We start from the raw sequence: 144179 nt of genomic DNA on the forward strand, positions 1-144179 counted from the left end.
GAAACGAAGCTATAGTCTTTTAGTCCTGCCTCTGGCATGAATTCATGATGTAACCTCAGGAAATCCCTCCTTGGTTTCAGCTTTCCAACTCCATAAAGTGAAAGGATTGGATGCAATAATTTCTAAAGTCTATTTTAGTCAACTTAATTAAACAGTTCTAGTTATGCTGCTGTTTCTAGGCAAAGCAGTCATGAGCTTGGCGGCTATTAGTTCAATTGATGTGTATTTAATGTATCCTTTAGGAAAATGGGAGAGGAAAGCTAAACTGAACACTTGAGTGGCAGGGCCATTTCCTTGCAACCTGCAGTGACATGGCCAATAGCTCCTGGGTGCCACTCTTCACTGTTTTTCCTCCTGGTCCCAGTTCCAGGATAAATCTGTGAAGGACAGGGATATTCCTCACAATCTCCTTCCCAAGCCTCAGTTAATTACAGCTGATTAAAAGAGCCAATAGATTCCAAGTGGTAGGCATTTTTTCAAATAGATTTACCCTAGGCCTCTTATATTATAGTACCAGGTCTTTGTCTATCAGGATGATAGAAAATAAGAAAGGGAAAAGAGTAACTTCAAGCTTACTGTCTCAGGTGTGATGGGAATTGCTGACACATTTGGTTGTGCTGGAAAACTAGAGCAGAAAGACACATGGTAGCAGCAGGGAACTTCTACAACTATCTTGACAGCTTGCTACTTTGACAGTTTCTGCGAGAGTCCCAGCTGTGACCAAGTAAGTGGGATGGTGTCACTTTGACACTGCAGCTGCCCTGTTGACAAATAGAGTTCTGTGGGATCCTTAGGAGGACAAAATACGTAACATTTCAAAGAGGGACCACTTTATAACTATAGCAATCCCTACAAGTCTTTAGTGACTTGACTGACGAAAACAAAGTCTTAGCTCGTTATTTGAAAGGGCTGGGCTCCCCAGGTGGCTATGAATTCCTCCTCAGTTTTACCAGAAGCGAGGAGACTAAAACTGAAAGACAGATGTTGGGCCAGTTAGGTATGTCAGACTATTTCCTTCACTTTATGCCTTATGTGAGTTCATAGTTTTCCAAATCCATTCAAAGTTAATGGACAAAGAAGGTGATTTACACTCAACTACTGAAAGGCATTAGATCAGAGCTGAGCAGTTACTTTAGGCCAGTTTGGAGAGCATAATAATCTATAATTATTTGCAGCCTATAAATATTGAGGCAGGAGAGGAGACATTTAATAGGGCATTTAAAAAGAGTACAATAATGAGAAGTGAAATATGCCTGGAGACAGGGATAACTACGTGACATTAAAAGCTCCTAAGAAAGGGGATATTCTCATAAAGAAGGCTGCAGAAATCCCACTCTTGCCAAGTTCGCCATTGAATTGGGGAAATGGAACAAATAAAGGACTAATACAAGAAAAGCAGATTTGTGGGTGGTGTCATAAACAGCACATTCATAATTTGCCTATAGACTTTACAATCGGTGTCTACTCTGGGCGAATACTTGACTCCCTTGCTCTTTAAGAGGCTCTCTGTCTCCCAGGACCATAACAGCAGGTAGCCTCCTCTCCCAGGCTGTCCCCATGATTGCTACATGTAGAGCCCTGATTCTCTGAAAGGGAGCTGCAGACGCTGCCTTGTGAGCAGTAATTAGGGTCTTCTTGGCAACCTTCATAGGTGACCAGTTCTACACATGGTTCCCTGTAAGGACTCAGATCAAAATCAACAAGGATCTACTGTAGAGCACAGGGAACTCTGCTCAATATTATGTAACAACCTAAATGGGAAAAGAATTTGTAAAAGAAGAGATACGTGTATATGTATAACTGAATCACTGTTGTACACCTTGAAACTAACACAACATTGTTAATCAACTATGCTCCAATATAAAATAAAAAAAAGAAAATCTAGACTTTTCTGCTCTCCCTTCAGTTTACTGGATATGTTGATAAAGCTAAGCTTAGTGTTAATCATAGGATTCCCCTATTGAGAGAAAGAAATATTAGGGCAGTATATATCAATCGTACGCTAGGGATGGACAGTTTTTATTGTTTGCGAGTTTCCCACCTTACACACTCTGTGGTGATGGCTATTGAGGGACAGAGTCCCAGTCCCTCCCTCTATTCTTCTTCCCCTCTCTTAATTCTGAATTTAATATTCTGGAATAGAGTTTATATTAGAAGATACCAAGTTGCAGGAGTGAAATTCTCAAGAGACGTGGAAAGAACTCCGGCTAAAATGATTGGATTTCTCATGTTGTTATGGGGGAAACAATCATACCATCTTACTTTTACATTAGACTTCTGTGTCAAAATTTATATAAACTAAAATTCATCATGCAATTTTTAGACAAATGGCTAAGTTAATGATGACCCAATTTAAAGCCTAGTTCTGAAGTGACATAGATGAGATTATCCCAAGTTCCCCATTTGTTCTGCTAAAAATGGAAAAACTAAATGCAGTTCATAATTCCAGGGACGGATATTTCAGTGTCTCTGTCCCGACAGCTATGGGCTTGACAATTACATGCTCATTTTGAGTAGAGGTTGGCTGATGGCCGGATGAGATGGAGTTCACTGAAGGAAGTTGATAACGGCAGCTCATGCATTTGAAGTTGTCTAAGAATAAGCTGGCATGTTAAAGGAGTTATAAAGAGATACCTTCTTTTTGGATTTAAAGAGTCATCAAAGAAAAATATGCACAGATTGTTTAAGGGCAAATAGTAATAGAAGAGTGAACATTATGAACATTGATAAAAAAGCTAAGTATAATAATAGCAATAGGTAAAGGATATGAACTTAGGAAAATACAAGAGGCTTTTAGGATTCATCAAAACGTAACACAACTTTGGAATTTGCTGCAATAGAGAAGTTCTGTACAAAACCAAGGTTCAGTTATTCTCAGGGAAATTGATTACAAGTATTCTAGAATTCAAGTTTAACTTTTAGCATCTGTTTTACATAATTAAATCTGTTACCTGAAGAGTACCAGTCAATTTTGAAAAGCTGTCCTAAGGTTTTACTGGCATACTAGAGTAGAAAGTTGAATGAGAATTGCTCAAGAATCTGCACCCTTGGAGAAAGCTGCTGTGGGCTTGAGTTTGAAGTGTAAAGTGGTTTAGTAAGTGTCATCAAAGGGAGAGAATGTGTACTTAAATGATCCTTCTGGGAAAGAGAAGAAGGAGAACAACATTTCATTTATAAGACTCCTTGCTATGACCTTGGAGTTTCCAGAGGAAAAAGGTGTGCCTCTCAATGAGGATATTGGTCCCTTTCTTGGAATTGGTTGATCAGGACCAAAAAATGTACAACTTCTGTCATGCTTTTTTTTTTTTTTTTTTTGCATGTTAGACATCTATAAGAGATCTAAGCTTTAGAAAGAGTATTTTCTTTTTCTTAGGCCTTGTATTAGTTTGCTTGGGCTGTTATATGAAAGAAGGGGCATACCTTGCTTTATTGCACTTCGCAGATACTGCACTTTTTACAAATCGAAGGTTTGTGGCAACCGTGTGTCAAGCAAGTCTGTTGGCACCATTTTCCCAATATGTGCTTACTTTGTGTCTCTGTCACATTTTGGTAATTTTTGCAATATTTCCAACTTTTTCATTATTATTAAACAGGATTTGTTACGGTGATCTGTGATCAGTAGTCTTCGATGTTACTACCATGACTCACTGAAGACTCAGATGATCGTTGGCATTTTTTAGCAATAAAGTATTTTTTATTAAGGTATGTACATTGTTTCTTTAGACATGATGCTATTGCACACTTAATAGACTACAGTCTAGTGTAAATATGACTTTTATATGCACTGGGACACCAAAAAACTGGTGACTCACTTTGTTGTGATACTCACTTCACTGCAGTGTTCTGGAGGCTAGAAGTCCAAGATCAATGCTTTGGCAGGTTAGGTTCTCCCGGAGGCTGCTCTCTGCTTGGCTTGCAGATGAATGTCTTTTTGCTGTGTCCTCACGTGGCCTTTGTGAGTGTGTGTGCCTGGTGTCTCTTGTGTGTCCTAATCTCCTCTGCTTCAAAAGACACCAGTCAGATTGAGTTAGAGCCAACTGTAATGACCTTTTATAAAAAACTTAATTACCTCTTAAAGGCTCTGTCTCCAAATTGACAGTCACATTCTGTGGTACTAGGGGTTCAACATATGAATTTTGGGGGACATAATTCATTCTGTAACAGGCGCTTTGCCTAGTAACAGGGAAAAAGAAACATGACTTTAGGTGGAGGTCAGTGGAGATTGATCTCTGATATGTGTCATATTCAGAAATATAGTTAAGAACTTCAGTCAAGCTATTAGGAAAAATTAACTGTTTCATTTTTCTTTCTCATATTAGACTGATTATGCCTCTCCTAAAGTTCCTTGAGGGAATAAAAATATTTTCCCTTAGGGAATATTTGAATAGTAAACTGTCCCAGACCTAGAGAAACCTAGAAACTTTAATGATTCTCATAGTGGTGTTAATGCAGCATTATAATCAGTTAGAAAAGGCACATGAGATAATCATTTTGTTTATTTGAGAAATACAAATATGAGGCTAAGAACTAAGGAGAGAAGAGTGAAAGAGGGAAATGAAGAACCAGGCCCTCAGGTGCTTATCCTAGGGAGGGGGATGGAGGCCGCCCTACGTGCAGGGTTGGGGTAACAGACCTAGAAAAAGACCATCTTGGGGCACATGACAATGCATGTTCTCACCAATGTGGTGAATATCTGCAAAGGCAGAGTACAGGGTAGGTATTATTTATGGTGACAGGAATTAGCATGCAGATCTGTGGTTCCTGTCTGTCCTATTCCTACATCAATAAAATACTCCCCAAGGAAGTAGTTAGGGGCATTGGACCCTGTGAATGTATAGGCCTACTCCCCATGGAGGTGTGGGCAACACTCAGACTGCACCCAGAGTGCTTGTGTGTCATCAGGTGCGTTGTAACCTGGGAAGGGGGTGGGGTGAGGGAGAAAAGTGGAGAAAGGAAACAGCGCAACATTGAGCTGTGGTGTGTGATTAAGGAAGAGAACTCCTCAGTGATGCGGCCAGGGTGTTTCCACAGGCATTGGAATTTAGTGTGGAACTAGAGGAAATAAGAGTGTGGTAGGATGTTGTACCACTTAGTACAGTATCTGGGACAAAAATCAGTGAATGTTAGTCTTTGTTCTTGGGAAGATTCCATGTTGGCTGTAGTTATCTGAGGAAGGAGAGGACCTTAGAATTAAGCCTGTGTGTGTGTGTGTGTGTGAGAGAGAGAGAGAATATCTTCCATCTCTCACCATCTTCCAAATAATACTCTTGCAAATAGAGTTCAGAGTCCGATGACTTTGAAACACTCCAACAGTCAACTCGTTACTCTTGGTGGGAAGTTTCTGTTTCTGAAACAGAATCTAGTTCCTGGCATTTCACTTTGGCATCATTAAACTGAGGGAGGTTTGTTATGAGCCAAGCTTCAGTGCTGGCTAGATTCCTCGAACTTATTATCTCGGTAATAAGTAGGTTCCCTGATGACTTACCTTTCTTGCTAATCCCAAATCGGAAACGAAAAGCAGTCATGAAATGCAGGCAAATTCAGTGGCATCAGTTTTGGGGGTGTTTGGATGATTCTAACAGCATGGGGAGTGGTAGCTCCATTATTTCTTTTGCTCTGGGGGAAACGTCTCCACGTGTTTAACCCTTTGATTAAATATTTCTAGTTGGGGGTGAACTTTAGAGAGGATAAAAGGAAGTTATGGGTTGCTCAATTTCACTAGCTAAAGTAATTCCTAAAGCTAGCAGCTCCAGAATCCACCCCCTTCATTCTGCACTAGGTGAATGGTAGCTGGAATGCTTTGCACTGGAATATTCCCGGAATATTGACTTAGTTTTTCCTACCAGTGACTTTGATAAGGAAAATTATCCCAGGCGACTCCAGAATAGTCAGGACCTGCCAAAGCGGAGAGCGAAAGTAGTTCTGAGCACAAGTTGAGAGCTATTACCCTATTTCAAAAGGTAAAGAGAAGGGGTAGAGAGAAGAGGCTGGGATGGGGTGAGACGCACAGCGGGGACGTATCTGGAGGAGCATGTACTGTGGCTTGAACAGTTCGAGGGGCACCGGGAATGTCTGTGTGACTGTCACTCCCTAAAGCACAACTCCATGAAATGATCCATTTGAATGGTATTCCTGGATGTGTCCATTAGACTGGCCGGGGAATCTGAGGCCCGGAGGGGAAAGGGATTTTTTTTCCCACAGCGAAATGTGTACGTTGCTGGAGAAACGCATGTATGTCCCATCCGTGTATATTAGACGTGAAGAGATTCATCCCATGGAGTCAACTCAGCCAGGCCTGTAGCCTCCAGCTATTTTTCTTCCTGTTGTCAGTTATTTAAAAAAAAAAAAAAAAAAAAAGCATCATATTGGAAAAGTAACGTCGAGGGGATTCCTTTCTGGAAATTATCAAATATTTCAGTAAGAGGGAGTGGTCTCTGGTAGTGGAACATGGCAGAACCCTCCTGCTCTCAAGGACCACAACTATCCTTATGTTCTGTTGCTTTGCTCCTGAAACACAGACAGAGAACGATAAAAATTTATTGAAAGAGATCTTTGTGTTAAAGGTTCACTCAATCAATAAGCAAATATTTATTGTCTATATGAAACCCAGTAGGGTAAATTTTTTTTCAAGGTGCTTCTGAAATACAGACTTTGTATTTGATGGCTACACTAGAAGGAACCTGGTGAAAGCAACAAGGATTGATCATAAAGAGGTATAGTAGTAGAGAGATGGATATGTCTCAAATATCCCAGTAGAAGCAAGTAGGTCTTCCATAGAACTGTGCTGAAAAAAGTCATAGGCATAAACCATGTTAGGTGTCTAGTGGGGCTAATATCTCCATTCTCATTTTCTCTCTCTCTCTCTCTCTCTCTCTCTCTCTCACTCACACACACACACACACACACACACACACACACACACCCCAAGACTGTACATAGGAGGGAAAGTTAGATGTGAGTGTTGGATGCTTGTGTTGTTTGGAAATCAAGAAAGGAGTTGAAATTCCACTTACAAGTCTGGGATAGATTGAGCCCAGGTAGGATAGTGAGGCACTCCAGCAACCTACTTCTGCAACCACCCCAAAACTTAGTTGGCTTAAAACAACCATGTTGTTTTATCTTACGACTGTGTCGGGAGTTCAGGCAGGCTCAGTTGGCTGTTCTTCTATGTGCATCAATTCATGGAGATCACTCATTAGTATTCCTCTGGCCTATGGGCTAGACTGGAGAGCCCAGTATGGCTTGAGTCACATGTCTGACGCTTTGGTAGGGAAGCTAGAAAGCAGGGCTCATTTGGGGTGGTTTTCCCGAGCGTCTTCTTGTGGACTCTCCAGCGTAATGGTCTCAGGGGTGTCTAACTGCTTACGTGGTGGTTGAGGGCTTTCAGAGGCAGTGTTCCTAAAAAGCTCGGAGGAAACAGAAAGACTGTTGATTGTATCTTAGCCTCAGAAATCTCATTTTCTCACTTCCACTGCACTTTGTTGGGCAAGCTAGTCACTAAGGTCAAGCTAGATTAAAGGACAGGAGATTGAGAATCTACTTCTCTAGGAAAGAGATGCCAAATCATTTACTGTTGTCTTTAATCCGCCACATCAGGCTGTCCGTAAACAAAAGGAATTCAGTGGGAGTAGGAGATTGAAGCCCAAGATGTCTTTAAAAATATTCACCACTCTTTCCCCATCTATTTTCAGAAATCTTATTTCCATAGCTCATGGGAGAGGGTTTTGATCAATCTGACCGTTTTATCTACATTCTTTTTCTTAAAATGTATTATCAAAAAATTTGGTTCACGCTTCAGTATTTATAAGATACATAGATCTCAGGGTTGAATAAGGCTTCAGTTACTGGCTTTGATTACTGTCTCAATTAGAGCTAACTGCAGGTATCAGCTTTAAGTGAAGCAAAAGAAAGCCAGCACCTGTGATTTTTGCCCATTTTTTTCTGTGCTCATTAAATCGTATTGCACAAGGGCCTGACCCCTAAACCACCACCCCCGAGGACAGGTCTTCCTGTCCCCAGGAATAGACTTCAGCAATAGATCTTCAGATAGCTTGGGGACGGAGGCTGTGATCTGGAGTTGAAGAAGCAGACTTCTGCAAAGCTTAGTTGTGATACATTTGAGACCCAGTAGGGGTGCTAAAGTCCCCTGCGGTCACTAAAAGGTTAGTCAAATTTTTGAAAACAGATGACAGAACCGATGATACAACTGTGTGGAAGTTTATATGATGAGTAATGAGACAAAGTTGTTAATGAAGACTAAAATAGGAAACACTGATGGTTAAATACAGGGTAATTGGTGACTTGGAATGAGGCAGGAAAAAGCCAGGGGAAGACAAATGCAGACAGAAAGCTGTTCATATAGGCTATTGCAGCCACCTCAAATTCTCTTTGTAATGAGATGAGGTATAAGTCAATCGATGAGTAAAAATAAGTTGTATAACTCAGAAAGACACAGATAGACCTAGAGAAATGCAGACAAAGACGAGCAAAGGCATATCCATTAGGGAGACACAAATGGACAGATACTCCTCTCCCCTCATACATACATCCCTAGAAACCATAGGCATGAATGCAGAAGGACTTACTTTAGGCATTTTTTGGAATGAAATGGGCTATTAATGTATGAATTAATAACTAAAAGTATTCCATGAAGAGAGACATTCCAAGGCTGATGGGGACTCAGAAACTTAGATAAAAATACATTGACACACACCTCACAGACAGACATACCCGCACCGCTCTTTCTTATGATGAGATCCCTACCCTGGAGTCTTTTAGGATTTTGCCATTAAATTCATTTCAAACTATGCTTCTTTTTAGCATCATGTGACAATATCAACTCTTGGCATTTGCCACATAAACTGTATTAAACTCATCAGAGTGGATTTTGGCCCAGGAATGGGAGAGTCCTTATTTCTGGCATACTTTCAGTAATAAGATAATGTTTATTACCATTAGCTCGCAATTACTGGAGTAGCTTAATACACCTTAAAATGGCAAGAGTAGTTATTAAGGTCCTGTTAATAAACTATTAATGATTAATCATTAATAAACTATTAATGATTCTGTAAGCAGTAAGACATTCACATGGTGTAATTCCTTATATATATTTTTCAGGGCACGGCAAATATTTTTAGTGTGTGATTCGAGAAATGAATCATTCTGTCAATAATTATAAATTTCACCTTCTTGAAATTATACATTACTACGGACTGATTTTAAACATCACCATTTTTTTCTTTAAAAGTAAATTTTAAACTGCAATATTGTTTTTCTAGTCAAAAATTTAAAAATGTTAACATTCTTTGTAACCTATAAAAACAACGCTAATACACATTTTGCTTCATTACTGAAGTTCATGACAATCTCAGACACGAGAATTGATCTATCCCTAGCATGCAGGCGATATGCTGATGTAGATCACATAGCATGATCAGTGAGAAAAATGATCTTACTTACTGTGGGTAGAAAAGGTTGCATATCTTGTCAGAGGAGGAAAACTTTTTTTTAATGCTTTTAAAACAAAAATAAAATTTCTCAACTTAAAATTCTCAGATCACTGAAAAAAAAAAAACAAAAAAAACAAGATGGACTTTTAAGGTAAATGCCAAAAATGTCAAATGAGATCAATGCAGATTTTGTTAAAGCAGCACAAGTCATTGAAACTACGTATTTTTAAAGCTCTGTTTTCTTAACTTGTTACTAGATGACACATTGTCAAATAATGAAATATCAAGTGATGGTAAGACATGAACTGTCATGTTACCTGTGTTAAAAACTTAACTGAATTGTAAAGGACTGCCAAAGACCTAAAGTTTTTGATTTATTTTGAGCTAAAATGGAAGGATTTTAGCTCATTTTGGACACCTGTGGTGGGCAGTCTCTAGGATGGCCCCCAGTGGATTCTTGCTTCTTGGTATTTGTGCACTTGTGTGTTCCCTCACACAGTGGGTAGAAATGTCTTGCATAACTAACAGGATATTGCACATGGTATGGAGTATGGCTTCCAAACCTCTTTCATAAAATAGGACAAAATGGGATCTATAAACTCTTAGATCACAAGCTCTAGGGGTAAGCAAGCTGCCAAGTCACGAGGATACTAGAATAGCCCAATGAACAATCCCTGTGACAGGGAACTGAAACCTTCCGGCAGCCCCCCTGTGAGGGAACCATCTTGGAGGCAGGTCCTCCAGCCCTGGTCAGGCCTGCAGATGGCTGTGGACCAGATGAGCATCTTGACTGCAACCTCATGAAACGCAGTGAATCAGAAGGGAGGAAGCTGTGCTGTTCCTGAATTCATGATGCAAAGAAGCTGTGTGACATGTATGAGGTTATGAGTGTGTGTGGCTTTTTAAAAAATATGGTTGCTAAGTTTCTGTCTAATTTCTTATGCTGCACTTGATAACGAATATAGTACACATTGATGTTATAGGACTCAATCTAACACTTAATGGCCGGATGGTATTGTGAAAAATCACTTGATTAATTCTGTCTCTGACTTATTATATGTGAAATGAAAAAGTATAGTTAGATGATATCTAGGATCCCTTTTAGATACAATAAGTATGCATCTTTCTGAGTCTTTCAGACTGAGTGTTGAGTTAATCAAGTGCAATGATCTGGCTTGAATATTGTAAGAAACTTTTGTTTAATCCTTACAAGCTATTTTCATTTTAAGTTTAAAATTACTCAAAAGATAATAGAATATTTTATTTTATTTTTTTCAGTCTATAAAAAGATTTTTTCCTTACGAACATCTTTATTTCGAGTGTTTTTTTTTAATAATGATTCCTCCTTTCCTTCCTTCCTCCCTTCCTTCCTCCCTCCCTCCCTCCCATCTTCCCTTCCTTCCTCCTTTCTTCCCAACCTTCCTCCCTCCCTCCCTCCCTTTCTCCTTCTGTTGGGTCTTCATTGCTGTGCGTGGGCTTTCTCTAGTGGTGGTGAGCAGGGCTACTCTTCTTTGCAGTGCATGGGCTTCTCACTGTGGTGGCTTCTCTTGTTGCGGAGCATGGGCTCTAGGTACACGGGCTTCAGTAGTTGTGGTGCACAGGCTTAGTTGCTCCGTGGCATGTGGGATCTTCCCAGACCAGGGATCAAACCCGTGTGCCCTGCGTTGGCAGGTGTATTCTTAACCACTGTGCCACCAGGGAAGTCCACAAGTGTTCTTAAACACTTCTGTACATGCATTACAGAAAGGCTGTCACAACCATTCACGGGTACAGTACTGATTGTTCTCAACATGGAAAGCAAGTACCACTCTTACAAGCATCTTTATAATGTGCTCTTAAATGCTTCTCTGCATGCTTTCTTTTTACAGCTTTTTTAAAAAAAATCTTTATTGGAGTATAATTGCTTTAGTGTTGTATTAGTTTCTGCTGTATAACAAAGTGAATCAGCTATATGTATACATATATCCCTATATCCCCTCCCTCTTGCATCTCCCCCCCCCCACCCTCCCTATCCCACCCCTCTAGGTGGTCGCAAAGCACCGAGCTGATCTCCCTGTGCAATGCTGCTGCTTCCCGCTAGCTATCTATTTTACATTTGGTAGTGTATATATGGCAATGCTACTCTCACTTCATCCCAGCTTACACTTCCCCCTCCCCATGTCCTCAAGCCCACTCTCTACGTCTCTGTCTTTATTCCTGTCCTGCCCCTAGGTTCATCAGAACCATTTTTTTTAGATTCCATATATATGTGTTAGCATACAATATTTGTTTTTCTCTTTCTGACTTACTTCACTCTGTATGACAGACTCTAGGTCCATCCACCTCACTACAAATAACCCAATTTCATTTCTTTTTATGGCTGAGTGATATTCCATTGTATGTATGTGCCACATCTTCTTTATCCATTCATCTGTTGATGGACACTTAGGTTGCTTCCAAGTCCTGGCTATTGTAAATAGAGCTGCAGTGAACATTGTGGTACATGACTCTTTTTGAATTATGGTTTTCTCAGGGTGTATGCCCAGTAGTGGGATTGCTGGGTCATATGGTAGTTCTATTTTTAGTTTTTTAAACAACCTCCATACTGTTCTCCATAGTGGCTGTATCAATTTACATTCCCACCAACAGTGCAAGAGGGTTTCCTTTTCTCCACATCCTCTCCAGCATTTACTGTTTGTGGATTTTTTGATGGTGGCCATTCTGAGTGGTGTGAGGTGATACCTCATTGTAGTTTTAATATGTAATCTTTTTTTAAAAAATTTATTTATTTTATTTATGGCTGTGTTGGGTCTTCATTTCTGTGCGAGGGCTTTCTCTAGTTGTGGTGAGCGGGGGCCACTCTTCATCGCGGTGCGTGGGCCTCTCACTATCCTGGCCTCTCTTGTTGCGGAGCACAGGCTCCAGACATGCAGGCTCAGTAATTGTGGCTCACGGGCCCAGCTGCTCCGCAGCATGTGGGATCCTCCCAGACCAGGGCTCGAACCCGTGTCCCCTGCATTGGCAGGCAGATTCTCAACCACTGCGCCACCAGGGAAGCCCTCATTGTAGTTTTGATTTGCATTTCCCTAATGATTAGTGATGTTGAGCATCCTTTCGTGTGTTTGTTGGCAATCTATATCTTCTTTGGAGAAATGTCTATTTAGGTCTTCTGCCCATTTTTGGATTGGGTTGTTTGTTTTTATAATATTGAGCTGCATGAGCTGCTTGTATATTTTGGAGATTAATCCTTTGTCAGTTGCTTCATTTGCAAATATTTTCTCCCATTCTGAGTGTTGTCTTTTCATCTTGTTTATAGTTTCCTTTGCTGTGCAAAAGCTTTTAAGTTTCATTAGGTCCCATTTGTTTGTTTTTGTTTTTCTTTCCATTTCTCGAGGAGGTGGGTCAAAAAGGATCTTGCTGTGATTTATATCAGAGTGTTCTTCCTATGTTTTCCTCTAAGACTTTTATAGTGTCTGGCCTTACATTTAGGTCTTAAACTCAAAATGAATTAACTTTTGTGTATGGTGTTAGGAAGTGTTCTAATTTCATTCTTTTACATGTAGCTGTCCAGTTTTCCCAGCACCATATATTGAAGAGGGTGTCTTTTCTCCATCGTGTATTCTTGCCTCCTTTATCAAAGATAAGGTGACCATATGTACGTGGGTTTATCTCTGGGTTTTCTATCCTGTTCCATTGCTCTATATTTCTGTTTCTGTGCCAGTACCATACTGTCTTGATTACTGTAGCTTTGTAATATACTCTGAAGTCAGGGAGCCTGATTCTTCCAGCTCCGTTTTTCTTTCTCAATATTGCTTTGGCTATTTGGGGTCTTTTGTGTTTCCATACAAATTGTGCAATTTTTGTTCTACTTCTGTGAAAAATGCCATTGGTAGCTTGATAGGGATTGCATTGAATCTGTAGATTGCTTTGGGTAGTATAGTCATTTTCACCACGTTGATTCTTCCAATCCAAGAACATGGTACATCTCTCCATCTCTTTGTATTTAAAGATTTGTAAAGAAATCTTTAATTTCTTCATCAGTGTCTTATAGTTTTCTGCATACAGGTCTTTTGTCTCCTTAGGTAGGTTTATTCCTAGGTATTTTATTCTTTTTGTTGCAGTGATAAATGGGAGTGTTTCCTTAATTTCTCTTTCAGATTTTTCATCATTAGTGTATAGGAATGCAAGAGATTTCTGTGCATTAATTTTGTATCCTGCTACTTTACCAAATTCATTGATTAGCTCTAGTAGTTTTCTGGTAGACTCTTTAGGATTCTCTGTGTATAATATCATGTCATCTGCAAACAGTGACAGCTTTACTTCTTTTCTGATTTGGATACCTTTGATTTCTTTTTCTTCTCTGACTGCTGTGGTTAGGACTTCCAAAACTATGTTTGAATAAAAGTGGTGAGAGTGGACAGCCTTGTCTTGTTCCTGATCTTAGAGGGAATGCTTTCAGCTTCTCACTGTGAGAATGATGTTAGCTGTGGGTTTGTCATATATGGCCTTTATTATGTTGAGGTATGTTCCCTCTGTGCCCACTTTCTGGAGAGTTTTTGTCATAAATGGACATTGAATTTTGTAGAAAGCTTTTTCTGCATCTACTGAGAGTATCATATGTTTTTTATCCTTCAGTCTGTTAATATGGTGTATCACATTGATTGATTTGCGTATATTGAAGAATCCTTGCATTCCTGGGATAAACCCCACTTGATTATGGTGTATGATCCTTTTAATGTGCTGTTGGATTCTGTTTGCTAGTACTTTGTTGAGGAGTTTTGCATCTATGTTCATCAGTGATCATTGGCCTGTAGCTTTCTTTTTTTATGACATCTTTGTCTGGTTTTGGTATCAGGGTGATGGTGGCCTTGTAGAATGAGTTTGGGAGTGTTCCTCCCTCTGCTATATTTTGTAAGAGTTTGAGAAGGGTAGGTGTTAGCTCTTCTCTAAATGTTTGATAGAATTCACCTGTGAAGCCATCTGGTCCTGGGCTTTTGTTTGTTGGAAGATTCTTAATCACAGTTTCAATTTCAGTGCTTGTGATTGTTCTGTTTATATTTTCTATTTCTTCCTGGTTCAGTCTTGGAAGATTGTGCATTTCTAAGAATTTGTCCATTTCTTCCAGGTTGTCCATTTTATTGGCATAGAGTTGCTTGTAGTAATCTCTCATGATCCTTTGTATTTCTGCAGTGTCAGTTGTTACTTCTCCTTTTTCATTTCTAATTCTGTTGATTTGAGTCTTCTCCCTTTTTCTCTTTATGAGTCTGGCTAGTGGTTTATCAATTTTTGTTTATCTTCTCAAAGAACCTGCTTTTAGTTGTATTGATCTTTGCTATTTTTTCCTTCATTTCTTTTTCATTTATTTCTGATCTGATCTTTATGATTTCTTTCCTTCTGCTAACTTTGGGGTTTTTTTTGTTCATCTTTCTCTAATTCCTTTAGGTGTAATGTTAGGTTGTTATTTGAGATTTTTCTTGTTTCTTGAGGTAGTATTGTATTGCTATAAACATCCCTCTTAGAACTGCTTTTTGCTGCATCCAGTATGTTTGGGTTGTCGTGTTTTCATTCTCATTTGTTTCTAGGTTATTTTTGATTTCTTCTTTGATTTCTTCAGTGATCTCTTGGTTATTTACTAGCGTATTGTTTAGCCTCCATGTGTTTGTATTTTTTACAGTTTTTTTCCTGTAATTGATATCTAGTCTCATAGCGTTGTGGTCGGAAGAGATACTTCATGTGATTTCAATTTTCGTAAATTTACCAAGCTTGATTTGTGACCCAAGATATGATCTATCCTGGAGAATGTTCCATGAGCAGTTGAGAAGAAAGTGTATTCTGTTGTTATTGGTTGGAATGTCCTACAAATATCAATTAAGTCCATCTTGTTTAATGTGTTATTTAAAGCTTGTGTTTCCTTATTTATTTTCATTTTGGGTGATCTGTCCATTGGTGAAAGTGGGGTGTTAAAGTCCTATACTATTATTGTGTTACTGTCGATTTCCCCTTTTATGGCTGTTAGCATTTGCCTTGTGTATTGAGGTGCTCCTATATTGGGTGCAGAGATATTTACTATTGTGATATCTTATTCTTGGATGGATCCCTTGATCATTATGTAGTGTCCTTCTTTGTCTCTTGTAATAGTCTTTATTTTGAAGTCTATTTGTTTGATATGAGAATTGCTACTCCAGCTTTCTTTTGATTTTCATTTGCATGGAATATCTTTTTCCATCCCCTCACTTTCAGTCTGTATGTGTCCCTGGGTCTGAAGTGGGTCTCTTGTAGACAGTATAAATACAGGTCTTGTTTTGGTATCCATTCAGCCAAGTCTGTGTCTTTTGGTTGGAGCATTTAATCCATTTACATTTAAGCTCATTATCGATATGTATGTTCCTATTACCATTTTCTTAATAGTTTTCGGTTTGTTATTGTAGGTCTTTTCCTTCTCTTGTGTTTCCTGCCTAGAGAAGTTCCTTCAGCATTTGTTGTAAAGCTCCTTTGGTGGTGATGAATTCTCTTAGCCTTTGCTTGTAAAGGTTTTAATTTCTCTGTCAAGTCTGAATGAGATCCTTGCTGGGTAGAGCAATCTTAGTTGTAGGTTTTTCCCTTTTATCACTTTAAATATGTCCTGCCACTCCCTTCTGGCTTGCAGAGTTTCTGCTGAACGATCAGCTGTTAACCTTATCAGGATTCCCTTGTATGTTATTTGTTGCTTTTCCCTTGCTGCTTTTAATGTTTTTTCTTTGTTTTAAATTTTTGATAGTTTGATTTAATGTGTGTCTCCTTGGATTTATACTGTATGGGTCTCTCTGTGCTTCCTGGACCTGATTGACTATTTCCTTTCCCACATTAGGGAAGTTTTCAACTATAATCACTTCAGATACTTTCTCAGCCCCTTTCTTTTTCTCTTCTGCTTCGGGGACCCCTATAATTTGAATGTTGGTGCGTTTAATGTTTTCTCAGTGGTCTCTGAGACTGTCCTCAATTCTTTTCATTTTTTTTTTTTTCTTTTTTATGCTCTGTGGTAGTTATTTCCACTATTTTATCTTCTGGGTCACTTATCCATTCTTCTGCCTCAGTTATTCTGCTATTGTTTCCTTGTAGAGAATTTTTAATTTCATTTATTGTGTTGTTCATCATTGTTTGCTTGCTCTTTAGTTCTTCTAGGTCCTTGTTAAATGTGTCCTTATATTTTCTCCATTCTATTTTCAAGCTTTTGGATCATCTTTACTATCATTATTCTGAATTCTTTTTGAGGTAGACTGCCTATTTCCTCTTCATTTGTTTGGTCTGGTGGGTTTTTACCTTGCTCCTTCATCTGCTGCGAATTTCTCTGTCTTCTCATTTTGCATAACTTTCTGTGTTTGGGGTCTCCTTTTCGCAGGCTGAAGGTTCTTATCTCCCGTTGTTTTTGGTGTCTGCCCCCAGTGGGTAAGGTTGGTTCAGTGGCTTGTGTAGGATTCCTGGTTGAGGGGATTGGTGTCTGTCTTTCTGGTGGGCAGGGCCATGTCTGGTGGTGTGTTTTGGGGTGTCTGTGAACTTAGTGTGATTTTAGGCAGCTACTCTGCTAGTGGGTGCGGTTGTGTTCATGTCTTGCTAGTTGTTTGGCATGGGGTGTTCAGCACTGGAGCTTGCTGGCCATTGGGTGGAGCTGGGTCTTAGTGTTGAGATGGAGATCTCTGGGAGAGCTCTTGCTGATTGATATTACGTGGCACCGGGAGGTCTCTGGTGGTCCAGTGTCCTGAACTCGGCTCTCCCACCTTAGAGGGCCAGGCCTGACACCAGGCCAGAGCACCAATACTCTGTCAGCCACACAGCTTAGAAGAAAAGGGAGAAAAAAAGAAAAGAAAGAAAAAAAGGTAATTAAAAAAAAAGAATATAAAATAAAATAAAATAATTAAAAAAGTCAACAAAAATTATTAAAATAAAAAATAGAGGTAACAAAAAGAGAGCAAGCAAACCAATAAATAAATCCACCAATGATAACAAGTGCTAAAAGCTATACTAAGATAAACATAAAAATCAGAAACAATTCAGTCGCAGACAGCAAACCCCATGTCTGCATTTGCTCCCAAGGTCCACCGCTTCAATTTTGGGTTGATTCGTTGTCTATTCAGGTATTCCACGGATGCAGGGTACCTCAAGTTGCTTGTGGGGATTTAATCTGCTGCTCCCGAGGCTGCTGGGAGAGATTTCCCTTTCTCTTCTTTGTTTGCATAGCTCCTGGGGCTCGGCTTTGGTTTTGGCCCCACCTCTGCATGTAGGTTGCCCTCAGGCTTCTGTTTGTGCCCAGACAGGATGGGGTTAAAGCAGTGGCTGATTAGGGGGCTCTGGCTCAGTCAACCTGGGGTGAGGGAGGGGTACAGTGGTTATAATTGGAATGCTGGGCGAGCCTGCGGCAGCAGAGGCCAGTGTGACATTGCACCAGCCTGAGGCGTGCTGTGTGTTCTTCTGGAGAACTTGTCCCTGGATCATGGGACCCTGGCAGTGGCGGGCTTCACAGGCTCCCGGGAGGGGAGGTGTGGATAGTGACCTGTGCTTGCACACAGGCTTCTTGGTGGCTGCAGCAGCCTTAGCGCTTCATGCCCGTCTCTGGTGTCCGCGCTGATAGCTGTGGCTCACGCCCATCTCTGGAGCTCGTTTAGGCGGTGCTCTGAATCCTCTCTCCTTGCGCACCCTGAAACAATGGTCTCTTGCCTCTTCGGCAGGTTCAGACTTTTTCCCGGGCTCCCTCCCAGCTAGCTGTGGCGCACTAGCCCCCTTCAGGCTGTGTTCACCCTGCCAACCCCAGTCTGCTCCCTGGGATCTGACCTCCAAAGCCAGAGCCTCAGCTCCCAGCCCCCGCCCGCCCCGGCGGGTGAGCAGATAAGCCTCTCGGGTTGGTGAATGCTGGTTGGCACCGATCCTCTGTGCGGGAATCTCTCCACTTTGCCCTCTGCACCCCTGTTACTGCGCTCTCCTCCATGGCTCTGAAGCTTCCCCCCCCCTCACCCTCTCGTCTCCGCCCACAAAGGGGCTTCCTAGTGTGTGGAAACCTTTCCTCCTTCACAGCTCCCTCCCAGAGGTGCAGGTCCCGTCCCTATTCTTTTGTCTCTGTTTTTTCTTTTTTCTTGTGCCCTACCCAGGTACATGGGGGGTTTCTTGCCTTTTGGAAGGTCTGAGGTCTTCTGCCAGCGTTCAGTAGGTGTTCTGTAGGAGTCGTTCCACATGTAGATGTATTTCTGATGTATTTGTGGAGAGGAAGGTGATCTCCACGTCTTACTCCTCTGCCATCTTGAAGGTCCCTACAATATTCTAAAAGGTAGACTTAGTTAAGCAAGCTAACTCATGCTGGAGTCATTTTATAATTGACGGATCTGTTGCGGAAGACAAATTGTATGATATACCTGGCCTTTTGATAAAAGGTAAGGGAAAAACGAGTAAACAAAAGATACTGATTCTTAACCTTGGATGGACATTTGAACTAAATGGAGAACTTTTTTTTTTTTTCAAGCATTCTGATGGTGGGGTTTCACTGTCAATCAATTAAATCAGAATTTCTGGTAATGGAATGAGGCAGTCAGGAAAATTTTTTATATATTCTGTAGTGTATATAGCCAGAATTGAGAACTACTAAGACACTCATGGGAAGTAGTTAGTTACCAGATTGAAGAGAGATTAGAGGGGGTCTCTTGCGGGTAGAGAACAAGGATGCTGAGAAGCTCTGCTGGAGACCTCTTGTGGGAGGAGAAGCCTGTGGTCCTGGTCACCCAGCTCATTAACTGGAGGCCGTTCAGCTTCTATATGTGGATAAATCAAATTGCTAATTAAGTACCTCTCTGCAAGAGTGGAAAAGAAAGCCTGAGAGGTTAGTGTTCACCTTGTGTCTATAATTATAAGTTGAGGATTATAAATTAAACTGAGAAAATGCCAGAAGTTGAGTGTATAAAAGGATGTCATCTGGGTTGGTAGGTGATAAAGCATTGCCTGAGTTTTGGGATAGATATTGTTAAAATAAAGTATTTGGTTCCCTTTTATGGACTAATTAAGAAAATATTCTTCTTGTTCTTTTAAGTGACTTTATTTTCTAATCACAACAGTAAAGGTATAGGTCTGCCTTTCAGATCTGACGGTCCTCACTGTCTCTAAAGACAACAGGGCCATCTGGCCATAACCCTTAATGTGTAGGCAGAAAATCTTTGTAACTTTACAAATAGCATTAGAAGTAAGCACTTTGTGTAGTAGAAACAAAGCACAACACCATTTAAAAATTAAAAAGACTAATGAGAAGTTGGAAAAATTCCCCAGCATGAAAAGTAAAGAGCTTATAAATCAAAAGAAAAATAGATCATACCGATAAAAATATGGGCAAATAACATGAGTTGACAATTGAGAAAAGAAAAATACAAATGGTCAATAAATACAAGAGATGGTCAACCCCATAAGTCAATGAAAATTTGTCATCTGTAGAATCAGCAATTAAAAAAAAAATGTATTAATGATATCTGTCACTTTTGTTCACTTAGGGAGTTAAGTGTTTCAACTGAAGAGCAGTTTAGCATTCTGTATTCCAATTCAATATGTACAAATGTATTTAACTGTGAAATTCTACTCTGGAAATTTATATTTAACATATAAGTGGATAAATATAACTATCTCCAAGGAAACTTCATCATTGTTTAAATACAATTTGAAATGTTTCAAATGGCATTAAAAAGAGGATTAGTATTATAGCATATCTATAAGATAGGTACGAGAGTATAGCATATCTGTAAAATGAAATCATGTTCAGCCATTAAAAATAACGTTATCAGTGTGTTTTCTTTGAACCTATTATTAGAAAAATCCAAGTTATATCCAAATCATGGGTCATGAGGACCTGAATATACGAATATACGATAGCCAGGCCATGTGTGACAATAGAATTCTGACCTTCAAGCTCTGTAGCTGAGGGAGCTTCAACCAGCTCGGGAAGGCAAACCAGAACTTCTGCAGCACGTAGCTCAGAACAGAGAGGGCTTGGTCCACAACTTCCAGGTTTCCTTTTTCTTTACCCCTGCTTCTAACTGAACTATGCGGAGAAAGCCAAGTCTGTTCTCCTCCCCAGTCACATAATAGGCCCTGCTTCGAATAGTTAGCCTGCCTGGAGCTTCCCCAGGCCAGTCACCTCCAGTCAGCATGCCTCAAACTTTCTTTTTCCCACTCTCAGGCGGTCCACATCCCTGCCTGCCTCTGAGTCTCTGCCAGATGCAAGCGGTGGCGGCTGAATCCCTTGCTAGAGCAGACTCCAAACGAATAACCTATGTGCATTCTTCTTTAAGTAGTCTTTGGCTATTTCCAGAATAACATACATACTAGTATGTACATTTTTTGGGTGTTTGTGTGACCCACATCTATATTTCTGAGTGTATGCCTGGGGAAATATCTGAAGGCTAGTCACGAAGATATTAAACTTGCTTTTCTCTGGGAGGTAGGATGGAGGCTATTTTTAGTTTATAATATTTTGCATTTGAATTTTTTCAGTGAGTGCACACCATTTATATAAACGGAAATAAAGCTATTGTGGTTTACAAAGCAGTTTATTATACTGTTTAGAATTATTAAAATAAAGAATTCCATATATTAAGCATAAGTATTTTATCTATGTATAATATATGGGATGATGTTCAATTAATTGGACTTACCCAATATGAGGAGTTATTTTTTAAAAAATAATTGAGAAAAGGGTATCTAGAAAGTTTTATTCTGATAAATATTCTTTGCATATGAAAAATGGACTTGAGTTGAGATATTTATTTTTAATTATACAAGTGATTAATGAGCGTTAACCATAAGGGGACTCCCTGGGTCAATAGTCTCCATTATCCAGCCACAACTCAAATAACTATTATCATTCCAGGGCTAGGAAGAAATCCCCCTAGATTAATAAATATAAATCTTTATGGTCATCAGTTTTCCCTGAAGTTTCTTTAACAAAGGCCAGAAAGATTAAATTTTTGAATGGAGCATTGCTTCATTTCCATCAACATCTGGTTATTTATCCTTCTGTGTTAAACAAAACCCTGGATTTGACAGAGACGAAACTTCGAATGTGTCTGCAAACCTAACTTATCCAGCCAATGGGGAAAAGGAAGTGTAGATATATGGCCAATTTCTCTCAGCTGAGCACATTGCTGTTCTTCTTAATTAACGATGGTGCTACTAGGCCACTGGCAGGAGGAGACAGGCTTAATCCATCTTAAGGCAACAAGTTTCCCCTCCTTTGTCTCTCCTCCCTCATTTCCTGTTGTGGCTTTTGACCTTTCACCCGTAGCAAGTGAGACAGCTCTCCAGGCCGGGCTGGTCACCCGGGAAGGACAGACAGTCCTCAAGCACACCAGACCTTGCTTTTTCTTCTGTCTGTGCTGTGTTTTTCTTCATGTCATAGTATTGTTGTGAGGATTAAGCAAATACATATATATGCTTATATAGCGTATATATGGTTATATAGCATATGTATATTGTTAGAGATACAGATAGAGGGAAATATCTTTTTTTTAAAGCTAAGGTCATTATCTTTTTTTTTTTTTTTTTAATTTGAGGAACACCCTTTAAAGACTTTGGGATACCAGGATGGACATAAAGTATATGAAAGTGGTTTAAAAAATTACCATTATTCAGCCTCCGAGATGATACACTATCTTGTCATTTTTCTCAGTAGATAAAAAGAAAAATGCCTAAAATTTTCTCTAGTAAAATATTTTGAAAGGGTCTCATCCAGTTCTTCTGAAGTGTTAAGATGTATTGCGTTAACCCTGGCAGAGGGATCCCTGAGACTCTTTACAACCTCTCTTAGCCCAGTTTGTGACTTTTGTCACAGTAGCTCAAGTATTGCTGTTGACCTGTTTTTTTTTGTTGTTTTTTTTAGGTGACTCACTGCTCAAACATTCCACAGGCCAAATCAATTCCCTCGTTTTATTCCCAGATAGATGCTGTAAACAGGTGTATTATATCAAAATGACAGTATATCTCTCCTGGGCTGTACCTTGCTGATATAGATATTTTTCTGTTTTAGAAGCTAGTATAAGGTCTTCTCTGGTAAACACAAGATTCGTATGTGAATTAAACATGCATTTGGGGTTAATGTCTTTGAATTATTAGTGGAAGGATAGTTTAAAAAAATTTAAAACATTTTCCTTTGGAAAGCCATTTCCTGAGTAGTGTTAAAAATTAATTAGGAAAAAATCAGCAACAAATCAAAGTAAAGATAGCAGGAAGATTGTATAACGTAAGATCTAAAAGTAAATCACAGATGAATTGAAAATTGTTGTAAAAATATTATTTATTCTTATATGAGTCAACAGCCATGTAGGAGAAAGCAAGAAACTTCTCAAATGAGAATTTTCTCATCAAAGTAATAACTAGCTTACTCCCTCACTAAGAAAAGCAGATCTCCTATATCTGAAAATAACACACTCTAAAGGTACATATCTTGAGATGAATTAAGATGCATTATACTCATTCTGGCATGCAGTTTAAGACAATTTTTTAAGTATTAGAAATTTATGTAACAGTGTGGCATTGTATATTTCCTTTAATGAAAAATGACATTTAAATGGTTTTTTGAAAACAATGCTGGTGATGAATCTGACAAGTCAGTGTTACAAAAGAAGGGCAAAAATAACAGGCACTTGACTGTTCTGCCCTGGATTCACTTACTCCAGCATAAAAGCACGTTTCCCCTGTGACTCTCCTTTCCTCATTGATGTAGCACCTTAGCGTATAAACCTAAATGTACAAAAAGTTATTTTTCCATAACAACTTAATTCCTGTTTACATCTTCCACTCCACCAGGAGTAATAGTATCTTACTATCAATAAACCTCTCTCCCCTAACATATATGTATACTTTATCCTGAGTTGTGTCTAATCTCAGGGCTTTATGTATTAGTAAGGGTTCTCCAGAGAAACAGACCAATAGGACAGTAAGATGTGTGTGTGTGTGTATCTTGTATCTCGGTCTCTAATCTCGAGAGAGATTTATTTTTAGGAACTGGTTCATGTGTTTGTGGAGGTTCAAGTTCAAAATCTGCAGAGTAGGCTGACAGGCTGGAGACCTAGGGAGCAGTTGCAGTTCGGGTCTGAAGACAGTCTGCTGTGAGAATTCTCTCTCCTGGGAACTGCCATCTTTTTCTATTAAGGCCTTTAACTGATTGCATGAAGCCTACACACGTTATGGAGGGTGATCTGCTTTACTCAGTTTACTAATTTAAATGTTAATTTCATCTCAAAAATACCTTCACAGAAACCTCTAGAATAACTGACCAAATATCTGGGTACTGTGGCCTAGCCAAGCTGACACATAAAATGAACCATCACCGTTTATTTAGCATCATTGAGGTGGAGAGGTAAGAAGGGGGGACCATCTCATCTTTGATGCCATCAGTCCATGTTGACATCCACTGAGATAGCCAAGGTCATTGTCTGCTTGGTCCTGCGTCCCTGACCTATCAGGTGTGTGGTCTCATGTGGTCCTGTGAGTGCAGGAACAATCTGCTGCTTCCTTAACTGCTGGTGCAAAAGAACATCTGCAAAACCCTCTGTGGCATCATTTGCTGAGACGTGAGGGGATCATTCCCTGATGGAGTCCCTCTCCTTGGAAACGGCCACAGCGTGGAACAGCTGAACCTGATGAGTTCATCAACTTCCTCTCTCTCTTCCACTCTCTCTGTAGTTCTCAGAAACCTCCTGCTGCCCGCCCACCCACCCAAGAAACTTTCCCTGTCTTAATCTGGATCATTCTTTCACAGCTGCATCTAAATCCTCCTGTGGATTAGTCACACGTGTTTAGACTTCTTGAACCTCAAAGCTAGATATTAGATTTCTTTATTGTCATGGTTGTTGCCATTTTGTTCTGTTTTTGTTTTTCCAAAGTTGCCCCTTCTTTGGCAATGATGAAAAGGGTAAAGAGGAAGAAAAGAATAAAATGTGCCTTTCATTTATTGATTCCATAAATTAAACATACTGTGTTAAGAAGTAGTGAGCTACCAAGGAGATGTCTGCAGCCTATTCAAAAAATATTTCTTTGGTTGGTTTTTAGATCCTTGGAAATTCTCTTGATTATTACGAAAACTTACTTTATAATCCTCTTTGTTTTCTTGATCCCCCATACCATGGTAAGAACCAAGTCTCTGTAATGTTGTTTGTCCTGCACTTGCTATGTGATGCTTGAAGACTCATGTGGTCCTAGAACGTTCAATCGCTCAGAGCAAAGGCAGACATTTTTTAAGGTGTCCACCAGATGTCACTGTTGGCCAGAGAAATGTGACTAACCTGCTTCAGCTTTGAAACGAAAAAGTGTTAACCCTGACTTAATTCCAAAAAACTGAAGGGGGAAAATGTCAGAAATAGGAACAAGTGGATCCATCCTGATCTTAGGCAGGAAGTAACAACCCTTCACTTCAAGCCAAGGAATGACAATCCTTTAGGTACTTTTACATTTTGCTTGCACGTTACCCTAAAAATCCTGTTAGGTCGACAGGGCAGGGGCTTCTTGTTAAGTCTGTTCAGTAGCTAGACCACTGGCAGCGCAGGACCTGGGTTCTACCGGAGGCTTTGTGATCAGAGCATCAGTATCCCTGGGCAAGTTCCGTTTTCAATTTCTTTATCGATAAAATAAGAATTTGAATTTGGTAATCGCTCGTGGTTGGAAAATATAATCCTTGCTTCACAAATAAATTTCAGAGAAATGCCTTTTTCAAGGTCACTGTTTCTTAGTTTATGAGTTTGTACTAGAACTTGGGTCCTACTTCACTCCTTAAGGCAGGCCAGAGTCCACTGAGACCTGAAGTTTTCCTGAGCTGCTCCTTCTGCAGAAACAGAAAAGATACCCACTCACTGAGCAAACCACCTTCCGTAGCCATTTTTCCTTCTATACTCTTACTGACGTTGATAATAATACAAAAAAATGGAACTAGGTAGTTTTTATTGAAATACTTCTCTTTTAGCTTTCAGGTTCTTTTAAGTGTGGGAAAAATGGCTTGGCTTTTTAAAAAATGAGTTTGTAATGAATCAACGTAGAATATGTGCAATATATATGAATAATAAAACGAACACACATTTACTGACCATCAAGCTTTACATGGTACAACTTCCTTCCTACCTTATTCTACAAAGAAATTCAATCCTTTCTTATCCACATAAAAATCATATGGAGCTCTAATTTTACTGCAAAAAGAAGAATGGCCTAACAAAGGCCATTTCTTTCAGGATTTCACCCTTTCATTTACTCTTAGCTCATTCATAAGCTTCAGAATATAGAGGCAATGGTATGTTCCCTTAGTCTCCGTTCCACTGTTTTCATCTCTCTTCTGAGAAAAATCAAGTTAATATTTAAATTGTACTTTGTTCCTGCCTGTAGTCTTTATTATTTTTACATCTTTGTTGGAGTTTAATTGCTTTACATTGTTGTGTTAGTTGCTGCCATATAACAAAGTGAATTGCCTATACGTATACATATATCCCCATATCTCTTCCCTCTTGCATCTCCCTCCCACCCTCCCTATCCCACCCCTCTAGGTGGTCACAAAGCACCGAGCTGATCTCCCTGTGCTATGCGGCTGCTTCCCGCCAGCTATCGGTTTTACATTTGGTAGTGTATATATATCCATGCCACTCTCTCACGTTGTCCCAGCTTCCCCTTCCTCTTCCCTGTGTCCTCAAGTCCATTCTCTAGTAGGTCTGCATCTTTATTCCTGTCCTGCACCTAGGTTCTTCATGACTTTTTTTTTTTTTTTTTTAGATTCCATATATATGTGTTAGCATATGGTATTTGTTTTATTCTTTCTGACTTACTTCACTCTGTATGACAGACTCTAGGTCCATCCACCTCACTACAAACAACTCAATTTTGTTTCTTTTTATGGCTGAGTAATATTCCCTTGTATATATGTGCCACATCTTCTTTATCCATTCATCTGTCGATGGACACTTAGGTTGCTTCCGTGTCCTGGCTATTGTAAATAGTGCCGCAATGAACATTGTGGTACATGACTTTTTGAATTATGGTTTTCTCAGGGTATATGCCCAGTAGTGGGATTGCTGGGTCATATGGTAGTCCTATTTTTAGTTTTTTAAGGAACCTCCATACTGTTTTCCATAGTGGCTGTATCAATTTACATTCCCACCAACAGTGCAAGAGGGTTCCCTTTTCTCCACACCCTCTCCAGCATTTATTGTTTGTAGATTTTTTGATGGCCATTCTTACTGGTGTGAGGTGATACCTCATTGTAGTTTTGATTTGCATTTCCCTAATGATTAGTGATGTTGAGCATCCTTTCATGTGTTTGTTAGCAATCTGTATGTCTGCTTTGGAGAAATGTCTTTATTTTAAATTATAGTAGATTGTAATTCTCGTTAATGCTAAAATATAAATTTGTCAACTGAAAAATATGCACAGCCTCCAAATTATGTTTTATTTGGTGGAATTTCTGATGACTTGAAGGCCGGGAGACAGCCTCTCAGATTGCTCTGAGGGACTGATCCAAAGAGGTAAGGGATACTCCTATGAGTTTTGTTACAGAAACCAGGTAGTCCGAATATCAAAAGATTATTATTAAAGAAAACCAGACATCTCAAGGTAATGAATTTAGCACTTTTCTATATATGGGAAGATGCAAAAGTCTGGGCTCACTAAAATCATTCCTTAGATATGTACCTCAGCTATCTGGGGCCAGTATCCTGTGTTTTCCCATCCTGTGTTGACCCAGGGTGCACCGATGAAGGGTAGCTGCAGTGGCTTTTGGGTTGATGGCTGGCATTCTGTTTCCATCCTGAGTTCCCTCAGGGCTGACCATCAGGGGGAGCTGTAATGTGATGGCTTGATGGCTGTAACATCCTTTGTTTACTGGTATGGCAGGAAATATTTTTCATTCACAAATTGTTTACTTTATTTCTGGGGGAAGCTTGGAGAAGAAAGAAGAGCAAGGGTTCATAGTGGCCCAGAGAGGAGAACGAGCCCATGAGAATTTTCTAAGGAGGTGGACATTTTCAGGGAAATTTTTAAGCTGGAATGTCTACATATAACATTTAAATTTATCTGCCTTGAAGTAGCTTAATTCTTTGATTGCACATCAGCTGTCAGTTGAGGGCCACATTGTGTGGAGGTTGTCCTTTGTTGGGGGTGAAGGGACCAGGGCAGTATTGGAGCAAGGTACAGAACAGAGAGAGAATTCATACAAAGACGGGAATTTGAATACAAAGGATGAAGAAAAATGTAACTTCTGCAGATTTCAGTATATTTAGGGTGGTTTTATTAGCCATTTGAATTTAAATATTACAGAAAGGTTATCTTCATTGTGTTGAAAGATTCCCAATAACTAGAGAGCAGATACCTGAGTTCCATATATGCAGAAATGTGATGTGCATTTATTGGAAATATCAGAGTGTCTTCACGTTAACACACACACGAATGATAAAGTTCACCAATGAAAACCTTTAGTTCTCTAGGAAATTCATATTCTTTGAGCTTCTTTGTGATTTACTTATATTTCTCCCTATTAAATTTCTTGGCAATACTGGAAGGTCAGGGAAGTTCTCTGATTGATTTAAGCCTGAAAAAATTAAAAACTGTGCACTTTCTTAGCTGCTGGCCATTTCGGCAGCCTCCAAACCAAACATCTCCACCACCATCCCAAAGGGTTAAGAGAAAGCCTGTGCTAGATGTTGAGCAGCAATTATGTACTTACTGGGAAAATTGCCAGTCATTCCTGGTCTCTGACCCTCTCTACAAGGTGCCCAGCTCCTCTGCCTTTGAAATTTATACATTAACCATACTTCACATTTGACAGCGTTTTGCATTTTTCAAAACATTTAAATACATCCTTTCCCTTGAATATTATCCCCACTGCAGACCTAGATTGCTAGGGCAGATATTATCAACTGTCTTTTGCACATGAGGATCTAGGATAAAAAAGGTGAAACTTCTTGCTTAAGGTCACTTGAAGCTCGGAGAAAACCCATATTTCCTTTCTCGAAGGCTAATGAGTGTCCAAATGCAGGAAGCGCTTTCTGTCTCTAAACATAACCTTCCCTTCATTGTTGATGGTCTGACTCACCAAAGCCAGGATACCTTTAAGTCCCAAATTAGAGCTATCACCGTTTTCCCCTCTGTATCTATTCTTGCTCTGTCTTTTTGCTTTCTGCCCTGGGAAATAAACTCCAGGGAAGTTAGAATCAAATGATGAATTAGTTGTTTTTGCAAAATGAATAGTGAAATTTGTGATGGGACTTTGAGCCCAACTTCCAAGTTTCCTCTTTAAATGGAAGCTTCAGGATCATTATTCACAGAGTTGCACAAAGTATCACAGATTCTGGTTCATGTGAAATGATAATGTAACATTTCCCCAAGTGTGATATTGATGAGTATTTTATTTTAAAATAGCTTCCATGTTCAAATTAGCTGAAGCCCTTTGTTATAGGACCTGTCCCGACATCTCATATTTGTGTTACCCCTTTGCTTATGAACAGGGAGATTGAGAAGTGCATTTCCCTAGCTTACTTTCCCACAGAACGTTTTAAAGAGCTGGGTTTTTGTTGTTATGGTTGTGGTTTTTGTTTTTTTCCCCAGATCATTCTGTGTGGAAAGCTATGTCAGAGAAAAGAGTTTTGTGAGGTCTCCAACACTTTTTCTTAGCATCACTCTTTCTAAAAGTTATCCCAGTTGTATATATTTCAGAATAGTGTTAAATCAAATGATAGTTGAATAAAATCTTCAGGTAAATTTGGATAAAGTAATTTAAAATGGAAAATATGCCAAGGTTTACTTTTTGTGATTTATTAAAGAAAATAAAGCAAGGGGATTTAATTTGTACTACGAATCTATGCAAATCACAAATGGCCCACATTAGAAAAGCTAAACATGGCAGGGTTTTAGTACTCACTGAGGGTGAGGAATGTGATTAAAAAAAAAAAAAAGGCAAGTTCACCAAAAAATGTAATTTCCTCAACTGTCCTCAGTGGAGGGCTGCATCTGAACAATCAGGAATCCTGATGGGCCTGTTTATTCCTTCAGCTTTTGTCTCCGGTCGAGATTGAATTTCCCCGTTCATCCAAGAGGCTGGCTGGGAGCTTACGTTTCTCTCTACAGCTTTCCTTTCACTGATTCCAGGAGCAAATTAAAGGTGTCCTTTCCCAGATAGAGCATGTTAGGTTGGATTGCAAGCCCGGTTTTATCTTTGAAAGGCAACGCTTTAACTCCTCCTCCTTCAGGACCCTTATGACTGGTGCAGTCTGGAAGGAAACAGAATCACAGTGGCTTCCGTGGCACTGCATTTGGTGGTTGTTCATCATAATGATTCCAAACATTTTTCCAGAACCTTAATGTTTTTCATAACACGTTCACTTTGAGCTGTCTTCTCCTCTTCACAAGAAGTTGTGTGCAAGACAGGGGTGATGATCTCATTATACAAGAGACCAAATAACTTGTGCAAGAGAATGTGGATGGTGATTGGATCTCTGACCTCTGTCCTTCCATTCAGTGTTTTGTTTGTTTTCATTACACATATGAGCTCACTTCTTGGAGTAAGGCACCATGTCTAAGATAACATCATAATAAAATGTTTTGGTTGTCAGGTTTGCCAGCCACTGTGCTCAACTCTGACTTATTATGTATCTAGAACTGTGTTAAGAACTTTATATAACCATCAGTGAAATATGTACCATTTTCCTTTATATATTGTACCTATATTACTTTTTAACTTCAGGTATTATTTGTAATATAATAACCTTAAGTATTTGGTTTGTTGCGTTTTGACTATTGCATATGTCCATGCAACCATCACCTCAAACAGTATGTAAAATATGTCCATTATTCCAGAAAGTTGCCCTTTGCAGTCAATTTGCACCCCTCTCAACGTCAGAGGAGCTATTTTCTAATCCCTTAGCTAATTTCTATTACCTTAGATGTTCTCAGACTTCGTATAATTATAACCACGTGTTGTGTGCTCTTTTGTGTCAGGCTTCTTTCACTCAACATAATATTTTTTTGGACACTTTTCTATGTTGTACTATGTGTCTGTGGTTTGTTCCTTTTAATTGATGAGGAGTATTGTATTACTATACCATACTTTATCCAGTCTCCTGTTGATAAATATTTGGGTTGTTTCCATTTCTGGCTAGTATGAATGAAGCTCTTTTGAACATTCTTGTACAAATATTTCTATGGATATATGTTTTCATGTCTTTTCAGTAAGTAACCAGGATTGGAATTTCTGGATCATAGGGCAGGTGTATGTTTAACTTTATAAGAAGATGATGTTTTTCCATTTTCCATTTCTACCAGTAACAATATGTGAGTGTTCTGCTTGCTCCAAATTTGATAATGTGATTTGATTTTAGCCATTCTGTAGGGTGTGAAGTGGTACCTTCTTGAGGTTTTACTTTTCATTTCTCTGATGATTAATGATGTTGAACATCTTTTCAGAATCTAGTGGCCATTTATCGTCTTTTGCAAAGTGAGTGTTTAAGAATTTCGCCTAGTTTTTTTTTCCACTTTTTAAAAAAATATTGTTGATTCCAAAAAATTCTTTAGGTGTTTTATGTTTGTATCCTTTGTCAGCTATGTGTTGTAAATGTTTTTTCCTAAACTGTGGCTTGCCTATTTATTTTTTCAGTGGTATCTTTTCATGAACAGAAATTTAAAATTTTGATAAAGTCCAGTTTATCATTTTTTTCTTCTATGGTTAGTGCCTACAGTCTTGTTTAAAGTACTCTTTGTCAACTCCAAGGTTGTGAAGATACTCTCCAAAGTGTTTTTTAGAAGGTTTATGGATCTTCTATTTAGGTTTATGGTCTATGTTAAATTGCTTTTTGTGTGTTGAATAAGGGAGGGTCAGGTTTCATTTTTTTTTTTTTTTTAATATTAGGATATTTATTTCAGTGCTTTTGTTAAGAAGATATTCCTTTCCCTATTGAATTGTTTTGCTGCCTTTCTCAAATACCAACTGAGGTTAAATGTGAAGATCTCTTTATGAGCTCTCTATTTTGTTCCATTGATTTCTATTTGTCCGTCCTTAGGGCAATCCCAGACTGTCTTGATTACTATAGTTTTAGAGCAACTCTTGAACTCAGGTGATAAAGTTCTCCAACTCTGCTCTTCTTTTGCAAAACGAGATCTAGATACCTTGAATTTCCATATAAATCTTAGAATCAACTTGTCAATTTCTAAAAAAAAAGTGTGCTGATATTTTGATCGTGTTAAATCTATAGAGAACTTTGGAAAAGAATGGGCATCTTAACAGCATAGTGTTATTCAGTACATGAGCAGTGAATACATGTGTCTATTTATATCTTATTCAGTTTTTCTCAGTATTGTTTCCTAGTTTTCAGTTTTAAAAATGTTATTGTAAATTATATATATTATTAGATTTTATTTTCTAGTTATTTGTTACTAGCATATTGAAATACAATTATGTTGCGTATTGATAATAAGTCTTGTATATTGACTGCTCAGTATATCTATATTGACTGCTAATTATAATGTTACCCATAGGTTTTCATAGATGCCCTTTAACAGAGTGAAGTTCCCTTCTATTCTTATTTTTCTGAGAGTTTTAAAAAAATCTTGAACGGATACAATTAATACTTTTTTATGCATACCTTGAGATATTTATATGGTTTATCTCCTTTATTCTGTTAACATCATAGCATATTATGTTAATGTCATAATATACATTAACATACGTGATGTACTTGGACCCTTTTCATGTGTTGAAACAACTTTTGCATTCCTGAGATATATTCCATCTGCAGTCTATCCTTTTTACAAATTGCTGTACTTAATTAGCTAATTTTCTTTTTTTTTAATTGGAGTATAGTTGCTTTACAATGTGGTGTTAGCTTCTGCTGTACAGCAAAATGAATCAATTATGTGTATACATATATCCACTTTTTTAGATTCTTTTTCCATATAGGTCATTAGAGAGTATTGAGTAGAGTTTCCTGTGCTATGCAGTAGGTCCTTATTAGTTATCTATTTTATATACTGTAGTGAGTATATGTCAATAGCAATTTCCCAATTTATCCCTCCCCCCTTTCCCCCCGGTAACCATAGATTGTTTCCTACATCTGTAACTATTTCTGTTTTGTAAGTAAGTCCATTTGTACCATTTTTTTTAGATTCCACACATAAGCGACATCATACAATATTTGTCCTTCTCTTTCTGACTTACTTCACTTTGCTCCTTTTCTGAAAGGTTTTACTTCTATGTTCACGAGGGTCATTCAATGATGACTTCATTTCTTCATATTATCATTGCCAGTTTTTGTCCTGCACTTGACAGTCGTCCTGATCCTGAGCTGGGGGGTCTCTTTCAGCTCTCATGCCCCCTCTCAGCCTTTAGCACACTCACTCCTACACTTCATGAAAGCCTGCAGAAAAGGGTTGGCAGGGGTGTGAAGACTTTCTCTGTGATTGGGGAGGCTTGGGATTGTAACCTGACCAGGAAGCCCAGGTGTAGCGATGAAACGTTGTTAGAAGTGTGACTGTGTAAGGTGGCGGCTTCTAGCCACTGTGTGTGGGATGAAAGCACACAGGTCTCTCTTCTCGGAAAGGCTCATCACTTTCTGGACTTTAGTTCACTTAGGTTTCTTTATATCTTCAGCTCTTGAATGTTTCTAAAAACTATAGCATTTTAGTGTATCCAGCTGATTCTAACTATTAGGGTGGGAGTGATGGTGTCATTGATTTTTCTGCTTTCTGTCCAGAGGCCAATTCAGAATGCACTTCTATTATCTCTATATTATGAATGGAGAAACAGCTTCAAGGTCTCACAGCTTGGGACTGTTAAACTTGCACCTGGAATTTAGTTCTTTTCTGATCCCATTACTCATGTCTTAACAAATTTACAGAGTCTATATTCACCACTTTCCATTTAGAAAAGTAAAAAGAATTACATTTGTTTCTTGGCAAACCTCACACTGTCTACTTTTACCCTTTCCTGAAGCATAACTTCAATGCCAGGCAAGGATTTTCTAAATTAGATCTACTTTGATCTTCACTGATCTACCAAAAATTTGAAGGAATATTTGAAGAAGTCACTGCTTACTCTCTGCAGGATACAGGTGTGGAGAAGAGTCAGCAGGCACTCTATTTGCACCTCTTTGAATAAATTGAGCTTTTGCTCAAAAGGAAATATGGGTCTCTAACCTGTGAATTTTGGAGGAAAGAAAGTCTCTTCCTATATGTATTCATTGCTAGGAAGTTGCAGTGTCCAGGACATCAGTTTGTGGATTCATGTAACTGGAGAATTTTTGTTCAAATATAATCAAAACAAAACACAACTCTAGAGTATTTTAAGTGAACAAAATAATTAACATAAAAGGCATCGTGTTGTTGTAAATGGAAGGTTGGCCTGTTTTTGCTTTGCTCTATGGCCTCTGGGAAGAGACAGGAGAGGGGTGGTGGTTTTCTTCTCATTATAAAGGACCCCCAAGTACTTTGGCCAGATCACTGGAGCCAACGCCCCCCCGTCTTGGTACCCCAGTCACCAGCTGTCCTCCGTAGCCCAGGAAACAGGGTTTCTGACACCCTTTCTCCTATGTGTGAAGTCTAAGGTCATTGGGTTTTCTGAGTTTCAGGGAAGAGCTTAGTCTAGAAAGCGAGACATTTTTCCTGGGAGGGCTGGGTTGGAAGCTGGACAAATTTAGAGAATTCTAGGCAGCCGGGGGAACACAAAATTGACTTTGATAGAAAAGAGCTGAAGAGATTTTAATTCAAAGGGAATAAAAGCTATAAAGCTTATCTTCTTTGCAATTTGTCCTATGACCAGCCTGCAGTTGTGACTGAGGGATTCAGTGTATTTTTATTAGCCACAATGTAGGAATGCCTTTAACTCTGAGTCATGAAGTGAGATTAAAAAATGATTCTTCTTCACTTTGCTGTACACCTGAAACTAATGCAACATTGTCAGTTAACTGTACTTCAGTTTCAAAAATGGCTAAAAAAAGAATTCTTCTATGTGTTCATCCAGTAGCCGGTCATTACTTACTATAAGCCAGACCTCTCCACCCTGGGCCTCAAAATCCATCTTCTTCTGTGAGTGAAAAACCCACTGAAACATAAAACACAAAGTGAAACCACATAGATTACATGCTGTAGGAGAGGAAAAAGTAAATGTTATCTTTTCAGAGGAGGAGATTGGAAAATCATGCAAAGAAGTGAAAGTTGATTGGCATTGGAAACTACTGCATAAGCACTTTATAAGGACATAAAAGACAGAGGGAGCTTCCAGGTAAAGGGGAAAGGACCTCCTCACTGTGATGCTCTAGTAGAGGGACAGCTGGGCAAAGGTCTTGGTGCACCCAGAGGAACAGAGGTGGTTCAGCGCAGCCAAGTGTGATGGCCTTGAGGCTGGAGTGCGATGGAGAAGTCGGGTAGTGAAGGGATTCCTAGGGGGTTGAACTGTGTTCTGTAGACAGCAGAGGTACCTGGAGGAATGAATGTAAGCTACTACTAGAGAAACTGAGATTCCCTAGATATCCTAAAATAGAAAAGAATATACGTATAAACAGAATGTCTCGGTTAGAGCAACCAGTGTGGCTGCCCTGGATCCCAGCCCGGTGTATCGGAGAGAAACAGTGGGGTAAGGTTTGGGGGACCCCCTTTTTTTTTTTTTAAATTAATTAATTAATTAATTAATTAATTTTTGGCTGTGTTGGGTCTTCATTTCTGTGCGAGGGCTTTCTCTAGTTGCGGCAAGCGGGGGCCACTCTTCATCGCGGTGCGCGGGCCTCTCACTGTCGCGGCCTCTCTTGTTGCGGAGCACAGGCTCCAGACGCGCAGGCTCAGTAATTGTGGCTCACGGGCCTAGTTGCTCCGTGGCATGTGGGATCTTCCCAGACCAGGGCTCGAACCCGTGTCCCCTGCATTGGCAGGCAGATTCTCAACCACTGCGCCACCAGGGAAGCCCCCCCTTTTCTTTTTTTAACTCAAATATGTTTGACACATAACGTTGTTTATATTTAAGATGTACGACATGTTGATTTGATACATTTATACTGTAATATGATTGCCATTGTAGCCATAGTACTTCTATCATGTCACATAATTACAATTTATTTTTTTTGTGGTCAGAATCATTAAGATCTAGTCTCTTAGCAAGTTTAATCATGATAATACAATATCGTTGCCCATATTCACTGGACTGTCCGTTAGATCGCCTTTCTAAAACGGGCACTGTCAGTGCCTGTATTATCTTTGTATCTTCTATCTTCTTCTTTCTCTCCCTCCCTCTCTCTCTCTCCGTCTGTCTCTGTCCCTCTCTCCATCAAGAGAAGGAGCCTTTGAAGGCGGGCCCAGCGTCTTAGGCGTGGCGCCAGGCACTGCACCCTTCTTGGCAGAAGTCCTGCCTGGTGAAATTGGAATTGTGATCATTCAAATTTGGAGTCTTCAGTACAACTTACATAAAAAACAAAAGCTGCAGATGCTAACAGGACAGAGGATTTGGATGCACACCGTAAGAGGTGTCGACTGAAAAAAACAACGCACAACCTAAAAGCGGAGAATTATGTTTTATTTGGTGGATATACTGAGGACTTAATCCTGGGAAGCAGCCTCTCAGATGGCTCTGAGGGACGGTTTCCAAGAGGTAAGGGAGGAGCCAGGATATATAGAAGTTTTTGAAGAAAAAAACCCCAAAAAGACAGGTAGTCAGCACATCAAAAATGACTCTTAATTGAAGAAAAACAGGCATCTCAAGTTCATGAATGTAGCGCTTTTCTGTGTACGGGAAGATGCAGGAGTCTGGGCTCATTAAAATCATTCCTTTGATAAGCATCTTAACTAAAAGCAGTAGCCTGCTTTTCCCCATCCTGCATCCCCTCAGGGTGCACAGTCGTAGGAGGCTACAGTGGCTGATGGCTGCAACATCCTGTTTACTGATATGGCAGGTGACAGTCTTCGTCCACAGAGTCAATGAAGAAAGGGCACACCAGCCCATCTCTGGCTGGCAAACACTTTAGAGGCTCAGTTAACCTGTTAGGATAATTGTTTTGATTTAATGACATGTAAAAAAAAAATAAAAAAAAGAAACCATTTAATTTGTGGTTAGTTCTAGGTGACATATAAGGCAAACAAGGGTGTTGGGATTATGTCCTAGCTGGAAAAAATAAAATAACTTCATTCTTTGACATTGACAGCAAACTACAGAGAGGGAACACCTGCTGCAGGCATTTGTGTTACCCACTGGGAACATCCCCGGAACCCTAAGGGGAAGTGAGCACATATATTCACCTCCTCCACAGAAGTCATTCTTTTCTCTCTCAGGACTCATCTTAATCTCTTCTGTCTTCGTTGTAGGCACAGATCCTTTATGTAAACTTTTCCTTTCCTCCGGCAGCTAATGAACAACTTTCCACATAGATAAATATTAAAATCTATTTTAGTAAATTTCAAGACCTTAAGAAAACCTAAACAAACACCAGCAAGGTTCTGAATGTGAACTGTCTGCTGTAAATGCAGTATGAACTAGATCAGGATTTTACATCACAGGTAGGTGGGACCAAAGTGTTATTTTCTGCTGGGTTTTGATTTGTTTCTATATCTTTCTACTCTTTTATTTTATTTTTTTGCTGCTTTTGAAACTGATTTTGGTTATATATTCTGAGATAACCTGGGTCTTTTCAGGCCCTTCAGGGACAGACCAGTCGGGCATGGCATGGTATTAGACATTCCTTTAGTGCTGGAAAACTCTGATGCTTTGGAAACTCACGTGTCAGATAGCAACTGATTTCCTGAAACTGGCTGATATTCTTGGAAAAATAAGCTCAGGGAACAGTATATGCCCTAATGCACACTTTAAAAAATCCCTATCCTTTTTTATTCACATCTCCCTTTTTCTCACTCCCTTTTCCTCTCCTTGCCCTCAACGGAAGGTCTGATTATATATCGGAGACATGTCACTTAGTGCGAACATTATTTGCCTTGGTTGGCAGAATATTTGACAAGGCATCATGGCATATGAATTTTTTATTTTAAATGTCAGAGTCAATGTATAAATTAGGAATAAAAATATGATGTAGGAATTTCTCACAAATTATGTGCTATTATTTAAAGTGGGCCATTACCTAAATTGGTCTGTTTTACTTTTTCACACAGATGAAATTTTATATTATTTAATGTTATCTTTTTTATACAATGAGATTTGAAAAGAGTAGACTTAATGGTAAGGCTAGAGAAGAGCACAAGATGGGACAAAACAGACATAGTAAAATAAAGTGAAAAACAGAATATAGTATTTTATGGGGGAAAGTCTGTTTCCGAATGCAGAAAACACCAAGGGGTGCATAAAATTAAGTGTGTATGTCCTGAATAATAGACAAAAACCCTGGCAACAATATTGTACAGTTGCATATAGTGACGTTCCTTTCATAGGGCTCCAAAGATATTTCGCATGGACCACTAAACTTAGTGCAGCCTTTTCAGTATCAGAAAAATGGAAATGAATTAGAAAAGGCTCATGGGCAGAGAGACAGATAAGGGCCTGTGGAGTTTACCCATTAGGAAACATAAGTGAGTGAAAAATATGGTTTGGCTCACCACTGATATAAGATAGAGCCTCTAAGAATGGAATGAATGTGAGTAACTCAGGCCCCTGGAGTTTAGTGAGTGTTTTAGGAGCCCTATGGAGTGAAAGCATTTTCCCATCTCAGGGACAAAGGTAGTCCTAATTAGACAGCACTGCTGGATGTATATTGGCCTTTAGGCATCTGTGAAAGTGACCGGAGACTTTAAGGCTAGATTCTTAGTCTTAGAGGAGAGGTGGTCCCTTGAGGAATCCTGGCACCTAGTTAATGGACACTCCTGGAAACGCTCGGGCGCATCCAAGAGTCTTTATCTGAATGGATCCACCCTGGATGTGGACAGCCACGGAATCTCTCCAAGGGTGTCATGTTCCCCAATGTGGGGACTTGTAAACCTGAGGTTATGTTGTGGTGACCAGGGAGCTGCAATAACTCGTGTCATCTTTTTAATATTCTCCTGCAAATCAGTGTCTCAAGCAAGGCCTTTGCTTTCCAGCCAGGCTGTAATTCACCCTGGGGATCATGACGAGGGTAGCAGAGACTTTCAAACCCCTGGTAAGAAGATCAGAGGGCCATGGTGTCAGCGGTCGCAGTGGCAGACGTGGCGGGGCTGTGAGTTACAAGCAATGTGGAGGAAGATGGAAGGAAGATGGTGACATTGGGGAGGTGTGTATTGGTTGTGACACAGGGCATCTCAGTAGCGTGTAGTCCCTGACTATTCTAGAGCTGGGGAATTTGGGAGCAAATTGGGTATCAGTGGTACAAACTGCTCTTCCTCTAGAAGGTGTTGAATGAGACCCATGGTAGTCTTGTCATGGGTGGCACTGGAAGCTACTGCCCTTTTGGATATTAGAAGGAGTGATGCAGAAACTTTCAGAAAACATTTAGTAGGTCAGAGATGACGTTGTCTGATCTTGGGGACCCTGTACAAAAACTTGGCTTGGTGCTGCTTATGTCAAAATGTGCTGGAACCAGGCCTTTGTCTTCCAGGAAACAGTTCTGTCCAATCCAGGGATTATAAGGAACAATGACAAAAGCCTCCTTTACCAGATACGCAGTTTGGTGAGCGGGAGGTGATCACAGAAGCAGGTGCTGGTCTGTAATGGGCTGCATTCTAGCACATTAGGAACAGATCTGTGTTTCCTATCTATAGATATTTTTAACTTTAATCTCATTTCATTTTCTCAAATGCATTAGTCATATTCTTGTGTAACAAACTGCATAGGAATATTGATTGTTTTTATAATCCTGCCTCTTAATGTGTGTGTGTATGTTTGTATGATGTCATACATGTGGAAGCGTTTGACACATTTTACACAGTGGTAGTCACCATAGTCTTTATTTTCACGTGTAGCTCCAAATTGTAGTGTTTGTATATGTGGAGCTGTGATTATTATAAGTAGTGATGATCTTTACACAGGCTGAATAATGATGTGACTAATTGAAATATAGGTTTTATTTAAAAAAATAAAAGCAAATGTTGATGTTTTCCAGTTTTAGATACACTGATGTTTGTCTCTCCACAGCCAGGCAACCCAACTATGTAGAAATCCTGCTGGACCCAGGGATCTCGTTTATGCTATTAAGTATGCACCGCTACTATTCCCTACACACCAACGAGGAGAAAATATGCTATTCTCGCAAGTGAAGCAGCCGCTAGACACTCATAGTCAGGAGAAAAGCTTTAGAAGCTAATAGCAGGGGAATATGGAGGGAACAGGATATTTGGTGCATTCTTTTAGAAACAGAAAATGGAGGAGGGGCTGGAAGCATGAAGGTTATGTACTTTGAACACCTTTTCCCCAAAGCAGAACATATAAAAGGGGATGAAAAGATGAAACTTGGCTCTTCACAGATGTGCCAATTCAGCTGATAGGAGTAAAGGATTTTGTTGACTGGTGCGCGGCTTAAAGAACACTTATTGCTTCTTGTGCTTTTCTGTGGAGAAGTTCTCTGGAACCTGTTTTGAAATCTAGAAAACATTTTATGAGAAAAACAAGGAAAAATGTCAAGTTCTTCAGCAATGTGGCTCCAGAGATACTGGTTTACAAAGAATATTTCAGATGGAGTATTTGCGAGGTTGAAAATAGATTATAATTAAGTTATCCTAATGGATAACGGGAGAAATTGGAACCGTTATAAATCAATATATTTAAAGACGATTCAGGTTTTTAGCTGACCTGAGCAAGGCAGTTGCAAACAGTTTCAGAGATACTCTTTCTATATGTTTCTTGGGGAGGGAGGTGAGTTCTGAGGGAAGATTCATCTTTGGCTGAAAAAGGATTCCCTCTTGGCAGTGAACCAGCATCTTAAATCAAAGAAAACGAGATCATGCTGGGGAAAAAAAAGAGTTGTGTTCCCTAGAGGTCACTGCAACTTTATCTTCATTGTTTCACTGATTTCACCATGAAAGACAGATAAAGAGAACATGTTACCAGTAGTCAACCTGCGGTGATGGAAATCTGGACATTTCTTGTAGTATTTTCTGTACTTTTCTATAGTTTCAAATTTTAAAAAACGATGTATAGTTGATCAAACCAGAATCATGATATGAGAATCTCTTATATTTTACATCTACATTTGGTTCATGTGTGAGTGTAAAAAAAAAAAAAAAAAAAAAAAAGACAGAATTTGCAAATGAAAGCCATAAGTAAGGACTTACTATCCCATGTTTTATCATGTTTTCTACCACCTGAAATGTTCGCTACACATTCACAGGTTCTGTTTTTCCTGTGTGACCCTTACCCTTAGTCGAGCCCTTGATAATGAAATGGAAGCGGAGCCGGTGAGTGTGCTTGGACCATGTCCTGTGTGCTGTGTTGTGTGTGTCACCTGGGCTGAGACAGGTAGGCATATGGCCTGGTGGGTCCAAGTGGGGGTCTGGGGCCAGCCTGCCTGCCTGCCTTCCAAGTCTGTCTCGGCTCCCAGCTGGCTGTGTGTGTTGAGAAGGTTACCTCATGTTCTGTACCTTAATTCCTCATCTGTACGGTGTGGAGCGGAAAAGAGTAGCCAGCTCTTAAATTCTGAAGCTTAAATCACTGTTAAGAGGAAATGTGTTAATACACATTTAGTACAAAGGGAAGGGGGTCTGGCACATAAGAAGCATTCAGTAAATGTTCCTATTATCATTATGGAGCAGAGACTCCTGTTCTCAAGGGGAGGCATCTAACATCTCCTGTGTTTCACAATCCTTTTTACGTAGACATCATTTTACCTAGAAAAAACCCTACATTCTTTAAATAAACTAAAATCTCAGGGGGAAATCTCTCCTAGATCAGCTCCTTTGAGAGACTCTGAGAGCATCTCTGTTAACAATGAAAATGGAAAAAAAAATTTTTTTAAAGAGCTCAAGATCATAAAGAAATTAATGACATTACAGAGCATTAAGAAACATACTCATCTGATACCTGCCAGAAGGTCTTAGCATCATGGACTAGGAAAAGGACTAAGCTAATGCAATGAATATTAATTAAACATTTAAAAGAGCTTTCTACTCTTCAGAACAGGTGTCCGTGTTTTTTATGTTGTTTGGAAGAAGGGAAGGGAAAAATGTATTTGCGTGGAGAGGAAAGAAAGAAAACATTCAAGTTGGTTTTGATTTAAGGGGGAAAATTGAAAAAAAAAAGTTCTTTAAACCAAATCAGCAGCCACTCCCCCCCCTCCACGCAACACTCACAGTGGTGAAGCCCTCCCATTCCTCTTGGATGTGGTCTAGCCTGGTATAAATTACTGAACGAACACATCCCTTTTTTTTTTTTTTTTTTTTTTTTTAACTTACAGAGACAGTATAGTCTTGAAATACAGTCTCACTCACTCTATTCGTCAGGCTTCTGACATGGTCTTGTGGACCACAGACTCTAGTTCCTGGGAAAGGTTGAGAGCGGAGGAAGGATTAGAGTGGGCACGGCATGAAGACACCACGTGCCTGGTGCTGCCTGGGGGAAGCACGTCCACTCTCAAAGGGGACACAGCCGCTTCTGGCCAGTATTCAGGCTAGATGTTCTAGAAACTGGGATTTTTTATTTGACATCTTGGGATTTTATTTTATTATTAAAAAGGAAATCTATTGGAGTATAGTTGATTTAAAATGTTGTGTTAGTTTCTGCTGTACAGCAAAGTCAATCAGTTATACATATACATATATCCACTCCTTTTTAGATTATTTTCCCATATAGGTCATTAAAGAGTATTGAGTAGAGTTCCCTGTGCTACACAGTAGGTCCTTATTAGTTATCTATTTTATGCATAGTAGTGTGTGTGTGTCAATCCCAAATGTTCTAGAAATTGGGATTTTTATTTGAAATCTCATGATTTTAAAGCCTTACTTAAAAAAAAAAAATGAGTTAAACACCATTTTGCCTGAATTTTTTGTTTTGTTTTGTTTTTAAACAACTGCCCCAATATAACATGACTCCGTGCCTTTGGTTTTCCAGTTATGACTTGGGACATCACAAAGACTGTCCATATGTATCACTTTGCAGACAAACTAGGTGGCTTGCTGTTTCCTAACTATGCCCAGTCCTGTCCTATATCTGATGCTTTTCTCATAATACCAAAGGTTTTCCTACATTCATTCTCTGATAGTCTAAATTCCAGCATGCACAAATGCCAGGGTCACCTGAAACTTGATGAAGTTACTTTCAATTGGAAGCAACGTTTCCACCTCTAAATCCTCAGAGCATTTTATCTATGTCTCCTATGATATTCTATAAACTTCTACCTTGTGTTGTAGGAATTTGCATATTGGCTTTAGGGTCATATTCTAGCCAATCTTGTATGAGCAAAAATAATGCTTACATAGTGCATGCTACAAAGCTTTAACCACTGTTTTCTTTTGGTATATTTTCTTCTATTCTTCAAGAAAATATGGTAGAATAATTGATTAGGCTCTAAGGTGGTTAACCAAGTTAGCCCTGCCCCAGCAGAGTGAGAAGATGCTGATTCAGCCATCCCCATTCCTTTAACAGCATTAAGTATTTTCATTGTTGTTTAATCCTTGCTATTTTGATAGGGAAAACACAGTATGTTGATATTTTGAAATTTTTGAAAGAAAAAATGTCCTATTTATTCAGGTTTAATCTATATCCAGGTAATACGCTGACGACATATTTATAATAGGTCATATGATAATAATAGTAACATCAAATATATGTGTATCAGTTGTTATCCTAAGCACTCTATAAAAGTTAATTCATTTAATCCTTAGGAAAGTCTATGATATATAGACTATTATCATTGTAATGTTACGGAAGATGAAACTGAGATACCAAAATGTTAGGTAGCTTATCTGCAGTCACAGAGCTACGAAGAGGTACAGACAGGATGAAAACCCTCCCCTGACTTCAGTTTTGAACAGCATCTCCCAAAACAACACTTTCAAAATCTGTACTGTTTTGTGGATACAACTTTTCAAGCAATGGCTTCTTAGCACATTTAGGACACAGGTAGGACTTTAAAAAGCTCAGAAGATCAGTGATAATTCCTCTCCAGCTTAGAAAGTTGAGTTTATTTAAAATTTCCTTCGGAGAATTTTACCAGAGAGACATCTGATGTTTTTGCAGGTTAATAAAATAATTTAAAAAATAATTTGGGTTTGGAATTTTGAGGGTTTGAAGGTACCCTGGAACCATAGCCAGTGTGGTATTTCACTGATTTTTTCGTTCTCCCTTCACAGTAGATCTGAGCCCAGAAAACCTTCTGAGAATAGAGTTCTAAGGATGAATTTTACCTGCAGTGAACATTAGATGCATAGTATGGGTGAAGAAGTAGACAGCTCAACAATATCTTAAAGCCAAGATGGTAGGAGGTTTCTAATACCATTTATTGGGAAATTATTTTGTTTGTATATTCCTAAAGTTGCTTGGAGACTTCCATATTTCTGGCTTTGTTTATTGCTTCTTGGAGTAAAAATTATCCTATTCTTAACAGATTTGGAAAACACATTCTGTTGAATTATTAAATGCATTCAGTAAAAACAAGGGGAATGCTGGGGAGACTGGAAGATCTCAGGAGGCTTCCTTATAATTCTTTTGCCCCACCCACCAACATGAAAGGAAAAAAAGAAGCCTGGTAAGCTGACTCAGAAGAGCTATTGACAAGGCAACATCTGTCTCGGTAATAGTAAAACATTCCATATTTTACCTACTAACTTCTCTGATAAGTCATCTCTTCCCTCACGGCATCTTAAGTGTGTCATCTTTTATGACACGTGGGTCAGTCATCCTCCTTTGTAGTCTCGTGTTTCATCTTTTATTACCATATGCTCCAGCAGCGCACCCCTCTCTACCCCACCAGGACATCTTCCCTGTCGATGTGTCTAGTGTGTGACAGTCTTTCCCTTTAATGTGTTCAGGGCGGGACATCTCTTTTCAGCATGTATTCAATTTGTGACAGTTTTATGTCCTTGGGGCATCCACATTTAAACTCTTTTTCCCCAGAACGGAGTACTTTTACTGTGAATGTTGTTTTTAAGTTTTGCTTGGCAAAACAAAAGTTCGCGTGTTATTTTACGGTCATGAGATTGATCAGTGGCCTTTCATTTCACTTTGGCACACTGAATGTTGTGTTGGGTCGGTAGATACAAATTCCCCTTTGCATTTGGGGGGTGGTGCTGAAGAATATGGGTGGGGGAGATGGGGTATCTCCTTTTCACATTAGGTAGAGATTTAATGTTCCTTCCCAGGCTAAAGGAACTAACTTTCCCTCATTGCCTTTTGAGTCTTTACTTCATTGTCATTCTCTGGAAAACTCCTGTTTACTATGCATAATCTTGTGACAGAAAGGGACAAAAGTGTGTGTGTGTGTGTGTGTGTGTGTGTGTGTGTGTTCAGTGAGGGTTAGAAGAAGGGGAGAAGGAGAAAAGACCTGGTTATGCCCACTATATGATAAACACACTAATATGTGCTTTCATATATTAATTCTCATTTCATTGATCCTCCGTGTAGCGTAATAGATAAAAGCACAGACTCTGAAGCTGAAATGTTTGCTTAGTATCCCAGCGTCACCATTTACCAGCTGTATAACCCTGGGGACTTCTCTTAAGCTCTCCGGGATCCAATTTCTTTATTTGTAAAAATGTAAACATTCTCATTTGTGAAGAGTGTTGTTGTGGAGTTTAAACAAGTTAAATTCAAACCAAACTACTCAATTTTGGTCCACTTAACGTAGTATCTGACATTTGCTCTGGAATCTTAAGCTATTATTACTCCTTAAATGGGTGTGAAATAATAATTGCATCCACTTTTAAAGTTGAAATAGTTCAGTGGGAGAGTGTAAAGAATTTCTTGCTATTATCAATAAAACCCTATAAGTGACAGTGATGGAGTCAGGATCAAAGTCTGTGTTTTAGTTAAGATATAGGTTTAGGCACAACATTGTAAATCAACTTTACTTCAATTAAAAAAAAATTATAGGTTTGGCTGCTGTGAAATAGACCTGAAATAGTACGTTAGAACATAACAGCCTTTTCGATCTTCTATAAAAGTCTAAGCTGGTAGATTTCAGGCACCCACAGTTCTTCTTACTTCCTGCTCCACCATTTTTGAGGTTTGTCCTTGTTTGCACAGTCCAAGAGGGCAGAGGTCAAGAGGGAGGGCTGCCCCTGCCTTTAAGACAGTAAGTTCTCAAGTTCAGGTTTGCACATTAGAATCACTGGGGGGGGGGGGGGAGTATTTACGGAATATTGATCCCCAGTCCCCTCCTCCTCAGAGATTCTGACTCAGTTGATCTAAGGTTTTTCTTTCTTCTTTTTAATTTCTTTGTTTTTAGGCAGATGTTTTAATTGCTTCCTCTTCACCCTGTTAATGAGGGAGGGATTCTTGCTCTAGGGTTATGGGGAGGGTCAAACACAGACACCTGACCCTGCACAGGTGAGCCGGCCTGCAGTTCACAGGAGCTCAGAGCCTGGTGCGGGAGGATATGCATGATGTGCTGGGATGCGTGGGGGTTGCACTGGGAACAGAGTGAACAGCCGGGGGCTGTGGGAGACGGGCTTTGTAGGCTCGTGAGGACAGGGTGTCTCCTGGTTCCAGTGAGAAGATGTGGTTGCCTGAGGTGAATGATTTCGTGGCCCGGCAGGAACTGAAACCCACTGCTTGGGGATCAGCAGGAACTGTGCCTGGTCCTTCGAGGAGGGTCGTTCGGCTGTGGCACCCTCAGTGCGGGAGCAGCGTGGGAGGGGAACACACAGCAAGGCCAGCCCAGACCCTCCCAATGTGACAGATGTCAGAGCAGCACAAAGTATTGAGCCTTACCTTTAGGCCTTCCACTGTGACGGTCCAGGAGGGATTTCTCAGGTTTCCTCCATACGGTGACTCAGGCATTCAGGCTCCATCCGTCCCCTACAGAGCAGGCACATCCATTATCTAAAAGCCTCGAGCCAGAAGAATCAAACGTTGCCCAGTTCTCATGACCACACCTACCAGCAAGGAGATTGGGGGAAACACTCTTGACTTTGCAGTTTTCCCCAGCGAACCTCGATTACTGTTGAAGGGGGAGAGGGGTTTGAATCCACAGCTATCCGCCATTACCTTAACATCTCATTTACAGTCTAGGGAAGTATTTAGTTATTAATTTTTTATCTTAATATTACTCAGAGTTTAACCCTTTATCTGTTTGTGCTTTATTTTCAGTGTTTCTGTCTTCAGAATCCATAACCCTTGCTTGTTTCTTTCCACCCATATGATTAAATGCTGCTTTCCTTCCAGGTTCAGCTAACTGGACTTTCTTAAATCTTTCTAGGCTACTCCAGAAATTTTGCTCTAAATCCTTCTATACTACTCTTCTTTTGAATTATTTGATAATAATTATCACAAGAAATTGTCATGTTTCTAACAGTGCTTTATTATACAAGTCATTTAATTCCTTTGTTAGTAACCCATTTTTCACATCCATTTTGACCACTCAGTTAGGTCATAAATGCCTAAAAGTTACACACAGTATCTTGGGCTTAGTTTTGTCTTCTCTGGCACTTAGGTTTTGGCCTTTTTACAGAGTAGGTGGGCAGGTTCATTTGACATACATATACAAATACGTATCCATGAACACTCACACCAATAACGAATAGATTTAACTGGTATATTTAATGTACGCAATTTGGGGGATATAATTAAAATGCAATGTTATTTTGGTCTCTCACTCTCCATTTAAATTGTATGCAGCAGGAAAAATTTTTCCCTGCCATTAAATAAAAACTGTGGCAGACCTCATGGCTTTTATGATCAATCCTAAATCATAGAAAAACTTAGTTCTTTTTATTCACAGAACACTCTCAAATTTTAAAAAAGAGTTTCTTATTCAATATATTCTTTTATCTGCATTCAAGGATGTTATTTTTTTTTTTTCTTGTCTCCCAGTAAGTGCTTACAAGAGGCTGGCCACCAACATGGGGAGAGGTGAAGGGCTAGTGTCTTTCTTTTCCTCTGGGTACTGTGCCTTTGTCCATCATCATTGCTTCTCATTTCCCATCTCAGCTAAAGAAACCTGATTTTGAGAACTCTCACACTTAGGTAAGACTGTAGATCACTCTCTATAGGCATTAGTTATTTCCTATTTTACTCTATTAAATTTCAATAATTTTCCCCTTTATACTCTTTTGTTACTGAATTTACTTACATTTTCATCTCCCCTACCTGCTCTCAGAACTCGCCTTTAAAAGTTTTACTCCTTTTCTCAGAAAAGCATTGAGTTTCCTGAGCATAAAAAGTTTCTTTCCACCTTCCCAGTGGACAGTCTAGAAGAGTGATGTTTTCCTTCTTATTTTTATATGTCTGGTGCATCCGGTTTTCTCACGTGTTTATCATTGGATTTCTCACATAGTGCCTAAAGATCAAAGCATTTCCTTTTATATACCTGGTGTTCTCTTTGTTCTACATGCTATTAATATATACCTTGCCTTTTTTGAAACTGTTTTTTACCAACTGCCTGTGTTCTTGTTTTTGAATGAGGCTGGAACGTCTCTGCTCTGCTCCTCTGTCTAGTGTCCCTTCTTTCGTTGCAGGTGTCCGGCTCTTTCTTCCTGGCCATCCTTCCTTTGGCTCCCGAGAAGCAGCACCCTTCCCTCCATGAGGCTATTCTATTGTATCCCCAGTACTAGTGTTACAGCCCCACAGGCAAATTCTTCCCCTTATCTTTCAGCCTGGGATCCTCTATTGAACTCTCTTCAAGTTCAGAAAAGTCTTTTCTCAGTATATGAAACCATCACTCTTTCTTCCTCTTGTCCCAAGTTATATGTTTTCTTCCCCCCCCCCACCGCCTTGCTCAACAGATGGATTACCATTTCTCTTCTCATGCTGAATAAAATTTATCATCGCTTCTATTATGCATCAATTTCAGATTTCATGTTACGTCCACAGTTTGGGACTCTTCCTTACAATTTGAGGCTACTGTACGTACCCTTGTGTGGTGAAGAGTTTCAAAGCATCTCATTTCTTGGGCTGCCTTATAAAACTTCTTTTTTTATTTCGCACATCTGGCAGAATGCATTACACTCTCCCATTCACACAGTCAGTAATCACTTTGCTGCTCTCTGGCAGTACATCAGTGTTTCTCTTTCCCTAACACAGAGGTATATTTTACTGAAGGTAAATTTATATAGCTATCATTTTCTCACACAGTCTTCATGATTTTTGTGCATAAATTTTAGATATTTTTTGCCTATATTTAAACACATGGATTACTGTTTTGACACAATACTCAGATTTAATAGGTAATTATTGCATTTTGCTATTTTTTATCTCAGGACACTAACTTCTATAATTTAATTTTTCTTTTAACATCTGCTCTATTATTTTTCTTCCTTTGTATTTTTAGTGCATCCCCGTTTCCCCCAGATGATTTTTATCCAATTAATCTGTGCTGTACAGATGCAAAAACAAATATTGTAAGCTGACTATACCTTACATTTTACAAAATGTTGAGATTAGAAAGCTACATAAGAATAGTCTCCGCTCTCAAGAAAATCACAATAAAGAAGGGAAGGCATATGCTTAAACAAATAATTAAATTCCAGTGTGACACGCACAGAGGCAAAAGCTTATAAACAGACAAGGAGACAATTATTGACACTGGAGAAATGAGGGAATGCTTCCCAGAGGCAAGCGACCCTGAGCAGCACCGCTAAAGCAAATGGTAGGTCACTGGAGAGACAGAAAATGGATACGTGTGTATGTGAGGCTGAGTCGCTTTGTTGCGCACCTGAAACTATCACAACATTGTTAATTGGCTATACTCCAATGTAAAATAAAAAGTTAAAAAAAACCCTAAAACCTTAACAAGGCATGCTCCAGCAGAATGATGGTTTAGATAAGCTAATAAACCCTGAGACAAATGTTCAAAAAAAAAAAAAAAAGAAGAAAGGGACTGCTGATGGATGGAAGGATCTGGGTACTGAGGTCTGTGCTGGCTCACAAGGAATTCGCTCTTGCTGGAGTATTAACTGGGTAGGCAGATGTGGGTGAGCTGTGAGAGGTGGGGATGGAAAGGCATATGGGTGGAGGTCAAGAAATCTCTTGCCTGTCATTCTGGGTAGGCGTGTAGACTTCATTCTATATGTGAGAAGAAGCCATTAAAGGCAGATAGGCGGGGGAATGATTTTGCCAGGTAGGATGAGATCTGATCACTGCATAGGATGCCGGGAGGGCAGCAGTAGCAACGCAGAAGTCAGCCAGGCGAGCTATGAAACTGTTGCCCAGAAGAGAAACTTGGAGGGTCGGAGCAATAGTCGTGGCAGCGGTGATGGAAAGGAAAAGGCTTGTTCCTGACTGGACATGAACCCAAGCAGAAGATAGCGTAGGACACGGGCAGATTTCTGGCTCCTGGAAGGAGCTACCAATCGAGGCGGGTAACCCTGGAGGAAGAGTGGTACGTCCTGAATGTCAGCCTTCTTCCTTCTTTGTACTGTAAATGCAGAGTTCTATTCTATCAGAAAGTCTGACCTCTTAAGTTTCCCGCCTTCTCAGGCCATTCACTTTCTGTTTTGTAGCTCAACACAGCGTTTTCTATTTAAGAAACACAGGCTCACACTCCACAGAGGCAGCCGGGGACAATTCCAGGGCAGCAGTAAGTGATGGATTCTGGAATTGCAGTAGCTGTATTTCATGGCTGCAGCTCATGAAATGACTTACGTGTGTAGTCTCTCTATCCAAGGATTCACCCACAGAATCAAATTTTTGGTGACAGGTGGCGAGAGCATGACTTGTTATATTTGTACCCTCAAAGCTGAATCAATGCTATTTCATGTTAAGCAATTTTATTAACATTCTAGGTAAGTGATTGTGTCTGTGTTTCAGACATGCCTAAGCGTGCTGTCAGGGTGAGTGCTATGTCATCCCAGCAATATTCCATAAATTGCCATAATTGTATGATGAAAGTCATGCATGAATGCTCTGACAGTCTTATATTTTTTCCCATTCAAAATCCTTAAATATAATCTTTAAAAAAATCTGGGTTACTGTGTTCAAGAAGAGACAAACGGCATTCATATTTATTTGGGATATACCATTTGTTCACTCTCATAGCTCATGTTTTTGTTTTTTTTCCTCAGTAAGTCCCATGGGTATTGTTTTTTTCTACCTAGACAATGGAAGTACTTTTAGTTATCTGTCAAAGTTCTGCAGAAGTTTTAAACCATCTTCTAGTGCTTTCCAGAGTTTTCTTCTTTCCTCTTTGGTAGACTTTTTTTTTTTTTTTTTTTTTAATCATGTTCCCCATGGTTATCTTTCTCATCTTTCCTTCTGTGGGCTTGAATCACTCAGCTGGAATGGAGTCCCTATTACACACCCGTCACCAATGCACAGCCTATGTCAGCTTCCCTTTGCTTTATCATTAGCATTTCCGTTCCCGACATCTTCCTCAAGGCTTCATTTGTATCCACGCTTCCCTGACGGTGTTTGCGTCTGTCAGTGAGCACGAAGTTCCACACGTTCCCCTAGTGAGACTCAGGAATATTTACTTTTCCCTCACTGTTCCCGTGAGTACCATCCTTGCTCAAAACACTTATCAGCTTCACTCCTTCCTCCACCTCATCCTTCACTCCTCCCCCCCACCCCTGTGGACTCCAGATGCACCCTCCTCCCCCCACCCCGATATGTTTCATCTGTTCCCAGTGTGATCCAGATGCCGTGTATTTCCTTCCCAGGAAATGCGAGATCTTTATAAGCCGTCCCCCATGAGTCATCTTTCTGCCTCTGTGTCCAAGCCTGTTGTATTTTCCCCACATGCCAGAGGTGCATATGGCTCTACTCCTTCCCAGCACAGACGTGCCAAGCCTTCACCTTCTGTTCTCTTAGCACTGCCGTTCTCCGTGCCCCTGGTACACCTTTTGACCTCACACAATGTCCAGCTGGGTTATCTTTTCTCATCGCAAGCATCTATCAATGTTTCTGGCATTAAGGATAGAGCAGGTCGCTTCTCTGGCTTTAGGAGAGCAAGAGATGTTTCTGTTCCTCCCAGGTTAGGGATATATGACTTGATTCTAACACATAGCCTGTGGATTTTTACTCTTTGGTACTGCATGTGTTTCTTGTAATCTCTACCGTCCCAGTAGGAAGATGTAGTATCGTGCCATTCTTTGGAAACTCTGAGGTCATTATTTGCCTTTTCATTTATATTCATTACTGCATGAAGTAAACACTTGTTCAGAGTTGGCTAAGAGCAAGGCCTAGCGCCAAGTCCTGTGCTCATCAAAATGAAGAAGACATAGTTAATGTGCTGACTGTTGTGTACAATATAATCTCATCCCTGAGCTTTTGGAGACATGGGTGAGTTTCTCAGACAATCGTTTTGTGTCTATCAGAACACATGAAACAGACCTCTATATGTCTATAATTTGCATAAATTATATGGCTATTACTCATAAACTAGTTATTCTGAATTTGTTTTTTTGAAGTGCCTCGATTTGGTGGAGCTGGGTTGTTTTCTGTCCCTTGTTCCACAATGACCTGGCCCTTCAATTTCCTTAATTCAGTTTGCTCATCCATCAGTGTAACGGAGCAATGCTTTAGTGATGTCGACTCTCCCCCATCTTCAGCATATTTAATTGGCTTTCTCAGAGTCTTGCTTAGAATTTTTCCTTAGGTAACCAGAATTCGTACTTTTCGTTCTCTGTGGGGTGCCTTACGCATCATTGTTTCCATAAGATTTATAAAATGTAAACTATGTTCATTAACTTTTCTGTCTTCTGTCAGTATGCTTCAGTTCATGACAGTTCTACTTGGGAACATTGCAACTTTTCTCCCCTGTGCAGAAAACATCTCTAAACAGTTGTCGTCATCTCCTTTAGTGCTATAAGGGGAATTGTTTTTCTTTTTAAATATTAAGTCTTTATGTAACCTTGTTCCTACATCAGCTTTTATCCGTTTATTTGGTTTTCAGCTAAGTAAATCAACTACACAAATTAACCATATATTATTCTTAGGGCATGGAACCTTCAGTCTTTTTCTATTTGAAGACTAAACTGGTACATTGTTCATATTTTTAATATCCATCCATTCTCCAAGTATTTATAGAGCACATATGTGGGCCAAGCAGTCTTCTAGTCTAGATAATACAGAAGTGAGCAAAAATTCCTGCCTTCGTAAATCTTACATCTTAGGTAGGGAGACAGAAAATGACTGAATTACTAAGCAAAATCCAGTTTATAGTGTTGGGAAAAAAAACGTAACAAGGAATAGTGATAAGAAATGTGTATGAGTGTACTGGTGTGTGTGTGTGTAGTTTTGATAGGTGTCCGGGAACATCTCAGTTGAGGCGTGGGGGGTGAGGAGGGGTAAGTCATGTTGACATCCAAACGAAGACTGTTCCAGGTGACAGTGACAGGAGTTCACATGCCCCAACCTGGGAGGATGATCTGCTGTGCGTGGGAAACCAGAGGAAGGTCGTGGAGTTGGAGTGTGGTTGTTGAGGAGGGGGAGGGGTAGGAGGTCAGTTTAGGGAGATGGTGAAACTCAGGTGGGGTAAGGCCTTGCAGGGCGTCTGAAGTTTCATAAAGTGTGTATTGTGAGGCCTTTCCCCAAGTGCACACTTCTTTTTTTTTTAACATCTTTATTGAAGTATAATCACTTTACAATGGTGTGTTAGTTTCTGCTTTATAACAAAGTGAATCAGTTATACATATACACATATCCCCATATCTCTTCCCTCTTGCGTCTCCCTCCCTCCCACCCTCCCTATCCCACCCCTCTAGGTGGTCACAAAGCACCGAGCTGATCTCCCTGTGCTATGTGGCTGCTTCCCACTAGCTATCTATTTTAAGTTTGGTAGTGTGTATATGTCAATGCCACTCTCTCACTTTGTCACAGCTTACCCTTCCCCCTCCCCATATCCTCAAGTCCATTCTCTAGTAGGTCTGTGGCTTTATTCCCGTCTTGCCCCTAGGTTCTTCATGACCATTATTTTTTGTTGTTTTTTAGATTCCATATATATGTGTTAGCATACGGTATTTGTTTTTCTCTTTCTGACTTACTTCACTCTATATGACAGACTCTAGGTCCATCCACCTCTCTACACATAACTCAATTTCGTTTCCTTTTATGGCTGAGTAATATTACATTGTATATATGTGCCACATCTTCTTTATCCATTCATCTGTTGATGGACACTTAGGTTGCTTCCATGTCCTGGCTATTGTAAATAGAGCTGCAATGAACATTGTGGTACATGACTCTTTTTGAATTATGATTTTCTCAGTGTATATGCCCAGTAGTGGGATTGCTGGGTCATCTGGTAGTTCTATTTTTAGTTTTTTAAGGAACCTCCATACTGTTCTCCATAGTGGCTGTATCAGTTTACATTCCCACCAACAGTGCAAGAGGGTTCCCTTTCTCCACACCCTCTCCAGCATTTATTGTTTGTAGAGTTTTTGATGATGGCCATTCTGACTGGTGTGAGATGATATCTCATTATAGTTTTGATTTGCATTTCTCTAATGATTAATGATGTTGAGCATTCTTTCGTGTGTTTCTTGGCAATCTGTATGTCTTCTTTGGAGAAATGTCTATTTAGGTCTTCTGCCCATTTTTGGATTGGGTTGTTTGTTTTTTTGATATTGAGCTTCATGAGCTGCTTGTAAATCTTGGAGATTAATCCTTTGTCAGTTGCTTCATTTGCAAATATTTTCTCCCATTTTGAGGGTTGTCTTTTCGTTTTGTTTATGGTTTCCTTTGCTGTGCAAAAACTTTGAAGTTTCATTAGGTCCCATTTGTTTATTTTTGTTTTTCTTTCCATTTCTCAAGGAGGTGGGTCAAAAAGGATCTTGCTGTGATTTATGTCATAGAGTGTTCTGCCTATGTTTTCCTCTAAGAGTTTGATAGTGTCTGGCCTTACACTTAGGTCTTTAATCCATTTTGAGTTTATTTTTGTGTATGGTGTTAGGGAGTGTTCTAATTTCATTCTTTTACATGTAGCTGTCCAGTTTTCCCAGCACCACTTATTGAAGAGGCTGTTTTTTCTCCACTGTATATGCTTGCCTCCTTTATCAAAGATAAGACCATATGTGCGTGGGTTTATCTCTGGGCTTTCTATCCTGTTCCATTGATCTATATTTCTGTTTTTGTGCCATTACCACACTGTCTTGATTACTGTAGCTTTGTAGTATAGTCTGAAGTCAGGGAGCCTGATTCCTCCAGCTCCGTTTTTCTTTCTCAAGATTGCTTTGACTATTCAGTGACTTTTGTGTTTCCATACAAATTGTGAAATTTTTTGTTCTAGTTCTGTGAAAAATGCCAGTGGTAGTTTGATAGGGATTGCATTGAATCTGTAGATTGCTTTGGGTAGTATAGTCATTTTCACCATGTTGATTCTTCCAATCCAATAACATGGTATATCTCTCCATCTGTTTGTATCATCTTTAATTTCTTTCATCAGTGTCTTATAATTTTCTGCATACAGGTCTTTTGTCTCCTTAGGTAGGTTTATTCCTAGATATTTTATTCTTTTTGTTGCAGTGGTAAATGGGAGTGTTTTCTTAATTTCACTTTCAGATTTTTCATCATTACTGTATAGGAATGCAAGAGATTTCTGTGCATTAATTTTGTACCCTGCTACTTTACCAAATTCATTGATTAGCTCTAGTAGTTTTCTGCTACCATCTTTAGGATTCTCCATGTATAGTATCATGTCATCTGCAAACAGTGACAGCTTTACTTCTTCTTTTCCGATTTGGATTCCTTTTATTTCTTTTTCTTTGACTACTGTGGCTAAAACTTCCAGAACTATGTTGAATAATAGTGGTGAGAGTGGGCAACCTTGTCTTGTTCCTGATCTTAGTGGAAATGGTTTCAGTTTTTCACCATTGAGAATGATGTCGGCTGTGGGTTTGTCATATATGGCCTTTATTATGTTGAGGTAAGTTCCCTCTATGCCCACTTTCTGGAGGGTTTTTATCATAGATGGGTGTTGAATTTTGTCAAAAGCTTTCTCTGCATCTATTGAGATGATCATATGGTTTTTCTCCTTCAGTTTGTTAATATGGTGTATTACATTGACTGATTTGCGTATATTGAAGAATCCTTGCATTTCTGGGATAAACCCCACTTGATCATGGTGTATGATCCTTTTAATGTGCTGTTGGATTCTGTTTGCTAGTATTTGGTGGAGGATTTTCACATCTGTGTTCATCAGTGATATTGGCCTGTAGTTTTCTTTCTTTGTGACATTTTTGTCTGGTTTTGGTATCAGGGTGATGGTGGCCTCATAGAATGAGTTTGGGAGTGTTCCTTCCTCTGCTATATTTTGGAAGTGTTTGAGAATGATAGGTGTTAGCTCTTCTCTAAATGTTTGATAGAATTCACCTGTGAAGCCATCTGGTCCTGGGCTTTTGTTTGTTGGAAGATTTTTAATCGCAGTTTCAATTTCAGTGCTTGTGATTGTTCTGCTTATATTTTCTATTTCTTCCTGGTTCAGTCTCGGAAGGTTGTTGCATTTCTAAGAATTTGTCCATTTCTTCCAGGTTGTCCATTTTATTGGCATATAGTTGCTTGTAGTAATCTCTTATGATCGTTTGTATTTCTTCAGTGTCAGTTGTTACTTCTCCTTTTTCATTTCTAATTCTGTTGATTTGAGTCTTCTCCCTTTTTTCTTGATGAGTCTGGCTAATGGTTTATCAATTTTGGTTTATCTTCTCAAAGAACCAGCTTTTAGCTTTATTGAGCTTTGCTATCGTTTTCTTCATTTCTTTTTCATTTATTTCTGATCTGATCTTTATGATTTCTTTCCTTCTGCTAACTTTGGAGTTTTTTTGTTCTTCTTTCCCTAATTGCTTTAGATGTAAGGTTAGGTTGTTTATTTGAGATGTTTCTTGTTTCTTAAAGTAGGATTGTATTGCTATAAACTTCCCTCTTAAAACTGCTTTTGCTGTATCCCGTAGGTTTTGGGTTGCCGTGTTTTCATTGTCATTTATTTCTAGGTATGTTTTGATTTCTTCTTTGATTTCTTCAGTGATTTCTTGGTTATTAAGTAGTGTATTGTTTAGCCTCCATGTGTTTGTATTTTTTTATTTTTTTATTTTTTTAATGCTATTCTTGTCTGTTTACATTCTTTTTTTATGTATGTATGTATGTATGTATGTATGTATGGCTGTGTTGGGTCTTAGTTTCTGTGCGAGGGCTTTCTCTAGTTGTGGCAAGCGAGGGCCACTCTTCATCGCGGTGTGCGGACCTCTCACTATCGCGGCCTCTCGTTGCCGAGCACAGGCTCCAGACGCGCAGGCTCAGTAATTGTGGCTCACGGGCCGAGTTGCTCCGCGGCATGTGGGATCTTCCCAGACCAGGGCTCGAACCCGCGTCCCCTGCATTGGCAGGCAGATTCTCAACCACTGCGCCACCAGGGAAGCCCTCCATGTGTTTGTATTTTTTACAGACTTTTTCCTGTAATTGATATCTAGTCTCATAGCATTGTGGTAGGAAAAGATACTTGATACGATTTCAGTTTTCTTAAACTTACCAAGGCTTGATTTGTGACCCAAGATATGATCTATCCTGGAGAATGTTCCATGAGCACTTGAGAAGAAAGTGTATTCTGTTGTTTTTGGGTGGAATGTCCTATAAGTATCAATTAAGTCCATCTTGTTTAATGTGTCATTTAAAGCTTGTGTTTCCTTATTTTCATTTTGGATGTTCTGTCTATCGGTGAAAGTGGGGTGTTAAAGTCCCCTACTATGATTGTGTTACTGTTGATTTCCCCTTTTATGGCTGTTAGGATTTGCGTTATGTATTGAGGTGCTTCTATGTTGGGTGCATAAATATTTCAATTGTTATATCTTCCTCTTGGATTGATCTCTTGATCATTATGTAGTGTCCTTCTTTGTCTCTTGTAATAGTCTTTGTTTTAAAATCTATTTTGTCTGATATGAGAATTGCTATTCCAGCTTTCTTTTGATTTCCATTTGCATGGAACATCATTTTCTGTCCCCTCACTTTCAGTCTGTATGTGTCCCAAGATCTGAAGTGGGTCTCTTGTAGACAGCATATATACGGGTCTTTTTTTTTGTATCCAGTCAGCCTGTCTATGTCTTTTGGTTGGAGCATTTAATCCATTTACATTTAAGGTAGTTATCTATATGTATGTTCCTATTACCATTTTCTTAATTGTTTTGGGTTTGTTATAGTAGGTCTTTTCCTTCTCTTGTGTTTCCTGCCTAGAGAAGTTCCTTTAGCACTTGTTGTAGATCTGGTTTGGTGGTGCTGAATTCTCTTAGCTTTTGCTTGTCTGTAAAGGTTTTAATTTCTCGGTCAAATCTGAATGAGATCCTTGCTGGGTAGAGTAATCTTGGTTGTAGATTTTTCCCCTTCATCACTTTAAATATGTCCTGCCACTGCCTTCTGGCTTGCAGAGTTTCTGCTGAAAGATCAGCTGTTAACCTTATGGGGATTCCCTTGTGTGTTATTTTGTTCTTTTTCCCTTGCTGCTTTTAATATTTTTTCTTTGTATTTAATTTTGATAGTTTGATTAATATGTGTCTTGGTGTGTTTCTCCTTGGATTTATCCTGTATGGGACTCTGTGTGCTTCCTGGACTTGATTAACTATTTCCTTTCCCATATTAGGGAAGTTTTCAACTATAATCTCTTCAAATATTTTCTCAGTCCCTTTCTTTTTCTCTTCTTCTTCTCAGACCCCGGTAATTCGAATGTTGGTGCTTTTAATGTTGTCCCAGAGGTCTCTGAGACTGTCCTCAATTCTTTTCATTCTTTTTTCTTTATTCTGCTCTGCAGTAGTTATTTCTACTGTTTTATCCTCTAGGTCACTTATCAGTTCTTCTGCCTCAGTTATTCTGCTATTGATTCCTTCTAGAGAATTTTTAATTTCATTTATTGTGTTGTTCATCAGTTTGATTGCTCTTCAGTTCTTCTAGGTCCTTGTTAAACGTTTCTTGTATTTTCTCCATTCTATTTCCAAGATTTTGGATCATCTTTCCTATCATTATTCTGAATTCTCTTTCAGGGAGACTGCCTATTTGCTCTTCATTTGCTTGGTCTGGTGGGCTTTTACCTTGCTCCTCCACCTGCTGTGTGTTTCTCTGTCTTCTCATTTTGCTTAACTTACTGTGTTTGGGGTCTCCTTTTCGCAGGCTGCATGTCCGTATTTCCCGTTGTTTTTGGTTTCTGCCCCCAGTGGCTAAGGTTGGTTCATTGCGGTTTGTAGGCTTCCTGGTGGAGGCGACCTAGTGTCTGTGTTCTGGTGGATGAGGTTGGATCTTGTGTTTCTGGTGGGCACGTCCATGTCTGGTGGTGTGTTTTGGGTTGTCTGTGGCCTTATTATGATTTTAGGCAGCCTCTCTGCTAATGGGTGGAGTTGTGTTCCTGTCTGCTAGTTGTTTGACATAGGGTGTCCAGTACTGTAGATTGCTGGTCACTGAGTGGATCTGGTTCTTGGTGTTGAGATGGAGATCTCTGGGAGATTTTTGCCATTTGATATTATATGGAGCTGGGAGGTCTCTTGTGGACCAGTGTCCTGAACTGGGCTCTCCCACCTCAGAGGCACAGCTGTGACGTCTGGCTGGAACACCAAGAGCCTGTCATCCACACGGCTCAGAATAAAAGGGGGAAAAAAAAATGAAAGAAAGAAAGAAGAAGATAAAATAAAATAAAATTAGATAAATTTATTAAAATAAAGATAAAAAATAATTATTAAAAAAATTTTTAAAAAGTAATAAAAAAAGAAAGAAAGAAAGAAGAGAGCAACCAAACCAAAAACCAAGTCCACCAATGATAACAAGTGCTAAAAACTATAAAAAAAAAAAACAAAAAAAACGGACAGACAGAACCCTAGGACAAATGGTAAAAGCAAAGCTATACAGACAAAATCACACACAGAAGCATACACATACACACTCACAAAAAGAGAAAAAGGGGAAAAAATATATATATATTGTTGCTCCCAATGTCCACCTCCTGAATTTGGGATGATTCATTGTCTATTCAGGTATTCCACAGATGCAGGGTACATCCAGTTGATGGTGGGTATTTAATCCACTGCTCCTGAGGCTGCTGGGAGAGATTTCCCTTTCTCTTCTTTGTTCGCACAGCTCCCAGGTTTCAGCTTTGGATTTGGACCCGCCTCTGCGTGTAGGTCACCTGAGGGCGTCTGTTCCCCGCTCAGACAGGACGGGGTTAAAGGAGCAGCTGCTTCGGGGGCTCTGGCTCACTCAGGCCGGGGGGAGGGAGGGGTACAGAGGAGGCGGGGCGAGCCTGCGGCGTCAGAGGCGGCGTGACGTTGCAGCAGCCTGAGGCGTGCCGTGCATTCTCCCGGGGAAGTTGTCCCTGGAACACGGGACCCTGGCAGTCGCGGGCTGCACAGGCTCCCGGGAGGGGCAGTGTGGAGAGTGACCTGTGCTCGCTTACAGGCTTCTTGGTGGCGACATCAGCAGCCTTAGCGTCTCATGCCCGTCTCTGGGGTCTGCGCTGATCGTCGTGGCTCGCGCCCATCTCTGGATGGGCACCAGGAAACAAAGAGGCAAGAAACAGTCTCTTGCCTCTTCGGCAGCTCCAGACCTTTTCCCGAACTCCCTCCCGGCTAGCTGTGGTGCACTAACCCCTTCAGGCTGTGTTCACGCCGCCAACCCCAGTCCTCTCCCTGCGATCCCACCGAAGCCCGAGCCTCAGTTCCCAGCGCCCGCCCGCCCCAGCGGGTGAGCAGACAAGCCTCTCGGGCTGGTGAGTGCCTGTTGGCACCGATCCTCTGTGCGGGCATCTCTCTGCTTTTCCTTCTGCACCCCTGTGGCTGCGCTCTCCTCCGTGGCCCCAAAGCTTCCCCCCTCCACCACCCACTGTCTCCGCCCACGAAGGGGCTTCCTAGTGTGTGGACACCTTTCCTCCTTCACAGCTCCCTCCCACTGGTGCAGGTCCCGTCCCTATTCTTTTGTCTCTGTTTTTTCTTTTTTCTTTTCCCTACCCAGGTACGTGGGGAGTTTCTTGCCTTGTGAGAGGTCTGGGGTCTTCTGCCAGCGTTCAGTAGGTGTTCTGTAGGAGTTGTTCCACATGTAGATGTATTTCTGATGTATCTGTGGGGAGGAAGGTGATCTCCGCGTCTTACTCTTCCGCTATCTTGAAGCTCCTCCCCAAGTGCACACTTTATTTCTCATGGCCCTAGGAACATGACTGATTATTTCTTTTTCTAAGGGCTGCAGGCTTCCTCCCAATGGGCTCTGTCTCCCTCCCTCCCTCCCTTTTCCTTCCTTCCTTTCTTCCTTCCTTCCTTTTTGCCCCATGTTATTCCTATTTCTTCTTTCACAATTTATCCCAGCACAGTCTCATCCTCATTTACAGTCCCTTTCCTCCTGCCCATGATGACCCCGGCATATCATTTTTCTGAAGACATTGTATTTCTTACTCATTCTCAGGTCATATGAGAACACGGGCATTCAGTAAATACTTGCGGCAGGAATGACAAGAATGGGGCTTTTCTCTTTCTATATTTCAGGCCCAGTCTCTGATTTCCAGCTGCTTCCCTTCGTCCTTGGCTCCTTTAGTGCTTTTGATGCACAACAGAAATCAGACTCTCACCTTGTGGACTGTAGGTCCCTCTTCTGCACTTTTTTTTTTCAGTTGGCTTCTGCATGCCCAGAAGCACACCTTTCTGCTCACCCTTCTCAGAGAGTTACCTCTGAGACTGTCAGAGGCACCCTGTCTTTGCTTGCTCACCACCTTCACTTTGTCTTTGCTTCCCTTTGGCATCTCTGTGTCGATCTAATTTTGTGTCCGTCCTCAGTGGTTTTTTTGGTTAGCTCTCTAGTGGAGTACAGGGTGGTTATAGAACCCTGGATTTATGGAGCTAGAAATGATTCTCTGTAGTCCAGCATCACCTAATACATGAACAAATAGTGCTTTCCTCATTACCCCACATATATGAAGGCAGAGGGCCTGGGCTCATGGTTGTGTTGTCATTTTTCTCATGTGCATTTGCTTTAGGTGCTGTTTCTTCCGCTATGGAAAAGGAATAGTGATGTGATCTTCAGGTCACCCTAGGTGCCTTGTCACATTGTTTTCCCCATTTTTTACTATCCAGGTGATATTCAGAATCCCGTTTTCTCTGGGAAAAACTTTCTGGATAACCCCAGCCTTCACTCTTGCACCTTGCTCTCAGCTACTTAATCCTTCGTGGTTGATACTGCTTACTTGATATTAACCCAATATTGCCTAATACATATTTGTTTATGCATTTATATTTGCATTCATTTATATTTCTTGTTTCTCTGGTTAGATTGATAGATCCTAAGGGCAGAGTATCTCTCTCTCTCTTTCTCAAAATCTTTCTTTTATACCCACCACGACACTTAATGATTTTTTTATAGTAAGTGCTCAATAGTATATTTTAAAAATGATCATGGAACATGATCTTTTTACTCAGCTTTAAAATTCTTCTGTTTACTGCCCCCCTCCGATTGGAACTCTTGGTGTGTCATCTTTAAGCCTAGTTCAAGCATGGATTCCTGTCCCCTACTTTTGTGGGGAAGGCTATTCATCACTATTGACCCAGGAAAATCAACTTTAATCTCTCATTTCATTTTCTCTATGTTTACTTTTCTTGAAATATTCCCCAGGATATTGTTTGTCTCCATAACCAAATTAAACCAGCTTGTTTCTTCATGATTTTTCCTTTCTCTGGGTTACCTTTCTTTTTCATACCATTATTCACACACAAAGAAAGCTTTTGCAGCTTGTGTGCCTTGATTTTCTGCAAATATCAATTTAATAACTGTTGTACCTTAACAAAAAGTGATTCTTATTCAGTAATATTTTTCAAATTTGATACAAAAGTGATATCTATTTCTTGTGAACAATTTGGAAAACTCACCCATTGAAGTAGCCTGGAATATAATACAGTTTCCCAGAGTTAACTAGGGTGTGTGTGTGTGTGTGTAGTCTGTTTTTCTTCATAAATATATATCCTGTCTTCTAACTCATTTTTTTCTATGATTTTGTTTCTGCCATAACTTTTTACATTGTTTGTCATATTACTAAAACTATTATTTATTGGATTAAATATTATATTTAGAAAATAGGTAAATAAGAAAAAAATAAAAATTGCTTATAACCAAGTACTCAGGATGACCACTATTTAAATTTTCATCCATGTAGCATATTGTGAACTACATTACATGTCATTATATTTTCCACTACATCATTTTTAACATATTAGGCCAATATGGTAGGACAATATTTTATCCTGTGTTATATTGGGTGATTTGTTTGGTCAAATTAGATGATTAAATATTAGTTTCCAATATTTTTCCTTAGAATTTTGTAGTTAACGTTGCTGGAGAAATGTTTTAATTTCACATTCCTGTTTTTTTTACTCTAGGTAAATTAGTGTCTTGAATTGAATTGCTAGACTATGATATGTGTTGTTAATTGTCTTCCGGTTAGCTTACTTTAGTTTACATGTGACTTGGGTATATGGAAATGCCTGTTTACGTGAGATCTTAATAGTACAGAGTTTTACCTAATTTTTTTTTTTTTTTTTTTTAGTTTTCCAAATTGTATACATAACAGGCTATCATATTATTTTATAACTTTATATTTCCTGAAATAACAATGAAATTAAACTTTTAAAAAGGGTTCTAGGTTATTTACTTCCCTTCTTTTGTGAATTGCTTGTTCTCATTGATTAGGGTATTTTTTTTCTTATGTATTTTAAAGAGATCCCTCTATATTAAAATTGGTAACTCTTTGTCGTATAGGTTGTAAATGGTTTTCCTGGTTTGCTATAAACTTACCTTTTATATTTCTTCATGATGATTCTTGACATGCAAACACTTTTTTAGTTAGTTTATGGATTTGACATATGTGCTCAGGAAGAGTGTTCTGTACCTGAGACCAGATAAACGTTCACTATATTTTATATTAATTGCATTTTATTTTTTTATATTTAAATGTCTACCATATTTGGCAGTGAATTGGGTATACAGCGAGAGGTATGGAGTGTTTTGTTTTTTTCAAAATGGTCCAAACTGCGTTTTTTTTTCCCTGTAATCTATTGTGCTTCACAGACTTGAAGTTTATTTTGTATAGTATGTGTACAAAATACTTTTTCAGGTTTGCATAGTCTCACTCCCTTTTCCCCTTTATTTATTTACTTTGGGTATTTAATTTAATGCAACTTTCTTCATTTGATTCTTAGCCAGGTTTATTTTTCCCTATCCAAGATGTTGGCCCATTATGCCTTTGGCATTTGTATAATAGGGGAATTCTTCTTTTTCCTGTCCCCCTGCCCCACCCTTGCCATCCCATCCTTAAATTACAGAGGGCCCTTCACTGTTCTTGTCTGAAATTTGAAGACATCTTGACTTTCTACCATGGTAATCTAATGAAGACTTTCGCGTTTGGTGCGACTTTGTTATTTCAACTTAAAGCTCTTCTTTTTCCCCCTAAAATGTCCTAAGACGATTTTTCTTAAATTCATTCTGTACCAACTGCATCCCTTCCATTTTTCCCTTTTAACCCTGAAACATTCCTTTGGCTCCTTGTCAATCTCAGATTGTGTTTTGCTTTTCTGTGTTTCAGTTATTACCTCGGCCCCCTTTTCTCTTCTCTGTCTATGCCGTGTGTGTCATATTCACTGTCTTTGAGTCCAGTGCATTGTTACCTCTCAGTGCCTCTTATGCAGGCTCAGCTTCCTGTCTTGTCCACATTACACATCCTGTGATCGCTTCTAACTCCATATGCGTTGTATAGTCTTAAATGTGGGCTTCATAGTAACCAACCTTTCTCCTTTTGCGTGTGGTACAAGTGCTGTATTTTTCTCTGCAGACAACTGATTCCCTTTGTGTCTCATCTATTTTTAAGTCTTTTAATTTACCCCCAGGTTATCTTTAATCTCCTCTCCGTATCTTGGCTACTTCACTTGATCTCAGTGTCTACCCTGTCTGTCAGTAATATTCTGTTCCTTTGTCCCAGGTAGTTCACCAGATTTAAGACACTTAGTGTTTGTCTCTCTTCAGGTAAGTCTTCTTTTATTTTTTGACACTCGTGAGAGATGTGGATGTTTTTCTTCTTTATACAGTTGTCCTTATTTTCTATGTCACCCTTCAATACATGACTTATTTTTGCCTTTACTGTTTTTTTTCTTTTCATTTACTTTCTCTCTGTATTGTGAACTCTCTTGTATTTCCCATCTCAATTTCTTTTTATTCCATGTCTCTTGTCACCTTTGTACCTGAGGAGCATTACGTTGGTCCTTAATCCTTCACATATTGTTGCAGCCAAGTTAAATCATCTTTGCTCTTGACAGATGGTCCACTTTTCCTTTTAAAAATCACAGTAAATAGTCTTTTTTCCTACTCATTTTTTAAAGTGATGGTGCATCTGATCTTCCTTTTGTACCTCATATCCTTTTATTTTGCTTCAGTTTTAGTGTCAGGCATCTGTCACCCTTTGCACTTCTTAGTGATTTATGGATTCTGTGTTTCTCTCTTTTAGATATTTGAAACATATTGGTCTTCTAATAAATTCAGAGTGTATTATTTTCTTACTCCTTAAATACTAAATTGCCTTAGTGATTAAAAAATAATCTGTTCAATACATACTTAAAGAAACTTATTAGCGTGCCAGGGACTAAGAGGGATACATAAGAACGGTTAGGGGAAGCTCAGTCTGGACCAGATCAGCTAGGGAAGCCTTTAGTGGGGTAAGAATTTGAGCAAGTCTAAAAGAATTAGTAGGTTTCAGATAAGTTAAGAGGAAGAGCGAATGCCAGGCACCACAACCTTTCTTTTATGGTTTAGAACAATTCACAGTTTTGGAGAAAGACTAAACCAGAGTGATTCAAAGATAGTCAGACACTAACAATCATCAGCATCTCAAGTCCATTTTTTTTTTTTTCAGTGAAGAGATTGAGGGAAAAACCAAAGTGAATTGAAAAAATGACGTCATTTGACGATGCAAAGATTCAAAGCTTTGCAGTGATTTGTCCCAAATGGTTAGAGAGCTACACTCTCCCTTCAGTTATCACTTTTTTTTCTTAATTTATAAATTGTTATTGTCAGGTTTCCACTTTTAATCTATTGATACTACGTTAAATTCATCCACTAATCTATAAATCAATGAATATTGCTTGATAAAATGTGATCTACAGTAGCAGATATGAAAAGGACTGCTTTCAGGGAGTTTTTAGTCTCTTGTGCAAGCAAGTAATTGAAATTTTAATTTTGAGTAAGTGAAGAATACACAGTGAAATGTTACACTGTACAGAAAAGCTCTCAGGCTGTTTGAAGTCAGAAAATACAAAAATTAGTGATGGTGGAATTAGTCACAGTCATTATGCAGGTACAAAAATACAGTTGGGCCTTGAGGGGACTGGATAATTAGAAGAGAGGAAGAGAACATTCTAAGGAAATCTCTCTAAGGATCAATATGTGAAGATAATTACATGTCTTGGTGCATAAAGTCAGTGTTTTTTTTTTTTTAAGATTTTTTTTGATGTGGACCATTTTTATTAATTAATTAATTTTTGGCTGCGTTGGGTCTTCGTAGCTGCGCGTGGGCTTTTCTCTAGTTGTGACGAGCAGGGGCTACTCATTGTTGCTGTGCACGGGCTTCTCATTGCAGTGGCTTCTCTTGTTGTGGAGCATGGGCTCTAGGTGCACGGGCTTCAGTAGTTGTGGCACGTGGGCTCAGTATTTGTGGCTCGTGGGCTCTAGAGCGCAGGCTCAGTAGTTGTGGTGCATGGACTTAGTTGCTCTGAGGCATGTGGGATCTTACTGGATCAGGGCTTGAACCCTTGTCCCCTGCATTGGCAGGCGGATTCTTAACCACTGTGCCGCCAGGGAAGCCCCCATGATGTGGACCATTTTTAAAGTTTTTATTGAATTTTTTACAATATTGATTCTGTTTTATGTTTTGGTTTTTTGGCCGCAAGGCACGTGGGATCTTAGCTCCCCGACCAGGGATCGAACCTATACCTCCTGCATTGGAAGGCGAAGTCTTAACCACTGGACTGCCAGGGAAGTCCCAAAATCAGTGGTTTGTATGATGTGTATGTATATCCATCCATTTGTTCATTTATTTAACCATCAAATACTGAGCATGTATCACATGTCAGGTATTCTTTTAGGCTCTGAGATGCAGTGGTGAACAAGACAGACAAAATCTTTGCACAAATGGGGTTTAGATGCTTGGGGAGAGCCACTCAATGAAAAATCAAGTAAGGAAAGGGGCTGATAATGGGGACTATAGTTACTAATACTTTATTGCATATTTGAAAGTTGCTAAGAGAGCAAATCTTAAAAGTTCTCATCACAAGAAAAGAATTTGTAACTGTATGAGGATGGATGTTAACTAGGTTTATCATGGTGATCATTTTGCAATATATACATATAGCGAATCAGTATGTTGTACACCTGGAACTAATATAATGTTATGTCAGTCATACCTCAATTAAATAAAATTTTCACATTCCAAAGCCAAAAAAAGAGAAAGAGGCTGATATTAAACAGCGGAAGTACTATGAAGAAATTAAATCGTGTGATGTGACACGAGAGAGAGAGAGAGAGAGAGAGAGAGACTGGGGAAGGAATTGAGTTAGTGTGGGTAATTGATCCGGAGCTGCCTCTAAATCATGAGGAGTCAGTCCCATGAAGATGTGGGGCAGCAGATTCCAAACAAAGGGAGAAGCTTCTAGGCAGAGCTTAAGGCAGAAATGGGTTTGGATTTGTTGCAAGAATGGAAAGAAGGGTCGTGGTTGGGATGGAGAGTAGTAGGAAATCAACTATGAGACGGTGACTTGGGCAAACCATGGGAGCCTTGCTGGCCATGGTAAAATGCCTATTGGCCACTGGGTGTACAACTCTGGGAAGAGTTTGTTCAATCTTTTTGCCCATTTTTTTAAAAAAGTATGGTTTTCCTATTATTGTCCTGATTGAGGTTCACGTAACTTCTTAAATCTGAGACTAGATATCTTTCATCAGTTTTATAAAAATTTTCAGGCAAAGTCTCTTAATATTGCTTCTGTCTAATCCTTTTCTCTCCTTCTGGAACTCCCATTACATGTATGTTATACCTATTCATCCCGACTCATGTGTTTTTTAAACTCTCTTCTGTATTTTATACCCTCTAATCTCTTTGAGTTTAGGTCTATTTCTGTCAGATTTTTCATCCAGTTTACTAACCCTGTATCCTTTCTGCTATTTTTTTTAATTTATTTTTTTTCAGTTCTGTGATTTCTACTCGATGATTTTTCTTATAGATTCTGGTTCTCTAGTGCACAGGTCCAATTTTTCCATCAGTTTTTCTGGCACATATTAAATAGTTACTTTAGTCTATTTGCTTAAGCACATTATATAGTTAAAGTCCATGTCTCGTAACTTCAGTATCTGTACTCCCTCTGAGTCTGTGTGTATTTACTGTTTATTTTTCTAATTGTGGTCACTTAGTCTACTTCTAGGTGTGCTTAATAAGTTTTGATCGAATGGTGGACATAGTGTGCTGACAGTTTTAAAATCTTCAGGTAATACTTCCTTCTTCTGGAGACGATTTGATTTTTTTCTCAGGCAAAAAGAAGACAGTCTGATCACCTTTAGTCAAATCCTTTTTGAGTCTGCCTTATTCTTATGGTTTAGCCCTTTATGGGTCTTTACTGAGTGGCTGGGGTGTCTATCATAACCCTTCTTCATCAGGTGATCTTTTTCTTAAGACACCAATTGTACTTGAACATTTGTTACTTTTTAAAAATAATTAATTAATTAATTAATTTTTGGCTGTGTTGGTCTTCGTTTCTGTGTGAGGGCTTTCTCTAGTTGTGGCAAGCGGGGGCCACTCTTCATCGTGGTGCGCGGGCCTCTCACTGTCGCGGCCTCTCTTGTTGCGGAGCACAGGCTCCAGACGCACAGGCTCAGTAGTTTCGGCTCACGGGTCCAGTTGCTCCGTAGTATGTGGGATCTTCCCAGACCAGGGCTCAAACCCGTGTCCCCTGCATTAGCAGGCAGATTCTCAACCACCATCAGGTGATCTTGAACTCCATGTCCAATCCTGGGAAGTTGCTAATATTTCCGTTTGGCTCTTTGTCCTCTTAAAGTTACTTTCTGTTGGCTTTTGGCAGCTGTCCTTATACATGTGAAATTAGGAGTTGGCCAGGGCTTCTAGGAGCAATTTCATTTAGATTTTGGTTTCACATATTTGTAGTTCTCTTTTTCTCCAGCATCTTGAATTCTCAAATTCTGTCTGCCTTATAGTCCTTAATTCATTCTCCCCCCGCACCCTCCCAGTCTAGTGAGATACTTCCAAACTGTAGGCTACTTCTTTCTGGTATGTCCCTATGACCAAAACTTCAAATGAACACATACCTCTACGGACAAAAGCCCTGGCACATGTATGACTTATTTCTGTGAATTTCCCTTTTCCCTGGAATTTTGGTCACTCAAGCTGTCTTTTGCTACTTTCTGATGTCTTCTAGTAGCTGGGTTTTTTTGTTCATTCTGTTTTGTTTCATTCTGGTGGATAGATTAGTCAGGTAGCAGCTGCTCCATGATACCTAGAAGCAGAAGACCCCCCTCCCCATCATCTTTTAAATAATATTACTTAGTACTCTTATGTATGTGACATTGAACCCCTAAAGTACTTTGAGTATAGGGCATATATCTGTGTGACCAAGAGAGCTCATCACCCTGAACCCTTCCAGAATAGGAGATGACTCTGCGCTAAAGACCAGCCCCTACTTTTCCCCTTAGACTGATAGGAAACTAATTTGGGGCAGTATTGTAATATTTTGTTTACATATTAATCATAAAGTATCTCTAACTACTTAGGTTCATTATCAAAACATAATTGCACACTAAAGAAATTGTTTAATGATAAGGAATGAACATATGCATCCATTATCTAATTTCGATTTTCTGGGTAAGACAAGGTAGAAATAGATTGTCCAGTTAAATACTGGACACCTGGCTACCCCAGGAAGAAACAACATGGGCAGTGGCCTGGGGTGAGAGAAAGCTTTACATATCTATGGAGCCCAGGGATATACTGTATGACTGAGGAGTAGGATGTTGAAAGAAAAGGTAGAAGCAATGAGCCGGGCTCTGGATTTTGGAAGTCAATTCCAAGAGATTGGATTTTGACATAAAGTCAACGGGAAGCCATTTAGAAATATTTTAAACAAGATTTAAAGGTTAAGATGACTGTATATTTCTATGTGATAAATGGGTTGGAAGAGGAAAGAAGAGGAAGCAGTTCGGGAGACTCGAACAGTGGTTTGGTTTATGATGATGTCAATGTAGATAGTGGAAATGATTATATTCAGACCTACTTGGGAAGCATAAGGGGCTTGGTGATTGACGGTGAGTGTGAGTGAAAGGGATGGCACCCATCTTCTAACCTGGGAAACAGTAGGGGAGATAGCTCTCTTACTAAAACTAAAGCAGGAGCAAATTTTCAAGAGACAATGATGAATTCAGTTTTCCTTATGCTGGGTTTTACGCACAATGAGATATTCAAGTGAGAGTGGCTAGCAACCACTCAGATAAATATTTTGGTGGTTGGGAGAAAGATCTGGACTATGGATATAGGTTTAGGGCCATTGGCGTGGAGGTGTTAACTGAAGCCATGGAGGGAGAGAGGAGATTTCAGGCAAGCGTGGAAGGATTAAGGTGGAGCAGGAAAGAGAGACAGACTCTGAAGAACACCAACAACGCAGGCATGATCAGTTTAGGAGTAAGAAGACGTGAGAGTGCAGGAGGTGAGCATAATGGAGGCCAAGGGCAGAGGGTTTCAGGATGAAGATGGTTTCAAGTTCCGAACTCGGGATATGTCAGAGAATGTCAAGAACCATGAAGGGTCTGAGGTTTTACTCTATTTGCAAGCTAACAAAAAGTCTGCCACAATTTCAAGGACACTGAGAGAAGACATGAGATTATTATTTTTTTAAATTTAAACATAGTTTATTTACAGTTTACAATGTTGTGTTAGTTTCAAGTGTACAGCAGAGTGATTCAGTTATACATACACATATGTATGTATATACTTTTTCAGATTCTTTTCCATTATAGGTTATTACAGGTTACTGAGTATAGTTCCCTGTGCTATACAGTAGGTCCTTGTTGTTTACCTATTTTATATATAGTAGTATGTATATGTTAATCCCAACTTCCTAATTTATCTCTCCCCCAACCCCTGCCCTGCTATCTCCTTTGGTAACCATAAGTTTGTTTTCTATGTCTATTTCTGTTTTGTAAATAAGTTCATTTGTATCATTTTTAAGATGATTAAGTGGTAAGTGATAAGTGATAGCATATGATATTTGGTATTTGGTATCACCATAAGTGATACCATATATTTGTCTTTCTCTTTCTGACTTACTTTACTTAGTATGATAATCTCTAGGTCCATCTGTGTTGCTGAAAATGGCATTATTTTTTTTTTTAAATTGGAGTATAATTACTTTACAATGTTGTGTTAGTTTCTGCTGTACAAGGAAGTGAATCAGCTATATGTATACATATATCCCCTGCCCCTTGGACCTCCCTCCCATCCCACCCCCATCCCTCCTATCTAGGTCATCACAGAGCACTGAGCTGAGCTCCCTGTGCTATACCACAGGTTTCTTCTAGCTATCTATTTTACACATGGTAGTGTATTTATGTCAAACTTAATTTCCCAATTTATCCCACGCTTCCCTTCCCCCCACCCCCCGTGTCCACACATCCGTTCTCTATATCTGTGTCTCTATTCCTGCCCTGGAAATAGGTTCATCTGAACTATTTTTCTAGATTCCACATATATGCGTTAATATATGATATTTATCTCTTTCTGACTTACTTCACTCTGTGTGACAGACTCTAGGTCCATCCACCTCACTACAAATAACTCAGTTTCATTCCTTTTTATGGCTGAGTAATATTCCATTGTATATATGTACCACATCATCTTTATACATTCATCTGTCTTTGGACATTTAGGTTGTTTCCATGACCTGGCTATTGTAAATAGAGCTGCAGTGAACATTGGGGGTACATGTGTCTTTTTAAATTATGGTTTTCTCAGAATATATGCACAGCAGCAGGATTGCTGGGTCATATGGTAGTTCTATTTTTAGTTTTTTAAGGAACCTCCATACTATGACTGAATAATATTCCATTTTGTGTGTGTGTGTGTGTATGTATATATATATGTATATATATATATCACGTCTTTTTTATCCACTCATCTATCGATGGGTATTATTTAGGTTGCTTCCATGTCTTGGCTATTGTAAGTAGTGCCGCTATGAACATTAGGGTGCATGTAACTTTTTGAATTAGAGTTTTCTTTGGATATACGCCTAGGAGTAGGATTGCAGGCTCATATGGTAACTCCATTTTCAGTTTTTTAAGGAACCTCCGTACTGTTCTTCATAGTGGCTGCACCAATTTACATTCCCACCAACGGTGTAGGAGGGTTCCCTTTTTCTCCACACCTTCTCCAGCATCTATTATTTGTTGACTTTTTAATGATGGCCATTCTGACTGGTGTGAGGTGATCCCTCGTTGTAGTTTTGATTTGCATTTCTCTAATAATTAGCCACGTTGAGCACCTTTTCACGTGCCTGTTGGCCATCTATAAGGACATGAGATTCTCGAGTCAGAGCCAAAGGACTTAATTGTGGCTGATCAGGCCACTTGAGGTGCATGTTTGCATCTGTTCTCCTTCCTCCCCCCACCCCATGAGCTCCATGGGGGGCAGTGGAGAGTGGGTCTAGGTGGATGTTACACACACAGTGAGTTTGTTTCACAGCTGTGGATCTCTGAGCTTAGGAAACCCCAGTCTTTTAATGCGGACCATAAACAGAATTGCCCAATTTTGCCCGAGAGACTTATCTTCATTATACTGGGCAGTGAATAATCTGCCCTCTGCCTGGACAAAGTCTTTATCTTCCAAGAAGATACCATGTACAAAAATCTTTGAAAAGGGATTCCAGAATGGAAGGCTCTCAGTGCCTTTGCTCTCAAGATGTGTGAAAATGTGAGAAATCCCTGGAGAATTGTCACCCATCAAGCGGAGAGAGAAAAAGAATTACAAACCCAAACTAATATTTATTTAACATATTTTGTGCTGTCCACTGTACTGAGTATTATTTCTCTCGTTTACTAGTGAAAACTACTCTGTTAGGTAACTTTCCTTATTGTTATCTCCATTTTACAGATAAAAGTCGATAGTAACGGACTTGCCCAGAGTCTCACAGCTAGGAAATGGTAAAGCCATGATTTGAACTCAAAACTTGACTTTTCAGCCCTACCGTGTCCTGATTCACAGTTTAATCAAAAAGGGTCTAAAACATGTTCATTGGCAGCAGTAACATGACAGTCACGGGTGACTTCGCTGAGAGTCTTTTCAGTGGAGCAGAATCCAGATTGCAGAAGTGAGCACAAACAATTTATTTCAGATATTTGACTGTAAAGAGAGGGCAGGAACAAAGCAATCAATAAAGGATTTTTGTTTTTTTTAATTGGGAGAGATTTTTGCCTGCTTGTGTGTGAGAAGGTGCCGGTGAACAAGGGGAAAAGATGGAGTACAGGAGCAGGCAGTTGTCAATAAAGAAGGAAGGCCAGGGAAAGAGTTCAGTGCATTCCTGGGGAGATGGGAGAGCCACCTCCTCCATTACGGCAGGAGGGTTTTGTCGCTGTGCTCGGGTTGAAGCGTTTCCTAGCTGATGGCGTCTCTCTGATCTGTGAGGTGAGAAGGGGAGATGGTCTGCTGAGTTAAAAATGCAGGGGACTGAAGAAAGTGGCCTGATTTTTGAGATCTGAGTAGCTTTCTGTGAAGGACTGGTGAGAGAGTCCACAAAGAGTTTAATGTAAGTTCCACTGCTGAAATGGACACGCTGGGCCACTGGGTTTATCAAGGTTGAGATTTGCCAGGAGGAGAATAGGGGAAATAAGGGTATTGAAAAAAAGTGTGGTTGATGTCATGGGCCGTGACCTCTAAGCTGGACAGGAAACGAAGTGAAGGCAGTGGGACGCTGGTACATAAGGAGAAAGCATAGGGGTGGCCGATGGACTTCAAATCCTGATAAGGTAAACTCCGTGTGGTGAAGTAATTGAGCGAGTAAGCTGGAATAAATAGGAGGTAGGGCTCCCGTTTTTTTTTACAGTGAAGTTATGTCTCATTTGCCATCAAAACCATAACCTCTGCCTCTTTACATCATGTCAAGAATCTTAACGATCATACTCGGGAGAGCTTGGGAATGAAGCCCCTGAATCTTTCTTTTTCACTGAACAGATGTTGACAGTGGGCAGTGCCTACTGCAGGCACGGATAAAGTACTTTGTGAGGTTGCCAGGAAGAAAAATGCAGCCAGGATGGAGCACCTAAATTATAGGAAACTCTCTGTTAGAGGAAATGAGGTTTCCAAGGCAGAGGAAATGAGGTTTCCAAGGCAAAGAAAATGTGTGTTCTCAGAGAGTACTAAACTACTAGTGTTGGGTAACCGCAGCACACCGGGGCTCTTTCCATGGCTTGGCTGTCACAGATACAGCTGCAGTGAGCCTGGGGGTGCAGAGATCTCTTCAGGATCTGATTTCATTTCCTTCAAATCTATGCTCAGAGTGAAATTGCTGGGTCATATGGTAGTTCTGTTTTTAATCTTTTGAGAAAAGTAAACCTCCATCCTGTTCTCCACAGTGGCTGCACCAATTTACATCCCCTTCAATAGTGCATGAGGGTTGCTTTTTCTCCACATCCTTGCCAGTCCTTGTCATCTCTTGCTTTTTGGATAATAGCCATCCTGACGGCTGTGGGGCAGTAACTCATTGGGTGAATGTGGTCAAAGGGTACAATCTTCCACTTACAAGATGAATGAGTCCTGAGGATGTAATGTACAGCATGGTGACTATAGTTGACCATACTGTTCTGGATATTGGAAAGTAGCTAAGAGAGTAGATCTTAAAAGTTCTCACCACATACACACACACACACACACGCGCGCGCGCGCGCGCGACACATACACATTGTGACTATGTGAGGTAGTGGTTGGGTTAACTAACCTCATTGTGGTAATTATTTTGCAATATATACATCAAATCATTACGTCTCGACCTCCTTAAACTTATACACTGTTATATGTCAATTATACCTCAATGAAGCTGGGAAAAAAGTGAAGCCTGCCTGTTCTCAGGATCGGCATTAGATACAATTATTGACGTGGGTAAAGTTTTGATGTCAGTGGGGTTTGTTTTCATTTGCCCCTTAACCTCCTCTTCTGTGCTTCTTTCCAGTTTTTGGTAACCTTTCTCTTGATTAGATACCCAGAGCACCCTCACCCCAACCTCAGGGCTGTCTTGCTTTTTAGCTATAACTCAACTCAGGGATACTTTTCAGGCTTTATCTGTAGCATATGCTTATATGGTGAAAACTTCCTCTTGAAATTTGCTCTTTTCTTGTAAATTCTTTTTTGTTGTTGTTGTTGCCTTAGTACGCTCTTCAGTGATAAAGATGATAGTAAAATTACTTTAAAAACTTACTTTTATTGGAGTATAGTTGATTTACAATGTCGTGTTAGTTTCAGGTATACAGCCAAGTGATTCAGTTATACATATATCCATTCTTCAGCTTCTTTTCTCATATAGGTCATCATAGAATATTGAGTAGAGTTCCCTGTGCTATACAGTAGGTCCTTGTTGGTTATCTGTCTTATATATAGTAGTGTGTGTATGTTAATCCCAAGCTCCAGATTTATCCCTCCCTCCACTTTTCCCCTTTGGTAACCATAAGTTTGTTTTTGATGTGTGTAAGTCTGTTTCTGTTTTGTAAATAAGTTCATTTGTACATATGAGTGATATCATATGATATTTGTCTTTCTCTGTTTGACTTCACTTAGTATAATAATCTCTAGGTCCATCCATGTTGCTGTGAATGGCACTATTTCATTCTTTTTTATGTCTGAGTAATATTCCATTGTATATATGTGCCACATCTTCTTTATCCATTCCTCTGTCGATGGACATTTAGGTTGCTTCCATGTCTTGGCTGTTGTAAATAGTGTTGCTATGAACATAGGGGTGTATGTATCTTTTTGGATTATGGTTTTCTCCAGATATATGCCCAGGAGTGGGATTGCAGGATCATATGGTAGTTCTACTTATAGGTCTTTAAGAAACCTCCATACTGTTCTCCATAGTGGCGGTACCAATTTACATTCCCACCAACAGTGTAGGACGGTTCCCTTTTCTCCACACCCTCTCCAGCATTTATTGTTTGTCAACTTTTTGATGCTGGCCATTCTGACTGGTGTGAGATGATAGCTCATTGTAGTTTTGATTTGCCTTTCTCTGATAATTAGAGATGTTGAGCATATTTTCATGTGCTTTTTGGCCATCTGTATGGCCATTTCTTTGAAGAAATGTCTATTTAGATCTGCCCTTTTTTTTAAAAGATCTTTATTGGAGTATAATTGTTTTACAATGGTGTGTTAGTTTCTGCTTTATAACAAAGTGAATCAGTTATACATATACATATATCCCCGTATCGCTTCCCTCTTGTGTCTCCCTCCCTCCCTCCCACCCTCCCTGTCCCACCCCTCCAGGTGGTCACAAAGCACCAAGCTGATCTCCCTGTGCTATGCGTCTGCTTCCCACTAGCTATCTATTTTACGTTTGGTAGTGTATATATGTCCATGCCACTCTCTCGCTTTGTCTCAGCTTACCCTGAGAACAGTATGGAGGTTCCTTAAAAAACTAAAAATAAAACTACCATATGACCCAGCAATCCCACTACTGGGCATATACCCTGAGAAAACCATAATTCAAAAAGAGTCATGTATGACAATGTTCATTGCCACTCTATTTACAATAGCCAGGACATGGAAACAACCTAAGTGTCCATCAACAGATGAATGGATAGAGAAGATGTGGCACATATATACAATGGAATATTACTCTGCCCATTTTTTGATTGGGTTTTTTTGGTTTCTTTGACATAGACCTGCATGAACTGTTTGTATATTTTGGAATTTTAATTTGTTTCACTTGCTGTTGCTCTGCATTTCACATGGTACTTTTTCAGTCCCCTTAATGATCTTCTCTTTCTCCATTCCTCTTAAGTACTGATGAGCCCCAAGTCTTGATCACTGATCACCATTATAGAAGACATTGCTGGTTGCTTACCCAGATCTATTGCATTTCCTGTGTGCTGGTTGCATTTCCATTTTTCCTTTTCTCCTTAGCAACAAAACCTGTTTTTAACTGAGTTTGTTGTTCAGTAGATTAAAAACTACTTGTTTTAGCCTCCCTTGCCATAGGATATGATCAGGTGATTAAGGTGACCAACCATCCTGACTTCCCTGAGACTGAGGGGTTTCTGGGTTGTGAGACTTCCAGTAATAAGCCTGAGAAAATCCCAGGCAAACCTGGATGAATTGGTAACCTTACATCTGACTTACTTCCAGCCAGTGGTAAGTGAAGGAAATGTCACGTGGGATGTAGCTTTTTCTTTAAAACATTATGGGCATGCTCTCTTTGTGCCCAATGAGAGATTATTGGAGTTCCAACAGCCATCTTGGAACTTGAGTTGACCTTGAGGAAACAGAGCAAAAAACTAGATGCTTGAGTCCCTGATGATGGTGTGGAGTCATCCCAGTATTACACTATTGGCATTCTTCTGGAATTTTCTTTTTGCTTTTTGTAGCTGAACCTAATCCCAGGGATTATGGCTCCCTTGCCTTGCTTTGCCTTTGCCTCTGCGCTTGCCCTTCCCACTTCCAAAGTGAAAGGGTAACATCTTCCACTCGAATGATGTAAAATATCACTTGTTTGGTCTTACGTGGAGCTCCAGATCTGTGTGTTACTCTATTAGATAGCTCTGCTTAAATACTCCATGTGCCAAAGCAAAGTTCAATGTCTTTGTGTGAAAGTATGTTCCTCTACTGCATTTCTTTTCTTGTTGCATAGACTGATCTTTGAAGTATACAAGACAAAAGTCTGGTAGTCATTCTTGAATTTCTCTCTTCTTTATAACTCATATCCAGTTGATGGCTGGTCTTTCTTCATTATATATCTAAAGTCTGACCTTCTTACTCTACCTAAATGTGTGTTGGTCTAGCTCTTTGTTATGTCTCTCCTGAGTCATTAAATCATCTCAAATATTTATAAAGTACTAAACTGTTATTAACAGTGATGCCAAAATTATCTTTTTAGAATGCATCTCTGACCATGTCCTTCCTCTGTATTAAGATCCTTACTATTGCCTTCAGGGAATAATATCAAGTTAATAGGTCTATAGTGTCCTTCAGAGCTGGCCCAGTCTGTCTCTGCCGCATCATCTTGTGCCATTCCACATGGAGAGTAGTGTCTTCTTGCACTGAACAGACACGTTGATCTAAATATCAATGAGATAATCCCTCACAGCAGAGCTGTTTCACATGTAGCTTCTTCGACTGTAATATCCTTCTCCCAACTGTGATTGAATGTTAATCAAAGGTTCCCAAAGTTTCTTGGTTCATGACGCCTTTAGTGACTCAGTAATTTTTTTTACAGTGCCCACAGGTGTTAATACATATTTATGTCCTGACAACTCAGAAGCCATTTAAAAAAGTAACATGCTTACACTGAAAGAAAAATATTTTCCATTTCTTTGTTCACCACGATTACTTATTAATGGGATGTGTGCATCTGTTGGGTATATACCTTCTCAAACCTTATGATTAAATTAGATCTGACCACTGTCCTTTCTCATTCCACACTTATTTTTGCATGTTAGTAGCTTTTTAACCCCAGAAATCACAGCTCTACAAAGATAAATTATCAAGAGGAGGATACCTTTCTTAAACCTAATGTTAAAACTGAACGACATTGAGGCAGTATTTCACATTCTGACATTGCTGTGATTCCTTGGAATTTTTTTTTTTTATAAACACTCTTTATATTTATTTATTTTTGGCTGTGTTGGGTCTTCGTTGCTGTGCGTGGGCTTTTCTCTAGTTGCAGCGAGCGGGGGCTACTCTTCGTTGCGGTGTACAGGCGTTTCATTGCGGTGGATTCTCTTGTTGCAGAGCACGGGCTCTAGGCACGCGGGCTTCAGTAGTTGTGGCGCATGGGCTCAGTAGTTGTGGCTCACAGGTTCTAGAGCGCAGGCTTAGTAGTTGTGGCGCACGGGCTTAGTTGCTCCGTGGCATGTGGGATCTTCCCGGACCAGGGATCGAACCCGTGTCCCCTGCATTGGCAGGTGGATTCTTAACCACTGCGCCACCAGGGAAGCCTGATTCCTTGGAATTTTAAAAGTATCTCATGATTCTCCAGTGAGTTTGCTGCAGTGCCTGGAGTGCCGTGGCACATAGTTTGGAAACCGTGATACTAAGAGACTGGCATTGGATACAGTGCCACAATACTTTATTCTTTGATTAAAAAATGTAACGATTGTTCTGTTCAAGACGTGGTAATTGGTAAGTCACTGAGCTAAGAGTCTGTCAGTCTAACATTCTAATCTTAGAATTCACTGTAAGTCTAAGAATTTCTGTAAAAAGTGGTATTTGAGTTTAAAGGTATATCAAATTAGTGAGGAAGGCTAAAATTAAGGCCGAGAATATAAACAACAGGAAACTCTTCCTTATCTTCGCATTGAGACGCAGTGGATGTTGAAGGGCATCCCCAGATCGCCCCCCCCCCAGGTGAGAAGCATTCATTCGCCAGCTGCTGGGAGTACTGACTGCTGATAGACCCTGGGACTTGCACTTGGTCTGAGTGAGCTGCCTTGCACAAGGTTATGTCCTCTCCCTGGGGGTAGCCCACATCCAGTAACTACTCGGTGTAGCCAGACAAGGACCTCGGTCCCTTGGCTAAATTTGGGACAACTCTGAGGGGCCATCGCTGCTCCTAAGCTCGCCAGGGGATTGGCTTGGACCTCTGTTGACTGCATCACGGTTCAGTGTCTCCCTCTGCCTAATCCTCCTTCCTCCATCCGCTAGAGGTTTCGGTACCAGATGTGTTCCTCAGTGAACTTGCTGCGCATAAATCTCCATATTAGGGTGGAGCCGGAGACCGTGACCTAAGACACGTTGTTAAGATGATCACATAAAATGTCTTTGAATCAAAATATTATTTTTACTTGTGAATGTACCCTTTGGAAGTAGTATGAATTTCTTTCTTCTTTGAATTTGTACTGTTCTATTAATATCATCATCCTATATTACATGCAGACTCGTAGGAATAATAGATTGAGCTATGTGTTATTCCCCCAATAAATTTTCAATTTTTTTCTTCATTTAATGAGAGAGAGAGGTTTAGTGTCTCACATGCTTCCCTTTCCATTAAACATCAACACATTCCAAGATTTGGAAAAATTTTGTACCACTGGAAATTATGGTCCATGCATTTAGTACTATAATATTTTAGCATTAAAAATAATAAATGTAAAGTTCTTGTTTCCAGTGAACAAATAGTCTTCAGTATATTTCATTACATGCAAACACAGGTATAAATAAGAGTATAACATAAATAGAGGTTTTTTTCCCTCATTTTATTGTCTCTCCAGACATGAAACACGATGATCTTACTACATTTGTGCAACTCAGAGTCCTCTTAGCAGTTGAATAAATATAAATTTAGGTGTTTTTGCTTTCTGTATTGATTTTTAAAATATTAAATAGTTGGGGGTATAGTAAGAGCAAAGGCTTTCATAGTGTCACAGTAGAAGTGTCACAGTAGTAGCAGTGGCAGTGAAGCAGTTGGCAGTGGCAAGTACCGTGGAGAAAGGTAGAGGGCTGGAATCCACGTAGCCTTAGAACAGAGTTATTCTGGGCCAAGTAGCATCAGTGGCTAGTGGATCATCCTCTGGGGACACCGGCAGGATATAGGGTAATTCTGCAATAAGATCTGGGCACGCATGACAGAGTAATCAGGGAGTTAATGCTCTTACGTGAACCTGGCATTTTTGGATGGATATATATTGTGAGCAGAAAGGTACAAGGGTTCTGGATCCACAAAATATATTATCAAACTATATCCTTGCTATTTATTGTTCAAGTTATTGTGGGAGGAATGAAAGAAGTTGCTTGGTTCATTCCTTCAAAGCTAAAGTCACTTGGAAAAAAAATTAACGATGTACCTGTTTCAATGTCATCTGCATTTGAGTCAATTTTAGTATGACCACCTACAAGATAGGAGTTGAAAGAAAGCCATTAGGAAAAAAAATTAAGTTCATGATTCATGTTTGCCAAAAGATGGTGCTCTTGTATCTGTTAAGACCATTTAGGCAGCAAGGAAGAGGAAAAACAACATCCTTTCAAAGAATCTGAAGGCATGATTCCTAAGGCTGTGGAATAATGACAATATACTTGAATTTTGCCATGTTGCATTTGAAATATAAACAACTTAATTTAAGAGAGAGGCTTTCCTGAAAATGTACTATTAAATAGCAGCCTCCCACAAGACAGTTAACATACCAAATTAAAGCATTTATCAAAGATGCAGGAGTCTGCAGTCATTTTACTGTCTTCCTTTCCAAGAACAAAGCTGGAATGAAAGTGCAAGAATGCCAAAAAAAAAAAAAAAAAAAAGGAGATAGTAAAATAATATATCAAAGGCATACATGCTTGTTTGAAACCCAGAATTTCATTGATTTGCTATGTAAAGATGAAGACTGGGTTTTCTGTGTCTTGCATTAAATGTGTAATTTAGCGTCTCCAATACAATCATTGTGCATCTTCTGTCCACCCGGCATGCAGTCAGGATTTCACTTCATTCTCAAAACAGCTTTAAGAAGTAGGTATTACTCTCATCAAACCTATCTTACCGAGGGGGAAGTGGAACTAGTTAAGAGACAGCAAACATTTGGAGCCAATATTTGAACCCATGCCATGCTAATTTCAAAGCTCATTGTCTTTTTTTTTTTTTTAATTTTTATTTATTTATTTATTTATTTATTTATGACTGTGTTGGGTCTTCGTCTCTGTGCGAGGGCTTCCTCCAGTTGCGGCAAGCGGGGGCCACTCTTCATCGCGGTGCGTGGGCCTCTCACTATCGTGGCCTCTCTTGTTGCGGAGCACAGGCTCCAGACGCGCAAGCTCAGTAATTGTGGCTCACAGGCCCAGCTGCTCCGTGGCATGTGGGATCCTCCCAAACCAGGGCTCGAACCCGTGTCCCCTGCATTGGCAGGCAGATTCTCAACCACTGCGCCACCAGGGAAGCCCCACAGCTCATTGTCTTAACCACTAGGCTCTAACAACTCTGTAAAGGTTTTACTTAAAATTTGAATCCCAGGTTAATAGAATATATTATTTAAACTTTCCCAGTTTACTGTTACTCTTGTGTGTAGTCAATTATTTTTCATAAACGTTTGAAAGTAGTTGGCATATATTCTAGAGTCCTACATCTTTGGACAGAATGCCACTGATGCCAGCCACGAGTGCTGTCATCTAAGACAAGTTTCTCTATCTGGAAAGTAACTGCAGTAGTGCTTATTTTAAGGACTGTTGTAAGAAATAGAAGTAATTCACATTTAGTGCTTACATTCAGTATACACTCAGTTTATGAGAGCAATTCTTTAAAAAAAAAATATCTAACAAAATGTGATTTCGTTCTACATGCAAACTCTAAATCATCAGCAAGAAAAGAAATTCTTATGAAGAAAATGACCAAGGCAAACATTCTATCCGTTGAGTAAAATTAGAACATATATTTCTAGCATAGGTCTGTTCAACTCTAAAACATTTGTTAAGTATGTAGCTTCAGAATTATCCATGTGGGGATTATTTTTTAAGTTGCAACATAATCCTTTACTAAGAGATTCATAAAATGATACATTCTGAAGTTGTAGTTTGTTTTAATGCATAAATAATGTGATAAAATTGTCGTGTTTTGTAAAGTGCGATGAAAGTTAAAATGATTATTCTAAATCATCAAATTCTAGTACTTTCATTACTGAATCAAGATTATGTAAAATATTATTTTGCCTATTTCTTTCACCCATAAAGTTCTAGATTAGTTTATTTCCTGGGGAAAAACCCTGTGATGAATCGTAACTGAATCAAAATTTTACTGAATTTAAATAATTATCTTGGAAATAATGAACGTACCACAAACTTAAGTGAGGGCTATATATACAATTAAGGTATTCAGGTTTGTTTGTATATTTTGTGTTTTGACTAATACTTGACTTAATTTAAACCCACACATGTATTCCCAAATACCTCATTACAGCTATTTTTATTGTGATTTTTTCCCACTATAATTCGCTAGTGTAATTTAAATTTGAGAGTTGCCCAAAGCCATAACGTAAATGTATGTTTAAGAAATCCTCAGTCCCTTGGTGAATTTAACACATCACCTCCTGCATTTCATTACATGGATTAGTCTCTAAAGATGGAGAACAGCTGGCCTTCGCGTGCTGTGTAACCTCCTCCCATACTCTTCTCCAGGCTACGTAACCCCAATTCCCTTAGCCTCTCATCCTAAATCCTATTTTCTAACGTTTAAATCACTCTGCTGATCAACCTGGCCCTCTTCAAATTTACTCACCTCTTCGTTATGCTAAGCCGTCATAATTCATTAACCAGTTCTCAATCAGTAATAAAGCAGCTGCCACTCACCATGTCCCCCGCTGGATAAGAAATGGCCCGTACAGAAGAACAGCCACTGACACATAAAATGGAGTTGTTTCCAACTACTCTTTGGACCGATGCATTTGTTTATACTCCTATCTATCAAATTACAGATTTATGTAGTATGCACTGGGTGCCAGGCCTGTTTCTCTCAATCAGCAGACTTGTTCTGGTATCTGCAGGGTCCCTGGCTGTGCTGGTGATACAGGGTGAGCAATACAGGCTTGTCCACCTGGTGTTCATATTCTCGTGGGGGAGTCAACTAATCACTGAAATAAACTGTAGTTACTACGAAAAAATAAAGTATTAGTGCTGAGAGGAAAATAAGGCACTTATACAATAGAAGGATGTTGAGGCACAGGGCACAAAAAGCAAGAAGTATGGTTATTTCTTCACTTTATTGCGTGAGAGATAAAAGTTTGAATCTCTAATAATATAATAATAATGATGCTGACAGAAGCTAACGTTCATTGAGTGCTGATAGGTAATCACGCATTATATTGACTGGTGTATATGAATTATTTCACTGACTCATCGTTACCGAGTCCAAGCTTGTACTGCTCACTGCACGACAGGACAGTAAGTTGAGAGGTGAGTTGTTGGGGCAGGGAATGGAGACTTTATTTGGAAGGCCAGCAGACCGAGAAGAAGGTGGACTACTGTCCCAAAGAACTGTCTTGCCTGGGTTAGAATTCAGGCTTCTTTTATACTAAAAGGGGAGGGAGTGAAGTCAAACACTTCCTAGTTCTGGTCAGCCTCCAGAGGAGATGTATTAGTTTCTAACTCCCTGCAGGCATTCACAGGTGGGCCTGGTCAGGATGTTTTCTGTGAGCCAAGCAAAGGTGTTTTAGCTTAATGCTCATTACCTGGGAGGAAGGGTTCCCAGAGATGGGTTGTTAGGTATAATTTAAGCTTATAGGCAACATCCCTTTAGTGATTAACTTGTAATAGAACACAAAAGTTTCTTCCCTATTACATCATCACAAAAATTTTACAAAGCAGATACTATTACCAGTCGCATTTCCTAATGATAAAAACTGGGGCTGAGTAACTTTCTGAAGTTATGCAACCACTAAGTAGCAAGGCCTGGAAACAAAGTCAGGTCTTTATGAGTCTAGAGCTTAATCTTTTAACCTTCATATGGTGCTGTGGAGATAAGTGTGGGAAAGGAAATTCTCTGCTTTGTCTGTAGCTTTGTCCTCCTAAGACAAGACCCACTCTTCCCAGAAGGCTATTTCATGACTATCTTTTATTCTCAAGTATTCCCTTGCGGCGGAGGGTGAGGGGGGGGCAGTCTCGCACCATCACCCTACTCCAAGTAGCTTTATAAAATATTCCTTCTAACTCTATTCTCCCTGAGATGATTAAAGAAGATTTTCTTCTTAGGGAGTTAAATCAGCTCAATCCATGCAATTTTTTTTTTTCTTTCATAGTAGCAGTTGATATGGGCAACTTCATTGGATGTTCTGCCCCTTAAGCTGGCTGCTACAGGGGCAACAGGATCAGTAACATAAGGCTTAAGATCTAGAGTGTGGTTAAGGTCCTCTGTCTACTTGGGGCATATGAATCCCATGAAACAGACTCCATTTCTCTGGAGAATTTGTGTCTGGGTTGTCCAGACTCCTAGCTAGACCACACATATACACTAATAATGAAATTCTTCACAAGTGGGAATTTTAAGTTAGGAGACTGTAGTCTTAATCATGTGATCTAGTTAATTTCTCTCTAATACCTGTATTTGAACAAAGCTTGCATGAAGGAATAGAGTACTGTAAGGTAGTTTATCTTCTTGGCCATTGATGATTGCATTTAAATCACAGATAATGCCAAGATTAACGTCCAAGTCAGGACTTCCTTTAGTCCCCTGCTCCCCGGTTCCCCATGGAAGGTATGATGTCATTCAGTTTCCACTCTTACCTCTTCTCCGTTTGCTGTATTTACTGAAGGACACACCCTTCCTGCATCCTTGCTTCTGCGGTCTTCACTCTCCCATCCATTCCTGTTTCTTCCCACCACAGACCTCCGCATCCACACTCTTTCCTGCCTTCACTGCAGCACACGAGCTTCCTGGGAAAGGAAAGCTGATAATTCTCTTTTACGTGGATACCCTTCAGTGAAAACTCTCCCCTCTGGCTCTGCTCCTAGTCCTGCTCTTGTTCTCACTGGCTGTGCCTCTCTTTGGGCATTTTGCCTTCATAAATTGGGCTTGGCTAGTTTCAGATCAGTGATCCTTTTCTGGCTAAGTTTATGATATTCTGCTTGCTTTCTGTAGGAGACAGAGTCAGGCTCATTATGTTGAATTAATGGTTGCTGCTTAAAAGTTCTCCGGTAGAACCTGGAACTCTTCAGGGGAAAGATAACTGTATAAAACCAATAAAAAAAATGAATACATAAATAGTAAGAGGCTGGCCAGTGCTGAATACAGTGAGAGGTTTTTTTTTTTTTTTTTTGCTACTGTGTAAGAGACATTATAAATTACAATTTTCAAAAGTGTGGCAGTCTTATTAAAAGGAGTAAGATTATCAGGAATGTTCCCTTTCTCCCGAGGATAAAGAGAGAATACACGGGCTTAAATTGTAGTAGAAGGAATTTGGGTTTGACACAGTTTGTTTCTACAGGGCTATTCTATTTAAGTAGATCTGATCAGTATGTGAAGGGCATTAAAAATAAACTGATGAAAAATGGACCTGCACATGATGCTAATCCTCCTTTCCCCAAGCTGATTGCCGTGCTGTGGGGACATTCTTCATGTGCTGGGTGACCGTGTGTGTGTGAAGGAAAGACAAGTATAGTACATTGAGTTTCGTTTCTGACTCGTGAGTTGAGGTGGCATTGTGTTACAGGCATAAGCTTGGAGATCAGAAAAACCAGTATATTCCAAAACCAGTTTAACTTTGTGAGCTCGGGAAACTTACTTATCCTTCCAGAAGCTTGGTTTTCTCAACTTGAACTTGGAGATGCTATCTCCTACCTATTAGGATTATCAAGCGATTTACAAGAGGATATATGTAAAGTGCATGGCATAGTGATTGGCACACATCAAAACTCCAATAACTGTAGGTTAAATCAAACCTGCAGTCTCGTTGTTCACATGTCTCTAGATCTTAAATAAGTTACTGAGAACAAGTATCCCCTTTCCCTCCTCGCTCTTTCCTCTTTCCTCTCCTACCTCCTCCTTTTCTCTGCCAAAATTTAACTGGCCTTCCACTAGGTATCATATTCTATACTAGGCACTCCAAACAAAACTGAGGACTCCACATTCTAGTAAGAGGTTGGGGCAAACGTCTAAAGGAATATCTTCAGTCAATGATTCATGAAATCATATTGTCATTTTCAAACTGAAGAATGACCAGCCAAGGGCATAGTAAACACATGTGCTGATATTATTGGGACTACAGCTCCTTAAAATATTTTCCTGTGGCTTAAATGCAGGTGAAATATCAACAGGGTTTCTCAAGACAACTTGCTGTCTTCTTCTGTGTTTTGATGTTATCTTGTGGCCTCTAGGTTGACGTTCTTTATCAATCATCCCTAGTCGAATTTAGAATCAGTAGGTGGGAGATTTATGATTAAGCATTTAGATTTCGTGTAAAACCTTTCAAAAATTAGAAAGAGGACAAAAGGACACGACTACACAGGAGAACAGAGTGGCAAAGAGATCAGGTGACGAAAGGAGTCAACCTTCTAGAAACTGGAAAGCAGGTGATACATGATGACTCAGTCAACACACAAGAGAAATCTGCTCTGTGTTGTAGCGGGGTGGGGTGACCCAAGAAACAAGCAAGTTTCCTCTGCTGAAGTACAAAATTCCAGGGAGACTCTGAAACTTGAATGATCGGAAACAAGAGTACAACTTGGGGCTGGAACTGGGACTCATGGAATGTTTTTAAACTTTCCAGCTCCCCTCGCCAACTTCCCACAGTCAGCTGATTCCATCTTTCCCATGGGCAGAAGACTGGAGTTTTACTTCTTTAAAAAAATTGATTGAAGTGTAGTTGATTTACAATGTTGTGTTAATTTCTGCTGTACGGCAAAGTGATTCAGTTATGCATATATATACATTCTTTTTTAATATTCTTTTCCATTATGGTTTATCACAGGATATTGATTACAGTTCCCTGTGCTATACAGTAGGACCTTGTTGTCTATCCATCCTATATATAATAGTTTGCATCTACTAATCCCCAAACTCCCAATCCATCCCTCCCCCACCCTCACCTCCCCCTTGGCAACCACAAGTCTGTTCTCTATGTCTGTGAGTCCGTTTTGTAGAGAAGTTCATTTGTGTCATATTTTAGATTCTGAATATAAGTGAGATCATATGGTAATTGTCTTTCTGTCTTTCTTCACTTAGTTTGATAATTTCTAGGTCCATCCATGTTGCTGCAAATGGCATTATTTCATTCTTTTTTATGACTGAGAAGTATTCCATTGTATAAATATACCACATTTATCTATTCATCTGTCGATGGACAGTTAGTTTGTTTCCATGTCTTGGCTATTGTGAATAGTACTGCTATGAACATGGGTACATTATCTTTTTGAATTATCATTTTGTCTGGATATATGCCCAGGAGTGGGACTGCTTTATCATATGGCATGGAATTTTACTTTCTAGAGATGTGAAATTATAAGTGCACTTGGGGCACTAAACACACTCTAGGGTGGAGGTGGGACTTGCTATTAAAAGTAGAGATTTAATAAGTTTACTCACATAATGATAAGACCCTGTCTCACTGCTTTCCCCTCTTTGTTGCTTGGATGTGGACAGTTTATCTTCTTGATATCTTCATCCTCTGCCTCACCTGATTCCCCAATCCAAGGGGACAGAAAAAATTCCTCCCCTGAATAAAATAACTAGCCCAAGATAATACCAAGAGTCCCTCCAAGATCAGTTATTTTCAAACTTACATGTTAGGATCTTCTGGGGGAGATTTTAAATATTCCGATGCCTGTGTCTCATCTCAAATACCAGTACTTAAAGCACCCAGCAGCCAAGTTTGGGAAGTACACCCTGGAGGGAGGCCCATCAGTCAACAGTCGTGTCCTTATCCCTAGAGCTGCCACTTTGCCGTTAGCGTTTCCCTTATTATCACTAAGCATTTGAAGAAAGCTTTAATGTGAACGAGACAAAAACAAAAAAAAAAGTTAGAATATGAGATTCAGAGAAACAATGTACAAAGGAGACAGACACTCCAAAATCTGTAAGTTTAAAAAAAATATATTGCACACATGAAAAAAGAACAAGTCACTACACAGAAGACAAAATGAAAGAACCAGAGAGAACCCTTTGAAATTAGTACAACTTTATAGCAGTAAAAAATCAACTAAAGATTTGTAAAGCCAGTTGAAGCAATTTCTCCCCAAAGAGGAAAAATGATTAAGAGGCTAGCTTGCTATTTACTAGCTGAGTGACTTCAGGCTAATTATCTGTCATTTCTCCTCAGTTTCCTTATCTGTACAATGAGGTAATAGTAAATATTCTTTATATAGTATTGTGAGAATTAAAGGAGTTAATAAATGTAACTTAGAACCCTGTACTATTATTAGTAATAAGAATAAGAGGAGAGAAAGTATAAGAACATGAGATTATTCCTGGTTGTCTAATATGCAACTGAAAGGACTTCCAGAGAGTAAGAACAGAGATCACAGAGGAGCCAAAACTATTAAGGAAATAACATGAACGCATTCTCCAGAATTAAACTTTTCAGATTGAAAGGGCTCACTGAATACTGACATATGAAACAAAAATAAAACAAAAGCAATAGAGCGCATCATTGTGAAATTCCTCCAGAATGTAAGGAAAAAAAAGAAGAGATTGTAAAGCTTTTTATTTTATTTTTTTTATTTATTTTTTTTTTTTTAAATATATTTATTTATTTATTTATATTTTTATTTTCGGCTGTGTTGGATCTTCGTTTCTGTGCAAGGGCTTTCTCCAGTTGCGGCGAGTGGGGGCCACTCTTCATCACGGTGCGCGGGCCTCTCCCATTGCGGAGCACAGGCTCCAGACGCGCAGGCTCAGTAGTTGTGGCTCACGGGCTTAGTTGCTCCGCGGCATGTGGGATCTTCCTGGACCAGGGCTCGAACCCGTGTCCCCTGCATTGGCAGGCAGATTCCCAACCACTGCACCACCAGGGAAGCCCTGTAAAGCTTTTTAGAAGAGAAAAACAGATCTACAAGGCTTTAGACTTCTCAGTTTTAATCCTGGCTGCTGGAACATGGGAAAATTATTCCCGGCCTAGAATTCTATACCCAGCTAAATTAATATACTTGTGAAAGTAAAATAAAGACATTTGAAACATGTAAGGAATCAAAACAATTATTCTGACTATCCTAAGGGTATACGGGAGGTTTTGCCACAACTAGGGGAGAGAATTTAAAAAAGAAGAAACAGAAGGATCCAGAAAGCAAGGAACTGAACATATGGCAAACAAAGTCGTCATTCAATGATGCAATGAAGATTCTTGAACACATATTTGAGTATAGCTGCAGAATAATTTTCTTAGAAGTATAATTACTGGGTCAAAGGATATATGAATTTTAAATATTGGCCACCAGTAAGGTCATGTCTTTCTGACTTACACCATCTGACAGGGCAAAAGGGTACTCCACTTCACTTTTAGTGTGTTCCTATTTCTCTTAATATGAATGAAGTTAAGCATATTTTCATATATTTATGGTCATTTTTGTTTCCTTTTCTGAAAAAAAAATCTGTTCAAATATGTTGAACATTTAGTATTTTTGCTAAATGTCCAACCAACATATCCTATGATATACCAAGTATTAAGCTAGTCATGGAAGACATTAACTTTATAGGCAGGGGTGAGATGAGAGCGGCGAATAATGAAACCGCTCTGTGATAAGTGATATGATGTCTATACACGATGTGCTGTATGGAACCATATTTTAGCGTTTTCATCTCTGATAGTATTTTCTAATTTTGATGGCTCCTGAGTTATATTACTTTATTTGGAACAGTATTTTATCTGTTTTCCAGAGCAAAAGCCTTCAGTTCATATCTATTTTGAAATGTGTAAAGTTTACATTATTTAATATGCTGTGAATAGACCCCCACCCCCATGTCCCCAGCCTCATCATTCTAACCATCCCGGCCCCTGCCCGGAACTGTGGTTCTCAGCTCCATTAGTGCTGAATGCTGGGCTCCTCCCCTCCCCAGGCCCGCGTGCCAGGCTCTGTCCTACCGTGGAGTTTGCCTTCACGCTGTCCCATTTGTTGGAATGCCCCATCCCCGCCTTAGTAGCCCTCTCCTCATCTTGGAGACTGGGTGCAGATTTCACCTTTTCCGGCATGTTTCTACCTTCTTCCCAGGTCGGAATAAGGTAAAACTTCTGCATAATAACTTCCCAATAAAAATGTATGCCTCTCTTATGGCTGACCTATACCGTAGAGGTAGAAAGCACGTTTGTGGAATCAGACAGATCTTGGGCCTGCCATTTAACTATATTTGAATTCTGTGTGTTCTTGAGCAAGCAAGTGATGTCATTTTTGTGAGCATCGTTCTTTCTAAATGAGGCAATTATTACTAATGCCTACATTATAGTGTTGTAGTGAGTATGAAATGCAGTATGTACCCACTGCCTGGTACATGGTAAGCACATTGTTCAGTCCCCCTAGGAAGCGAGTTATGGGGCTTTTCCATGCCCACTTTAAAAAAAAATTATATTTATTTTTGGCCACATTGGGTCTTAGTTGGGGCATGCGGGATCTTCGTTGAGGCATGAGGGATCTTTCCTTGCGGCACGTAGGCTTCTCTCTAGTTGTGGCGTGCATGCTCCAGAGTGCATGGGCTCTGTAGTTTGTGGCACACAGGCTCTCTAGTTGAGGCATGAGCTCAGGAGTTGTGGCACACGGGCTTAGTTGCCATATGGCATGTGGGATCTTAGTTTCCTAACCAGGGATGGAACCCGCGTCCCCTGCATTGTAAGACAGATTCGTTACCACTGGACCACCAGGGAAGTCCCTTCATGCCCACTTTGATGGTCCACTGCCCTGGGTGTTAAAGTGATCCATCCTCTTTTTTTTTTTTTTTTTTTGAAAAAATTCATTTGTTTGTTTTGGTGGTGGTGTAGTGATGTTGAGCAGTTAAAAAGGAAAATGTCAGCATATTGCTCAGCCAAACTTAGGGTCATTTACAGGTAGCTATTGATGGAGGTGTTCTCAGCCAACAGCCACTGGGGGACCAGCACCTCAGCTGTTCTGCAGGTTTTGGCTTCCATTCAGCTGCCAGGAGTTGGATACGAGTGGTGTTCTGAGATTCTTATGTGGGCCCTCCTCCTTTCCTTGCTGTCCCCCTGTCCAGACCTCTTAGCTCTGTCTCCCTGAGATTACACACCCACCTCCTTACTCCTTCCCACCTGGAGGGGGAAGGACTCTTAGAGGTACTCTTACCCTGTCTCTTCTCCATTTGGTCTGTTGAGGTCACTGCTGTGATCTGCTCCCCTCCCCACCTTTCATTTTCCCTCCTCTGCGGTCTAGTTGGAAGATCAAACAACAGTAACAATAACAACAATCTTTTTTTTCTACTGTTTCTTTGCCATCTTGATATAATAGTCTAAATATACCCTGACAAGAAGTGGATGGAAATATTTCAGAATAATGTATCTCACTATATACACTCCAACTGGTTATGATGATAATTTTAAAATTATAACATTGCTTATTGGTCCATATCTCCCATCAGAACATAATCTTCCTGAGGGCAGTGACTGTAGCTTTGACATTTTTGCTGTCCTGGTCCTTTATCACAGTCACAGGCCCTGAATTTTGATGTCCCACTAGCCTTAACATTGTTTTGTTCACTTATGTATTATTTATTGCAGAAAACACTTAAGGGATGTAAATTTGCCAACATCACATAACTTTTTAAGTTAACACAATAATTTCGATAGTTCTTTTCTTTCAATTTAAAAATTCAGTTGCAGCAGTTCCCAGGTTCACATTACAAATTCCAATAATACGCTCACGCAGTTACTGCTCTAGGGTAGTGGTTCTTTAGTCTGCTTTCAAGTAACCAGGGGATCTTGTTAAAGAACAGATTCTGATCCAGTGGGCCTGAGGTTTTGTGTCCCCAAGAAGGGTTCAGGTTATGCTAATCCTTCTAGTTGATGGATTATACTTTGAAGACCAAGGCTCTGGATTTAAAAAAAAAAAAAGCCTTATGGAATACAGAAACAAGGCAAATGGATTGCAAATTCTATTATATGATGTCAGTATGCCATCAAAGCATAAAGAAAAAAACCCATAATGGCAAATAAATAACATCATAAAGTGTTCAATAACATTTAGTGGAATTATATGCAAATAATAGTCACAACATAAGCAATACTCCTCTCTCTTAATAACTGGTAGCTGCACGGTAACTTTATTTATTGGTGATTGTTGAAATGCCTGCCGATTGTTTTCGAATTTCTTCAGGTGTTATAGTAAAATTTAGACTAGTTTTTTGCTAATATAATAGTTGACAAAATGTATATTTGATTTTCAAAGAAATTCTACTTTATTACCAATGGCAATTATAAAATTACAGTGATGAAACAGCAAGTCCTGAAGAATCTGATACTTGCTTAGATTATGAATCATTTACAGTTAAACCACCACAAGTAGATTTATTCTTAATTGTACTAATGAGAAACAGCAGTGTCTGTCGTTGGCAAAACAGGATTTAATTATAGTTCTAGAGAAAAGCTCAAGATCGATTAGTTCCTATTAAAACATTCAATATATGCAAAATCAGGCACAAAAAATTCTTAGTGAATGTTTTAAAAGTACTCTGCAAATAATAAATAATTGTTATCATGCTGTGTCATGATGTGTACTCTGCAGTGGTGACAATTAGAATGTTTGCCAGATGATAAAGTGGCATTTTGTTTGGTATTGGAAAACATCTATGGAAAAACATCTGAGCATTTTGCTGCTTGAAAGTTGAATTAATTTCATAGGAATTAAGAAAACTTAATAAGCTTAAATGCCTCATAGAAGTTGTTCAACAGATCATGAAACAAATGTCTCCTCTGATGGAAAGAGATAATTTCCAATAATGTTTAATGAATTGAAGAAAAATTATACTGTTTCCTCCAGCAAGGATGCTGCGGAATTTCTAGGCATACATGCTTGCGCTTTGCCCTCGGTATTTCCCACATCTGTTCTTTTCCACTAATTCCCGTCTCAGTAAAGCAGCAGCAGGTTTGCCTGATTACACATGTGTACTTGCCACTTGAGAGCATGTGTGTGTGCACACATACACACACAGCACTGAAAGGTTACTATTTTAGGTGCAAGTTGAATAGATTTTGGGTCAAAGGATGCAATTCTTTAAGAGAATTATATCTATTACTAAAATTTCCAAGAATTAACATTTTTTTCTAAACAGTTTTATCAGTGGGAATTTTGAGAGCTAGTTTTTAGTGTTTACTTACTTGTCTATTTATTATTTATAATTTTATTTTGTTTGTTTACTACAGCATTCAGGTCCCCAATGTCCATTTGCAGGCTTCGGTTGTCCGAAGCACTTAATCATCCAGAGGAGACTTGAGGTTGAGGAATAATTATTTTTTTCTTTTTGAAGTTTTAGAACAGCAAAAATGCAAGTCTTCATGTCATGTCATTTACTTGTCAGAAAGTCCCCTTAGCTCTCACTCGAAAGTCTATTTATTTAGGTGTACCCCCAGTGACTTTAGTTTTCTGGATTCATAAGCTGAGGTAGAATAGAAGCAGCACATTTGAAGAAACTTGGGGATGAGCGATGTCCTAAAAACAGGTATGCTAACAACAGGAAGAGAAAGATATAACTCATGGCAAAGCATAAGAGACATAAGTGTAAAAATGATTATAAAACATGCAAGAAAGCATGATCCCACACTTCAATAGACTTCAAAAACATGTCTGTAGCAGCAGTTCTAAATAACGATCATGAGTCAAAAAGGTAAAATTAATTTCACTATACTCTGATTAAGAAGATAGGATGGTCATAATTTGGAAATGAAAACATGCTTCTAATTATTTCAGGTATCAAGGATATATTCTCATCTGGAACAAAGCCTCCCCCAGCAAAGCCAGACCAGTGCCATGGCCCTGTGCTAGTAGAACTATGGCATGGGAAAACCTACAGTTACATAAGCTGCAGCCCTTAGCTGCCCGCAGTCTAGTGGGACTTGTGAAAAATAATAGTGTGGTAACTGCAACTAAAATTGTACACAAATATGGTTTTATCATAGAGGAGGGAAAGATCAAATCAGTTGGGATTCAGGAGGTCTTTATAGAGTTTATTAAACTAGGTCTTAAAGGAGTAATAGACAGTCACCAGGGAAGAAAGGTACATAAAACATGGAGGTTTTAATAAAAGTATATATACATTTCTTCCATTAATTTCCTCTTTGCATTTAGTCTATTATTCATTACCCTAGGGATAATTAGGACTATTACAGCAGGAGGAAGTGGAATAGATATTATCCCATAAATGGTAGTTCATGCATGCAAACCACCAATCCAAACATCCATCCCTCCATCCATTTATCATTATGTGCTTACTTTCAGAGAAAGATTACCACCCCCAGGTAGATTTGGTGTTGTGTTGCTCAGGTGGGTGGTTGGGAGAAAAAGCTGATAAGGTACATTGCTGGAGAAGGCTGGCACCTGCCCAAGGCAATGGGTCAAGATCTGTAGGTAACAGGTGGAGGGGCGTGTACTCAATACAAAGAAACTGCCAGCTGTCATCCCATCCCGCATGCTGTGGCCTGAATGTTTGTGTATACTCCCCCCACCAAAAATTCATAAGTTGGAACCTAATGTCCATTATGATGGTGTTAGGAGGTGGGGTCTTTAGGGTCGTGAGGGTGAAGCCCGCATGAGTAGGATTAGAGCTATTATAAAGGAGACCCTACAGGGATCCTTTTCCTCACTGAGGGCACAGTGAGTTGGCAACCTGCAGTTGGAAGAAGCTCTTACCAAGATCTGACCAGGCTGGTACCTTGACCTTGTGCTTCCAGCCACCAGAACTGTGAGAAACACATTTCCATCTGTGATGTTTTGTTATAGCAGCTCACACAGGCTAAGACAGCACACCATTGTCCTTCTCCACCCAGTAGCCAAATTAGTACCTGCAGATAATCAGTAATGAGAGCTGATAATCTTTGATGACTTTATTTTACCCTCATGAAAGGTGAGGAATGCACCCATGGATCATTTCTCAGAATTTTTTTCCTTTGTATAATGAGGCTTTGCCAAATCCCAACTGAGAAACCCTCTTTTAAGAGGTACAGACTATTCACTAATCCCACTAAACTAGAAAATGGTACTTCCATCTACCTAGAAGTGAGGATGGCAGTCTAAATAGGAAAGCACCCAGTGTCTGTATTTGAACCAACTCAAGATTTCTCCTCAGCTGGGAGCACAGCAATCAAAACTCCATTTAATCAATAGCTTCTAGTTATTCCTTAAAATTTAACAAAAATATCAGCAAGTTTTCAGTGCCTCCCATCATCTCCTTTAGTGGATGCTCCTCTGGGCTCACATAATAATTTTTAAATGCCCTTATTAAAAATGTATCACTTTGCATGATACCTGTTGATTTATGTGCTTGAATTTTCACAAATTACAAAGTCTTTGCAGAAAATCACATCTTATCGGACTTTGGATCCTCATCACCTAGCACAGTACTAGGCATAAAGTAGGCTTGAAATACATGATTTTATTTTTTTAATTAATCTTCATTGGAGTATAGTTAATTTACAATGTTGTGTAAGTTTCTGCTGTACAGAAAAGTGAATCAGTTATACATATATCCACTCTTTTTTAGATTCTTTTCCCATATAGGCCATTACAGAGTACTGAGGAGAGTTCCCTGTGCTATACAGTAGGTCCTTATTAGTTATCTGTTTTATATAAAGTAGTGTGTATATATCAATCCCAATCTCCTAATTTATCCCTCCCCACCTTTCCACCTTGGTAACCATACGTTTGTTTTCTACATCTGTGACTGTATTTCTGTTTTGTAAATAAGTTCATTTGTACCTTTTTTTTAGATTCCACATATAAGTGATATCATATATTTGTCTTTCTGTGTCTGACTTCACTCAGTATGACAATCTCTAGGTCCATCCATGTCGCTGCAAATGGCATTATTTCATTCTTTTTTTATGGCTGAGTAATATTCCATTGGGCTACATGATCTTGAATAACTAAGGCATGTAGTGAGGATAACACGTGTGTGAAGGCAGGAATGGAGAGAACCAGCCCACCACAATGACAGAGCTGCAGGGCGGGCGTTCACTGGAAAGGAGATTACAGGTAGGACAAATAATATGGGAAATAATATCAGAGAAGAAAAATCAGGAGCCAAGGCATAAAAGGCCTTTTGTACCACAGTAAGGAGTTTGGACTTCATTTGGCAAGGAGTCATGAAGCGTTTTTAACCTGCAAGTGTCATGAATGTGTTTGCACTTTTGAAAGAAAACAGGCTTCAGTGCAGAGGACAGGTTACAGTGGGATGGGGCTGAAGCATAAGGGGTGATCAGAACCTGAACTGAAGCAGTGGCAGTGGACATGGATGTGAGCTGTGACGTTGTGTCAACAATGTCACAGCTCTGTAAAAGGTAGAGTCACTAGCATTGATGTGGGGAATGGGTCATGGACCACTCTGTGGAGCTAAAACCTCAATAGACCTGGTGATTCAGCAGGAAAAATATCACAGAAGTATGTGCCTGGGGTGCAGGGCACAGTTATTTGTATGGTAATACGGGGAATTCTTGAGAGCTGTCACGACCCCTCCGGTAGCCAAAGACTACAGAATACCCACAACCCCAGAATCTGGGCTTCTCTAATTTGGTAGATTTTTTTATTCCACGTGACTAGCATTGACCATCACTCTTCTGGTACATCTCTGGGAGGAATTAAGGAGGCTATTGGGCAGTCAAGTCCAGTTACTTGGGTCCAGGTTTACTTGTGTATCACCTTTGCACTTTTTACTGCTTGTTTAACAGATAAAGTGAAATGAAAGTAAATTTAAATTAAGTCTTTGCGGGCTGGCTGGCTAAGCTCACTGATGAGTCATTATGTGGAGATGGTGAGGAAGACAGAAGAATTGGTAATAACTCCCAGGTCCTGTATTAGAATGAAGCTCCAGTAATTAGAATGAAGTGGAAATGTGGGAAAAGGAACAGATGATTGAAGGATGGTCACAGTGAGTTCCATTTTTGCTATGTTGAACTTGAAGAACTCTGGGAGCTCCAGAAGGAGACATCCGCTTTAAATCTCTCATCAGTAGAGACACAGTGAACATTCCACTCTGGATAGTTTTGTTTGTTTGAGGGGCTCATTTGAGCATAAACATTATTTAAATGCCTTCCTCCTTCTCAAAGTGCTTTCTATCTTGCTATTTCCCTGCTCCATTTTCAACTGGAAATTCCAATTGAGCTGGTGACACACCAGCATTACCATGGTGAAAAGCCCCCAAATTTGCTGACTGAAACCTTCTCCCAGGAGGCTTGAGGTACATTAATGGTCACAACTGGGAACATGGTACTTGAAGAAACAAGTGAAGGAAAACTTGAGGTAATGATTGTGGTCCAACTATGACTGTATTAGCTTTGAAGGCTGTTACCACCAGGTCATGGCTAATGATGTGTGGGATGAAGAATTTCAAACAGAAGTCTGCATAAGCATCTTTTGCTCTAGATCTAAAGAAAAGCTGCAGTTCCTACCTGAAGTCTGCTCTTGTGGGTTTGTTGCTGAGGAAGGTGTTTTCAAGTCTTTAAGTGCTGGAATCAATAAAGCCATGTGATTGTCTTTCTTTTTTGTTTAGAGCTCAGCGCTCATGCCTTATCAAAAGATAATGGGAAACTAATGCCGCTGAAGAGAGATGATTTTCATCAAAGGCCAGTCAGAACCCATGGTAGTAATAGAGCTGCTTAAATCACCTGAAGCAGAGACTAAAGAAAGCTACGCACAGGCGGAGAACCAGAGTTTCTGATGCTTGGCTGGGACTGCAGTGGGCAGTTGGTTTCCATAGTTCAAAATTCTCTCTCTGGAGGTGATTTAACTCTTTAATGCTTATAAGAAAAATAACTCTCTTTCTGTCTGAAACAAATGGATGCAGTCAATTAGAGGTCTGTGATTGCATCTGAAGTGAGAGAAATTAGACCCTTTGGTTGGATACTAGGAAAAACAGAAAATGGCTGGTCTAATCCAGCTCCCAAAAAGCATGAAGGGTAAGAGTTACATATTCAATGGGAAAATTATTTTTTTCCCTGTTCTGATGGGCAGATGTCCTGGAAAAAGACCCAGGCAGAATTTAAACTGGAGCTAGGGAGCCATTTAGAGACTGTTAAGTTCTGCCCATAACTTTAAAATATATTATATGTATTACTAGCATCCAAAATCATATCTGACAAATAATATATGCTCAGTAAGTCCTCAAACACTAAATTAAATTTACCATATCTTTTAATGTGCTGTTTCGCTAATTAGACTCTAATCTTTTTTTTCCCTTTTTAAGCTAGTTCCAAAATGCTTACATAGACACTGTAGTTAAGCATTTGTTGAACTTAACTGATATGCTGGAGACAAAGAAATAAAAATCAATTCCCTATTGGGAAATCTGCATTTGCCAATGAAGAGATTTCTCGGATATCCAAAGAATGGGGTTTGTAGTACCTATATTTTTATTCCTAGCATTTATCACAATGTCTGACATGTAGTAACTGGGGTGACCAACTTGTCCTGGTCTGCCAGGACTTTTAAAATTTTAACACAGAAGGTCCCACAACTTAAGAGCCCGCCTCAGTTCTGAGCAAACTGGGATGGTTAGACACCCAACATCAGGATGTGTATCGAATGAAAGAATAAATAAAATAATTAGGTTTATTAATCTCGCAAATCCAGTTCCTCAGATTCCACATGATAAGTTCATTCTCTCACTGTATGTATTACATAGGAAGTCAAATCTGAATTATAAGCCCCACTCCATGTGATCATTTTTACCATGTGAGCAGATGTCTCGGGGGGTCAAGGGTTGGCTGGTAAAAGTGGGAGCTGACAAGGGTCAGTAGAAGAATTTAATGTCAGTGACATTAAGCTAAGATAGCCTGACCCAGCTTGCTCACCACATCCCCTGGGGGGCTGGGCATCCTTTGCAAAGGCTCCTCTCAGAAGGCAGAGAACACTGATAAATCCTGTGTCAATGATTCTTCATGCCTTCATGTTGCTGCTCCCTATACCCTTTCTTTCTGATACATTCTCTCTTAATATTCGTGAATTTATTAAATTTGGGCTTGTCTTGGTCTGGAAACTGCATTGCATAACTGTAGGAGATTTGCATATCTGTTCCTTTATAAATCTTCCTCCTATGACCCGCTCATTCCTTTATTTATTCATTCAGTAAATAATTCTAGAGTTTCCACCTTGTGCAAGGCACTGCCTTGGTGTATATACATATAGGTATATATACCACAGTGAACAACATAGACAAACTTATCTATTCTGAAGGATCTTTCTAACATGGAGAAACAGATAATGATGAAATACATAAAATATATAGTCAGGTAGATGGTAAGAGCTATGGAGACGAATAAAGCAAGAAGATGAATGGGTGGTAGGGAGAAGAGGTCAAGGGTGTGTTAGTGATATTTAAAATAGGGTTATTAGGGAAGCCCATCCTAAGAAGAGGGCATTTGAATCAAGATCTGAAGAAAGTGAGGGAGCATGGCAAGAATCTAATTGACGTAAAGTGCTCCAGGCAAAGGGGAAAGGCAAGGGCTCTGTTTCTGAGGCAGGACCTGGCCTTCTGAGTTCCACGAATAGCAAGAGGGTCAGTGTGGCCGGAGCAGAGTGAGCAAGAGGGTGAGTAGCAGAAGTAGCAGAAGGGAGTTGGTAACGGGGCGTAAGCAGGGTGTGGAGGGCGCGAGATCCCACTGGGTCATTTAGGTCATCCTGAGGACATCGACATCTCCTCTGGGTGACGTGGGAGATTGGAGGGGGCTCAGGAAGAGGGCCACTTGATCTAATACACATTGAGGCAGTATCCCCGTGGTTGCTGTGTTGGCAACAGACTGAAGAGGCACTAGGGCAGCGTCAGGAAGACCAGTGGAGAGGCTGTTGCCAGGATCTCAGCGAGAGAAATCCATTCCTTGGGAAAGAATGGAGGCAGTAGAGGTGGTGACAGATTTCGACTGTAGGGCTGTCAGGATTTGTTGAGAGATTGGAGGGAAAATAAAAATAAAAGAGAGGGCAAGTGATGACTGCAAGGTCCTTGGGTTGGGCAACTGGAAAAAATGGACAGTGTCCTAGTCATGGGAACCCTAAGTACAGCTGTGCCCCGCGACAGTGATTTCTCATGACCGGGCTCGTTATCTTCTGGTTCTGTACTGTAATGTTGAGTGATCAATGGGATTTTTCCTTATTTCCAAATTCTTGAGGTGGAAGGCGGGGGGTGGGGGGAGGTCGCATCAGTATGGACTCCAAGAACTTATAAAAGTAATTATATGCTTTGAGGTTAATTTCTGGAAAAAACCGCAAATTTTCACAGGTTTCTCACTTCACATAATAGGAAACTTTGCTTACTACTAACTTCAGTTGTATGTGGTACCCTGTAATATTAGACATATATTTCTTTCAAGTAAGCCCAGCTGACAGAATATTTTATTTTTCCAGGTTCAGCAATCAATCATTTCACACTGGCTTTTTTATTTTATGTTTCCAAACATATCCTCAGGATTGTCTTTGTGATTTGTTGAGAATCTTCACTTGTAAAAATAATGTGGAGAAAGTTAGCCAAAAAAAACACCAAAAAAGCCGAAACCAAATAATCCCTCTACAGTCCATGTTAGAATGTATTCAAAGCTTAGAAAATTTTCTCATTACCTGTAAATTTGACAGCATAATTACCTCTAAGGGGAGTTTAGATGTGTAGTTTTATTTTGCCCTCATAATTATCCACATGAAGTAACACATTGGATAAATGCCATGACAAATGGCTCACTGAAGAGGTACTAACCATCAGAAAGATAATTACCTGACTAATGCACTATAGAACTTTCTGTAATAGAAATAGTTCACCCCGATGATGGTAGTGCAACTTATTTAGATTTGTTTTAACTCTTAAAAGACCAGACAGATCGCTTTTATGTTAGATTGTTGACCTTGGTGAAGCTTTCTAGGGCTTCAAAACTTACGCAATAAGGCTGAATCTTTTCTGTTCTAAAACATGAGAAAGAATCTCCATTAGATTTCTTGTAAATGGAAGTCATTGCCTGTAATGGAGGATAAACATAAATCCCCACCCTTCAGAAGATGAAGTAGAATGATGCATTTTTAAAGGTGTGAAAGCGTGTGTTGTGGCCTGAGAGAAACCAAACCATAGATTCTGTCTTGCTTAAAATAGTGGCCTAATATTTCTTAGGTTGGAATTTTAAGTAGTGATAAAATAAAAGATGAAAGACCCATTAACTGTGAAACACAGGGCACAGAATTGTGAACCCCATTCACATAACACAGACTTATGCAAGGAAACTTTCTTATAACTTGTGTATATATACATAATTAATTTTACGTACTTAACATGTTTGACTGCTACCAGTATCTGAAAATTATCAGTTAATCTATTTTAGGGTCTTTTCAGCAGACAGTTCAGATACTCAGTGAGATTATTTATGACGTCCAGTTGTGACCCTGGAACTAGATGGCACTTTATTTGCTTGTTTGTTGGTTTGCTTTGTTTTCAGTGTGTCACAAACTGAATTCAGTTATGGGCCCCAGATCGATAAAGAAGGTACTCTGTCTGTATACGTATCATTAATGATACGTATCTGTTGATGCCAACACAACAGACTGAAAAATACAATCAGTTGCTACTTCACTGCTTATTTGACTTGGTATGCCTTCTTGTTTTAGCATCAAGTAGGCACCTTAAATGCCAAGGTTCTGGCATTCACCAATAGAATCTGTGTTCTCTCTAGCCTCTAGAACATGTCTTCTTAACCTTTTATGTGTCTTAGGTCTTTTCGGCCATCTGATAAAGGCTATATGGACTCCTCAGAATAGTGTTTTTAAATATATAGGATAAAATACATAAAAATACAACAGAAACAAAACACATTGAGATTCAGCCCTATCCACAGACCCTTTGGGAACCCATATTGAAATCATCTATTGCCTTAGCCTGTTCAGGCTTCTGTAACAGAATGCCATAGACTGAGTGACTTATAAACAACAGAAATTTATTTCTCACAGTTCTGGAGGCTGGAAAGTCCAAGATAAGGATGCCAGTAGATTTGGTGTCTGGTGACAACCCGCTTCCTTGTTCATAGACGCGATTTTCAGATAGCAACTTCACATGGTCAAAGGAACAAGGGAACTCTTGGGGGCCTTTTCTATAAAGGCACTGTAGCTGAAATTCAGCCTCTGTACCTTGGTACAAAATTGAATCTCAGGAGACAGAGTTTTGGGTGAAGTAGACAAGAATAGCTTTATTGTTTTGCCAGGCAGAGGGGGCCACCGCGGGCTAATGCCCTCAAAACTGTTTGTCCTGACCTGGAGGGAGTAGTGAGTTCTACAGTAATAGTTCAAAGAGGAGGGCGTGATCAGCTGGTGGACATTCTTCTGATGGGTTGGTGGTGAGGCAATTGGGAGTCAGCATCATCAACCTTCTGGTTCCAAATTGTCTGGGGTCTACGTGCTTGTGGGCAGCGTACAGTTAATTTCTCCCACTTGATGGGGGTTTCAGTATCTGCAAAACAGCTCAAAGATATTGTTATGTATATTCCTCAAGGGGGAACCAGGACCCTGCCCCAGGGATGTACTATTGTTTCTTGACTGTTCCTCCCTTGTGTCCGCCTCCCCTCCCTTCCCTGATTAGCAACTGTTTGAACCTGCCCTTTGGAACTCTGGGAAGGTCTTGGAGGCTGAATGAAGCCTATTTCCTGCAAACACAAAATGGGGGACACAGAAAGGCTTCTGTGCCCAGGAGCCCCACAGGGTCCTGCTTGGTTTCAGCACTAATTCATACACGAGGGCTCCACCCTCATGACCTAATCACCTCCCAAAGGCCTCACCTCCTCATATCATCACGTTGGGGATTAGGGTTTCAACATATCAATTTTGGGGAGGACACTTTCAGTCCATAACATCTGCTTTAGCACAGTATACAGAAGACATTAGAGTCTGTCATTAAATTTGAGGGTAAGAAGTCAGTAGAGAAAAAGCCTTTATTTCTGTCTCCAGTTTATCTTTCTTACTGAGAATAACCAATCCTGATAAAGTTTTGTGTAAATCGAAGGGGGAAAATTTAGTGTTGCAGCACATATTTAAGGATGGGACATGATGGAGAATTTTAACAAGGACATAATTTTTCTTTGTGGAATGATCATTTTTGACTCATGAAGGTAAAACATGTTGCCTCCTGAATCCTTGTTAATTTGTTTCCACCCCCCTCTCCCACAGTTTAATGCTATATGAATTGGCCTTAACGGTACTAAAACTGGGAAAAACTAGTGGATGTTTCATCTTTCTACTCTGGGTACTCAACACTTAGTTTATTCTGTAGATTGCATCAAGCTAATGGGACAAATGCTGAAACGAGGATTTTCCCCCAGATTATTCAGTTATTAAGTCAGTGTTATCATCAGTGTTGGAAGCAGCATTGTTTCTGGAATTTTATAAGGTTTGGACATATTCAATTGATATCTACCTACCTGGGAGTGCTAATGTCAGATTATTTAACATTGTGCATTTAAGGTACCAAAATGGGAATATATTTTGTAAAAATTCGTCTAGGTTACTCTAAGCTTGTTATCCCCCAGCTCTGAAATGAGGCCCTGAATTCACCTTTTGGTCCCTAATCTGGTTCCATCCTTGGATTTTAGTTTCTTGACTTTCTCCACCACCTTTTCACCTTCATATGACCTTTCACCTTCTATATGTGAACTCCCTGTGCTAACATAGTTCTTTCCGACTCTACTCATCCTCCTATTAAACTGGCTATCCCTAGATATTATCCTTAGCTGTCCCTGGTCACAATTTCTAATGAATAACAGATAATAAAAAAAATTCTTGTGTACTACAATCTAGGACTTGAAAGCAGAAGTTGTAAAGCTGGTTATGTGATATGAACCTCGCCAAAGTGAAAAATCCAAGCAAATTTTTATTGCTTACAATTTTTACTTTTGGAAGACAACCATTAGGAAAATCCTTAAAAAAGAAAAAAGAAAACTAAGTAACAGTTCTCAATGACCTGCGATTTTTAAGAAACATTTTACGGGGAAAAGTAAGTTTGGTTGTATGTCCTGAAGGCTAGATCCCTTGTTCAGATCTTTGTTGTCTTCCGTTTCTAGTTCATCTTGGCATATCACAATGCAAATGGCCAAAATAATGATGACAGATGGGCAGGAGGAGAATCACGCCAAGATTCTAGGCTGCGTACTACATTTGAATAGCTAATAAGGAATTTTTGCTCAAAAACATGCATGTGGCAGTGTTGGGCAGTAGTCTGTATGTTTGAGTTGACCTAAGCCAGTGGACTCAAAAAGGACCTGAAATTGCAAAATCCAGACATGCATATATAATAAATATAAATTTGTCAGACAAATCATAGCTTCAGGATAATCTCAAATAATTGAAGGAGAGACATTAACTGATACCATGAATACAAACATTTATTAACCTCTTCTTTGCAAGTTGTCTCTAAATGAGTCTAGAGTCCAGATTTATGTTTTGTCAAGCAGATCAAAGAGAAGTAGATGCAAAGCTGAATCCCACTGTGAGAAACAATGAAGCAGACCCTATTTTATTATTTGTTTTCCTCTAGGATATCTGTCAAAAGTCAAAAGAAATTTTTGTAATACACACATTCATGGATCACGGCTGGTGGTTTTCATATCATTCATATAGCATATGCAGTTATGGAAGTTGTATTTCTCATTTTTTAAGTTAACTTGCTATTCCAGTATAATTACTTTGACAGACAAGATCTCAATAGTCAGAAAATAGAACATAAATGAAGATAGCTGAAAAAACATTGCTCTGGTTAAAAAAAAAAAAAATCAATCAAAAGAAGCATAAAGAAATTAACTTGCAAAAAATGTATGCCACAACTGTGGATAAGTTAGCTGTAGGTAAAATGATTATTGTTTTGCTGAAGATCGAGGATTGTAACATTTGTTGTTCTTTTAAACCATAAATGAATTTTTCTGCCTGTCTGATTTTGTAATCAGAATCGGCCAGAATGCTATTTACATGTACCATCATTTGCAAAAGCAGAAACACATTCAGGGCATCAACGTTGATAATACATAAAGGCAAGGCACTTGCTGCTTTACTGAAACTTTGTTATTTAAGTGAAATACTGACTAAGATGAATTGTACTACTTGAAATTTAGGTGAGTCCATGCACAATTGGGCAACTTTCAATTACAGAATTCTTGAAGCTTCCCTTGAATAGGACTGGCCTCACACTGAGATAAAACTACATTTTTACTCTTAAAGTACTCACGGTGTATAAAGCACCACTGCTGCTAGAGCTTTTCTAGTTTCTACGGCTCAGGCTCACTTTGTCAGCACCATGAGAAATCTAGCCTTTGTGAATGCTCGGTTTATTGCATTAGGAGAATATAGAAGAAATGCTGCATGGGTAGTGCATAATTAATTTAGTCCCCATCATTATTGTACCCGTGCTTCCAAAATGCAAACTTTTATTAGGATAAAATGTGCTATTATTTTTTTTGTCCAAAAAAACTCATTTCTTCCTAGGAGGAGGAGAAAAAATGTCTAAATTATCATAATGGAGATTTAGGGCAGCAATTGAAAGTAGAACTAGTTTTGAACTGCTTCTCTGACTCAAAATTTGATCATCTATCAGTTCAATAATAAGAATTCATTAGGGTTACTGAGAGTTAAAATGTGATATAAAATTACTGTTGTTCAAGCGAGTAACGTCTATTCTTTGTTTTCATTTGGTCAAAAATAAAGGGAAGTAGATAATTTGCCTGTCATGCAGAACAAAGCTCTACCCAAAGTAAACAAGATAGAAGTGCTTTTAGGTTTTTGCTGCTTTCTTGGTTCTAATCTCAAGAAGATGTTCTGTTAAAGCTTTAGAAATGAAGGTATTTTTAAATCCAGAGGACTTGAGGAGTAGTCATTATATGCCTGGGTCTTTAATGTGACCATCAGGGTGAACATTAGAAGGATAATAGGATCCAGTGTTCTTTTTCTCTTTAATTAGAATGTGATTCAGAGAAAGGTGAAATAAGGGGAAAACACCTCAGTTGGAAATGTACACACATACATGCTACAAGGAGTCACACTGCCATAAAATTAACCTAGGCCTTTTATATTGAGGAAGGCTTGAAAAAATATATATATATATTTTTTTTGAAATCAAGTGCAGTTTGGAAATCAGAAATCACTGAACATGGATGAATCCAGAGGAGTAGGGGTTGGGGAGTAGGAACTTCCCCATTAGCAATCCTATGCTCTATGACGGTGGGAGTAAGTGCTGATTTTAGGCTATGGATCCTAGTACTTTTTTTTTTTTTTTTAATGGTATATATATATATATATATATTTTAAAGTCACCTACTTTATTTATTTATTTATTTTTGGTTGTGTTGGTCTTCATTTCTGTGCGAGGGCTTTCTCTAGTTGCGGCAAGCGGGGGCCACTCTTCATCGCGGTGCGCGGGCCTCTCACTATCGTGGCCTCTCTTGTTGTGGAGCACAGGCTCCAGATGCGCAGGCTCAGTAGTTGTGGCTCACGGGCCTAGTTGCTCCGCGGCATGTGGGATCTTCCCAGACCAGGGCTCGAACCCGTGTCCCCTGCATTGGCAGGCAGACTCTCAACCACTGCGCCACCAGGGAAGCCCGATCCTAGTACTTTTGTATTCAGTTTTATAATCTTTCAAATTCCCGTGTGCAGATTTCTTGACAGTTCAAAGAAATAAGGAAGGCTTCAGATAACTTTTAGGTCACTAGCCCAATGAAAATATTCAATAAATTGGGAAGATTATCATGCTAAAGAAGCAAAGGACAGTAAGTAACTATTTTATCCCAAGAAGTTATATTGTTATACTCTTTTGAAGAAAGGAAATTTATTAGACTGTGTTTGCTTCATGAAAATCTCGCTTCAGACCACACTTTTTCTCTGATTCTAATGCTCATAAAGCTTCTGATTTTTATTTATTTTCTTCAGGTAGCTTCACACTAGGAAACAAAACAGCAAAGGAAAAGTAACCACTTTCCTGAGTCGAGTATATTTTTCATTAAAAATGGAAAATGTTGTCATTTTTGCTACATAAATAAGTCGTTGTGGAATCTGATGAGAAACATAAACTGAGTCACTTAGGCTACAATAACCCACCAAAATAACATTTAACATCACTATCATTATCTAGTTTGGAGGTAAAGATATGTTTTGGAATACACTTGATAGATGCTAAGTTTAAAATATCAGCATATGGAACTAAGCACCCTTACCACAGTGTAGAAGAAGAATAAATTTGTTTGTTTAACACAGTTTTACACCCTTTGGCCTAACATATAACAACAGGGATCATCTTACGGGAGAGACTAATCAACCTAATATAATTTTCTCAAATAAGATCCAAGGCTAGTGAAATTTTTATACTGCATGTGTTGATTTAAAAAAATATACAATATCTATACTAGTCTGTATCTATTTGTATATTTTGAAATTTACGGATTATTTCCCCTTTCATCTTCTTTGTAATGTTAAACACACCAGTGAAGTTTTTATCTCAGAGATTGCAATTTTCAGTTCTGGAATTTCCATCTGGTTCCTTTTTATATTTTCTACTTCTCTGCTGAGATTTCCCATCCCTTTATTCATTAGGACCATAACTTTATTTATATCACTGAGTTTAGTAATAAAAAGCTGCTTTAAATTCTTGTCTGCTAATTCTAACATCTGGATCACCTTAGTGTTGGGCTCCATTTATTGTGTTTTCTTTGGAGAATAAGTAACATTTTCCTGGATTATATCATGAACATGGTTACTGTGATGTTGTAGAGGCCCAGAATCCTGTTGATTTTTGTTTTAGTGAGCAGTTAATGTAGTTGGATTAAACTGCAAACTCAGTTTCTTGGGTGGCAGCTCAGAATAAAAGTTCAGGTCTGTTATCCTTAACTAGCTGCTTTGAATTTAGAACATGCATAGTTGCATGGTCAGCCAAATATTTTGGCAAGTTTTATTCACAGAATTTTGGACTCCCCCTCTTGCCTTCTCTTTTCTGAGATTTCTCTTACTTTCCAGTGACTATAATTGGCATGAACTCTTGCCCTCTGACTCTTAAGACTGAGGGTTTACTTGCATGGTGCCAACTGCAACTGCTCCCTCAGACTGTAATTCTAACTTTCATAAACCAGAATCTTTATTGACAAGTGCATATAGAGCCTATCAACCTTAGCTAACGAGTTAGTTTTATTTTATTTTATTTTTTAAAATTGGGGTATAGTTGCTTTATAATGTTGTGTTAGTTTCTGCTGTACAATGAAGTGAATCACCTATATGCATACGTATATCCCCTCCCTCTTGGACCTCCCTCCCACACCCCCATCCCATCCCATCCCATCCCATCCATCTAGGTCACCACAGAGCACTGAGCTGAGCTCCCTGCTCTATACGGCAGGTTTCCACTAGCTATCTGTTTTACACAAGGCAGTGCACATACATCAATCCCAATCTCCCAATTCATCCCCCCACCGTGTCCACATGTCCGTTCCCTACGTCTGCGTCTCTATTCCGGCCCTGCAAATAGGTTCATCTGTACTATTTTTCTAGATTGCACATGTATGCATTAATATATTTGTTTTCCTCTTTCTGACTTACTTGACTCTGTATGACAGACTCTAGGTCCATCCACGTCTCTGCAAATGACCCAATTTCATTCCTTTTTATGGCTGAGTAAAATTCCCTTGTATATATGTATTACATCTTCTTTATCCATTCATCTATTGTTGAACATTTAGGTTGTTTCCATGTCCTGGCTATTGTAAATAGTGCTGCAGTGAACATTGGGGTACATGTGTCTTTTTGAATTATGGTTTTCTCAGGGTATTTGCCCAGTAGTGGGATTGCTGGGTCATATGGTAGTTCTATTTTTAGTTTTTTAAGGGACCTCCATACTGTTCTCCATAGTGGCTGTATCAATTTACATTCCCACCAACAATGTAGGAGGGTTCCCTTTTCTCCACACCCTCTCCAGCATTTATTATTTGTAGATTTTTTGATGGTGGCCATTCTGACATGTGTGAGGTGATACCTCATTGTAGTTTTGACCTGCGTTTCTCTAGTAATTAGTGATGTTGAGCATCTTCTCGTGTGCCTCTTGGCCATCTGTATGTCTTCTTTGGAGAAATGTCTATTTAGGTCTTACACCCATTTTTTGATTGGGTTGTTTGTTTTTTTGATATCATAAAAACCAGAGCAGAAATAAATGAAATAGAAATGAAGAAAACAATAGCAAAAATCAATGAAACTAAAAGCTGGTTCTTTGAGAAGATAAACAAAATTGATAAAACTTCAGCCAGACTCATCATGAGAAAAAGGGAGAGGATTCAAATCAATAAAATTAGAAATGAAAAAGGAGAAATTACAACTGACACTGCAGAGATACAAAGAATCATAAGAGACTACTATAAGCAACTATATGTCAATAAAATGGACAAGCATGAAGAAATGGACAGATTCTTGGAAAAGTACAACATTCCAAGACTGAACCAGGAAGAAATAGAAAATATAAATAGACCAATCACAAGTAATGGAATCGAAAGTGCAATTAAAAATCTTCCAACAAGTAAAAGTCCAGGACCAGATGCCTTCACAGATGAATTTTATCAAACATTTAGAGAAGAGCTAACACCTATCCTTCTCAAACTCTTCCAAAATATAGCAGAGGGAGGAACACTCCCAAACTCATTCTACGAGGCCACCATCACCCTGATACCAACACCAAAGATATCACAAAAAAAGAAAATTACAGACCAACATCACTGATGAACATAGACATTAAAATCCTCAACAAAATACTAGCAAAGAGAATCCAATAACGCATTAAAAGGATCATACACCATGATCAAGTGGGATTTATCCCAGGTATGCAAGGATTCTTCAGTATACACAAATCAATCAATGTGATACACCATATTAACAAATTAAAGAATAAAAACTATATGATGATCTCAATAGATGCAGAAAAAGCTTTTGACAAAATTCAACACCCATTTATGATGAAAAACTCTCCGGAAAGAGGACCTAGAGAGAACCTACCTCAACATAATAAAGGCCACATGCGACATACCCATAATAAACATCATTCTCAATGGTGAAAAACTGAAAGCATTTCCTTTAAGATCAGGAACAAAACAAGGATGTCCACTCTCACCACTTTATTCAACATAGTTTTGGAAGTCCTAGCCACGGCAATCAGAGAAGAAAAAGAAATACAATGAATACAAATTAGAAAAGAAGAAGTAAAACTGTCACTGTTTGCAGACGACATGATACTATACATAGAAAATCCTAAAGGTGTCACCATAAAACTACTGGAGCTAATCAATGAATTTGGTAAAGTTTCAGGATACAAAATTAATGCACAGAAACCTCTTGCATTCCTATACACTAACAATGAAAGATCAGAAAGAGAAATTAAGGAAACAATTCCATTTACCATTGCAACAAAAAGAATAAAATACCTAGGAATAAACCTACCTAAGGAGACAAATGAGTCAGTTTTAAATACTGAATTTGTAAGGACCATATTTCCAAAGTGACAATAGTTTATGTAAAAATGCGACTACAAGTCTTATAGCTAGTTCTCTAAACTCATAAGAATTCTAAGATAAGTTGGTTTAATTTGTATGGTTAATTTTTAAAAAATGGCCCATTGAACCAGTTGCTAGTTGTTAAATCTTGGCCTATGTTCAGTGATCTATCCTGAACTGCTCTATTTTCAAAAGATGATTAAAACAGAGGAGAGGGATAGATAAATACAGGAATGATTTCTCCTAACTCTCAATTCTGAAAGCAGGTTTGTTAACCTTAATTTAGGTAGATATTTCCCCTTGAGGCATAGCTATTTGCCATCGTTGTACTTGAAAGAGCTTAGCAACAACACTGATCTTGATTTGAATTCCAGGTGTTGAACAAGTTAGGGAGCCTTTCCGACCCTCAGTTTTCTCACATAGAAAGTGAAGTCCTAACCCTTACCTGGCAGCATTTTTCAATGATTGGAGATAACATACAGTGACTGTTATAATGCTTGGCCCATGTGAGTTGCTCTATTTTCTTATTTGTACACATAGCTTATTGCTTACTGGGTAGAAATTAATGACAGTGAATAGTTTAGGTACTCAATAATTATTTGCTGAATAAATGAATGATTGGTGTTCAAACTACATGTTATGCTCCATATTCCATGTCTTCAGAACTGGCAAAAAAAATTGCTAAAAGCAGAATTTCTTGGTCATAAATCATAATTTTTGACTTATGTCCACACATTTCTGTTTTTAGTATTTTTTGTCTTAGCTCCATGTTGCAGCTCTAACTATTCTGCTTCCTCTTTTAGATCCCAGGATCTATGTGTCTTATGAATTAACATCTCAGGTTAATAGAAGTTTATACTGAATTTAGTTATTTATTTATAATTCCAAAGATAAAGAGAAATTTAAAAATTAAAAATTAAATTAAAAGATTTATTTTACTGAAGTATTGTTGATTTACAATGTGTTAATTTGTGCTGTACAGCAAAGTGATTCAGGTATACATACATATAACTTCTCTTTCATATTCTTTTCCATTATGGTTTATCACAGGATATTGAATATAGTTCCTTGCACTATACAGTAGGACCTTGTTGTTTATCCATTCTGTATATAATAGTTTGCATCTGCTAATCCCAAACTCCCACTCCATCCCTTCCCCATCCCCCACCCCTCCCCCTTGGCAATGAAAGGCTGTTTTCTCTGTCTGTGAGTCTGTTTCTGTTTTGTAGATAAGTTCATTTGTGTTGTATTTTAGATTCCACATATAAGTGATAACATGTGGTATTTCTTTCTCTTTCTGACCACTTCATTTAGTATGATAATCTCTAGGTCCATCCATATTGCTGCAAATGGCATTATTTCATTCTTTTTTTTGTTTTTCTGAGAAACACTTTTTAAGAACAGCAACAGATTTCCCCAAATGGGATAAGTTCCCTCAACTATGTATTATTTTCTGATGTAACATTTTGTTTTTCTGTAAGTGTGAGAGAGTGATTGAGTCTTTTCACGAATATACCAGTACCAAAGATTGATGTCATGATGATATTTAATTTTATGGTTGATTTTATAAAGATGAATGTCAAATCAGGCCACTTTAATAGATAATTTTGATTAACTGATGTATTCGTTACCACTTTCCAAAGTACTTTCTTAATATACTCATTATTTTCCTTTATGTGAAGAGACATCCCATGGAAACCAGTGGGATGTTTTCCCACTGCTAAACCTGCATAGTACTATGTAATTAGCTCAAAGGCAGACATTTTATAAATATGCTTAATTGAGCCCTTTCTACTTGAACTGTTTCTTTTATATGCTGTTGCACTTGCTGGAATGAGCAGTTTCCAAAACACAAACCTGGGATTGATTATGAAAAAGTTGGACATCTTGCCTCCTTTTGCTAAAATTTCAAGAAACTGATCCATTTGATTTTAAAGTACATAGTCATGAAATTTAAAATATCTCTGGACACTGGATTTTTTTTTTCTGTGAAAATGTGTGGTTTGTATGAGAAGACATGCACTGTCTCATCAGTCAGCATTATTTTAGACAGAGTATTTGCTTCTCCCTGGGTGACATATATGTCACTTATCCAGAGGAATTCAATTCTGTTCCACCTGCTTCTGGGTCTTATTTACAGGCTTGATTATCTGACAGACCATTCCTAAATAAGTAGCTCGTAGTCTCAAAATGTCATTCTCCCCTCTCCAAGGCAAACAATTTTGATAAACACTGCATCTGAAGCTTCGGAAGTAATCCAAAGGAACATAAATGGCCTTGATATTTTAAAAAAATATATTTTTTGATAAATACTTTTGAAACATAAACACAGAAGAATAGTAGTAATAGAAACTAGTTTATGGCCCTAAAATTGTACATTGTGTTCATCTTTGAAAATGTTCATATCCTGTAGTAATAACTGTCAGTGCTCGGAATAGATCTTTTATCTTAGATTGTCAAACTGCAATCGTCAGTCTGAATGGTGAGGTAGATGAGTATGATATTCACTTCTTAAGTGTTTATACTAAAGCAACTACAAAATGCCAAGACAACCAGTGGAAAGATAAGAGGATTTGGTCAAAATGGTTACCCATTGGCCTCACAGCAAATTTAGATGATTTTACTTCCTTAATCTGGTTTCATAGATTTGACGTAACTGATTTTAGATTTGAGGTTCAGGTTTTAATCTGTGACCATATACATGTAATAATGTGGTTCTGAGAACTGTGCTGACGTCTCTTAATACCAATAACTATATAATAAAGACCTACATAGAGTTAGGGCAAACTGGTCATTCTGGTCACTCTGCCATTATCAGTACAAGATTGGTAATTTGGCTTAATATAGGATCAGAATATCCTTAGAATGTTTCTACTGTTGTTTGTATAGACATGATTTTGATATTTAAATGATTTTAGACTATTGTAGCAGATCATTTCAATAGATTAATAGTGAGGAAGACTTGCTTTTCGTTTTCTTTTTTAAAATGTTGCCAATTTTATATAGTGTTTATTTAAGTCTGTACCATGTGCTATTTGTGAAACACTTTGCAAAAATTAACTTTAATTCTGGCAAATAACAAAGTAGATAGATGCTATTATTTTCCATTTTACAGATGAGGAAACTGAGGCACAGAGTGGCTAAGTAATTTGCCCCAAATTTACACCTCCGTTAACTGCTAAAACCATGATTCTAACCTAGACAGTTTGACTCCAGGTTTCCTAAGGATGGTTTTGATAATGAAGCTTTAATAAACAAACATGCCTTCCATTATGCTAAGTGAGATTAGCCAGTCACAAAAGGACAAATACTGCATGACTGCATTTATATAAAGTATCTAAATAGTCAACCCATAGAAACAGAGCAGAATACTGGTTACCAGGGGCGGAGGAGGAAATGGGGAGTTGCTCTTCAAAGGGTATGAAATTTCAGTTATACAAGGTGAATAAGTTCTAGAGGTCTGCTGTACAGCAGTGCGCCGATTGTTGACAGCACTGTATTTTGAACTTAAAAATTTGTTAAGAGGGTAGATCTCAAGTCGTCTTACAGTAATAATAATAATAGTAATAGTAGTAAAAATAATAGTAAAAGAATCTAATGAAGCCCACTGTTATCTTTCCAAAAATGCTCTCAATTTGTTCTTAGATTCATGTATATGGGTAGAAAAGAGTTACATAAAATGTATTATTTGACTATTACCTTTCTTAAAAGTAATCCATTTGAATAAACATGAATATTTTAGTTTTACCTACTTAGAAATTATTCTACATCTACTTCTAAAAGTTAGATCCCCCAAAATGTCATTTTGGATAAAAAATGAATAAAACCACGTAGATGAGATAAGTTATCTGAAAAGTGACATCTGGTTTAGCTCTAAGTATTAAAATAGTTAAGGAGAAGAAAGAAATGATTTAGTCAGAAGAATTAAGGGCAAAGGTGGGGACCTAGCACATCTTTTTTTTTGATTAATTAATATATTTGGCCGTGCCTTGCAGCTTCCGGGATCCCAGTTTCCCGACCAGGTATCAAACCCAGGCCCTTGGCAGTGAGAGCACAGAGTCCCAACCCCTGGACCACCAGGGAATTCTGTAGCATTCCTTGTTATCTTGTATTTGTCAAGTTCTTTGAGTGTACCTTCTGATTAAATTTTCAATAAAATCCTTTCAGGAAAGAATATCATCCCCGGTTTACAAAATAGCAAGATAAGCCTCAGGGAGATTAAGTGTATCATCCAAATTCACAGGGCTAGGAAGTGACAAAGCCAGGATTTGAATCTGCTTGACAAAGCCCACAATTGTTCCATCCTACGGCACCTCCAGTGTAAAGACAACATGCGTGTAACTTCATTACTAAACATCAACTTTTCGAAAACTAAATTTACCATGAGAGTTGTCCCATGAATCCTTATGTAAGTTGTGATGGATATAAAAGTGGACAATACCTTTGGCTGATCTGTTGTAAAACCTATTATGTAGGAGTTGAAATAGATGATTCTTATATCTAACCCCTATAAATACAGTTACATTAAACTATTAAGTCAAGATACGTCTGTCGGAGGGTTGAGTGTAGAAGAAACAAGCATGAGGGAACCATAAAGAATACAGTTCATATGGGATGACCAAAGAAACATTGATGATAAGGTACAGTTGGTCTGGCTGGTCAAGGGTGGGTGAGACAAAATTACCAGATAACTAGAGAAAAGCATTCAAAGCATAAGAAAAGGAATAAACAAATCTCCAGGGCTAAGATGTGCCAGTACAATACAGAAACGTCAATGACTATTACCACTTTCAAACATACTTTATATTTCAGTTACTTATCATATATGATCTCTAATTTTTACAGCTTCCCTGAATGATAGGTATGATTATCACCACTGTAGAGAAGAGGGAAGTGAGACTCAGGAAAAGTAGTGAATGAATCCAGGAAAGAAGTAATGAATTACTAGAACACGGAAGTACATAGCAATGGATTTGAGATCCGTTTTGAGATTTGAGATAATGTGATAATGTGATTTGAGATAACAGATTTGAGATAATGTGAACTGAGAACTGACTAGGGAAGATCATTCTAATAACCTCCCTTTATACTTTGCTCATAGTACTCTAAGCATCGAAGATACAATTTCTTATTTAAACCAGTTCCTTTGAGGGAGCTATTATCACTACTGATGTACATATTAAACAGAAAAGACTGAGTCTCAGAGAAATTAAATAAATTGGTCAATGTCATAAAACGGCTAGCACAAACCTCTTGAAATTGTATAAAATTTTTGTGCAGATTTGTTTACATGCACTTTGTGGGGAAAGGTTAGGTAGCTGGCATCAACTTCTCAAAGGAGTTCATGATGTAAAAAGAAGTTAAGAAAACAGAAAAGAAATTTCTGTATCCCTAATTAAAAAAAAGAAGTAAGAACCACTGTGTCGGTTCAAGGAGGGCATTGTTGGGAATTCCCTGGCGGTCCAGTGGTTAGGACCCTGCCCTTCCGTTGCAGGGGCCTCGGGTTCGATCCCTGGTCGGGAAACTAAGATCCCACAAGCTGAGCAGCATGGTCAAAAAAAAATAAATAAATAAAAGAAAGAAAAAAAAAGGAGGGCATTGGTGCAGAAAGGCATAATAGTCAGACAGGGGTGCAGTCCACAGAGGGAAGATTCTGTGTGACACGGCTACCTGCTAGAGTCTGGAGACTGTCTACATAGAGGGACATTGAACAAATAAGTAAATTCCTGTAGATGTTGGGAGGCAGGCTTCTCACCATTGGAGAAGGGGGCGGGGTACAAATATGAAAGGGTTGAAACTAGGATGAACCCTACAATGTTGGAGTGGAATTCATGGCATGGCTGTAAACTCATGTTGTCAATATGGAGAGATAGGTATAGAAATAAATACAGATACATGTGTGTATAAATACATATATATTTTTAGCTCTCCCCACCCTAGTAGCAATGAGCATAGCTCAGGCAAAGACTAAGAAACTTGTCTAGAGTTCCAGCCAGTGTAGGACAAAACCAGGATTTGAACCTAGGCAGTTGGGCTCTGTGTATTGCAGTTCTTAATCACAATGCTATAGAAGATGAGCACGTTGTACAAAGTGGGTGGAATGTCAGAAGTAATGTGCACTTACTTTCAAAAAATCATTTTTTCTGAAGCCTTCAACAGAATCATTTCATTGTTATGCTAAATCTTTCGGGTCTTTGCAGTGTGATCAAAACCTACCACTTACAGATATTTTCCTAGGTTAGTCCCTATTGCCATTACCCTTTGAAAACATAAAAATGCACAATATTTTGTAATTTTAATGAATACAAATAAGTATTTGTATATGTGAATCTAATGGTAGAAATTAAGTCATTGCTAAATTTGTAGAAAATAAACAACCAAAAATAAAAATCCAGACAGTCTGGTAACTATTTTACATACATTTTCTCAATTGCACAACAGCAGTCTGAATTTAGGTCTGTTACCATCACCATTTTATTAATAATGAATCTCAAAGAGTGGTTAAATAACTTGTTTCAGTAATTTCTCTCAGAGGATGCTACATTTTGCAAATAATTATTGTGGGCTCACATGCATTCATCTGTGATATGTGCTACTATGACTCAAACTTCCTGGGTATCTACAAGAAGAGATTAAGCTGAAAAAAATATCACTTTGTCAAAAACAAAGCCTTTTGTAGAAAGTGACTGCGTGACCCCCTCTGTAGTCTGTTTCACCCTGGACAGAGGGAATTTTGTGATATTATAGGAAACTGTTTTGGGGAATCTAAGGATAGTTCAACATGAAAGCACATATTGACTTTTGTTACCAGACTTGTTTTAGACATTGTATCACAATGTCCCCCGAAAGAGGTACTTTATCATGCAGAGCTAGGCCTGGAGCTAATGTACCCCACACATCTGTCACTGACACAGGGACTGGTCAATTGGCAGAAATGTTAGTGAACTTAAAACAAGGCTTAGAAAGGCTTTCAGGAGATCTAGCAGCACTGAACTCACCGAGGAAGGTGTACAGGTGTAAGCGCTAAATGACTCCACTGAAATCCCGGTAGAGATTTGAACCAACTGCAGTTAGAAATACAAAGTAGAACCAGTGGAAAACAGCACAGATGAAAAGCAGATGGTACCATAAAGCAAACAGAGTCAAATTTGAAATCAAAACCGTATCATCCAGTTGCCAGTGAAAGGAAAAATAGTGTCTGAAGTTTGATCTAATAGGGCATATAATAGGACACACATCACTGAATAGATATAAGTGGTGCAACCAGGTGAGACTGTAGGTTTTTCGTAACACGTTTACTTTATTTAAATGATTATTTTCCATTTTATTGGAGCTTTGATGAGTATAGGTGGGTGGAACTGTTGAAAGCCTATCTGTGGGTATAAAATAAGAGAAGTTTGTTGAATCTACATGATCAAAACAGAGCTGTGCCAGGGAGGCTCTGGGTTAAAAAGCATAATAGTCCAGAATTGATTAGGATTTAGAAAAGTACCATTAAAACACCTTGCAGTTTTCATAGCTAGGGATGACTGTAGACAAAGATATGCGCCTTTTAAAACTGACTTTCTACCCTCCCTACTTCGCAAGGCTTTTTTCCTCTAGGTTTTCCAAGCACAGGACTCTGATTCTCTCTGAGCTCATCATTATGGCTTCTGGCCCATATTATGCTGAAAACTATTGCTTCCTGCTTCCTCCACTTCTCCTATAGAAAGACTTATGCTTCAAAATCAACCAGATCTGATTAGACACCCATGTTATGCTACTGACTTATCCTTATGGTTTGAGCAGGTAACATAAACGCTCTGGTCTACAATTTTTTTCTCTGAGAGAGAAAGTAATCATTCCTACCTTTGAAGTTTGCTTTGAGAATTGATTAGACATAAATCAAAAGCTTAGCACAATATATGGAACATATCAGGGTATCAGTTAATATTAGACAATGATAATAATAAAATTTGCCTACAATTTTGCTGCTCTTATGTTAACTGAACTGTTAATGTTTCATTTCCATGGGTATTTGTGCTTAAAAAGATAAAAATGTTTAATCCAATGAATTCACTGATATATCAAATAATTTTCTAAACATTTAGGAGAAGTGTTTTAATTTTCTGGACAAAACTCATGTAAGTCTGTGTAGGTTTCGACTACTTTTAATACAGATAAATTATAGGCATCCTGTGTATATATAGTGGTAAATTTGGCTCTGACTAGAGTTCTTCTTTTCCTCTCTCGGAAATAAGTGTAAAAGACTCTGTTGAAAAATATTTTAAAATTAAATGTGTAGATACACTAAATTCATGTGTATGGAAACTCTAGTTAATAAACCCTCTTCATATATTCACATCCTTGAAAACATAAACCTGTAAGGCAAAATTATGTAATATGCTCTCCACAAAAATGTTAAAAGATGCCTTTATGCTGCACTCAGTCAGGTTGATATAAATTTCTGTAGCAGAACTAAAATATAACAGGGTAGCATTTCTAAGAGGCTGGAAGGATGTTGGGTCAATGGTAAACTGGGATATATATATAGAAGGGAAACTACAGAGGGTGATCAAGAATCTATTTGTAAATAATACATAGTGAATGGATATATATTACTAAACAGGAAGGAATGAATGATAATATTCACATTGCCATTATTCTTCTTTTTCCTTCCTTCCTTCTTTCCTTCCTTTTTTTCTTTATTTCTTCTTTGTTGTTGTTATTTGTTTTTGATATGTATCATACTGTATACATGTAGTTTGCAAATTAATAGTAGTAAAGTGGTAATACACTCAACATTTTTCCTACTTTAGATAAGAAATTGATCATTGCAGTATCTCAGGAGTGCCCATGTGCCCTTGTCCAAAATTTTCCCATCTTTTTTATTATTTCCTTGGTTGTGTTTCTGCCCATGTACATAAACTTAAATAGTATAATATAATATTTAATTTTGAAAAATATGTGGCAAAGACAAACCTAGTTGCAAAAGGGAATAACAACAGCACCACTGTTAGAAGAAGGGTCCAGAAGAAGAGAAGCTGAATGGAGCTTCTGCATCATAGGCTGACTTCAGCTTCTTTGAGAGTTTAATAAAACTCTTAACTCTCAGTCAATGGGGAAGTCAGTGGACGGAGACCTGAAATGGTCCTAAGAAGCATAAGTCTTAGTAAAACTGGGTCATCTGACAGGTCTAGAATACAGGCCAGGTACTGAAGTCCAGAAGTGATACGGAGTCTCCTGCTTCTACGTTCCCATGGTCTACCTTTTGTTCTTATATACAGTTCAATGATGACTACTTGCTTTGAGAGAGAGAGAAATGAGCATTATCAACAGATCCAGGCCGCAGGACATAAAAAAGAGAGGAGGAACTTCAACACTAGGTCAAGTTAAGTGCAGATATGCATCTGAGTGAAATTCATCGAGGCATTTTGTTTTGAGGTTATAAAGATGGTACATACAATGGCAATGGGGATCTTGGTGATAACCCTCATCCCATCTGTTTCTTGAGTCACAGTGTTCTAATCTGGACCCATCACCCTATATATCATTGATGTGCATCTGTCAGTTTTGGGCTCTCCCTTCTCCATTTTCCCGGGAATTCCATTGATGTATCCTTTTTACGGCCTCTCTCCTCTTTCTGTAGCCCATGTCTTCCTCTGTCTTGGTTTGTGTTCTATTGGGTTGGCCAAAAAGTGCCTTCGGTTTTTTAAGTAAAAATAAAAGACACATTTTTCATTTTCACCAAGAACTTTATTGAACAATGTATTCACCTTTTTGTTCCACTGCCTTCTGCCATTTTTCAGGCAATCTCATAATTCCATCTTCCCAAAACTTTTTATCTTTTTGAGCAAAGAATTTTTCCAGGTGCCTTTTACAGTCTTCCAGGGAATTGAAATTTTTTCCATTAAGAGAATTTTGTAAAGACCGAAATAAATGGAAATCCAAAGGGGCAATGTCTGATGAATAAAGCAGATGAATCAGAACTTCCCAACCAGGCTGTAACAGTTTTTGGCTGGTCATCAAAGAAACACACTGTCTTGCATTATCCTGATAGAAGATTATGTGTTTTCTGTTGACGAATTCTGGACGATTTTCATTGAGTGCCACTCTCAGTTGTTTTTTTTAAAGTAGTTTACTTTAAAAAATAATACTCAGGATTATCATTTTGATCATTTATAGTACTGTGATTTATTAATTATTTATCACTGCATTGGGTCTAAGACGTTGCTGCACGTGGGCTTTCTCTAGTTGTGGCGAGCGGGGGCTACTCTTCGTTGTGGTGTGCAGGCTTCTCATTGCAGTGGCTTCTCTTGTTGTGGAGCACGGGCTCTAGGTGTGTGGGCTTCAGTAGTTTTGGCTCGTGGGCTTAGTTGCTCCGCGATGTGGGATCTTCCCGGACCAGAGCTCAAACCCGTGTCCCCTGCATTGGCAGGCGGATTCTTAACCACTGTGCCTCCAGGGAAGTCCCTCAGTCGTTCTAATTGGGAGCAGTACTTGTTGGAATTAATCGTTTGGTTTTCCAGAAGGAGCTCATAATAGAGGACTCCCTTCCAATCCCACCATATACACAACATCACCTTCTTTGGATGAAGACTAGCCTTTGGTGTGGTTGATGGTGGTTCATTTCGCTTGCCCCTTGATCTCTTCTGTTCCACATTGTTGTATAGTATCCACTTTTCATTGCCTGTCACAATTTGTTTTAAAAACGGAACGTTTTCATTACGTTTCAGTAGAGAATCGCATGTGGAAACATGGTCAAGAAGGTTTTTCTCGCTTAACTTAACGTGGACCCCAAACGTCAAAGTGATTCACATAACTAAGCTGGTGCAAATGATTTTCAGTACTTTGGATATTTTGAGTATGTCGGCTATCTGTAGTGTGGTATAACATTGATTGTTCTCAATGTCTCGATTTGATCGCTATCAACTTCAACTGGTCTACCCAGCAATGTCCAGCGAGAAATACCCAGCCTGAAACTTTGAAAACCACTTTAGTCGCGTTCGATCAGTCACAGCACCTTCTCCATATACTGCACAAATCCTTTCGTGCGTTTCAATTGTGTTTTTACCTTTCTTGAAATAATAAAGCATAATTTACCAAAAACGTTGCTTTTTTTCTTCCATCTTCAAAATTAATATGGCTACACAAAAATTCACCAATTTAGATATCTTTTTTTAAATGCACGCTGATATGACAGATGTCACAATCTAACAAAATTGTTTTGAATGAAGTTAAAGACAACTAAGTGCTACTAGAGCCATCTTATGGAAAAAACTGAATGAAACTATTGGCCCACCCAATAGTCCCAGTGGAATACATCCTCAGTGGCATTTTAAGAAAAGGTACATGGGAGATAAATTTTTCAAGACTTTGCATGTTTGAATGCATTATTTGACTATTAACTATTTGTTGGGTTTAGAATTTTCTTTATAACTTGAAGCTCCATTATCTTCTCGATTCTCATGCTACAGTTAGAGTCATTCTGATTCTTGATACTTTATGTATGATCTGAGTGTTTTTTTTCCCTCTCTCTCCATAATTTATAAAATCTTTTTTACCCTCAGCATTTACAAAACTCACAACATATAGGTCTGTTTCCATCCATTGTGCTAGTCATTCAGTCTGGCAACTAATGTTTGTCACTTCTGCAGAAATTTCCCAGATTATTTCTCTGATAAATTCCTCCCCTTGATTTTCTCTGTTTTTCTAGAACTCCTTGTACTTTTCTATTGTTCTTTTTCTTCTACCTCTTTGATGGTTTGCTTTTCTTTCTGGGAGATTTCCTCAATTTTATCTTCCTAATCTCCTGTTAGAATTTTAAACTCTACTGTGATGTTCTTAAATTGCAAAAGCTTTTTCTTTTTCTCTGAATGTTTTGTTCTTTATTCCTGTACCAATCCTGCACCAGGGATAAATGATCATCTTTCCTCTCACAGATAGTGTTAATAATCATGTTCTTACTTTTGAAGATAATTCCTTTTTCCTCTAAGATGGATTATGTTTTTTTTTTTTTACTTGTTTGGAATTGTCTATAGTTTACATGTTACAAGCTTTCTTAAGATGTTTGATCATACTTTTTGTCTTCTCATATTTAAGAGTGTGGAAAAGCTGACTGGCAGTCACGAATATGTGTGGGTGTGGTGGGGGAGTGTTTTCAATATGATCTTATAGAGTATTCTGAATAGGCTTGTTTTGTGTATGTGGTAACAACCCATTGGATGTTCAGTGTATGTGTTGCTCAGTGTATTTATTGGCTGATCAGTATATTTAGGTCTTTAATCTTGGTCTGGTTATAGTCTCCAAGAAAGTGTTTTTCAATTTCTGCCTGGATGCTTCTGCATCTGGGATTCTGACAACATAACAGGGGAAAAGGGCTGGCGTTCATTCAGTATTCGGTATGTACATGATCGCGTAATTCCTTTGTTCCTCCTTCAGTCCCGATGGCCCGTGCATGCCTCACAGTCCCTAGTTCTAAGCACTCTACTTTACCCTCTATGTGCGTTTGGGGCTAATGTAACTTGTGACCTATTTTTCTCTCTCTTAGAAGGGTCAAGACCCAGCTAATCATCTTTCTCCCCGCACCCCCCGCCCATCCTTGGCTCTTGCTGGTTCTGTGGACCCTGTGAGGTTGGATTGGGATCTTGGGTGGGAACTGCTTTACCCTTGTGATAGTGACCCTCCTGGAGCCAGTGGCCCAGCCAGTACCTTGGCTCATTTCCAGGCCTCCTCCTTTCAGTGTCTGTGGCCCTCCAGGTGCTGTCCATGTCTGGCCCCAAGAGCGCCCCCCGGGAGCAAGCTAACCCAGTTCCTCCCTGAGATAGCCACGCTGTCCTGCCAAGATCACTCTCAAGTAGCATCCTGCAGACTCAGACTGGTGTAGGAGCCACCTCTGAGGCAAGTCCCCAGGGTCTTAAGTGGGAGGCATCTCCCTTAACACACCTCCCTTCTCCAGGAATCAGGCCCAGAAAATGGAGAGATGTAGACATAAATGTATTTGACCAACACTACAGAGCATTTCCTGTGTATCAGGCAGAGTTGAAGTGTGTTATTTTTAATTGCTTTAGCACTTAATCTTGACAACCATCTTATGAGAAAATGACTTTAAAAGGTAGCCATTATCATTAGATAATAATAGGGCTGATAATGAGGAAACTGAGTCTCAGAATAATTTGCCTAAGGTCATGGGCCTAATAACTATTGGGTAGGATTAGCTCCTCATTTAAACCACTATGCACTGCTCTCCAGGTTTATCTCCCCTTTGTCTTCATTCCTTTCACAATGCCCCCCTTCCTCTTTTTGCTGAGGCCCATCTACCTACCTTATATCAATGATCTAGTCATCAGGCTGAGTACGTGTTATCTTAAACAGGAACTAATGCACTAAGAAATCCATTTTTCTCTCTTGACAAAGCCAGGTTCTCATGACTGCCATCTTGCTAAGGAAGTCCAGAAAGCTTTCTTGCTGCCCTAAAGTGAACCCCAAGCTGACCAAAGAGTTGTTTTGGGGGCAAGATTTGCCCTCATCCTCTTTTCGAGAAAACCTTGGGAAAGGAGGACTTAAAAAAAAGTACAATAGTTACATATTTGCAAATCATTTTTCTTGTTATATTAGAGTGATTAGAAAATGACCCTGAGTGATGTAGCATCATAAGCACCATAAAAAGTCATTTGAGATGGAGAGAGTGATTAAGTTTTAGAGGTTAGGGAGAAAGTGGATCGATATAACTCCCTTCTATGTGGTAAGAGGTGACCTTGAAGAAGAAGTTCATTGCCAGGTGATGAGAACAAAGGCTCTAGTTGGGGGTCAGGTAGTAGGGGAAAGAGGAGGTAGGCATGCCTGGCACATACAAGATGTTTAACTATGGAAGAGAAGATAAACTCACACTTAAAAAAAAATCAGGTGCCGAACATCGGCTTTATAAAATCAATGTGCACTTCTGGCAAAGAAATTTTAAAAAAGAGAAACACAATTACTGAGAAAAATAAAATAAAATTTGGTTGTAAATGCTCAGCAGCTGCAAACCTAATTGTTCCACTTCAGCGGTTCTCTATTTATCTCAAGTTTTCTTTACATCCTTTTCCTTTAAACACTGGTGTGTTTAAAAAGTCCATGTTGGTATAACTGGTCATGTCAGGACTGGTAGGGGAGAAAGGTCAGGAATGTCTGTTGATTTTTTCATTGCAATGTTACTTTGCCCAGGTTTTCCATGCTGTTTAATAAAGTACCAGTTTAGAAGGCTAACGAGAACATTTATAATTTGTGCTTGACATTACTATGCTAAACTTGACTGTTTAATTACCAAATTAATTTTACAGTTATAACCATAGTATTGCACAATGTTTGTGGTGTAAACATTTGGGGACTTTTAAATATAAAAATACTTAATGTCACTAAACTGTCCCAGCGTTTAAGTAGTTATCAAATTTAAAAGGTCTAAAAAACATGCCAACAGCTATAAAATAAATATATGCCCTTGATACAGCATTACAATTTGTATAGCACATTTGCCTTTCTAATATCATTTGCCCTTGGATCTCAATTGTGTTGTATGTAGTATTTGATGTACTTGAAAACTCAGTATTGTCTTAACAACAGCTGGCTTGGACATGGGGTGATAATAGTAGCATTTTATGACAATTATGGTGAGGATAGCTTTAATGAAAGGTTGTTTCCTGAAGTTAGTAAACCCTCTCCAAAGACTTGTTAACAGTCAGAATTTTTAACTATAGTATTATTAAAGCAAAAAGAAAAAAAAAAAAAAGCCAAAAGGAAACAACCCCAAAAAGCAACAACAAAAAATCTGCTTTGCTGAGTATTCAGAGGACAAGTCTACATAATTATGTCAAGCCAATTATGAAGACAATGATTTTCTCTTCTTGATTAAAAAAAAATACAAAACAGAAGTTATTTTTTTAAAATGGTCTGAATTTTATGCATCAGCTTTCCATTATTTTTTGTCGGGTAGGTCATGGTACCAAGTACTATTTAGTTGCCCTACCCATAGGGATATAAACAAGTGTGAAAGCAACTGTGGATGACATGTCATCCCATAGGTTTTGGATCATGGTGTTTTCATTGTCATTTGTCTCTAGGTATTTTTTGATTTCCTCTTTGATTTTTTCAGTGATCTATTGGTTGTTTAGTAACATATTGTTTAGCTTCCATGTGTTTGTGTTTTTTACAGGTTTTTTTTCCTGTAATTGATTTCTAATCTCATAGTGTTGTGGTTGGAGAAGATGCTTGATATGATTTCAGTTTTCTTAAATTTACCGAGGCTCGCTTTGTGGCCCAGCATGTGGTCAAATCCTGGAGAATGTTCCATGTGCACTTGAGAGGAAAGTGTAGTCTGCTGCTTTCAGATGGAATGCTCTATAAATATCAATTAAGGCCATCTGGTCTAGTGTGTCATTTAAGGCCTGTGTTTCCTTATTAATTTTCTGTTTGGATGATCTGTCCATTGGCGTAAGTGGGGTGTTAAAGTCCCTCATTATTATTGTGTTACTGTTGATTTCCCCTTTTATGGCTGTTAGCATTTGCCATATATATTGAGGTGCTCCTATGTTGGGTGCATATATATTTATAATTGTTGTATCTTCTTCTTGGATTGACCCCTTGATCATTATGTAGAGTCCTTCCTTGTCTCTTGTAACAGTCTTTATTTTAAAGTCTATTTTGTCTAATACAAGTATTGCTACTCCAGCTTTCTTTTGATTTCCATTTGCATGGAATTCCTTTTTCCATCCCTTCACTTTCAGTCTGTATGTGTCCCTAGGTCTGAAGTGGTTCTCTAGTAGACAGCATATATACGGGTTTTGTTTTTGTGGTATGTCATTCAGTGTATGCTGTGTCTTCATAAACCATATACATTTTCTGTGGAGACCCCAAAACCAATAAAGAGAATAGGAAACAGTGAAATGTGTAGGCTGCCACTGTTGCCATGAGATTGAGAGCATAATGTTTCTTAGGAAGCCCTGTTCTGGCCCAACCCTGTTCTTCCTTGGGTCATGAAATCTTTATCATAGGGCCTCACAGCAAGTTGATGGCAGAGCTGGGGTTTTAGGAGTGTTATTATTGCCATTTGAAGTTTGGTTCTTTATGTTCCATACTTGTGCTATCCAATATGGTAGCCACTAGTCACATGTGTTTATTTCAATTTAAATTAATTAAAATTAAATAAAATGAAAAGTTTAGTTCCTCAGTTATGTTAGTTACATTTCAGGAACTAAATAGCCATGTATGATTGATGACTCCCATATCACAGATACAGACCATTTCTATCATCTTAGAAACTTCTCTTGGGCAGTGCTGCTCTAAATGCTAAAATGATGTACACATTTCAGATTAATGCAGTAGTCTTATTTACTGTAGCCTGTGAAAGTGAAGTTTCAGTATTACACAAAGCCTCTCTGCTAAAGGTCCATGGAAATGTAGTAAAAAATAAGAAAAATAAACACTAAAAAAAATGGTTGGAAAAAGTAGATAAAAATAACATTGCCTGAATAAAAGTTTGAGTTATACTGAAGTGATTCTTTGGGGGATTGAAATCTCAGATGTAGGAAGCCACAAAGGAGAAAGCAAATCTATTTTTCTGCCTTTGTGTAATTTTCTTTCATTAAAAAAAATCCCTTTCCAAAGGTCTCTAAGCTCAGCTACAAATGTTGAATAACACAGGACAGTTTTGAGCTAATCACAATTAAAATTCGTTTCATAAAAAAACTAAGTATTAATCACATTTGGATTCTGTACTTGCCTGAGGAAATGGCAAGAAATAAAAGGTAAAATCATTTATAGCAGATGAGTGGGAAAGAAAGCCTTTGTTTGTTGATTTTTTTATTACCTGTTTAGCTTCAGGGACTCAGGAGTAATAAAAACAGTAAATAGTACCTTGGTGGCCTGAATAAGTTAGTAATCCTTCCAAAGGTACAAACTCTCAATGAGTGATTAGTTTAAGCCTAGCAAGACCCTAGCTCACCAAATGTAATTTATAGTAATTATCCCAGTTCTTCCCTATAGGTCTTTCCAGATGATTTGTAATAAAGTCCAACTAAATACTGTTTAAACACATACTATCTGGAATAAGTCTTTTATAGTATAATACACTGAAAAATAAACATGTTACTTTCCTTTAACTATTATATAATAGAGTTTTTAAATAACACATGTAGTGTGTTAGGAGAGCGTTATGCGTAATTTTTAGTGGATGAAGAAACGGCAGTTTTAAAAAGTGCATTTTTCAATAATAGGATAGGCTTACAGGAGGAGGGCAAGTCAGATGAGCACAAGCTGGGTTCAAAGAAAGTGGGTATATGTCGGAGAGGAAATGGCAACATTATTCTGAACATGTTTGGGCACCTCTCCTTCAGATAAGCCCATAAGCCAGTTACCATCATCTCGTGTCCTACGGGAGACACAGATGACTTTTAGGAGGTGGTTACAGTAGGAGAGTAAGTGAAAGTCAAAAGAAAGCTATTTGGCTAAAATGCTGATTGGCTATGTGTGGCACCAGGTCATTCACTAGTGCTAACATCAGTTAAGCAAGAGGTTGTACAAGGACCTATAGAGACGGTACCCTTTGTCCTCGGTCCAGTCATTATCATTTCCAGCACCTGGATCCCAGGGCAGCAGGAATCAGCAGCCTTAGCACACACGTCTGCACGTGCCATCAGTGTTCGTGTCCTAGGCAGGCGTCAGCAGCCCCTTGCCACTGACGGCCTGAGCCAGACTAGAAGGCAGCCTCATGGCAATTCAGAGAACAGAGAGCAGACACTTAGCAGTAGCTAAGGGGGTTTGATTACTGTATACTCCCTGAGAACTCCTGGAGTCATTTGTGGTGGATTCTGAAATTTTTATCATGGAAAATTTCAAACAAATGGCAACAGAGAAAATTATGATGAACCCACGGTACCCATCACCCACTTTCAGCAATTACTAATTCATGGCCAAATCTGTCTTCACTTTTCCTTCATCTACTCTTTTCCACCTTCTGGTTTGTTTCTAAGTAAATTTTAGAACGTTTCAAGGAAGCATGTTTTTCTCTACAGTGAATTGGCACAGATAAATAATATTCTTTGACTGCTATCATGACCATATTTATACCTTAAGGACGTCGGGAGTTACACAGGAAAACAAAGTACGTTAAATGGATTCACAGAGGTAAGGACAGGGAACTACAGGATTGGACGATGCCATGGTGGGCAGGAGACGGAGGAAAAAATCCTAAGAACGTGACATCGAGACTGAATCACGGCTGGCAAATAGGTGTCAGTCAACAGAAGAAGGGAAGAAAGGGAATTCCAGATAGAGGAAACATTAAATAATTATCTACTTAATGAGTCGAGCGCATTTACAGAAGTTTTGTTTTCTGCAGTGTCTTATGTACTGGCTTAAAAAGGCAGGGAGGCCCTAATCCCTCAAGGATCAGTAGAGTGAATGTGTGTAAGGCACGTGTGAATCCGGATTGAAAAGATGGTCCATCAGGATACTGCGTGCATTCAGAAATATTGGCGAGTAAGGTATATGGAGGTGGTGGCAGTGGTGGCAGTTGTGGTCATGGCCCAGCCAGACAGTGAGTGGTTCTGTAGCAGCAGCAGCTGGGGGAGAGTGAGACATGTGATGACAGTGGTGGTATCCACAAGAGGAATTATCTAGAATGTAGTGTTCCCACACCATGAAATATTTTCAAATCTACCTTCCAATATGAGTGTGATCTTTGGAAGATTTTAGTGGATACTTTTTATTATGATAACTGATGTTTCTACGAGAATAAACTATGATCATTTCTTTAGAGGAAATAAACTCATTATTGTAGACATGCAAGATCAGGTCAGAGAAAAATTTTCAGAAGTCCTAATTTATTAATAGGTTCTAAATGTTTTAATGTATTCTCCAAAGAATAATAAAAATAATATAAAAATTCTTTATATCAATTAGCTATCAGTGTAAGAAGACATAAACCACTCTAGATTTTTCAAGCAGAAGGGAATTTAACAAAGGGAAGTGGTACTTATGCACATTTATTGGAAGGTTTGAAGATAAAGAAGTCGGCGGGAAGTAGGTGGGCACAAGTAGGTTTTCAGGTCAAATGGAAGCTACAATCAGAGCTGAGGGGTTTGTTGGTGGTACCAACATCATAGCTACCCTGTAGTCCCGAATCCAGTGGAGTGTTGTGGAATGCAGAGGTCACCAGACTGCTGAAAAGTTTGAAGCACAGGCTGCTAAAGCCTATGCTTCAACTGCTGCAAGAGAAAGAAGGGCCCCAAACTCAGTCCAGTCCATTTCCTCGGAAACACCATCGTTATCTTCAGAGTTCTGGCACCAGGGGTATTTGGAAGTGCATTTCCCAAGTTTCCTGTCCTGGCAATACAAAGAGAGAATAGACGTAAGAGAGAAATGAATTCTGATCACCACTAGACAATCACCAACATGCTATTTAAATCTGCATCTAATTATTCCAAAGAATTTAATATTATCATCCAATCTTAATGCTAAAATGTATAGTATTGTCAGGTTTTTTTGTGGACCCTTAGGATAACTTTCTTGGCCCAGTTAGTTTTCCAAGGAGTCTTTTTTTTTTTTTTTTTAAGAGTGGAATGGTACTTAGAAATCAAGTTCTGGGACCTACATATGCTCATTGCTGTTACGTGACATTGCTTGTAGCAAAAGGAGCTTGGAGATTATTATTATTTTTGTCATCATTATTATTATTGATCATGATCCTATGCTGATATTTACAATTCAAATTCAACAGTACAGGTTTCTTCCTCACCTATCCCATTCCATATTCATGTCTGTCTTCTTTTACAGGAGACAGCTGCTTGAAAACACACACACACACACACACACACACACACACACACACACATACATGTATATGTGTATATATATATTGATTTGCTTTATCCTAGTATGCTCATACAATAATTTCAGATTATTACACAAACACCACCACTGCCAAAACTACTAAGTTCAAGACATTTTCTTTTTTGCAGTTCTGTTTGTCCTTAGTATGTTTCAGAGTATTTGTTCATGAGGTGCTTGATTTAAACTATTTCTTTCTGTTCTTATACTCTTATTTTGGTGTGCAGTTGGTTTTATTTCTTTCTCTCTGTAATAAGTTTTATAATTTTTTCTTCCTTTTCTGTTTAATTTTAAAAAAATGTAAAACATATACGTGATTCATAAATTTTAAAAGCTATAAAAACATGCTCAGAGAAGTTTCACTTTCATCTGTGGCATCCACCGTATTCCTTGTCAACCCCACATCTTTTTTTTTTTTTTTTAATGAATTTATTTATTTAATTTATTTTTGGCTGCATTGGGTCTTCGTTGCTGCGCGCAGACTTTCTCTAGTTGTGGCGAGTGGGGGGCTGCACGGGCTTCTCATTGCGGTGGCTTCTCTTGTTGCGGAGCACGGGCTCTTAGGCGCGCAGGCTTCAGTAGTTGTGGCACATGGGCTCTAGAGCGCAGGCTCAGTAGTTGTGGCGCAGGGGCTTAGTTGCTCTGCGGCATGTGGGATCTTCCCAGACCAGGGTTTGAACCCGTGTCCCCTGCATTGGCAGGCAGATTCTTAACCACTGTGCCACCAGGGAAGTCCCACCCCCACCTCTTTTCTCTTAGTTTCTGGTTTATCCTGACTGTGCTTCCAGTGGGACTGTTGTCCCAGTATCTGACTTTTTCTCCAGGTCCAGAATGTTTAGTGGAAAAAGATTTACTCACTCTCTAGCAAAATATTCACGTTGTTTCCCTTATCCATAGAGTGAGGAACTATTATAACATGAATTGCTAAGTGGATATTCCTGGAACTGTCTCTGCTCCTGCCAAAAGAAATATCACAACTCAGAGGGGAATTGACGAGATTATGCAGGACTGGTGTTTCCAATCACACATCCGTTAACTTTGCCTTTTTGCCCTGAGCATAAACCATGAGTCATGGAGAGTGATTGTATCTTAAGATGACTTAATCAGATGGTAATGCCAGTATTTGTGGCTCTAGATGTGATATCTTTACTGGCGCTGATCAGCATCTGTCCTGACAGCTGGTGTTTGAATCCCCAAATGTTTTGACCTTACCTCGTACCTATTGTGAAAGAAAAGCAGAAGCCTTTTGCCTTATATATGGCAGAGACAAGTCTTCCTTTATTGTGTTGCCTCAAGACTATGTCAGTTCGCTGGCTTTCTTTCTTAATATAGTTGAGTGCTATCTTGATCATCTTGATATCCAACAGAATGTCACACTGGTTCATTACATTTATGATATTATGCCAAAGGGAGCTGATGAGCAGGAGAGAGCAAACCTCCTAGAAGCTTTGGTAAGATATGTGTGTGAGAGGTTGAGATATAACCTCAGTGAAAATTGAGGGTCATGCCACAGTTGTGACGTTTCTGAAGGGCCAGTGGTCTATGGCAATTTGAGATGCCCTTCAAAAATGAGAGAGAATTTGATGTGCTTGGAATCACCAACCGCAGGAAAAAGAGGTATAATACTTGCTGGGCTTCTTTGAATTTTTCTTTTTTTTAGTTTTTTTAATTTTTAATTTTTTAATTTTAAATTGAAGTATAGTTGATTTACAATGTGTTAATTTCTGCTGTACAGCAAAGTGATTCAGTTATACATACATTTACATTCTTTTTTATAGTCTTTTCCATTATGGTTTATCACAGGATATTGAATATAGTTGCCTGTGCTGTACAGTAGGACCTTGGTGTTTATCCATCCTGTATGTAACAGCTTATATCTTCTACCCCCAACCTCCCACTCCATCCCTCCCCTCACATCTCATTTGTCATTTGACTCTAGCCTACTTTCTGGACATCCCAAAGACTGCTAGTTCTTATGTCTTAGAGCAAGAAAATGGGTCTGCGTAAAACAGAGGCTGCAATTCAAGCTCCTCTGACACTTGGGCGTGTGAGTCAGAAGTCCCAAGTGTCTGTGGTAGATGCTGTACAGCAATTTCAATACTAGCTTAAGAGCCAGACTCCTTGGGGTTTTCAGAAAGGGCATCTGTCTCTCTTCTGGTGACAAATTTTGTTCATGGAAAATCAGCTTGTTTTGCTCCTGTAACAAAGTGACTGTGCACCCCCAGTTGCCCACTATGAACCGAGTATTACCTCGTCTACCCAACCTAAAATTGGATGTGCACAACAGCATTCACCTGAAAATGGAAATGGCCTGTGAAGACTGGGACTAAGCAGGGTCAGAAGGAATGAGTAAACAGCACTGGTCGGTAGCTTAGACTTCCATCATAGCTGCTCTGTGTTCTGGATCCTTCCTTAACTGATAGGCTTGACCATATGAAGAGTTCCCTATGACTAAGTAACAGAAGAAGAAAAAACTCAGGCCTGATTTATGGATGTACCTGCATGATACACTGGCATGAACAAAGAGTGGATGGCCACTGTGTACAGCCCCGCTCAGGAGAAACCCTGGAAAGCAGTGGTGCAGGGAATCCTCCCCGTGGGTGGAACTTCCTGTGGTTTACCCAGTATCATACAGAATAGTTTTCTTGTCCTAAAATACCTACTGTTCTTCACCTATTCAGCCATCTTCCTCTCCACCCAATCTCCTGGAAACAGATTAGTTTTTAATCATCTCTGTAGATTTTATTTTTCCAAAATGTCAAATATCATTGGAATCACGGTGTACATAGCTGGCTTCTTTCACATAGCAATATGTATTTAAGATTTACCCGTGCTTTTTCATGACTTAATAACTCATTTTGCTTTTAAAAAAATTGTAAAATATACATAACACAAAATTTACCACTTTGACCATTTTTAAGTATACAGTTTGGTGGCCTTAAGGGCATTTGTACTGTTGTGCAACCATCACCATAATCCATCTCCAGAACTCTTTTCATCTTGGAAAACTGAAACTCTGCATCTATTAAATGGAAGTTCCCCACTATCCCCTTCTCCCAGCCCCTGGCAACCACCCTTCTACTCTCTGTCACTGTGAATTTGGTTACTCGTACCTCAAATATGTGGAATCTTATAGTATTATACTGTATTTATACTTTTCTGACTGGCTTAATTCACTTAGCATAATGTCCTTAAAGTTTGTCCGTGTTGTAGCATATGTCACAATTTCCTTTTTAAGGCTGAACAATAGTCCATTGCATGTATATACCACGTTTTATTTATCCATCCATCAATGGACACTTTGGTTGCTTCCACCTTTTGGCTATCAACAGTAATGCTATTAGAACATGGGTGTATAAATATCTGTTCGAGTTCCTGCTTTAGATTCTTTTGGATATATGCTCCAGAATAGAAATGTCTGGATCATATGGTAATTCTAGTTTTATATCTTTTAGAGGAACCACAATACAGTACTGTTTTCCTAGAAGCTGCACTGTTTTACATTTCTACCAGTATTGCACAGGATTCCAGTTTCTCCATATCCTTGCTAAGACTTATTTTCTGGTTTTGTTCTTGTTGCTTTGTTTTTGTTAATAACAGCCCTTCTAATGGGTATAAGGTGATATCTCATTGTGGTTTTCATTTGCATTTCTCTAGTGGTTAGTGATACTGGTAATCTTTTCATCTGCTTTTGGACATTTGTATATCTTCTTTAGAGAAATCAAGTCCTTTGCCCATTTAAAAATTGTTTTTATTTTAAACATAACATGCATTTAAGATTCATCCATTTTTTTATTGTCATTTTGAGCTGTAGTAATTCTTTATATATTCTGGATAGAAACCTCTTATCAGATATATGATTTTTATTGTTGTTGACTTGTAGGGGTTTTTTATATATTCTGGGTAGTAACCTCTTATCAGATATATGATTTGCAATTTTTAAAAATTCCATGGGTTATCTTTTTATTAACTGTGTCATTTGACACACAGAAAGTTAATTTTGATGTAGTCCAATTTACCTATTTTTCTTTTGTTATCTGTACTTTTGGTGTTATATCCAAGAAAGCATTGTCAAATCCAGTGTCATGAAGATTTCCTTTATGCTTTCTTCTATTTATAGGTCTGTTCAGATTTCCTATTTCTTTATGATTTAGTCTTGGTATGTTGCATGTTTCTAGGAATTTGTCCTGAAATTTTCATCTAGGTTATCCTATTTGTGTGTACAATTGCTCTTAATACTCTATTATAATCCTTTTTATTTCTTTATAATCAGTAGTTATGGCCCTGCTTTCATTTCTGATTTTAATTATTTTGGTCTTTTCTCTTTCTCTCTTTAGCTAATCAAGGTGTAAATGTTTATTAATTTGTGGATTTTTTAAAGAACAAACTCTTACCTTCATTAATTTTCTCTTTCGTTTTTCTAGTCTCTATTTTAATTATCTTTGTCCAAATGTTTATTTTTTTCCTTCCTTCTATTAGCTTTGGATTTAGTGTATTCTTTAATACTTAAGGTGCAAATTTAGGTTGTTAATTTTAGATCTTTTTTTTATAATGTAAGCATTTATAACTATAAATTTCCCTCTTATAACTGCTTTTGTTGCATTCCATAAGCCTTGGTATTCTGTATTTTATTTTCCTTTGTCTCAAAATATTTTCTAATTTCCCTTGTGATTTAACTTTGACCCACTGGTTTCTCAAGAGTGTGTTAAGGTCCACATATTTGTGGATTTTCCAGTTTTTCTTCTGCTATTGATTTCTAGTTTCATTTCATTGTGATCAGAAAAACTTGTATTATTTCAAATTAATAAGGTTTTTTTGATGACATAACATATAACATATCCTAGAGAATGTTCTACATATCCTAGAGAATGTTCTAAGTGCAGTTGAGAAAAATGTGTTTTGCTTCTGTTGGGTGGAGTGTTCTGTATATACTTGTTATGTCTAATTGGTCTGTAATCTTCTCTTTCCTTATTAATCTTCTCTCTGGTTGTTCTATCCACTATTAAAAGTGGGCTATTTAAGTCTACTACTTTTACTGTAGAGCCATCTATTTTTCCCTCTTGTTCTGTCAATGTTTGCTTCATATATTTAGGGGTTCTGATGCTTGGCACCTATATGTCTAAAATTGTTATGTCTTGGGACTTCCCTGGTGGTCCACTGGTTAAGACTCTGTGCTCCCAATGCAGGGGGCCTGGGTTTGATCCCTGGTCAGAGAACAAGATTCCGCATGCCCCAACTAAAATTCCTGCATGCTGCAGCCAAATAAATAAATAAATATTTTAAAAAAATTGTTTTGTCTTCTTGGTGAGTTGATCCTTTTATCATTATATACTGTCCTTCTTTGTCCCTTGTAACACTTTTGACTTAACGACTCCTTTGTCTGATGTTAGAATAGCCACTTCTGTTCTATTTTGGTCACTATTGAATGGAATAACTTATTTTCCCCATACTTTCTCTTGCAATTTATGTGTGTCCTTAGATCTAAAATGAGTCTCTTATAGACAGTATATAATTAGATCCTGGGGAGTTTAATCCATTTACATTTAAGGTAATTACTATTTGGGAAGAATCTACTGTTGCCATTTTAGTATTTGTTTTCTGTATGTTTTATATCTTTTTTTTATCCCTTATTTCCTTTTACTGCCTTACTTTGTGTCTATTTGATTTTTGTAGTAACACATGTTGATTTCATTTACTTTTGTGTATATTCTATAGATATTTTCTTTCTGGTTATCATAGAGATTATATACAACACCCTAAATTAATAACAATCTGTTTTAAACTGGGAACAACTCAACTGGAATCACATACAAAAACTACTCCTTTTTAGCCTTCCTCCCCAGTTTATGTTATTTGTGTTACAAATTACATCTTTATATATTGTGTATCCATTAGCATAGATTTATAATTACTTTTTCTGCTTTGTTCTTTGAAATCCTGTAAAATAATTGAGTGGAGTTATTAACCAAAATTATGATAATACTGGTCTTTCTACTTGTCTTTGTGTTTATCTTAAATAGAGAACTTGATATTTTCACGTGGCTTTGAGTTAATGTAGTGTCTCTTTGTTTCAACTTGAAATATTCCTTTATCATTTTTTTGTAGGGATGTCTAGTTGTAATAAATCCCTTTAGCCTTTGTTTACCTGGGAATGTCTTAACTTTTACCTTATGACTTTGCTGTGGAGGCAGTATCTCTAACTTCACACTGGTGGCTTTAGTCCCAATTTCATGGCAGCAAGCTCTAGTTATTGCTCAAGCTTTGTGTGTTCTTCTTGCTTTTAGCTTGCCTAGCAATTTCTGGTCATAACTTGGACCATACTTGGAATTAGCATATTTATTTCTTTTTGTGTGTGTGTGAGTCATTGGGATGTGTCTTTATTGCAATTTTCAAATACACTTGTATAAAGCTTATGATTTAGTACAGGGGATTTCAGTATTTGCTTAGTCTTATCTTGATCCCCTAAGTATCTTGTACTCTTTGAGTACATGATCATAAAGATATGTCATTATTAAAAAGCCTTTGGAACACACATTCACATGATAGTTAGAAGCTATAAGACACAGAGTCTGTTATGTCTTTGAACATTTATTTTCGAATTTCATTTGTGTTCTGTTTTTCTTCTCTGGATCTTTATTTTACTGATGTTTGCTCTTTATTTTCTAACTTACTAGGATCTTCTCTATAATCATTTTTATATCTTTGCCCTTTTGCATTTCATTTTGTGTGGATTCTCAAATCTAGCTATTTTCTGTCTTTTTATAATATTTATTTTATACACATTACTCTAATTTTGACTTTTATTGCTATACTATTTTTTATTGCAGTGTTTTATCTTCAACTTCATGCTGAGCTCTGGCTGCTCATTTTTAATTTTCTCTTTTTGTTTTAGAGCTATTGTATCTCTATTTTGAGCTCCTTCTCACTTCATAGAAATGCTGTCTTTATTTTTTATGACTAAGCTTAAACATTTTTTGTAGTATTCTTGAGCAAGTTCTGTTTTCTGTTGTAATATTTGTTGTTCAAGTTATTTTGCTTAAGCTTATTTCTTTAATTTCAAAAATTTCTCATGCTCTTTTTTTTTTCCTTATTATTTCTTATATTTGAGTAAGGTTGGCTGTTTGCTCAAGAATAATGTGTGTGTGTATTAGGGAAGGAAGATATAATGCTAACAGTTCATTTCAAAGGTTGTCTGTGGCAACAAATCTTAGTGGGGTCAGAAGATCTTTTATATACATTTTTTTTTCCTTGGGGTAAGTCTTATCTTGGCTTTGGTGTTCATGGGGTCTCCATGGCTAATAACAGGGCTTGAAAACTCTGTTTTGTAAACTCACAATTGTCTTCAGTTCTTCAACCTTCATCCTTGATGGTCTGCTTCTCCCAGAAATTTCCTGTCAATAAGTTTTTTCCTTCAGCTTTTCTTTCTGTATCATTCTATTGTATTGAATTTAGTTTTTTTTCAAGGACATTTTCTTTCTCTCATTGATCATCTTCCTGTTTTTAGTTTTTTTTTCTTTAATCAAAATGGATAGGACTTTTAAAAATATAACGCTTTTAGGCACCTTTTTTCCCCCCATGTTTTGGCACTTAGAATGTATAATCAGCTCTTAGAACCCAGATTTCCAAGAATTTATCAGAGTTGCTGTTTGAGGTTCTGCTTCTTTTGCTTCATTGAAGATTAAATTTTTTCTGTTTTTCAACTTTTATATCCGTTTAAGTGCGCTTCAAGAAAAGAGGGCAAAGTAAAAATATCTTACATGACATTTTTAACTGAGAGCCCTGATTCAAGTGTTTAGAAAATATGTTCTCAATTCTTTTATCATAACCTCTTCTGATAAATAGGTAAGAGGTGCATTGTTTTACAAGTTAAAAAAGCCACAGTTCATTTGCTAAAGCTGAGATCATTAAAATATAACATGGAATCAAAGTCTTAGACTCTATATTTTCATGTTTGCTTTATACAAATTTCCATTCAGTATGTTAGTAAAAAATTTTCTAATACATGGAATAGATATGATAAAATGCTCAAAAATGCTTGGCAACGTTTTTACTGCAGCTTTGGCTTCTTCTGCCTGTCAGGTATTGTTTGTGTCCCTAGTGCTTCTGAAAAGAAAACTCCATTATCAGGAAGTTAAAAGCCACTGGTTCCTCAGAGCCTTCTTAGAGTTGATGAACTAGAGTCTTTCCAGGCACCAGGAGTTCCTTAGAGCCTAATGCTTAGGTTTCCTTCTGAAACCAGTTTGATCACAGTACTGCTTGTGGATGTCACTTGGGCTTGGCATAGATTTCTCCAAGTGTATTGCAAAAGTTTATAAAATCTAATCCCAAACTCTTAAATTTGGTGATGGACAGAGGGTCTTCATTCAAGAGGGTGGCTGGATTATGCTTAACTCTTAACCTCTATGTTTCTCTTTCAGAGAAAGAGATCTCTCACCAGTTTACTTAGTTACCCATGGCGTAGTCAATCCCTGTTCTAGAATATCTACCTACTGTTTTACCTAAGGCTAGGGAATAATGAAAAAAATAGCACGGAGAGGAATAGAGAGGTAAATAATCTGGTTTATAATTAAAATAATTAGTTGATCCACTTTCTGTTCCCTCCCTGGTTCTCTGATTTCCTGCATGTGGCAGAGGATGTCTTTAGCCATTGTCCCTCAGAAGCGTACTAAGGAGGCTCCAAAGACCAGATCCAAAGGGGAGAGACTCGAAAGGAGATAAAGATTTCCTTTCCCGCTTAAGGAAAAGTAATGTTGACAGTTCCACATTCCTCTCTAAAATCCCTATTTTCTTATTATTGATGCAAGAACATACTTCCTTTATGAGCAACAAAGAAATGTTACTTATCCTGTTGACTCAAAAAGCTAACCATATCAGAGTATATTGCAATAAATGCAACATGTATATAAGGGATATGTAGTAAAGTGAAAATATTATTTCAACACTCTAAGACGTTTAGGGGGAAGTAACATCACCACCAAGCACTGACATTTACTGAGCATTCCTCTGTGTAAGATGCATTATCTCATTTGATCCTCAGAACAATGACATATGAGGTGGCTATTAGTATTGCCTCTGTTTGGCAGGGAGGAAACTAAAGCTTGACGAGGATATGTAAGTTGCTTAAGGTCACACAGCTTGTTAATAGTGAAGTCAAAATTGTACCAGTTTGTTGGGCTTGGCTATCCAACTTCTTGCAGTCCATCCCTAATTTACTTTTCAGGACTGGATGTGTCTCTAACTTTCTAATTTTTTCAGTGTTTCTGCTGGGACTGGGCAGGACATGGGTGAGCAGCTATAGAATAGTATTATGGATGACCAGGAAAATACTCCTTTTCCATGAGCGAGGGTGCCAAAGGTGCATTATATGGGAGACTCTAGTCAATTTAGTGTGTGGCTTAGCAGGCCAGTATCACCAGCCTTGTCACTGGTGTGGAACTCTGAAAGGAGTTAGAATGGTCCTAAGGGGCTAGGTGGCAGAAAACTTGAATTGATTAGAAATGACTTAATAAATTAATGTACCACTCCAAATAACCAAATTTCTTGCCTTATAGTAACATAATCTACATTCTTTAATCAAATTTTAATTATATTAAATAATAATTATCAGGACGACGGATATTTAGGTGTACCTAATAGAAAATCTAGGTCAATAATGGGTGCTTACATTGAGCTGTGCTTTTTCATTTTATTAGTATTTAATGATGAATTCTTTTTTTTTTAAAAATGTATTTATTTATTTTATTTTTCGCTGTGTTGGGTCTTTGTCGCTGTGCACGGATTTTCTCTAGTTGTGGTGAGCGGGGGCTACTCTTCGTTGCGGTGCGTGGGCTTCTCATTGCGGTGGCTTCTCTTATTGTGGAGCACGGGCTCTAGGCACGCAGGCGTCAGTTGTTGTGACTCGTGGGCTCTAGAGCGCAGGCTCAGTAGTTGTGGCACACGGGCTTAGTAGCTCCGCTGCATGTGGGATCTTCCTGGACCAGGGCTCGAACCCGTGTCCCCTGCATTGGTAGGCAGACTCCCAGCCACTTCACCACCAGGGAAGCTCCTAATGATGAATTCTTTATGCTTGCCTTTTTTGATGTAACAAGTTATTCTAAGTGGGGTAAAAGAAGCTAAACAATATTGATTAGATGATGAAATTAAGATGCTTACAAAAAAGAATGCATAGGCTGTGTTCACAAACAGTATTTATAGTTTTAACTGATTAGATACGTAAACCCAGGAAACACTCAAATTGTTTTTTTGTATTGTTATTTTTCATCTTTAGGAAAAAGTGGAAGTGTTTGAAAGAGGACATGCCAGTTTTTAACAAAGCTTTTCTGAAAAACATCTTTGAAATCATCACCAATCCTTGCAGGTTTGGGTTCAGATAGAGTCAGCTGTGATGAAAATAAATTGATACATGGTAAAAAGGAGTAGCAGGAAATTTATATTCAGCAGAAGCTCAAATACTAATTCAGAGAGAAGATTTCAAGATGAAATGTAGCCTGGAGTTAAAAAAAAAAATCTAATTACCCTGACTACTGCATTTCTTAGCAAACCAAATTTTACTTTTGTATCTGTGCTATGAAGGCAGGGTCTAGTACGGTTTAATGGAGTTCTTTTTTCATTAAAATCTATGGATTTTGCTTATTCTTGAGAATAAAAAAGAAAATTTTCAGAAAAGCTGATGCAGAGTAGTAATTTTTCATGAGTATATCTGTCTCCAAAACCAGATTCTTAACTCATCTTTTATTCAGCATTACATTTACTTCAAGTTTTATTAGGAAAAAAATGTTAAAATCATACACTCTGAATAGCAAGAAATAAAAATACACTTTGTCTCTTTTTATTATATTTTTTACTAAGTGCTAGTGATATACATTTTTAGTTCTCATCTTCATGGAGTTTCACAATCCCATTGTTTGCGCATTTTGCTAATCCTTCAGTTTACAGTGTATTTTAGATGCCCTTGCCTGATGAAAGCACCTGAACAAATTACAGCCAAGAGAAAACACATGTCACCATTGCAGATTTTTAACTGTCATAATCTTTAACTTTCTTGTCACGGAATTCTTGTCTTCCTTTTGTGCAAATATTTAATTGCTCAGGATAATCCGATTTATGTTGTCAGGAAGAAGGAAAATATAGTGCCTTCTGAATGTGACCTTCTTTATTAAATATTCTGCTAGCAACACTCATGGTTGCTGAATTGTACAAGCTATTGAAATGAATCTGGGAGCCAGCAAAAACCCTGATTACAAATAACAAGCCATGTTTTATTACTCTTCCAAATAGCTACACAAGTGTTCTTTTTTCCCTAACTTCTTGGAAGAAGAACAGCATAATGGGTAGATCAACGGAGTTAACAACAAAGAAAAGGATGCCATCCTTTGATTTTTAAAGTTACAGGCCATTCTTCTTATTTTAATCTTCTTAGCTTCAAAGCAACTTAATACTCTTTCTGCCTTCTTATGCTGTTGCCTTTCTTGAGATTAAAAGGTGAATACTAAAAGATGTACACCTGTAGGACAAACGATTTTATATTTAAATATATCTGTACAGTGTTTTCATTAATTTTATTATATTTCAAGAGAAATTTCAGAGCCTAATAAATGATAGTGACAACAAAGGAATGATTCTGTAGACAGAAGTCAAAGTATATGTGTTAAAATCCAAATGCAAGCAAATGCTTAAAGTGCAGATAGGAAGTCATTATATCAGAATCATGTAAGACACAATACCTAGAGAGCACTCAAAAGCTAAACTGGCATCTAATTTAAGAGTCAGCAAAGTTTTCAGCCTTGAACTTAATTAGTAGAATGGCGTAATGAATAAAGAGCCCTCCACCAAGCCAGAAACACAGCAAGAAGTAAGAACAGCAGAAAAGATACAAACTTAGAGGAGTCAAATTAAAATGAGTATTAAGGGAGGAAGGACGAAAGGGGAGGAGTAGAGAGAACTTATACAGTGACCTGATAAAATGCATGCATTTTCAGGTATTAATAACGTAAAATATATGTACTGACTTTGCATTTTGAACCACTGTATCTTTAGGGTAACCAAAAGAGATATGGTTACATCTGTTTTATGTTTTTTTTTAAATATGTAATTAAACATTAATATCAACTTTAATTAATTGCACACCCCTTGTGTTAGATATTATTATGTATTATCCCTTTAATTGTTACTGTATGTGTGTCCCTAATAAGATATCCCTTTTATTGAGTATGTATATCCAATTAACATATATGCAGATGTTAATTAATTTTGTATGCCTTTTAGTGGATAAGAATATGATGATAAAGCAACACAGATTGTTCCAGAAATCAGGAGACTTAGATTCTAGTCCTGCCCATTATTTACTATGTATGAAACGCTGGGTATCTTTCTCTGTTATAAAACGGAAATCATAATACCAGCTACACCTACATGGGAGAGTTAATAAGTGTGTAATTCTGTTAGTGGCCATCTGAGTCTTCCTTCACAAAACTGCCCTCTACTCATATTCTCACCTCCCACAAAGCATATGGGAGGATGTTCATATTCTTTACTAGCTTATGATCCTATATCTTGTTACCTTATTTCATAGGTTCTGAGATGCAGTTTTTAAAACAATTTAATGTCTTTGAAATTGGGATGTGTTTTATCACGTGTGGGAGCTCATACTCACTGCTGGCTGGCCAGCAGTCATGGGTTAGCTCTCCCCATATGTGTGAACTTGTTTTTCCTGATTAGACAGTGACACGCCCCCAGCGTTTCAGTCCGCAGACCATTTTAGAACCCCTCGAGGAAAGATTATGTGTCTCACATTGACACCTTCTGGGATGAGTAAGAATGTGACAGCATCAAAACCTGGAAAGCTTGGAAGACAGTTCCATCGCCTACTTATTTAACGATATTGTGTGAAAAACACAGACATAAATGGCTCTGAGTTGCAAAGTTATTCAAAAGAGTTGGACTTGGAAAGTAATGTTGGAAACATTCTAACCAGTTCATTTTGCTCCTGTTTTCCTGTTTATATATGCACAAGAGTGCTATCTAATATATGTAAAAACGTCCACTGTAGCTTTTACAATGAGGAAAAAAATACAGATTTCAAGTTATAGGTAGCATTGTGTTGTAGTTTAATTGGCAGCATTTAAAATTTTGTAGTGGTAACTAAAGTAATGGTGCATCTAACAGCTGATAATTGCTAGGGCTTTATGTGATACACAGGTGTCTTAAATGGGTTTACTAAACCAGGTCTCGTGCTTCGGAAGTTTCTTTTCTACTCCATCCATTAAAGAACACAGTTTTTCCTAGGCTCTGTTTTTCCTGGGCCTTCCTCTATGTAGATTAGGCAAATTAGACACCAATAGCAGCCTTAGAGCTTCATAGGAGTAATAGTCATGTGCTAATGGACCAACATAATGTATTTGCATTTTATCAATGATTTTTGGAGCCCAAGAGAATGACTCTCATGATAGGTATCTCAGGTACCATGTTTAGCTCATGTTTACACCAACAATTGCTTGTCAATAACAGCAGTTCTTGGGGTCTTCCCATGTGCCCTCATCTGGGATCAATGAGGGATGATCTTTTTATTATTATTTGAAAATTAAAATGTAACTTTATGTTTATATAAT

The sequence above is a fragment of the Balaenoptera ricei genome, chromosome 1, assembly GCF_028023285.1.
Source record: "Balaenoptera ricei isolate mBalRic1 chromosome 1, mBalRic1.hap2, whole genome shotgun sequence".
NCBI classification, from domain to species: Eukaryota; Metazoa; Chordata; class Mammalia; order Artiodactyla; family Balaenopteridae; genus Balaenoptera; species Balaenoptera ricei.